Below are 132,688 nucleotides of genomic sequence, written 5' to 3' on the forward strand. Positions count from 1 at the left end.
TGCTATAGGTCTGAAGGCCCCAACCCTGCTGATGCCCCATGTGGGGTCACTATAGCTCTACATGATAAAATTTCTGTTTTTAAAATGTGTATTTTTTTAAAATATTAGGACATTACATGTAAAAAAGTATGTTAAAAGGAACATTAAGGTTGCAAAGTCAAGCCCTCTGAAGTTAGGAAGTGCCAGAATTAAGGTTGCCTGTTCAACCTTAACTCCGCCTCTTTGCGCGTATGCCTTATGACCGTCTTTAATTACATGATCCACATTTCCACAGCTTCCCTGCCTCCTTCAGTGCATAGGATGAACCTGCTCTGTGAATGAATCAGGGTTGTGTAGTGAACGAAGCTGTTGTCTGTGGGACCCCAGCCTCATTTGTTGCAGAAGTTGGAAGCTCTGCCGTTAAAGAGGCAGGGAACTGCAGGAAGAGGAAGGATGGTCTCATGCTTAAGGCAGTTGAAGGCGGCCATGAAGAACTGGATTCTATCCCTGCCTCTGCCACAGAGTTCCTAGGTGATACTGGGAGAGTCACTTAAACCCAAGTTTTCACAGGTGATCCTCATTTCCTGGGTGCCAGACTTGAGCCGCTCAGGGTCTGATCTGCAGAAGTGGGTGCTGTGCTTGAATGCGTAAAGTGCTACGTGCTCTGAAAAAACACAGGCACGGGGGGTCTCCGACTGGGCCCAGTCAATGAGGAGGCCACTCCCCTCCCCCCCCCGTGCACCTGCTCACCCTGCTCCTTATCCTTCCTCTTCCGGGCCCTTTTACACAGACTTCACCCACTTGCTCACCCAATCAAGGGGGCTAGGTTTATTCAAACATGATGAATTCAGACGTAAACCACCAAGTCCCAAAAGCCTGTCCCAGAGCATGGCTCTTACCTCCGAGCCTGGGTGAGCAGTAGGGCTCCTCGACAGCGTCCTTTATCAGCTCCTAGGAGGTGTCCCGGTCTGGGGGTTGGCTTGCAGCTGGCTTCCTCAAAGATGACTCCCTTGCAGGCTTCCCAGAGTCAGCCGCCTCCAAGCACTGCTTCAGCTATCTTATAAGGAACCAGCTGCTTGGCGGTGGTGGGTGAACCCCCCCCCTTCAGGGAGGCTAGCCTGCCCCCCCATCCCTTCTGCCTGAGGCCCCACCAGAACCCCAAGCGCCCCCCTCCTCAGCCAGAGGAGCCCCAGCCCATCCACCTGCCTCAGCCAGCCCCCCCGAGCTGTAGGTCCTCCGCTGGCCCCAGAACTGCCCCAAGCCGCCCCTGGCCATTGGCAGGCCCGAGCTCAGGGTGGCTGGCTGGAGCTGAGTCCCTGGTGCCCCTCCAGCTTCAGGTAGAGAGGGAGGGTGGGGCCACGGCCTAGGTCAGGGGAGGCTTAGCCTGCCCTGGCCTATGATACCTGCCGCCCAAGACCAGCGGCCTGAGGTGCCCTCCCCGCACCAGGTGTTTCTGGTTGGCTTATTTAAGCCAGCTCCAGGCTTCCTTCCAGGCAGCTCCCTCACACCCTCTCTCTCCCTTGCCTTTGCTCTCTCCCAGGCACCCAAAATGAGCTGACGTTTTTGACCATTTGGGGAATAACCTCTGCGCCTCCGTTCCCTTTGTGTGAAATGGGGGTAACACCCCCCTCGCCTCAACAGATGCATTCATCAGTGTCTGCAAAGCACTGAGACAATACGCGGCCAGCATCACAAAGAAGCCCGTGGGGGATTCATAATTCTTTATTCAGAGCAGGGTTTGGACAGTGAGCGGAAAATAATGGATTGGGCCACACGCTGAATGAGAAGGATATAAAGAAAGATTGAATGAAGGCTCATTCTGTGAGCACTGTCCATCCTGGGCACTGAAGGAGGCCGGGGTCCTGTGGAAAAAATACCCCGTGATCATGTAATTAAAGGCTGTACATAATGCATACACGCAGGGAAGCCTGGGCACCCTTAATACTGGCATCTCCTAACTTTTGAGTGCTTGATTTTGCAACCTTAACGTTCTTTTAATGTAATTTGGTTTGGGGCTGTATTTGCTGCCGGGTAAATGCACAGGCAGCCGTGCGCTGAAGGTGTCCAAGTGACGTGGCGCGGTCACGTGGGAGATTGCTAGAAGCGAGAGGTGTTTGGGACAAGCCAGCTGGGGAGCTGCCGGCAGGAGCTGTGCGGCAGCCATGCGGGCAGGGGCTCAGACATTCATCTCACCCCACAGACTTGACCAGCGCTTCATGGGCCACAGACGAACCCTCCCTTCGAATAATCACATCATCGGCCATCACAAACAGCCCCTTTCCTAAGGATCCCCAAGACCTTTCCAAGCTACCTCTTCACCCGCCTCCAAAATGCAGCCACCTCTGGGGTGGAATGCTGCGGCGGGGGAACCAGCGCACAACAACACTGCGCTGAAGTTTAGGACAGGATGTTAAGAACCCCTCGCCCCCGTATGCAGCTGAAACACATGGAGACTTTTAGGGAAGTAGAATATACTTAGCCTCATAGGAATTTGGCCAGGACACCGAGGCAACTCCTCTTTGGTCCAGCTGGCCCCCATCACACAGCATCTGAGCAACTCATGTGCACTCCTGGATTTTATCCCACAGCCCCTAGCTCTAAGAACGGAGCAGCGGGGTATGTGAAGTAACTTGGCAGCGATCACCTAGGATGCCTGGGCCAGAGCAGGGAATTGTACCCAGGCATCTGCCCACTAGACCTTCTCTCCATTCACCACTGCGGTCACCGCCAAACCCCTCCTGCCTCCCACTAGCTGGGAACAACTCTTGGTAAATGTGCACAACGGGCCATCTGGAGTTTAAAAGGCTCTATAGCCTGTGACTCTGGACACCTGGATTTAATCGCACCTCCCAGCCGGGGTGCGCCCAGGCCTGTAGTAAGACGTCTTAGCACATATTTAGAGTTGGTCTCAAAGCAATTTACATAGTTCGGTACCATCCCATTTCGCAAGTGGGGAAACCGAGGCACAGAACGGCAACGTGACTCACCCAAGCTTGCACAAGTAGGAACAGAACCCAGGTGTCCTGACTCCCCATCCTGTATTCTGATCTGCCCAGACCATGTTTCCATGGGGAAGGACTAGCATTCCCAATCTTTATTTCAGGGTGGCCACTGGAATATCCCATCCCCCCTCCTTTAGATAGGCATCTGTAGCATTCCCAGACTTCAATTAAGGATGCTCTCTGGGCTGGTTCACTTCACAGTAGAAGGAAACAATATTTCCATGATCTGTGATACTATACTGCCCTACAAACCACCTGTACTGCAACGTAGAGGTCAGATTATATGTGTTCCGCTGCCCTCTACTGGACAGACCCAGAACTCAACTGTGCATCATAGGCTCTATACTGGGAGCACTAGAGGACATTCGCTTTCCGTTCAAGTGGCAGGAACCTGTGCCTTTGGAACAAGAGGATCTGCATTCTGCCCCAGCTGTGTAAGGGAAGATTTGCATGGCCAGGAAGTGCCATGACAGCTGCACACTGCCAGGTGGCTGCAGATTTTTATCAGGTTAGAGCAGTGATTCTCAAACCTATTTGATCGGACCCCCCTTCTCTGCATCTGTCGTCGTTTTATGCCACCCCCCCAAATACATATACCACCACCCAGCTCTGAAGGCAGAGCGGAAAGCAGCAGCTGCTGGCTGGGCGCTCAGCTCCGCCGGCGGCTCCGTCTGCAGCAGTGCAGAAGGGTGGCAAAGAGAAAAGTGATATTTGTCGATATCACTTTTCACAGCAGACTTAGTGCCCCATTGATACCTTTATTTCTACACTGCTGCTGCCACCCCGGGGCTGGCAGCCGGAGCCCCACCACCTCCAGGTGAGGGGTTGGGGTGGGGGAAGGAGAGCCCGAGCCTGGGCTGCCTCCTGATGAGGGACTGGGGGGGGAAGGATAGCCTGGGTGGCGGGTCCCTCGATCCCCGCCTTCCATGTGTGCATGGCCCTTCTGCACGAGCCCCGGCCACCCCGGGCTGACAACCTGAGCTCTACACACACCCAAAAGAGCACACAGCTCGCGTCTCCTTTGACACCTTCCCGCGCCATAGCCTGAGAACTGCGGTTTAGAGCCCTGCCTCGCATCTGGCACAGGAACCAGATGTCCTCACAAGTGTGGCCCTGGCATCGACACCCTGCCCAGACACAACCCACTTAGCCCAGCATGAGTGAATGCGCCTCTGTATTCCCGCCCTGCATGCGGCTGGAAATAATCTTTGTGCAAAATATGCCTTGGGAGGTTTCATTTGAAAACCAGCAACTTGCTGGGCAATAATATCATGGTGTAATGTGTTTAGCAATGTTGTGTGTAAAGCTATGAACAGAAGCTGAAATCACCACTGAAGTGTGTTTACCAGACAAGTCGGGGGATGGGGTGAACCAGTTTCCCAAAGACAAACGACACGCTGATGCCTCTAGCCAGGTGCCATCAAAGAGGAAGGGGCCATCATCTGTCCAGTGGCCATTCTTCGGCAAGGAAGGGGGGCAGGAACAAACAGGTCTGCATCTTAGCCAACAACAGCATGGAACCTTTATCACCCCCAGACTTTTTGTCTCCATCCTCCCAGCGGGAATTAACTTTATCTAGGGGTAACCCTCAAGCAAATGCATTTCAAAGGGGGACTGAACTATAAAAGGGAGGGGCAAGCCCCCCAAGGGATCTTTCCCTATCCATCTCTCTCTCGTTCAGGACAAAAGAAACAGCCTATAGACTTCGGGAGCAGATCCTGGCCTAAAACGTAGTCAGCAATGTTCCTTGGAACCTGTGGTAGGAATTTCATCTTGAACCAAGTCTAGTTTGTTAAGCTTAGTACTAGGATGCCTTTTCTCTTTATTTTTCTTGTGACCATTTCTGACTTTCATGCCTTAATACATGTGCTCACTTAAAACCTCTCTCTCTGTAGTTAAATCAACTTGTTTTATTCTTTCACCCAAACTAATCCAGTGTTGTGAACTGTGTGGTTAGCTCCATTTAGGGTGGCAGACTGTTGTATCTTGATCTCCGTAGAGGGGCAACGGACCTACTATATCTGGACTGTCCAGGAGAGGGCTGGTCAGTGCAGAACACACTTTTTGGGGAAAATCTGGGACTGGGAGTATGTTGGGGCCACCCTCCAGGTAGTAACCCAGGCTGGTGGAAGCCAGAGTGTGGCTGGTGTTCGCTGGCAGGCGGCTGGGGTCAGAGTTGCTGGACCAGGGCCGTGGCTAGACACAGATACTCAGGGTGTGACCTGCATGCTGTTTGGCTGGTTGTGTGGAGCCCAGGTTGGGAGCTATAGCAGCAAAGCATTGTGGGGCACCCCAGGTTGCAGGGCAGGGGTGACACAGCCCCTCACTGGTCTGGATTGCACCCCAGAATTGTCATACCGAGGGCTTTAAAAGAAACCCAGGGGAAACCTGTGTGTGACTCACATGCCAGGCAATTCAAGGGATCTCAGGGAGGGTCAAGGGCTGCAGCATCTTTTAATTAGCAGTGTTCAGCTAACGAATGAGCTGTTTGCTTCTCCCATTAGCAGTGGTGCTGGATTCTGAAATTAACCACAGCAGGTAGAAAGCTCCCCGCTGGAGGCTGAGAGAGCACACAGGCTGCGACATTCATGCAGGATTCTTCTTAAGCCCTCCTCTCTTCAGAGCACGAGCCCCCCGCAGCCCCCCAAGAGCACCTAGGAGAAAGAGAAAGTCGCTTATACTCAAACCTCAGCCAGGATCGAGGGGCTCAGACTCGGCTGAGTCCCAATAATGCAAAGCTCCGGAGTCCTGCTGGGTTCCTTGCTGCATCTGGGTGCCCACTCTGCCCTGGGGTTGAGGAACGCCTTCTGTATGCACCTGCCCAGAAGACCAGGGCCTTTTCTCTAGGACAAACACCCAGCATCTCGGACCCACGTTTCTACCACCACCAGGGTTAGGCCCTGCCTGGGGCTGGGCGCACCTGCTCCAGGTGAAACTGCTGCAGAACCTCAGCACTGTGCCTCAGAAGAACCAAAGGCCGACGTCACTATCTCCCATGCCAGCGTGACGGAGGGTTGAATTCAGCGCTCCGGGTTCAAAGGCCCTAATGGATCAAGACCTGGCTACCTCAGCGCTCAGCTCATCCTCCATGGGGCCGGGCCAATGCAGATAGAGCCCTAGATACGGGGCACAGGGGTGCGCAGCAGCTGGTCACCTTGCCAAAGGTGGAAGCAAGGAGGGGATTCCTTGCCAGTGGAGATCGGACTCGGCCCAAACCTGCCGGTGTGCACATCCCACCCTCTCACTCTAGCCTGTCCCCAGGAAGCCGAGGAGAGAACGGCGGTGGATAGACCATAGTCCAGTTCCTGGTCTGGCGAAGCTGCTCATGCACACAAGACGAACCGCAGCATCGAAGCCGGTCCCCAGGAGACGTTCCACCTCTCCGCGAGAGCGCGGTTTCTCGCCCCTTCCGACGGCACCAAGACGCTTCGTGCCCGACTGTGCCCTCAAACTGGTGCTGCGCTTTCCCACGGGCGTCACTAGGTCTTCTGCGGGCACGTCGCCTGGCTCTTTGTGCCGCTGTGAGCTGAGCTGCTCTATGAATTTCCCCCCCCAGTGACTTGTGGGACAACTTGCTCGTCCTGCTGGGCATGCAGGGGGCATTGTGGGAAGGCGCTGGAGGACCTCAGCACTGGAGTGGTTGACCTTTGCCCTCATTGCAAAGTGGGCGGGTTACCCATCCGAGTGAAAGCCACGCCCAGGCTCTAACCCAGCCCCACCTGGGCGAGCTAGCCCGGTTTGAAAGCACCATTAAACTCAGGAAAGAGGGTCTTATGTATGGGTGGGAGGGCAGCCCCCCAGGTAAGCGCTAATTCTGCAGAGATGACAAACCATGGACGCTCTTTGGGACAGGGGCTGTATCACTTTGTTCTGTGTGTGCGCAGCACAATGGGCCCCTCTAATCCATGACTGGGGCACCCAGGTGCTACCACAAGAGGAGCTGCACATTAGCAAGAACTCCCCCGTCTCAGCAGAGAAGGTTTGCACCGGTGATGGTTTCCAAGCACTCTCTCCTGGGGCTCACCAGGACCAGCGAATAGGTTTTGGAGCCCCACTGCTGTGTCTGCATGGGGAGCAACGGGCCAAACCATTTTGGTCTGACCAAAAAAAAAAAAAAAAGGCTGTTTAACCCAAACCAAATATTTTCAATGAAAATTTTCATTTTGATCAAAACTTTTTGGTTTTTAAAAAAACGGGGTTGGGCAGCCAAATGTTCTGGAGTTTGGGGGATTTCCCCACCTTTCCCGGGGAGGGGGGGAGACAAGAAAATGAAAGGAGGGGAAAGAAACGTTGTGGAATCTCCATCACTAGAGGTTTTTAAGATTAGTTTAGACAAATACGCATTGGGGGTGGTCTAGGTGGACTCGGTCCGGCCTTAGCATGGGGGGATGGACCAGATGACCTCTAGAGGTCCCTTCCAGTTCTGAAAGTTTTCTATGAAAAACTGGAAATTTGTCATTTTATTGAAAAAAAAAAACCAACCCAAAGAATTCAGGGGGGAAAAGGCAAATGAAATGATTTTTTTTGTTTATTTTGAAATCATAGAATCATAGGACTGGAAGGGACCTCAAGAGGTCGTCTAGTCCAGTCCCCTGCACTCAAGGCAGGACTAAGTATTATCTAGACCATCCCTGACAGGTGTTTGTCCAACCCGCTCTTAAAAATCCCCAATGATAAAGATTCCACAACCTCCCTAGACAATTTATTCCAGTGTTTAACCACCCTGACAGTTAGGAAGTTTTTCCTAATGTCCAACCAAAACCTCCCTTGCTGCATTTTAAGCCCATTGCTTCTTGTCCTATCCTCAAAGGTTAAGAAGAACAATTTTTCTCCCTCCTCCTTGTAGCAACCTTTGTTGTTGAAACACCAGCCCTTGTGTTAATTAACACGCTTAACTGACATGTTTGCGAAAGATAGATCAATGTCCTCGTCTAGAGAGAGTCTCAGATCTGGGCATAGGTTAGCGTCCCCTTGTTTCAAAGGTTCAGCAAGGCGGACTTGGCGCAATGCACATGACTGCGGGCGTTCTCCTGAATTCAGTGCAAACAATACTGACAGGTCAGAGTAGCCGATCCCTACATCTGACTGCCAAAAAAAAGTGAAATATCGTGAAGAATGATTAACAAGCAGCTGGCGGGACGCCACAGGGCAGCGTGATGTGGACGTGGAGAGTCCAGCTCCCATCTGGGTGCATCAGAATGGTGGAGACGCTTAAAGATGCGACATTCTCCTGCGCTCAGGGTGGAGAAGGCTGGTCTAATGATTAGGGTGCTTGGGAGACCTGGGCCCAAGGGTCTGCTCCACCCAGATGCCTGGTATGACTGTGGACATGCCCCTGAGGCTGTTTTGTCTCAGGTTGCACTAAAGAGGGAGAGGCCCTCAGAGATGATGGTGATCGAGGTCAGACCTAAGATAGACAAATGAGGTATGACCGGGGGGCGGTTAGATTACTATGGAGCTTTGATGTTCAGTGAACATAAGAACGGCCACACTGGTCAGACCAATGGTCCCTCTAGCCCAGCATCCTGTCTCCAATGGTGGCCAATGCCAGGTGCTTCAGAGGGAATGAACAGAACAGGGCAGTTATCGAGTGATCCATCCCCTGTTGTCCACTCCCAGCTTCTGGCAGTCAGAGGTTCAGGGACACTCAGAGCATGGGGTTGCATCCCTGAGCATCTTGGCTAATAACCATTGATGGACCCAATCCTCCCTGAACGTATCTCATTCTTTTTTGAACCCTGTTATACTTTTGGCCTTCACACCATCCCCTGGCAATGAATTCCAGGGTATGTCTGTGCTGCAGTAAAAGACCAGTGGCTGGCCCGGGTCAGCTGACACGGCTCGGGCTGCCGGGCCATAAAATAGCCGTGCGAATGCTCGGGCTGAAGCCCGAATGTCTACACTGCTATTTTTAGCCCTGCAGCCCGAGCCCCGTGAGCCCACGTCAGCTGATCCGAGTTCCAAGACCTTTTTAAATTAAATTAATGGAGATACCCTATCTCCTAGAACTGGATGGGACCAAAGGTCATTAAGTCCAGCCCCCTGCCTTCACTAGCAGGACTAAGTACTGATTTTGCCCCAGATCCCTAAGTGGCCCCCTCAAGGATTGAACTCACAACCCTGGGTTTAGCAGGCCAATGCTCAAACCACTGAGCTATCCCTTCCCCTTGTGACTTGCTGCCACAGGGTTCTTTTATTGCATTATAAACGTACCCTCGCTGCTTAAGAAGCTTGCAAGGGATCTGCTTTATTCTGTGGCTGGTTCCAACTGGCTGCACGTAACAAGAGCTTCACAGCACCTTGGCAAGAGTCTATGGGTGACGCTTGGCTATTAAAGGCACAGGCCCATCCGCATGGTCGGAGCCTGGGAACAGAGCTGTGGGTTGGCGCCTGCTGCCATGCAGCTGAGGGAGGGGATCAGTGCCAGGGGCTAGGGCCGCATGGCTGGAACTGGGGGCCAGAGGCCGACCGAAGCGCCACGGCCGGAGCCAGGGGTCAGCACAAAGCCCCATGGTTGGAGCCTGCTGCCTGCCATGCAGCTGGGGCTGGGGGTCGGCGCCTGGGGCCAGCGCCTGCCACTGCGCGGCCCGAGCTCGGGATTGGAGCCAGCGCCTGCTGCCACCCAGCTGGAACCAGCGGCCGGAGGCTGAAGCCCCACAGCTGGAGGCCAGGGCCGTGTGGCCAGAGCCAGGGGGCAGTGGAGGGGGTCAGCACCCACAGCCCCACGGTCGGAGAACTGGGGCCGCATGACCAGGTTCCTGAAGTCCCGCTGCTGGAGCCAGCCGCCCAAACCCCGTCCCCCAAGGTGGGTCAAGAACTCGCCTTGCTCGTGCAGTGCTGTGCCCCACTTCTCTCCAGAGCGGTGCAGGGGCCACATCCAGGAACAACAAGGGGGGTGGGGAAGGGGCCGATGCTTTGCCCCCCGCCCATCCATCGTCGCCCAGAAGGCTGTCGGACGGCACAACCCCCCCCCCCGGTGGGTGGCAGCACGTGGCCACAGTGGCCGCATTTGAGAAACGTTGCATTGGAGCGTGTTCCAGGAACGGGAACAGAGGCAGAGGCAGCGGGGAGTGCCATTCGGCTGCATGGGCCTGGCACGGACTCTTGGTTTACATGCCAGGAAAGTAGGTGAAAGGGCCTCTCCGGTGGCCTGAATGTCAGTGCAGGAACTTGGGGGAAAGCAGGGTGCTTTGTGTGGGGGAGAGAGGGGTGCACGGCGGGGAGAGGGGCGCCCAGGGGAGGGAGCCATCAATCACTTTGCTACAAACCAAATCAGAGCTGGCCCAGTCCGGGCTGCAGCCAGCCCCGTGCAGAGCCTGTCTCTGCTGCAGAGCTGGATTCAGTGGGTCTGAGCTGAGCTCTAGGGGAAGGGGGTGGGGGGGCCAGTTCCTACAGACCAGTAACGCTTTGTAGCTCCTTTCATCCCAGGAGCTCCCTCTCTCAGCTGCCTATCACGGGGATTTGAAGGAACTTGCCCAAGATCATACAGTGAGTGAACGGCAGAACAAGGAACAGGAGTTGTGACTTCTCCTAGCTCTAACCACTAGACCCCACTCCATCCTCAGAGCCAGAAAGAGAACCCAGGAGTCCTGACTGCTATGCCCACGCTCTAACCACCAGCCCCCATTCCCACTCCTGGAGGAATTGGTAAAAGAGTTTTTCCCTCCTGGGATTTATTCCCCAGCCACACTTCCATGCGGCCTAGTGCTAAAGAGAAGCCAGGCAGACGGGACGTGGGACCAGGATTTCTACTGTATGGCAGGCTGCTCTGGTCCTGCTTATGCAGACTCTTCTCTCTGTCCCGCTCTAGTGGCTAGACAACATATAGAGGTTTATGAGCCCACTGATGGCCCGGGATCTTTCGCACGGGCAGCAGCGGCTCATGCTGTTAGATCCAAAGGTCCTGGGTTCAAACACCACACATATTCCAAGCCCCGGGGTGTGGCTGCCCCGGCATCTGTGCTGGATATACCGCCACAATCCGCACAAAGAAAACTTCCCTGTAGGTTTGCCAGTGGCTCACGCTCATCTGGCCCCCAGAACATGCTAATACCCAGCAGCCCAGTCCGGCACGGGGGCTCAGCTGCCACCGAGGCAGGTGGCTCCCAGTTACACATATCCCTGCACAGCCTGGAAGGGGGGTTGTGTTGGGATTTGACTCCCCAGCCTGCACCTTCTCTTCCCCAGGGGCCCGTTCCCACGCCGCTGAGCCAAGGGGTGGCCAGCCGTGCTCCAAAGAGAAAAGGAGCTGCGCTGTCACGCGGCTCCATCTCGAGATCACCAGCCGTCCTCCAAGGAGGGCAGGTGCCGGGCAATGTTCCCCCACCCAGCTCTGCTAATTCACTTTACTCGTGCCCTGGGACCCTGTTAGGGGCTTTCCCTTCACCCCCTCCCCTGGTTCTTGTCACGCAGCCAGAAAGCAGAGGACCGGACGGTCCGACATGCAGGCAACGCGATGTTTACTGGGGTTAGTTTTAAGCAAGCATATCCGGAGCTCTGACACCGCAGAGCCTTGTTTCCCATGTCCCAGTTCCCCCCTTCTTAGCAGGCATAATTATCCCGGAAGTGCCCGCTCTTGGTCCCACCCCTGACAATTTATGGTCATGCTCCGTTTTGGGGGGTTGTGAGTCTGCGAGCTTCGGCGCCACCTCTTTTGTATCCCATGGGAGGGGTAAGGAGTGAGGTGGTGTTTCGGGCAGGGACAGGCATTTCTTTGGCTTTGAGTGTTTCTTATGCCTCCCCCTGGCCCCTCCTAACTGGTTGCTTGACCTTGGCTTGAGAGAGGAGCCAGGCCGCCTTCCAGCGTACGCTCGTATATTACACTCCCACCATACCCAGGAACACTTTAGGTCTGTTTCTTATTTTTTTTCTCATTATATTAACAAATCCATCTGGCTGGGCAGAAGCAACACACAGCGTCTTTGTTCACACATTAGTAAGGCTAAAGAGTATCAAAAATTAAACCCAAAATTCTATCTCAGGCTAACAAACAGGCCTATATACTAACAAACCCTCCGCTGCTGTCCCAGCCTGGGGCTCCCTCCCTCGCTCTACCAATGCACCCACTCCTAATGGCCTCCCTTAGATGCTGAATGGGAGACCAGATGGAGCTTCAGGGCCTCCGTAGCAGAGGACTCCCATAAAAGACAGACAGATCAGAAAGCACTTTACAAAGGATGTCAAGCTCATTATCCCCATTTTACAGAAGGGGAAACTGAGGCACAGAGACTCAGAATATCAGGGTTGGAAGGGACCTCAGGAGATCATCTAGTTCAACCCTCTGCTTAAAGCAGGACTAATCCCCAGACAGATTTTTGCCCCAGATCCATAAATAGCCCCCTTGAGAACGGAACTCACAACCCTGGGTTTAGCAGGCCAATGCTCAAACCACTGAGCTATCCCTCCCCCCTTGCCCAAGATCACCCAGCAGGGCAGTGACAAATCCAGGACTAGAATGCAGGTCTCCAGCATCCCTCAGCAGGTCTCCAGCTACTAGACCACACTGCCTGCATGGGTCACCCTCTCCCTGGCCCAGGAGAGACCACCCATCCATGGAACCACATGCATAGGCTATGGGAGATCACCCACCAATGGCCCAGCCCCCAGAGGACCCTAGGCTAGGGCGTTACTCGAACCCTGCTCTAACTCGGATTCTTGTTGGGCAGGGCCTCGAAGGACAATGGACTACCTGCAGCCCTGGCAGCGTGGCAATGAAAACGAAAGGGTGACAAGCAGCAGGGTCAATACATCACTGGAATGGGTATTTGCCGGCTCATTGTCCCTCCGGCCTGGGCTGCGCCTTTCCACGGCTTTCAGCACGTACACAAATAAAGAGCTCATGATTATATAGGACCACGAGCGTGCTGGCACGTCACAGACAACTGGGCAAGCAGGGCACAGGATTGGGACCCAGCAGAGTCCTGGGCTCTGTTCCCCGCATGGGCACAGATCTGCTGCGTGACCCTGGGGAAGACACTTCCCCCTCTCTGCGCCTGTCTCCACTCCCACCGTGTCTGTCCTCTGTTTAGCTGGGGAGCTCTTCAGAGCAGGGCTGTACAATACCCAGCACAAGGGGGCTCTGAGCTTGGGCCGGGCCTCTAGGTCCCTGCTCCAAGGAGCTTAGGGTCAGAAATCAACGGGACCTACTCCAGGAGTAAGGCACGACTCAAGGGGAGCAAGGGGATCGGGCGCAGGCTCAAACAGTCTGAATAGACAATGTTGGGAGACGACGTCCCAGCATTTCACTCCCCTCAAGCCACCCCAGCTACAGGAAAGCCAGCGGGATTCTCTTCCTCCTTGCACGTCAGCAGCCCACGCGCTTGCTGCGGTCCCATCAGGGAAGGCAACATTTGGGGTGCAGCAACTTGATTCCTGGGGATGATGTGAGAAGGAAAGAGCCCAGCTTGGCTCTCAGCTTCGGGGGGCGGGACGTGTTAGGGAAAGAATCTTTTGACTTGTCAAGTGAGTATTGGAGACAAACATGGACACGGACTCGCCTCGGGGCAGAGCCACCCTTTAAAGAGGGGCTGGAGGCTCAGCAGACCGATCCGGGGGAGGATGCTCCAATCTAGGACCGGAGGCAGCGTGGAAGGTGATGACAGCAAGACCCGGCTACTTGTCTTCCAGCTCTAGGCCCTGCTCCTGCTGTTGGCTCTGCTAGCGAGCACCCCAGTGGGGCCCGGGGTGGGATCCGGGCCATACCCATCGCACAATGGAAAGAAGCTGCGAGTGCTTTAACACTGAGGTTGAGCGGTTCACCCCCCTCCACAAGGGACACGGCAGAGGCACGGCTGGGGAGCGCAGCTTAGCCGGGAGTTCACGATTAACGATTAGTTACACATTATGGTCCTGCTCCCAGCTCCTTGGCTCAGAGGATGAGTGGAAGGAAGCGTCCCCTAAGGAGAAGCGCCTGGGGAACAGTTACATGCCAAGTGTTGGAGCAACAGCTCGTTGCGGACAGAGCCCGCGGCCTATGAATTGGCTGGAGGTTTTTTCAATAAAACAGCCGGTTCGCTTGGTGTTTGTGGTTTTGGCAAAATCCCAAGCTGAGCTCCCTTCCCCCTGCTGATTTCTCACTGGAAGGCAGAGCCCTTGCGGCTAAGATATCAGGCTTCGAAAGGTCACACACACACCCACTCACCGTCGAGTGAACCTGCTCAGCTTTCCAAGCCAGGAGGGTGCCGGGCGAGCCCAGCTCCAGGAAAGGGAGTTGAATTTTGTATCACCCAAGTGAAGCTAGAGCCTTAGACTCCAGCAAGGCGTGAGAGGAGATGCTGCCAAGTGCAAAGGCTGGAGGTCTAAAATTAACAAACCCAGCAGCGTGCGGAGTCTCCAGAGGGACAGTAGGTTAAAGTTCAACTCCCCTTTTCCGCTCAGCCCAAACTTCTGATCCCGAGTAAGTAACGTCTGATGGCGTTTGTTAAACATTTTATTGTAACTTTACCCCAATAACAAGTTTGTTTGTTTTTTAAAGTAGGTGCCTCAAATGCGGAGGGAAAAACAGTATTAGTTTGAATCCGTCTCATTGAGTGGTTGGATCAGGTAGTTGGGAATCAGGACTCCTGGGTTCTACGCCCACTTCTGGGAAGGTTAAAGCAGGGGGTTGCTGGGGTCTGATTCTATTCCCAGCTCGTGGTCATGTTTTAGGTCCCTGGGCAAATCTTAACTTCGCTGGCTCAGTTTCCACAACTGTAAAATGGGGATAATATAATATGACCTACCTGATAGGGGCATTATGGGTTTTAATCCATGTTGGTAAAGAGGCTGGAGGTGGACATAGGAATATTAAACCTCAGCTTGCAGCTAACTGAGAAAAAATGTAGGTGCCCGAGTCCAATTTGGGTGAAAGGAGAGGAACCCCCGATAGAAACGAAAGGGAGCACAGCCTGGGGGGGGCGAGTCGGGGGGGGATCCCCTGGAAGGGATGCGCATGCTGCAACAGCAACAGTAGGTGGTGCTAGCAGGCACCAACCCTGCATTGACTGCAAGGCTTCTGGCTGGAGTGGCCATGTGACACCTATCCCTGCGCTGCCAGCGAGCCGGCTGTTTGATCATGAATCAGCCGGAGCTAGGGTGACCAGACAGCAAGTGTGAAAAGTCAGGATGGGGGTGGGGGGGGTAATAGGAGCCTATATAAGAAAAAGACCCAAAAATCGGGACTGTCCCTATAAAATCGGGACATCTGGTCACCCTAGCCGGAGCCAGGTCTGTCCATAACCACAACCCTTCTTGTGGAAGAAGTCTCCCGGCGGGGGGTTTTACTTGGCCGGCTCTTAGGAGTCTCGGTAGGCTGCATTCAGGGGCTCGAACACAGGTAGTTTCCATCATGTATTTTGTGGGGCTTGGGAGCTCTCGTGCCACCATTTGGGCAGGGATAGCTCAGTGGTTTGAGCATTGGCCTGCTAAACCCAGGGTTGGCAGTTCAATCCTTGAGGGGGCCACTTAGGGATCTGGGGCAAAATCAGTACTTGGTCCTGCTAGTGAAGGCAGGGGGCTGGACTCGATGACCTTTCCGGGTCCCTTCCTGTTCGAGGAGATATACCTATCTCCTTTGCACCTAAGCCATAGTCTGATTGATCCACAGCTGGTGGACTAAAGAGCAGACATGACAGCTGCAGGGGGCACCCAGGGATACATCAAGGACACATCTAGCCTTGGCTAAAAGGGGCTTGTCAATAGACTAGTCTATAAAAGCCTTTCAAGACAGTTGGACATGCCCAGATTCCCTAGAAGCAGGAGTTTGAATCCCAGCAGGGGCATCTTAGCTTAGTTTGTCATCCTCCAAGGCAGAGTTCCATGCAGGGCAGACATGAAATTTGCAGAGGTCCAACCTGTGCAGTGTGGCTATTAGAGAGCCTTGCAACTTCCTTCTCAAGAGGGTTTGCTCAGTGTCCTTGAACAGCCTCTGCCAGCGTTGTGCATTGCACTGGCTCGCTGCCGTGCTCCACACCAGAGGTAGCTGCATTTTAGTGATGCCAGGGGGTATAACATGTGAAGCATCCTGGGATCTATGGGATGAGTGGCACCATATGAATTCAGAATTACAACTACTTTCCCGAGAGAAAGGAGGGGGGGAAGAAGAGACACTGGCAGGGGTAGATTTAGGGAACCAGTTCTGGCTACAGAACGGCCTCCTCTTTCTCTGCATTGACCTGCTGGAGAGGCAAGCTCCTGCATGTGCAGCTGCTTCTTCAAACTTCTTGGGTTGGCCAAACTGGGCTGGAAGTTCACGGTGCGATTCCTGGGTCACCGTGAGCACAGCAGAAGTGCGGTCAAGGCATCACGGGTTCTGTGGGGCCTTGTACAAAATGACCCTGCAGCTGTGATTGGATCCTCCCCCTCCTCTAAGCTCCCTCGTGCCTGCCTGTGGACAAAGCCAGCCCGGCTCTTTCTGAGGTGCCAAAGCTTCTGGCGAGACACCCCGAGCCTGGCGGTGGAGCAGGGAAGGTACTTGGGGAACTCCACCCACTATGGGTCTGCTGGCAGGGAATCGGGGGAGGTGCTGTGCCCGTGTGTGGGGAGCAGGGATCCCAGCAGAACAGATCTGTGTACGACTGCCCAGGCCTAAGGCTGCGTGTTACTGATCAGCCCCACCCCCGAAGGAAGGAGCGCCAGACAGCTAAGAAAAAAAAACAAAAAAACAGTGAAAGTTTTTATTACTACCTGTCATCACATCCCCAAGCCAGCGGGGCCCTGGCTCATAGGCCCCTGTATGGTGTGCAGTGAGGGACAGGCCTCGGCCCATCTGCTGCACTAATCTATGAAATGGACGTAGTTCCTTGGCAGAAAAGATCCTCCCCGCCTGGAGCCTGCTCTGGTTGGAGGTGGGGGAAAGGCAGAGCCGGCGGGGGGCTGCCCCAAGCCAACGGCTCCGAGAGCTGCAGTGGGTGCGGTTTACAGCCAGGGCCGAGTGTGGCCTTCACACCGCGCTTTGGGCACCCCCAAATTACCTGCATCCCCCAGGAAAGGGCTCCCGTTGCTCGCCGGGCCTGGAGGAGCAGCTCCAGGAGCTGCCTGGCAAGCAACTGCAAAGGAGCTCTCTAATCCAACCCAACGTCCCATGCAGCCCGCCTTCAGGAGGAGCACGTGGCTTCCCACTGCCGGAAGATCCGGAACACCTTGCAGGATTTTACCGAGATGCTCTGCAACAAGGAGGAAACAAGGGGACAATCAGAGGTCAAGTCACTCCAGCGGGGAGTCGCACCCCAATCATAGAATCTCAGGGTCGGAAGGGACCTCAGGAGGTCATCTAGTCCCACCCCCTGCTCAAAGCAGGACCAACCCCAACTAAATCCCCAAATGGCCTCCTCAAGGACTGAACTCACAACCCTGGGTTTAGCAGGCCAATGCTCAAACCACTGAGCTATCCCTCCCCCCAATGGCCCAGCTGGGGGGTTCCCTCTAAAGCCCCAGGAGAGAGGACAGGCAGCGAAATTGCAGGACAGAACCACTGGCACCTTCATCCCAGGGTCACACTTGCTTTACAGACACTAGCCCTTATTACATAATCCCATTTTACTGAAGGGGAAACTGAGGCATGGAATGGGGGAGTGACAGAGTTAGAGCCAGAAATAGAACTGAGATCTCCTGATTCCCAGGCCTGGGCTCTAGCCTCCAGCCTACGCTTGTTCTAGCATCCTGATAAATTATCTGTCAAACTCTACCAGCTTCCAGAGGCTTGCCCAGACGGCAGCTGTACGTGGCACATCTGGGACAGACACCCAGCTATCCTGTCCATGATACAAATCACTTGAATCTTCAACGACAAATGCTGAAACCCCCACCCCACCTCCTGAGTTAGAACAAAGGTCATTCTCCAACACAAGAGGTCTGGGGGAGTAAAACTGACCAACAACGCCTCTCTTTCGGGGTAGCTCGCACCAGTTTTGGCTAAGATAGAGGTAGTGATGTCAAAATCAGGCTTATAATGGGAAGCTAGGTTCAACCTTCTCTATAGAGACTAGCATCTCTCCATAGCTATGCTGACAGTCCCTCTCTGACATGGTGTATTTATATACGCATGTGTGCTGCATACGGGGTCGCTATAAATATCTTCAGCACCTTCTACGCTGTCCAGGCTCTGGTTTCACCTTCACTTTCCCCCTGGATAGACAGACTCACCAGACTCCATCTGTGTAAGTTACTAGCAGCTTCAGGCTCCAGCTAATTTTTCCCTTACAGAGCTGGGGCAGTTTGAGTCAGTGGGTTTGTGGAGCTGGAAAGTGGAGGACGCTCCAGCTGTTTCTGCACGGGCACGTAGACGACAGGCAGCATGTGTCAGTCAGGGCTACTAGCGATCAAAACCCTTTCTGGCAGATCAGAACCAAGCTGCCCCAAATTTTGTACGTAGGATCTCAGCCCAAGGTAGAATTTTAATGCCAAGTTTGAAGCAAACTAGAGTATGCCTTTGGGAGATCGGGGGGTTCGAAGATTGAGGTGGGTTTCAGCTCTCACCACAAGCTCTGCGTCAGCTGCTCTGTTTGATTTCCTGGCGGCCAGGAGAACATTCAGCACCACCCGCCAGCCAGGCTCCGCCTTCACAGATGTCTGCTCCGATTGGTCGCCGGTGTCCTCTGAGACGGCCTTCTCCTGCACTGGGTTGACCCAAGGGCACCAGTCACGGTGTTGAGAGCTGGGATCGAAGAAGCTTCTGGTGGACGTGTCCTGCAGGGAGAGGAGAGGAGAATGGGTCTAAACCAGGGAGGGGAGTGACGACTTGTTTTAAAGAGACGTTATTAACAATAATACAGTCAGACACTGATTTAAAATCACCCCCAACTCCAGCCTCCAAAGCCATGCTGGGGAGCCCTCTCCAGGGCAGCAGAGAACAGCAGAGCACCCCCACCCAGGACATGGGTGTCATTCATCTCCAGGGCTGTCTGGGGAAGGGTTGGTTCCATCCTGCAGCCCGGGACTGTCCCAGGAGAAAGTATCTGACAACTGCCAGTGAAAGAAGCCAATTCAGTGGACCCTGCAGCAGCCCTCTCAAATCTCCCGTTAGTGCCCCTGAGCTGGAGGGGCCGTCTTTAGAGTGCTTCCGTGGACCCTCTGTTGAGGCTTAAAGGAGCAAATTCACCGCGATGATGGTGCTTTGATAAGGCGACACCTGTCCCACCACCAAGGACACCGCTCCATGACCCCGATTCGTTACACGAAGGCCACCAAGCAGCTGCCAGAGGGAAGCAACTACCCATCACAACCAGGCCCATCTGGATTCAAACCCACAACCCAGAGGTGTGAAAGGCCCCACATCCCATTACCTTCCTTCCGATCCCTCCTGGGCCTGCAAAAGGATCTGACTTTGCCAGATTTGAGAAGAGGCAAAAGGTGTAATTTCCCCAAACTGGACAGAAAGATAGAAACTAACCGGAGGGAGAGTGTGTGTGTGTGTGTGTGTGTGTGTGGGGATGTTCTCTCCGCTTCAGGGGATGGAGCCAGGACAGAGCAACACATGGTTGAGGAAGCAAGTTGCAAAGACTTTGCTAGCAGCAGGGAAAACCTGACCTGGATTCTTGAGAGAGTGGCAAATTCTCTCGGTTGTTCTCCTTGGCGCGTGGCCAGGCACTCACCGAACTACTGGAAGAGCAGAGGCGCGCCCGCTTGGCTCTCCTGTGAGGGCTGGATGGCACCTCCACGCTGTCCCCCTGCCCCATGCTGCGGGTCACCGGGCGGCTCCTCGGCGACGGGCTTGATGCCTCCGGCTCGGCCCGGTCCATGGGGCTCGAGCCATCCCAGCTCCGCATACGGGCTGTCACGGGGGATGGGCTCTTCTCGTGCTACCAGTGGGTAGGAGAGGGAGGGGAAAGTTAGCTCCTGATGGACAGCACTAGCTAGCAGAGTTCCTATGGTCACCAGCACTTCCTCAGCTGCTGGAGGAAGGGACCTGCACTCGAAGCACAGCAGATCCTCATGCCTATTACTACTCACACCCCAGCTCGAAAGCCTGTTTAGGCGCTGTAGGGAGCAGATCCAGGGCGAGTGGCTGGCACATCACTTACCTCTCTCCCCCAGTCCAACCGATCCATACACAGCCAGTCCTACCCAAGTGCAGCCTGACGAGACCCTACGCTTTTGGGGAGAGCTTTGTTCTGAGAGCACCTTCCCAGGGCTGGCCCCAGACAACCAGCCTGAAAATACCCATGTGGGCGGGACGAAAGATGGCACAGGCCACTGCCCATAACAAACACCGCTTGCTGCCCCGAGCCTTCCACCTGCCAGGCCCTGCTGAGACTTCCGGACCTCTGGTGCCAGCACCATTGCAGGAGAGGTGGAAGTGCTGCACTGAGACTAGCTGTCATACTTCCTCCCCCACAGGAGATGGCGCTGTGCCCGGGGTAAGGGTTTTAGCGCTTTCTGCAGAGTCAACACAGTGATGTGAGTGACTGATCCTAGGGCGTGCAATTGTAAAAATGCATCAAAACCCAACCACCACCCAGCCAGGAAATGAGCGTTTAGATGGGTGCTACAGAACACCCTGGGATTCATTCAACGCTCTTCCCCAGGTATCTGAACGCCGCTAGCCTTCAGACTCCCTGAGCAAACGAAAGTATTTCGCATCCCCACTCCTCAAAAAACCCGCTGGGGCTCTCGAACAAAGGGGTTCTCCCCACCCTCTAGGCATTGCCACAGGTACCTTGCCAATGGCCTGGATACAACTTCAGTGCTACTCCCAAAGCGGGCAGAGGGCTCGCTCAAGTCCAAAGCAGCGTGAGAGATCCCCCCAGCACAGGGATTAAATGCCTGGATGCTGAAGCTAAACAGTCGGACTGGAAAGAAGGCACATTTTTGACAGAGGGTAATTAACCATTGGAATAACTTGTCATGGCGGAGTCGCCATCACTGACAATTTTACAATCAAGATGGGATGTTTTTCTCGGAGATCTAGTTTAGGGACATTCTCTGGCCTGTGTTATACAGGAGGTCAGACCAGAGGATAACAATGGTCCCTTCTGGCCGGGGAATCAATGGAAGAGTGAGACGTAGACCTTGCCCCCGCGGGGCAGTACACTGCTGCTCCACTAGACACTCCCAGAACTAGCCTGCTCGTTGAATTTTCAGGGGTAGCTCTGGGATGACGGACCGAGCGCACGTTGGGGGCATATTCCCCCTGACTCACTGCGGGATCTTGACCGCCCCAGAGGTGTCTATAAATAAAAATAGCCAGAGGCCAACATTTTCAAAAGCCGCATTGATGGAGGTGCCTGGATTTCGGAGACCCTACGGGGGCGGATTCCCATTGGCACTGAGCACCTACAGCTCCGAGTAAGTCACTGAGAGCTGCGGGTGCTCAGCACTGCGGCAAACCTGGCCTAAAATGCAGGCAATCGATGGCCACTTTGGAAAGTTTGGGCCGTAGAGAAAATTCCAGCTTGTGGGGCCCACAGTCAGGCACCTCCCACCGGCACTGCGTCCCCTTTAAAAAGAGACAGAATTAATCCCTTCCTCCTCTTCCCCAGTGGTCTCTCCCAGGAACCTAGCTTCAGAAATCTGCATGGGTGAAAGGGATCGGTGCTCACAGCACACGATGCTCCCCGATTTATCATGACATCTTTCAGTCCTGCTGATTTTGCAGTTTCATCCCCCTGTTACTCTGCAGCAACAAAGCTGGGGCTGCGCTGTGAACCTGGCCTTGATAACGGGCCCAAAGCTCCCTTTCATGCCATCCCACAAGAGAGGGATGAAAGGACGGGCCTGCAGGGGGTCGCCCCAGAAAAGCGGCGAGATTGGAAACACGGCAGCGCGACGGAGCCCGGGCTGGGGGAGAGCTGCCTTGAGTGCACAGGCACCAGCGGCAAGTATTGTGGGGGAATAGGCCTGGCTGGCCTCCCTTGCACCGATCAGAACATCAGCGAAGACTCATCATATAGGCCCGCCCTGCAGGCCACAAGCCTGAACTAGGCTAAGTGACACAGCCTCCTGCCAAACTCGGTCAAGGGTCATGACCGGGGGGGGGAGGGAGGGGGGGGGGGCGGGACAAGGAGGGAAAGAATAAAAAGCCCCAACAGCAGCACTAATGAAATATGTTCATGGCTGATGAAATATAATAACCGCTTGTGTGAAGCAATAGCTGAATGCAAACTGACTAAATGCAACTTCTCCTGTGAGCACCCTGTAATTCCAGCTAATGGCCAAACTAGCCAATCATAGATCTTCTTTGGGTGTCCCGTGATAAACCCCTATGCCCTTAACCGTAAAACCCCGGAAAAATAATACGTACCTTGACGGGAAAAGCATTCCAACTGGTGCCAAGTACCACCCATGGCGGAAACCACCAAGAAACCCCCCACCCAATAGGCACCCAATTCTCGTAAAATAATGAGGAAGGTACCGGGAAAAAGGGACAGACCCCAACTCTTATTTCACGCAAATGACGTATTATTTGTACTATGCTTGCGGTTTGAAGGAATAAAGGCAGCCTGCGTGCTGTGCTAGGGATGGTAGTTTTCGGACTGCTACCCCAACGCATTGGTACGTATTGCAATAAACTGGCCTCAGGCTTGAGTCTGTGAACTAAAATCAATGTGTGGGTGACTTTTTCCACGAAAAGTCTCAATAACCAGCTTAAAGAGACGCTTGGGAATTGGTGCTTGGGAATTGGAACCTGGTTCCACTGGAAAGAATGCTCGTGTCTGCAGATCTGGATCAAACAAGGAGCCATCTTCCCTGGGGGCAATGGCAAAAGGATGCTGCCAGCGACTGTGCCGTCAATCAGAAATCCACCACAAGTAACCACCTGGGACCAGATCCTGATCCCAGTTACACTGGTGCAAATCTGGAGTAGCCGCAGAGCACAGTGCTGTAATATAGTCAACAGCCACTTCCCTACCTGCAGAGTCCAGGCCAGAATTTAGGGAGACCCCATGTGATCAGGCAGCACAGGCTACGTTTAGTTTCTGGAATTGGGAGCCAGAGAAAACCACTGGGTTTTGTCCACGCTCAGTGGCCTAAATAAAGAGTCCCCGGCATGTTCATCACAACCGAGCCCATGCTCTTGTCTAGCACCCGGGCCAGGACAGTGGGCATTTGGGGGATTTAACCTCTCAGCAAAATGCTTGATTCCCACAGCCTCCCCCCATCCCCACCAGCTGGCACTTGGAGGCTGCTTTCCAGCAGGATTACGACAGCGCTAAGGTAAGTCCCTGCCTGGCCTTAAACTACCTGACCACGTCGCTTTAACATTCCCACGAGGGACGTTCTAATTTCAGATCTACGCAGGGAGCTCCACCCCAGCAAGCCAACGCGCTGGTGGAGGGCTGCCTAGAGCTCTCGGCAGTCAGGGATGTGGCTTCAGTTGGCCAGAGGAGAGGGGGGTCTCTAAACCGTGATAAGCCCATGCGTCTTTTCTGCTGCAGCACTCCTAACCCACCTGGCAGGACCCAAACCCAGATCCCATGAGTGGCAACACAGGGGGCTGTCACTAGACCATCACGCTGGCCCAGACATTTCTCCTTCCCTAGGATGGACATCTAGCGCCATACAAACAGCACGTCTGACGCTGGGATAGTAAATACACTGCCACGAAGGCCTTCCATACACATCACGATTACAGGCCTTTTCACAAGGCCACAGGGCTTCAGCGCACACAGCTTTGCTAGGTGTCTCCATCTCTCTCCAAACCTCCCTCCCAAAGAAACTTGGAGGGACCTCTCCGAGCGAGAGAGGCGAAGCGTACCTGCTCCGAGCCCGGAGGAAACGTTGTGTCCTGGCTCCTCGTGATCATCCTGCGGGGAGACGTGGGCACCAGTGGGGCTCGGTCCGAGCGTGCCTCTGTGGGCGTGGTGGGAGTGCTGCTGAATCCAAAGGAAGAGTCCAATTCGAGCATGGAAGACTCAATCTGATGGAAACCCCACAGCCCCACCTTCCTCATGCAGCGGGAACACGTGATCACTGGGAGGTGCATGGACCCTGACGAAGGGCTGTGTGTTGGAGGCAGGGTAGAGTGGGGTGAGGAGAGAAAGTCAGGAACAAATCTAGGCAATTCCTCAAAACTGATACTGATTATTAGAACAAACAGACGTATTTGATAGACTAAACATTTAGTTCAGTGTTCCCCAAACTTCTGAAAGCTGAGCTCCCACTTCCGGGAAACCAATCATATCCCCCCGCCATGCACTGTTAAAAGTCTACACATTTTAATCTATACACCAACTTGCACACACACCTCAGTTAGCTCTTTGCATGGTCCTTCCTTTCCTTTCTTTCATGCTTTGATGAGCAGTGAAATAATCAACAGTGTTGACGTTTATTTGAAATAGCATCATTGGCATCTAAGTTAATGGGGCAGTTGACAGCTCAGAACTATTGTTTCAGGCTCTCTGCAAACTCAGGCAGATGTCTATCTCTGCATCAGTTACTTCACTTCATGGTTTTGGAGGTTTTCTTTGCAACCACAGCAGCTAGAGCAGGGGTGGGCAAACTTTTTGGCCCAAGGGCCACATTGGGGTTGCAAAACTGTATGGAGGGCCGGGTAGGGAAGGCTGTGCCTCCCAAAACAGCCTGGCCCCGCCTCCATCTGACCCCTCCCACTTCCCACCCCGACTGCTCCCCTCAGAACTCCCGACACATCCAACCCCCCCTGCTCCTTGTCCCCTGACCGCCCCCTCCTGGACCCCCCACCCCTAACCGCCCCCCAGGACCTCACCCCCATCCAACCCCCCTGCTCCCAGTCCCCTGACTGCCCTGACCCCTATCCACACCCCCGCCCCCTGACAGGCCCCCCGAGACCCCACACCTATCCAACCCCCCCGTTCCCCATCCCCTGACCCCTAGCCACACCCCCGCCCCCTGACAGGCCCCCCGAGACCCCACGCCTATCCAACCCCCCCCGTACCCCGTACCCCATCCACACCCCCGCCCCCTGACAGGCCCCCCGAGACCCCACACCTATCCAACCCCCCCGTTCCCCATTCCCTGACCCCTAGCCACACCCCCGCCCCCTGACAGGCCCCCCGAGACCCCACACCTATCCAACCCCCCCGTTCCCCATCCCCTGACCCCTAGCCACACCCCCGCCCCCTGACAGGCCCCCCGAGACCCCACGCCTATCCAACCCCCCCTGTTCCCCGTCCCCCATCCACACCCCCGCCCCCTGACAGGCCCCCCGGGACTCCCACGCTTATCCAACCCCCCACCTGTTCCCTGACCGCCCCCCAGAACCTCTGCCCCATCCAACCGCCCCCTGCTCCCTGTCCCCTGACTGTCCCCCGGGACCCTCCGCCCCTTATCCAACCCCTCGGCCCCGGCCCCCTTACCATGCCGCTCAGAGCAGCATGTCTGGCAGCCGCACCGCCCGGAGCCAGACACGCTGCCGCGCTGCTCGACAGGAGCGCACAACCCTGCCGCCCAGAGCGCTGCCCGCGGGGGAGGAGGGACAGCGGGGGAGGGGCCGGGGGCTAGCCTCTCCGGCCCGGAGCTCAAGGGCCTGGCAGGACACGGCCCGCGGGCCGTAGTTTGCCCACCTCTGAGCTAGAGGCTGACACTTTTTAAACACTGGAAGCTCAGGCCCTACAGAGGCAATATTGGAGAGGACAGTCCTTTGTGCTCCAACCCCCTCAGTTTCTGACAGGTTTCATAGCAAATTTTAGCGAAGTGCTACCTACATTTTGAAGCGTGTGTCTGATATTTACAAACAGCATTTTAGCTTTCACCGTCCGAGATTAGTCGCCTACTGACCTGTAAGCCCAGCCGCAGAGGGCCAGGATGCAGGCGGGGACATGTACTTGAAAGAGGTCAGAGCCCAATTTCATCGGTGTTTTCTCCCCTTCGGTTTTGCATTCGAGTTCCTCCTCGATCAGATGCAGGAGAAGGCTGATTTTATCTTCTGTCAAGGACTGCAAAGGACACACGACTCAGTCACAGTCTGGGAGGGTCAGGAGCCATGCTTGGGCTCCCTCAAACAGAGTTCCAATACACGGGGCACACGTGGAGCAAAGACTGTCTCTAGTTGTATGGCACCTAGCACAGCAGGGCTCTGATCTCAGCACTACTGTACTACAAATAAATGATTACAATGTTGCAATCAGGAAAGTGGCTATGGGAAAAAATGTCACCTTCTTACTCCTCAGATGGGTTCCCTGGGTGTTTTCAGAATCAGGGCTGCTGACGTTAGCGACTGTTGTAAGGTTCTACTCCTCTTAGCTCTTCAGAACCAACACAGAGAGGGGGATGTTGCACGAGCAACAGAATCATGAACTAAGTTCTGATCGCCGGACTAACCTCAACCCCCCAGAAGGCCGCACAGGTGAAATGGAAAGTGGAATGTGGCCTGCAGAATCTTCGTTACTGGCGAGGATGCAGGAGCCAGAATGAACCCAGCTTGACTCTCAGATCCCAAAGGGCGGGGGCAGTGTGTGTGTGTGTAAACTGAGTACATTGATGGGGAAATCGCTGAGACACAATGAGGAAGGAGCCCCAGGGTCCCATTGTCGGGGAGGCCCTTTTCAGAACAGAACATTAGGAAGGACACAGATGGGATACAGAAATGTGTTCAGTGCCCATTGCCCTGGCAACACCTATTGCCCACGCCCCTTATGGCTTTTAAACCTAAGCCAATATATATATGCTATCCATGGAGGTAGCTAAATCAACCATCTCCACTGTTATTCCTTTCCAACCAACTGATGGACCCTTGGTTCCAGCAAATAAGTTCCACCCTGGTGTCATACTGAGAGACAACCAAACACCTGACTATAGCAATGGGCCTTGGTACATGGCTGATGGGCACTAGACCTAGTGCTCTGGGCAACCATTAGAAGATGAGAGTTTATAGGCTGCAACTTTCTGGTCGCTCTATCTTACAATCACCTTGCAGCTAACGAGACAAGGCTGGTGGCTACTTCCTGCTCAGGACACCTCACTGATTAATGCGAGTAACTGTTAATGAGGTGAGGGTCTGCTGGTAGGGCTGGCCTCCTTCCCTCTGCAGCTAAGGGCATGCTGTACAAAAAGGAGTCCACCGTCTCCTTCCCATGAAGCGTTTCCACATGAAGCAGTGGGAACCTGAGGCTGCTGACATCTTTATGCACATTTGCAACATTGGGACATGTAAACCCACTTTCGGGGGCTGCCTCCCCAAACTGTGCAATTACTGGACACAATTTTGAAAACCGTCTTTAAAAAACCTTAGGAAATTCCACACCAAAACCTCTGTTAGGAGAACGTTGCGGTTGCAAAATGAAGCGCTCAAACATCAGCGAGCACCTCAGGTTACTCATGCAGACTATTAAAACTCTAGGACGATGCATGCGCAAGGGGCAGAGCTAAGGTTACCCAGGCAACTGTCACTTTAGCGTTTCTTGGCTTCTGACGTCTCAACCTTACTGTCATTTTTATATGGATTTAGATAGTGCCTGGCATGCCAGGCATCTTCATCTGACCCTTCCCACTTCTCCCAATGGTGAGCACAAACTCACCATATTTTTCAGATCCTCTGGTTTCAGAGAGGGCAGCTGAAGTTCTAGCTGACACAGGCTTTGAAAGCGATCCAGGAAGTCACTGACGAGGGCTATGGGCTCGCCAACCAGTAAAACAGCAAAGCGATCTATTAGGAAGCAAAAAGCAGGAGGCTTCAGTTTCGATGCAGATCCCTGCCCTCTCGTCATTTCACAGAGAGAGAGAGAGAGAGAGAGAACAGGCATCAGTGATGCCAAATTAAAAATAAGGGTCTTCCTGCCATTAAAAGGCCAAGCACAAAAAGGAGCATGGACCTACAGTTTTATTCTTTTTCAGGTCACCTTTAAGCCTGATCCATTGCTGAAATGTGGCTCAACTTCCTAGTGAAGTGAGGGCTGTAAAAAAGATAAATTCTCTAACCCTTTACACATGCCCTAAGTCATGCAATCCCCTCCACATCCCGATTATAGTTTTTAACAGTCATCTCTCTCTGTAAAAAGGGACTGTAACAACCTTGTAGGTAGGTGCTACTGAAGGCAATGTTATGAGAAGGCCAATACAAAAGGAGAGGGCAGTAAGACTAGAAAGGAAGAAAGAGCATATTCTTGGACTGTTGCCCAGGTTGGACTTAGTGACACCTACCTGGGCAGGGGCTGTCTGGCCAGAAACAGAACTTCTCATGGGCAGTACACAAAGCTTTCTTCAGCGCCGCACACCTCTCCTTGTCTGAAAGGCAAACAGCACTGAAAGCTAGGTAGCTGCGGAATAATCTTCCACAGGAACCGTGTGGGACATTTCAATCTAGTTGGACAAAGCTCAGGAGAAGACACTGCACTGGCAGAGGGATGGCTGGAGGAGAGCTAACAGGGTGTCCATAGCTCTAATGTCTAAGGTGGTGTCATTTTGACTGATATTTGCATGGATGGCTACATACAAATCTGCCCAGCAGAAACCCTGAACAGTTACTGACTGAAGATTTAACGTCTCATCTTAAACCACCTCCCGTTCCTTTCCCCTTGTCCTATAGCAGAACCCCATCCCGTTGGGGGCAGACTGCCTCATACTCTCTGCCCCACCAGCTCTTCTTCCCTGCAGATAATTCTACTGGGCCCCACACTCATTTTTCCCTGCCCTGTCTTACCTTCATCCTTGCTCTCTCTTCCCACACTGGTTCATGCTCCGAGGGAGCAGTCAGGAACCAGCAGCAGTGGGGAGCAGGGCAGGTTACGTGGGAAAGAAGGGGACATTCTCAGCCAGGCAAAACCTATTCCACCTCCCTGCAGCCACAAACCCTCCCACTCCCTTGGCACATTGCTCCCAAGTGGTCACCATGAAACCGTTGGAGTTTGCCAACGTCCAGGTGATGGGGACTTGGCTAAGGATACATTTAATTCTCCTTTTAAGTTGATCAAACCCCTCCCCCTCTCCTGCCCACAGAACCAAATCATTTACTAATAAAATGAAAAAATTCTACCCTGTGCTTTGATCGCCTCAAGTTACTTAGAGTGTAAACTCTGTGGGGCAGGGATCACCTGTTTGTTCTGTGTTTGTACAGCGCCTAGCACCGCTGGAGATGCTACAGTAATACAAAGAATACCTGATTCTAAGCAGGTACTATTATCAAGACACTAATTTGACCTGTAGCTACTTAAAGTGACTATTTAATTAACAAGGAGGGGTCAACAGTCTGAATGAAACTGAAAAAAAAAAAAAAAGGGCCGGAAAGAGACGCATGATAAAAACACAACCACAAGTTGCCTCAATCAGACATCATTATTAATCCAAGTGTTGGTATGTGTTATGCAAACAATTATATGCCCCCTAGTGGACATGCAAATAACAAGATCAGTTACTTATTTAAAGCAAAGTGAGAGAATCACTGGCCGGAAGCGTTTGCTTGACCAAAAGAAGCAGAAAGCACCAGTTTCAATTGCGGGTGTGGGTTAATATGGTCTCCAGGCAAAGGAATGTACAGGGAAGGAGAGCAAGTTAAAGGGCGGTGAAACCATCGTACTCCAAGGCTAAGGGAAAAACTTGAGATTGGTTGCTAGACTAGAAAAAACAACATAAAGTGAACATAACAGGTAGAGAGAGTTTAACTGCTAACAATTCCCCATAAATTCTTTGTTACAAAGGAAATGCCAGACTGGCTCAGAGCAGTGGCCCATTATTATTTGTATCGCCATAGCATCTAGGAGCCCGACGCAAGGATCAGGATACCTTTGTGCTAGGCGCTGTCCAAGTACGGAACAAAAAGATCGTCCCTGCAGTGGTCAGTTACCAGCTGCTTCAGGAGATGGTGCAAGTAACCCTGCAGTGGAATAATCTGCCCCCCGGGAAATCTCTTCCCAGCCCCTAGTAGTAGAGCTCAGTTGATGCCCTCAAGCAGGAGGTTTTATGATCTTTAAAACCCAAGGGTGTTTTTAAACTTGGGTGCATGAACTTAAACATGCTAAACAAGCGGCTCCATTTTCAGAGAGGCCCCAGCTTCCAGAGAAAATACCAAATGTAAATGCCCAAGGATGAATTTAGGTGCCTGCTCTAGGCCCTTTGCCGTGAAATCTGTAGTTTTATTTCCAGATTAGGAACAAAGTGATCAGCCGTATGGAGAGACTGTTGTACGTACACTTGTTGAAGTCAAATGCCAGCTGCAAACTTGCACAGAGGAAGGCCTGGCAGCTGGAGCACTTCAGCATGTCACTCTCTATATTGGTCCATCCATATTTGGCACATATCAGGGGGGACAGCTCATGAGGTTTGCCTGCCCACTTCAAAGAGTGCTCATGTTAAGGACAACAATACAGAGACATCACAACTGTATTCAGCTAAATACTTGGGCCAACCAAACAATTCACCTGGGTCTTTATTGAAGGACACCGTTTCCACCTTTTAAGAAACGGAGTGGCTGGGTGAAGAGACACGCATGGGGACTGACTGCCAGGAGAAATTCTGGGTTGGTTTTTGGCGGGAGTGTAGGGGTAGGTCAGCTTTTGATACAGAAAGCTCAGCACCAAAAAGGATATAGTAAACGTTTCTACTCTGCTGAAGAAGGCTTCTTTACTAGTTGTCTCAAAAGGAAGAGCATCTGTTTGTGAAGAGCCATTAGTTGATTCTGACAAGGCAGATGTGTCCTTTCTAAAATAAAGCAACAGGTCAGCAAGCAAAGTCCCTTTGCCCTCTGTGTAAAGATTTCATTAATGTTCTAGAAAAATGCATATTACAGCAATGAGTCCACAACACCTCTACCAATCTCACCCTTCAAGCTTAACCTCCAAACAAATTTCTTCCATAAGCCCTACAAACCCCAGATTCTAAGAAGTGTTAACAAAACAAAGGCCAATTAAGAGAAAATGGAACAAAGATGTACACTAAACATCAGCGCTCAAGCTCCTGACACTGATCAGTAATAGCTGGTGATATGCATTTGCCATGAGGGTTCCCCCACCTCTTTCCCAAATCTGGTGAAGTAATATGGAAAACGGATACTAAATCTGAGAACTTTGCAATGGAGCAGCATGATTCAGTGCCTTAAATTGCAGCAAGGGAGGTTTAGGTTGGACATTAGGAAAAACTTTCTAACTATCAGGATAGTTAAGCACTGGCACAAATTGCCTAAGGAGATTGGGGCATCTCCATCATTGGAATTTTTAAGAACAGGTTAGACAAATATCTGTCAGGAATGGTCTAGCTCAGTGGTTCTCAAACTTTTGTACTGGTGACCCCTTTCACATAGCAAGATTCTGAGTGTAACCCCCCACTTATCAATTAAAAACACTTGTTTATATATTTAACACTATTATAAATGCTGGAGGAAAAGTGGGGTTTGGGGTGGAGGCTGACAGCTCACAACCCCCCATGTAATAACCTCATGAGCCCCTGAGGGGTCCCAATCCCCAGTTTGAGAACCCCTGGTCTAGCTACTACATAGTCTTGCCTTGAGTGCAGGGAACTAGACTAGATAACCTCTCAACCTCAACCCTTCCAGTCCTACAGTTCTATGATTCTATGACAGGGCACAAGACTGTGAGCAAGACGACATTGTTCTCTTCCCATCTCGAGGCTACATTAGCTTCTGGGGTGAAAAAAAGCCTGTGAGGCACTGTTAAAGAAAAAGTGTGAATTTCTTATTTAATATTTCCTTATGGTAGCACCCAGAGGCCTTCACTGAGCCTGTGCTGCTTTTGACACCACCAATAACGCCCTCCTTAAAATCTTGTGCTCTGTTGGCTTCTATAACTCTGTCCTCTCCTGGTTCTCCTCCTATTTCTCTAATTTTTCCTTTCGACATCTCCTTTGGTAGGTCTTCCTCCTCCCCTCTCCATGTGAGAGTCCCCCCTTGTCTTGTCCTCTTCTCCCTTTAGATCTTCTTGCTAGATGGTTTCAACCACCAACTTTTCACTGATGAATTACAAACCTTTTTCTTCGTTTGTGAGCCTCCATCCAATTCCACATCAGAGCCTGGTACATAGACTTCACCTCCTTGATACGTTGCTGTCAATTTTAAATTAACTTTTGGCCAAACCTGGACTTTTAATATCCTCTCTGAAACCTTCCCCACTCCACCCATTCTTGGTCACCTTTAAAAAATACCACAACCCTCCATGTCACCCCAGCCAAAAAACTTGGGGGCCATCTTCAGCTCCTACACTTCCTCACCACTCATAACCGGGGCTGTGCTTAAGTCTAGCCACACAGGGAGTCAATTTTGATTCTCAAGGGGAAAAGAAATCCACTTGAGAGTCAGCTGCTGTAAACACAAAGGCTTGTGCAAACTGGACCCAGTGGTGAGCTGGAGCCAGTTCGCACCGGTTCGCAAGATCCGGTTGTTAAATTTAGAAGTCGGTGTAGAACCGGTTGTTAAAGGGGCCGGCGGGTGAGACCGTCCTGTCCGGCCCGCCTGAGCTCCCAGCGGGGGAGGCTCCCCCGCTTCCCCCCGCCCCTCGCAGAGCCCCAGCGCACCGCGCCGCTGGCGCCAGCACTCTGGGCAGCTCTGCAGCTCCTGCCACTTTGAACAGCATAGTAAGGGAGCCAGGGTTGGGAGGAGGGATTGGATAAGGGGCAGGGAGCGGTTGGAGGGGGCAGAGGTTCTGGGGGGGGCGGTCAGGGGATGGGGAACAGGGGGGTTGGGTAGGTATGGGAGTTCCGGGGGTCTGTCGGGGTGGTGGTGGATGGGGTTGAGGCAGTCAGGGGACAGGAAGCGGGGCGAGTTGGGCAGGGGGTGGGGTCCTGGGGGGCCATTATGGTGGGGGGTCTCAGGAGGGGGGGTGTCAGAAGACAGGGAGCGGGGCGAGTTGGGTAGGGGTTGGGGTCGGATGGGGGGGGGAAAGACAGGCACGTGGGGCTTGTACTCACTGCGCGGTTCCCTACCAGGTCTTCAGCGGCACTTCGGTGGGGGGGGGGAGGGGTCTTCACTCGCTCCGGGTAAAGGGCCTGCCGCCGAAATGCCGCTGAAAACCCGGAGTGAGTGAAGCCCCCCCCCCCGCCGAAGTGCTGCCGGGGACCCGGTAGGGAACCGGTTCTTAGGATTTTGGGAGCTCATCACTGACTGGACCCAACCACGGGGCTGTGCTGACAACGTGGCAGCTACACTAGGGCCCATCGCAAGGCAAACACCGGCCTCCTCCGAGATGCCAGGGCTGAACGGGCAGACGCCTGCCTTTGGCCAGGCAAACGAGAGGCCTCGGAATACAGTGCTCCTAAAGCCTCTGCCAGGTCCATCGCCCTTCCCCCAGACCGCGAGGGATTGGACCACCCGGGGGCCCTCACTCCAGCCCGGCTTGAGAGGGACACCTCGCCTGTCTGGGCCCATGAGGCCGTGACGGTGCCCACGCTGGGGGCCTGGCTGACCCTGTGGGGGGCTGCGGCCCCCCCGCCACTGGGCCCAACGCAGGTGCCAAGGGGGGTAACCAGGGAGATGACCCAGGGGCAGCTGTTATGTTCCCCCCCAGATCCCCGCTCACCCCTCCAGGCCGGGCTCCTCCGGGGCGATCCCCCCGTCTATCAGCTCCCGGATCTTCTGCGGGGTGACGGCTGGGGACTTCGGTTTACCCCCGGGCCCCTCCTCGCTCTCCGGGGCAGCAGCGCTGGGCGCCGCCATCTTGATCCCGTCTGTGTAACCTTCCCCTCGCGGAGGCGGGAAACAAGGAGCCGGGGAACTACCGTTCCGGCCCCACACGGAGGGCGCTCCAGGGCCCTCTCATCTCCACCCCCACCCCCGGATTAAGGGGAGTAGCCTCCCAGGTGGGCACTGAGCCAGATCCTCCCTCCCCCCTTGTCATGGGGGAAGCCTCCAAATCCATCCCTAGTACGGGGAGCCTCCCTGACAAGGAGACAGGGCTTGGGAGGAGCATAAGGGGAGTAAAGAGGAGGGTGCGTCTATACTGCACCTGCGCTACAGCGGGGAGCGAGGGTTACTGAGGGTGTCTACACTGCACCAGCGCTACAGTGGGGAGTGAGGGTTACTGAGGGTGCATCTACACTGCCGGCGCTACAGCGGGGATTACTGAGGGTGCATCTCCACTGCCGGTGCTACAGCGGGGAGCGAGGGTTACTTAGGGTGCGTCTCCACTGCCGGCGCTACAGCGGGGAGCGAGGGTTACTGAGGGTGTGTCTACACTGCACCAGCGCTACAGTGGGGAGTGAGGGTTACTGAGGGTGCATTTACACTGCCGGCGCTACAGCGGGGATTACTGAGGGTGCATCTCCACTGCCGGCGCTACAGCGGGGAGCGAGGGTTACCGGCACTACAGTGTCACAGCTGCAGCTGCACTGCTGTAACGCTGTAGTGTAGACACTACGGCGATGGAAAAGGAGTTTTTCCATTGCTGTAGTATATCCACCCCGAGAGGTGGTAGTTAGATCAATGGAAGAATTCTTCCATTAACCTAGTTGCGTATACAATTGTTTTAGGTCAACCTAACTATGCCGCACAGGGCGTGAGATGCTTCACAGCCCTGAGCAATGTAGCTAGGTCGACTTAAGTTTCAGGTGTAGACCAGGCCTTAGAACCTTTCTGGTTCTGACTCCATCATAAATTGTTTCCATGACAGCAGCATCCTTCTTGATAGGTCATCCCGTGTCCACCATGCCTTCTCTTCCCTCCAGATGGGATCCAATCTAAGATGTACCTGGAGCTTTTGCCCCAGGGTAACCTGATGACAGGCCCAAACCACTGTAGCCATCTCTGTCTAATTACTGATTCCACAGTCTGCTGACTTGCTCTGCATAACACTTCCACATTAATTACACAATCTCTCTAATGAATTCCCAACATTCTAGACCCACAAAAGCATTTTGGTTCCTAAGTTCCATTGAAATCAGTCCATAGCTCTTCTTCAGGTCTGGGTTAGTCCAATAAAAGATATTACCTCACCTACCTTGTCTCTCTCATTGAAATCAATGGTACTAAGGAGCCTAAATATCTTTGTCGATTTGAGCCTTAAGCCCCTACAATCTCCTGCTTCCTGGCCCTCCCCTTTTGTGGGAAGATTGCTCCCCTGACTTGTGATTAAGGGAGAAATCCCTGGATCCTCTCGACCCCAGTATTACTGATCCCAGGTGTTCAAAAATCATGACTCAGGCCCCAAAAACTCATGAGTTTTAAAAACGATAATACATATTGGATTCTTTTTATTTGCCTTCTGGTTTCTGAGCTTTTAGGCGTCACATTTTCAAGCTTTTCTCTGCAATCACAAATGCTAAAAACTTAACATTTTAAAAAGAGTCTCGCATATTTGCATGTCTCCAGGAGCTGGGTGTTTAAGACAAACAGCAAATATCATGAGACTCACGACACAATCACAGGAGTTTGTGACACTTTGGAACTTCGAGGCATTCAAAATCCAAACCTGGATTCTAATTTTGCAAAACCCCAATTTCCTGAACCAAAACTAGATCCAAATGTCACTGACTTTGGGGAATTGGAATCCTGAACACACAGCCAATTTATTTAATTATTTATTTAGGCTTTTAAGCCCGTTTCTGTTGTCAGTGAAAGGAATTTGCAAATATCCGCTCATCAATTTTAGCCTTCCTTCATTCAAATGGTCAAGATAGAGTATCCCTGGAATACAGTGTGACCAGAGTCAGCTTTGTGTGGGAGCTGAGCTCTATGCAGAAAGAGATGGATAGAACTAGGGAGATTTTAAATGCCACTCAGTGAAATACATGACAAAGATCTTTCCCCAACACAAAGAAAGAATGTTGAAAACGCTCTTAAATAAATAAACCAGCGCTTGATCCATTCATTGTGATATTTTATTGCTGATGTAGCAGCATCTGTGTGTTGTTGTGCTTTATGGCCTTCTTAGAAGATACTGTCCCTGCCCTGAAGAGCAGACAATCTAATGCCCAGATTTTACAACGACCTCAGAAAGGATGTACTTATTCTTATATCTTATTGCCCTTACATAAATCCATGGTATGCCCACATCTTGAATACTGCATACAGATGTGGTCTCCTCATCTCAAAAAGGATATACTGGCATTAGAAAAGGTTCAGAGAAGGGCAACTAAAATGATTAGGGGTTTGGAATGGGTCCCATATGAGGGGAGATTAAAGAGGCTAGGACTTTTCAGCTTGGAAAAGAGGAGACTAAGGGGGGATATGATAGAGATATATAAAATCATGAGTGGTGTGGAGAAAGTGAATAAGGAAAAGTTATTTACTTGTTGCCATAATATAAGGGGCCACCAAATGAAATTAATGGGCAGCAGGTTTAAAACAAATAAAAGGAAGTTCTTCTTCACACAGCGCACAGTCAACCTGTGGAACTCCTTGCCTGAGGAGGTTGTGAAGGCTAGGACTATAACAGGGTTTAAAAGAGAACTAGATAAATTCATGGAGGTTAAGTCCATTAATGGCTATTAGCCAGGATGGGTAAGGAATGGTGTCCCTAGCCTCTGTTTGTCAGAGGGTGGAGATGGATGGCAGGAGATGGATCACTTGATCATTACCTGTTAGGTTCACTGCCTCTGGGACACCTGGCATTGGTCACTGTCGGTAGACAGGATACTGGGCTGGATGGACCTTTGGTCTGACCCAGTATGGCCATTCTTATGTTCTTATAACTCCTGACACGCACATGGAACCCCTTTGATTTCAATGGGGCGTTGTGTACGGGCATGGGTCTAGCAGCATGGAGATCCTACAGGGTCAGGGGCTATAAAGATAGATAATACAGCAATGTGGGCATAAATAGAGGCAGCTGAAGGATAGAGGTGTTGAGCGTCTATGACAATGAGTGCTGCACAGTGAGTGCTGCATTGCTAGATTATATTAGCTAGGCAGGCAAGGAAGGAGGAGAGATGCTGCCAGATGCTGATGCTTTCAAATCCCAGGAAGTTGAGAGCATTCAGTGCTTGTCAAGGGCTGTTCATTGCTAGCATCACAGCCATTACTACCCCAGGGTTTCAGTGTCTAGGAAAAGACCAGTGGTAGGATTAGAATCTTGTATCTGCAGTAACTCACTGCCCTGGGATATCATTGAGGCCAAGAAACTAGTAGGATTCAGAAAAGCATTAGACATTTATATGAATAACATCACAGTTATGTAAGAAAGGATAACAGTATATAAAGGATGTAAGCACTGAATCTTTTCGGCATAAGTCAACCACTAATGAAAAGATTAGGAAGAAGCTTCCCGTATGGGCATTTGATTGCTTAAAGGTCAATTATAGGGGTTTTACACTTTCCTCTAGAGCATCTGATGCTGGCTGCTATGGGAGACAGGAGACCAGATAGAGCTGGGTGACTAATGTATTGCAGGTATTTGCAATTTTTTTCTTTTCCCTCTCCCACGAATAATTATTAGTAAATAATTTTTCCATCATTCGATCAGCTCTAATATGGCAACTGCTATTAATAATTATTTTATTTTTTATTATTTGCATTGTCGTAGCCCCGGTCATGGATGAGGGCCCCATTGTGCTAGGCACTGTACAAACTCAGAACAAAAAGATTGGTCAGGCTGCTGCTATGATTAGACCTATACTATGGCCTACACAGTACGCACAGAAACAATGGTCTCAAGTTGCAGTGGGGGAGGTCTAGGTTGGATATTAGGAAAAACTTTTTCACTAGGAGGGTGGTGAAGCACTGGAATGGGTTACCTAGGGAGGTGGTGGAATCTCCATCCTTAGAGGTTTTTAAGGCCCGGCTTGACAAAGCCCTGGCTGAGATGATTTAGTTGGGGTTGGTCCTGCTTTGAGCAGAGGGTTGGACTAGATGACCTCCTGAGGTCTCTTCCAACCCTCATCTTCTATGCTTCTATATCAGTGGTTCTCAAACTTTTGTACTGGTGACCCCTTTCGCATAGCAAGCCTCTGAGTGCGACCCCCCCCCCATAAATTAAAAACACTTTTTTATATATTTAACACCATTATAAATGCTAGAGGCAAAGCAGGGTTTGGGGTGGAGGCTGACAGCTCATGACCCTCCCTGTAATAACCTTGTGATTCCCTGAGGGGTCCTGACCCCTAGTTTGAGAACCTCTGTTCTATATGAATAATAACCACCAGTGGTATTATTCATATAGAATATGAATATGCATCCAACGAAGTGGGCATTCACCCATGAAAGCTTATGCTCCAATACATCTGTTAGTCTTAAAGGTGCCACAGGACTCTCTGTTGCTTTTCACCACTGGTATGGTGGCTTCCCTCTGCTCAACAACTGCCACAAGGCAGGAGGGGACCCCATGAACGCTGCCCTAGCAGAGGTTGGTGTGGGACATGCCCCCCTGCCTTATCACCCTAGCTCTCCTAGATAGATACCAGCCTTACAGCTGAACAGAAGGTTCTATGGTTGGTGAGAGTTCAGGAGTCGACTGCTGATTGCTCCTGCCTGATTCCGTACTGGCGCCCGGAGGACCAGAAAGAGTCGAGCGGGGCGGTTCGAGGACCTCGGGTATCAATTGCTCACGTCTGTCTCTGCCCCGCTCTTTGGTGACGCCCCTCTCTTTCTCGTCCACCTGCCAAGAAGTCGGTCTCCTATTGGCTCTGACTATTGAAGGCCGCTGCTGATTGGCCTCTCCGTGGGAGCAAGCGAGCGAAGCCCTTCCATACTCCCCCGGCGGCGGAGGAGGGAGCGGGCCGGGGGCGGAGTCGGAGCTGTGGGGGGGAGCGGAGTCGGTCGGGCCATGTCGGCGGCGGAGGGCGGCTGGGACGGGAATCGGCGGCGGCGGGGGGGCGCTGGAGGCAGCGGCTCGGGCGGAGGGTGCAGCGGGGACGGGCCCGGGGCGGCGCCGGCCGGGGGGCTCCTCAACCGCTTCGTCCAGCTGCCGGGCAGGCCCCACCTGGCAGGTGAGTCCGCTCCGGCCTCCGCCACAGCGCCTGGGGCAGCTCCACGCCCAGGGGGTAGCTTCATCCCCCCTCCCCCCCGAGCAGCTCCGAAAGGGGGAGGCCTCTAAGCGGGGGGGGGCGACCCCATCTGGGGGTCCCTGATAATGGGGAGGGGGCGCCCCACTGCCATGGAACTGCCCCACCCGGGGGGTGTCTCTACTGCCCAGAAAACGGGGTCACGCTGGGGTGCGATCGGCTTGAAAGGGGCTGGGTCTGACCATGCTGCACTCATGGGTCTCTCCGTCCTTCAGCGGACACAGGCCTCCCATCCTCTCCCCTGGGCGCTGTTGGGGTCCCGGTTTCACAGCCGGGTCCAGGGAAGTACTGAGAGGTCCAGTCACTTGCCCAGGGTCTCTCACCGAATCCTAAAAACAAGCCCTAGGGACTGAGTCAAGCCCTTTAATTGCACAAGCTGTGAACAGTGTGTGTCTGATCTCCAAGGTGCTTCGCTACTGTAGTGATGGACCAAGGGAAGTACCTGGTTAGAAAACCAGACACGGAATCTGCACAGCTGGAAGTAGAATCTATAAGCCCTGACTTTAAGCCTGCTCTGTCTTTGGCTACAAGATCATTCTTCCCTTGTATTTGTTGTTAACCAAAATCAGTGTCAATTACATTATCTCTTTCTGATGCCAGCAACATACAATAGGAACACTGCGACAGGGTTGTGTGATCTGCAAATTTACGTGTAAAGGATGTTGCATCTACCAAAGGATGAGTAAAGCTGCTGCTAATACCTTCACACATACTACCATCTAAAAGGCCAGCTCTTGTTTTTCATAAATATTTTATTAAACTTCAAAATCAGCTGTACCAAGTTTCTCTTATAAGAAAATCACATAATTTTGGTTCCCTTTAGGAAAAGGAAGAGATAATATACTTGTTTCTCTCAGTTGAAACCAATTTTGCCTAATAATATGAAGCCACTAACTTCCATTGATTTCAGTATCAGGGGGTAGCCGTGTTAGTCTGTATCCACAAAAACAACCAGGAGTCTGGTGGCACTTTAAAGACTAACAGATTTATTTGGGCATAAGATTTCATGGGTAAAAAACCCCCAAAGCTTATGCCCATATAAATCTGTTAGTCTTTAAGGTGCCACTGGACTCCTTGTTGTTTTTATTGATTTCACTGGATGTTAGGAGCCTAAATACCTTTGTGGATCTGGGCACAGGTCACTTCAAAAGACTTTCTCTGTTTTTAAAGGCGTTCCTTGTCTTTTAAAAACAAGACTTAGCACTGTAGAAAATATCTCTTCTTTCCAAATGTCAGAGATCAGGTTGAGCTGACTTGGCAATGCACTCTACTTACACTCTTCTGATGGTCCCGTTGATTTCTGGTGAATTTAAGCTTTTATAGTTTTGAAAAAAACCTTAATGTGAACTGTTGGAGTGCTGTCTTCCTGAATGTGTAGAAAGACAAGCAATCATTATGGAGACGTGTAAACTATCCCTATTCATCTCAATGCAGTATTTGCTCTGAAAGTAATTGGTAACAAATGTCAAACTTTTCTTGGCTGGTCACTCTTGCAGAAACATCCAGTGATTGTGGATATGGCAGTGGTCCCCGACCTTTTTCATCTGGCGGGCGCCGGACGACGAGCCACGGAGGACCGTGGTGGCGGACGAGCATCTGCCGAAATGCCGCTGCCGAGTGGCAACATCAATAGGCGTCACCGCTGAAATGCCGCCAACAAGCAGCGTCATCCAGAGGCGTCGCTGCCAAAATGCCGCCGATTGGATGACGCTGCTTGTCGGTGGCATTTCGGCGGATGCTCGTCCGCCGGCCAGTACGCGGGCGCACTTAGACGCGTTGGGGATCCCTGGGATATGGTTTGGGGGACAGTTGTGATAACCTACTCAGTGTGATACCTATCAAATGTTTCCATTCACAGATCTCAAATGTTGGCTGGAATGTAACTATTTGCTTTGAGGTATTTGTCCATCCACCCAAATTGCATCTTCTCTCTCTACCATGACATCATCGGCCCTGCTTTAACTGCCCTGGATTTCCATTAAGTATGGTGTGATCCTTTTTTGTGCAGAGATCATTGATGTGAATTTATGCCAAAGAGCTCTTAGCACACTGTGGAAGGTGGCACACTTGCTAAGGCTTTGCAAACCTTTCTTCACCTTCAGTAAGCCCGGTGTTCTGTATTATTTCATACAGTGTGTGTGTTTTTTTGGTTTTTTTTTTTTTGCTGGGGGCGGGAGCTAAATTTCAGAAGTCAAACTAACATAACAAAAGTGAAAGTGCCCTGGGCTATTTTCTATTCCTGGCTCTGCTGCTGACTCACTGTGACCTGTGGAAAGTCTTAACCTTTATGCCAGTGTCTGCACGTATAAAATGGGGATGCTTTTCTCTTTTGAGATCCTTTCAGGAAAAGACTGGGGGGAGGAAGATGAAAATTGTACTTCTAAAAGTAACTTGTTCAACAAGGGAAAAACTCTTTGAAGTAATAAAGTAAAAACTCTTTAAAACATATTGTAAAAGGATTAGAAAAAGAGTCCTACTGTCTACAGAATCTGATGCCAGAGTCATGCTCGTAGGCCTGTGTTAAGAGAGCCGATATTTCAGTCCATACAATAACTGCACAAATCTGTACTCGTAGCTTAACAGTTAAAGCTGACTTGCAAAAGGAATCCTTTTTGCTTCTCTGACGTACACCTCTACCCCGATATAACGCTGTCCTCGGGAGCCAAAAAATCTTACCGCGTTATAGGTGAAACCGTGTTGTATCGAACTTGCTTTGATCCACTGGAGCGCGCAGCCCCGCCCCCCCGGAGCGCTGCTTTACCGCGTTATATCCGAATGAGTTATATCGGGGTAGAGGTGTATAAAGAAGGTCTGAGGTCTTAAAGGGGGAGGGGGGGTGTGAGGGTTTGTATGTATGTGGGTTTTTTTCTTGGAGGATTTCTTGGCTGCGGGTGGGGAGTATGAGTTCTGGCATCTTAACTGAATGTTTGGCACGTGGAGAAAAATTGTCTGTGTTAAAGATTCAAGTTTTCGCTAGGCATGGGAGATTGAGATATTAACAAAGAAGAGTTTTAAATGGTCTGATGAAAATGTCTTCCCTTCCTCTGACTTACTTGGCTTTCACTTTCTTGTGATGACACTTCACTAATTCAGTAGTCAACATAGTCTTCTGTGGCAGACACGATCTGAATGTCTAATGTGTCTTAAAAAAAAGAAATGTCAAGCCTTTCAGACTCGCTGTATATGGCATAAGGAAGGAGGAAAATACTTGTTGCAGGTCAGGTTTAACGTTCATGATACAAATTCTTCCCTTTCCCTCTTTTTAGACCCTAACTTTACTCCTGCTTATTACTGTATTTACTTGGTCATTCTTTTTGTAACTAAGCATTACATATACTGCTGGACATGCTTTATGACAGGATGCAAGCAGTAACCTGTATGATCTGAAGTTTCTTGTTTCTTTTTTGTGTCCCATATTTGGGCGTTTGCAGGTGGAATGGGATTATATAAAATCTGTGGAAAGCAACTTAAAATATTCTGTGCAATGTTGCATTTTTTTTTAAGCAACACAAACACAAGCTTTGGGTGAAAAGTTTTCCTCTTTCATGCACTGGTATTCTGAAAAAATGCAATTCATACATAATGAGAATTCTGATCTAAATATCCTATTAGAAAGATTCTTGTGTGTGAGGCTTATGGCCAAGCTGATCAGTCAGTCAACATTGTTTTCAGAGGTTTCCTTTACTCTTAATGCTGGGATATTGTGTCCCCTATAGTCATGTAACTGTCTCACTAATCATGGATCACTACTCAGTGATCAACTGCACAACTTAAAAATTGCCAAGGTGTCCAACTGTGATGGAAAGTTTGGAAGATGAGAAGTTTGAGGAACAGAATGGAGAAATAAACATGTTCACCAAATCTTGAAGTGCTGCTTCTGCAGCCTGATCCAATTCAGTGGGGATAGACATCTTAGAAATACCATAAACAGAAGAGACGGTTACAGTTTCTTAAAGGGATGAAGTATTGAAGCAGGAAGGAGAGGAAGTTGAGTCTTAGGCCTTGTCTGCATGGGACTTTTGAACATGTTTGAATTCTCTTGAATGGGTTTTAACTAAAATAGTTTCAAACTTGGTTTGTCTGGCCACTGTTGAAAAGCTGAAACTGCCTTAAAAAGTGAAGGTGGGATCTAAAAGTCAGTATCAATTTGCCCTTTAATTGGTGGTTGGGAGGGCTAAAACTTTGGTTTTGTCCTCTGTAGGGGTCCTACTCCAAAGACCTTGCTGATGTCCTCCAGCAACAAAGAAGGAAGTTGGAAATTCCACATTTTGAAAATGTGGGTGGGGAAAAGAGTATTGAGGGCATGTTTATGCAATGTAAAGAAGCAGTAAAGAGCACAAACAATTTTTACTTTACAATTCCTTTTCGAGAGGATACTACAGCTGGAAGACTAGGTTGAGCAGTGATGCAAGTTGTGAAGGGAGATGGTGGAATTGCCATCCTTGGAGCTATTTGAGGCAAGCCCCAGACAACTGTCTGTCATGCTCTAGGAATAATTAAATCCTGCTATGCTGAAGGAGGATTGATCTAAATGATCTCTTAGATGCTCATTCCAACCCAGATGAATCTGAGACTTGCTTGTAAAGTATAAAGGATTCATAGTTGTACTTGGAAACAGTTTATCCATAGGAAACCGTAGACTAACATGACATAGTTGGGGATCCATATTCAAATTATCTCCAAATATATTTGGACATTGGTCCCTCACAAGAAAGCCTTCAGATGTTTCAGATATAGCTTAACTCTCTCCAGTTAAATGTCCATATTTCTCATCAGTATCCAGTTGTTTGTTGGATACAACTTTAGGCAAATGGGAATGAAGTGGAATGTGAATACTGAAAACATTTGCATCATGTGACACTTACTAGGCCTGAAAGTGAGGGTTTAATGCTCTTTATCAGTGTGTGCTGTCTTTAGTTGGGAGTCCAGCAGCCTCTTTTTGAATTCTTGTGATCTCAGTTTTGGCAGTCTTCCCATTCCAGGCTGGCAAAGTGTGAAACTTACTTTTTATTTCACTGACCGCTCTAAATGCTTCGACTGGAATAAATCTTGGATGTTGATCCATTTCAACTCAAATGCACCAGACTCTTGTATTCCATCAAAGTGAGGAAACATTTGTAGCTTTGTTTAAAGCAACTAAAACTGATTAGAAATTTCACTAGCTTATACAATACTGTGAGCCTGAATCTGGGTTGCTTCTCTTACAGCTTTTGAGTGGCTGCCCTCCCATGCTTCTATTTCATCATGGAGTTGCTCTAAGAAACTCTCCATTTCCTGATAGTTCAGTCTCTGGATATACCAATCTTTTACCTTTGGGGCAAGTTATCAAACAGTCCATCATCTAATAGTGGAGGAGTCAGCTAGACCTGGTCTAACTGCAGATCACAGTGCAGCACTTCAGTTTTATGTTAGTTGGAACAAGTATGATGGCACCTTGGGTCCATTTATGCTAGTGTCTTTGTCACAAGCAGGCAACACACGTGGTAGAAATCAGCCTAGAGCTGTCTGTGTGTTGTGACTGCAGATAGCAATCACTGGGATACGATTGCATAAAGTGGTGCAGTATTGTTTTTCTGACCTAAGTACACCTCTACTTCGATATAACGCTGTCCTCGGGAGCCAAAAAATCTTACCGTGTTATAGGTGAAACCGCGTTATATCGAACTTGCTTTGATCCACTGGAATGCGCAGCCCTGCCCCCCCCCCCCGGAGCGCCGCTTTACCGCGTTATATCCAAATTCGTGTTATATGGGGTCGTGTTATATCGGGGTAGAGGTGTATTGCTGAGTTTCAACAAGCCATTTACAATGCTTGGTGGGACAGATTATAGTGGTTTGAACAGCTCGTCTGGAAAATAGTGTATTTCACCAGTAATAAACGGTTCAGATGCCTTTCGTGAACTAAGTTAAACTGCCATGGTCATAATCCTCGATTGCCTTTTTACGTGTCCGAAGAGGTTTTGTTATCTACCTATAATGAATTCATAAGCATTTGCAAGTCCCATACTGCACCCCAGCACTGTTTTGTGCTAACTTTCTAAGAGTCGTGATATTTAGAGCACCCACTTCTGCCTGCTCAAGCCTTTCAGCCTTGAAAAGTTAATTGAAAATAAGCATGTTGCACGTGTACAACATGCCTTTCAAATGCTTACCTTGCTCCGATATAGTGAAGCCATAGCTTGTCTCGAGAGTTAAAGACAATGACAGCTTGCGTTGGATGCACTCTTAACTTTGCAGTGAAGACAAGCCCTAACTTTAGTGTTGCCTCAAACTACAGTCCTGTCGACACACACACAAGCCCTTAACTCAGGCCTGGTGGTGCTTTTAACTTGATTTGGCTGGCCCGAGAGGGAGGATAGGCTAAAATATCAGTGAGCACAACTTGTCGGCTGATAACATGACCACTCTGTAGTGTAGATGCAGGCTAGTGCCGCTCATCCTCCAGCGCCTTCCCACACTTTCCCCCATGTGCTCATAAAAGACAGACCAGTTCGCTCATGATTTGCAGAGAGAGAATTCATTGAATAGTAACGTTTATTGCAACACACACAGCCCCGGGATGTGCCCCCAGAAGTCTTAGTGTCGCACACGAATGAGTGCAGCGCTGGTGGAGATGCAGCAACTTGAGTGCTGTAGCAACCAGTGTGGTTGCTCTGACTCAAGCTAGATAAGCTCAAGAGGAGTAACTGGAGTGTAGATAACTTGAGTTAACTGCAGTGAGTGAAGACGTGCCCTATGAGGGAGTCGGTCGCATGTGTAGAGAGAATTCTTGTGGCCAAACTTGACGCAACTTAATGGGGAAGATGTTTTTCAAATGCGCAAATGGCAGCTTGAAGCCTAAGTGCTATTGACTTTGAAAATCTCCCTCTATCTTTCTGGGACTGTAACTACGGTGATCAGATAGCAAGTATGAAAAATGGGGACACTTTTTTTTTTTCCGGGCGGGGGCAGTATAGATACCTATATAAGACAAAGCCCCTATGTCATAACTATAAAGGGAAGGGTAACAGCCCTCCTGTGTACAATACTATAAAATCCCTTCTAGCCAGAGACTCCAAAATCCTTTTACCTGTAAAGGGTTAAGAAGCTCAGGTAACCTGGCGGACATCTGACCCAAAGGACCAATAAGGGGACAAGATACTTTCAAATCTTGGTGGGGGGAAGGCTTTTGTTTGTGCTCTTTGTTTTGGGAGAGTTCGCTCTTGGGACTAAGAGGGACCAGACATCAATCCAGGCTCTCCAAATCTTTCTGAACAAGTCTCTCATATTTCAAACTTGTAAGTACAGCCAGGCAAGGCGTGGTAGTTTTATCTTTGTTTTCTCAACTTGTAAATGTACCTTTTACTAGGGTGTTTACCTCTGTTTGCTGTAACTTTGAACCTAAGGCTAGAGGGGGGTCCTCTGGGCTCTTTAAGTTTGATTACCCTGTAATGTTATTTTCCATCCTGATTTTACAGAGATGATTTTTACCTTTTTCTTTAATTAAAAGCCTTTTTAAGAACCTGATTGATTTTCCCTGTTTTTTAGATCCAAGGGGCTTGGATCTTGATCCACCAGGAGTTGGTGGGAGAGAGGAGGGGGGATGGTTAATTTCTCCTTGTTTTAAGATCCAAGGGGTTTGGATCTGTATTCACATGGGAATTGGTGAAGAGTCTCTCAAGGCTACCCAGGGAAGGGAATTAGCACATTGGGAGTGGTGGCAGTGGACCAGATCTAAGCTGGTAGTTAAGCTTAGAAGTTTTCATGCAGGCCCCCACATCTGTACCCTAAAGTTCAGAGTGAGGAAGGAGCCTTGACACCCTAATATTGGGATGTCTGCTCAGCCTAACCATAACAGGTAGACCTTACTGGCTGCTACTGACTCTTATCTCGCCCCTATTCTTTTCTTTTTACATACTGTAGCTTCTTTCAAAGGCATAATGAACAAATTGTCAAGTGAATTGTCTGAAACCTACTGTCTATGCAATAGATCAAAGCAAACCACAAGCATTTTGTGTCAAGTACACACAGATCTGGATAAACTCAGTGGATTGTAGGGAGAGGATGTCGAAACTTGAGAACTAGAATTCCAATTTCGGGAACTGCTTCTGTACCACAATCCTTTCTAGGCCAGTAACTGAGGGTACGTCTACACTTACCTCCGGGTCCGACGGCAGGCAATCGGTGTTCTGGGATCGATTTATCGCGTCTTGTCTAGACGCGATAAATCGATCCCGGATCGATCCCGGAAGTGCTCGCTGTCGACGCCGGTAGTCCAGCTCAGCGAGAGGAGTACGCGGCATCGACGGGGGAGCCTGCCTGCAGCGTCTGGACCCGCGGTAAGTTCGGACTAAGGTACTTCGATGATGTAGCTGAATTTGCGTACCTTAGTCCGAAGTGGGGGGGTAGTGTGGACCAGGCCTGAGTATCAAACTAGAGAAGGTGAGTGAGGTAAAATTCTAAAATGCACACGGGAGGGGTTGGAAACGAAACTGATGTGATTTGTTTGCAGGGGAAACGTCTTTGTTTAAGCCTGTGAAAATAAAACAGAACAAAAAGCATCTAAACCCTCTGCTTTTGCTTCTACATTCAGAGGAAAACTGCCCCCACTTTGATCACCCCTCTGGAAAGAGTGCTCACACAACAAGCCCTTTTTACTATGGCGTGGCATTTATTTTTTTAAGCAGGTCTTCTTAAAATGCATTTAGCACTTCTGAGCCTAGAGCTGCAGGCAGCCATCTTGCTGAAAGGAATGTCACCTGTGACTGGCATTCTGAGGGCCCTATGAAAGAGACACTAAACCAGTCTCCATCCTGCTTCACCAGTCGGTTCTGACTGCTGAAACCATCGTTACTCGTTGTTCAAGCGAGTTTAAAAACGGATTTAGCCTCACCTGCCTGCCTGCCTGCAGCTCTAGGCTCAGAAAGAACAGTATTGAAAAGCCTTGAAATGGGTTTTATTTGCCGTGACAAGGAGTTCTTACCATGTGAACAGAATGAGTGCAGCTTTCCTTTAAAATTGGACACCTGTGGAAGTTCCATTTGCGTGTCTGTTCTACTTCAGGTTCCAATAAAACCTGATAATTTAGAGCAATAGTATGGCTGCCTTTGCATCGCTCTTAGACCTATTTTTTATTCCTATTCTGGGATTAAACTCCACCACACTGCATTAGAGTTTGCTTGTTGACTAATTTCTAATCCACAGGACTCTTGATCGGGAGTATTTTTCATTCTCTGTTTACAGGGCTGGTAAATTGCCCAGACACCTGATAGCTACAGGGCAGTAAGATGTAAGTAGAGTGTCCATCTGTGAAGCTTGGGTAATAACCTGCTGAGAAGCTCATCCCTCTGGCTGCTGGGAAGACAGTGTGTGTTGAGACTCCTATCAAGGTGCTGTCCCCTGGACCCTGCTCAGGGTCTCCATCTTCTCTATCTGGCTGCAGCTAGTTGCTGGCTGGGGATGAAGAAGTCACATTTCTGGATTGGACAGAGCTTGCCGGAAAGAGCTTTATTCCTTTCCCACATCGTGCCTCTTTGGGGAGAAGGGGGTGTATCCAGCCACTTGCACCTCGGCTCTTCCCAACAAGGGGATGAAACAGATGGGATTCTTATCAGTTTCACTTCTGTCCACAGGGTTCTGAATAGCAGCCGTGAAACTGACCGGGTTCTTGTCTGCTTCCTGCTGCTTCTTGGGACAGCCATAGCACAGTAGCAATCTCGAGTTGTCTCTCCACAGATTTAGGAAGAAAGCACTGCATCAGTTCCCTCTGTGACGATAACTACCCAGGCACTAGGCTTAGTAATTCCGTTTAAGAACAACAAAACTTAAATTCTGCCGAAATTGATGGTTTAGGCCCCTTTCACTCACTAGGAAAAGTTTAATTTGATGAGTTGATTAATTATTGTTGTGTTTCAGTTAAGCTCTGCTTTAACAACTCAGCCCTGATAAAGGGACACTGACTGGATTTCAGGCACGTGGTCTCAAAAACTAGATTAAAGTGGCCTCTCTTTTGAAAATGAAAATCCTAATGGAAGAGTTAAGGGATACTTGGCAAACACCATATAGTACCTCTTCCTAAATCCTAAATAGGGGAGAGATTGTTAGCTTATGTGGCAGTTCCTACTTTATTGTATAAGTCTGGCCAGTGGCAGGATGCCAGCGTTTCTTTTCCTTAGATAAAAAAGATAATAAAATGGAAGGCAAATTCCTTTGTCCACGAAACTTGTCTTGCTGCTCTGCCTGAAGTCCCTCTTACCGTACATTTTTGCTGCTTGTATTCAGTGGCTGAGTTGCTTTCTTTGTGCCTTGCAGCTCAATTATATATGAGAAAAATTATATAGAGCGGTTGAAACATGGGTGGGAAAAAATCCAGTTGACTTTAGATTGCAGTCACGTCATGGAAAAGTGACTTGATTAGTCCTATCTTAGAACCCTTTTGAGGTATGGCCATGTGGCAGGGTTTCAATGTCACGCTGTTTGCCTGGGTTCTTCTCCTCTGAAAGTTCCTGCTGCCTTGCTTGGTTTTATGTCAACCAAATTAGCTTTGGAGCCTTAAAACTGGGAAAGCAGAACTGACAATCTGCTCTGCTGTGCAGAACTTTGTACTTTGAAGCCATTTTGTGTAAATGACTCTTCCCCCCCCCCCCCCAAGTGCATAACATTTCAATCACTTCCTATTCCGATATTCATTGCATTGAAACTAGCAATATGCTTCATATACTCCTTGCATAATGCAGGTGACGGGGTAAAAATCAGTAACTTTATATCCGACATCTCGTACTGGAGTTTTCCCCTCTCTCATACTCAGGTGCAAATTGATCTAAGGCTTAGCAGAAATGGTGTTTATCAGAGGGGTATGAGTCAGTTTATAACCCATTGTATCGTAATATCATACCATCTTTTCCCAGACTTCTGAGAGTAGAAAGGGCTAGTACAGTATGAAGGATTGGTTGCCTAAGGAGCCCAGGCGGGGAACATTCTTCTCTCCGAAGCCTTTGGCTTCTCATATATACTTGAAGCATACTTCTAAGCAAAGTAAGAGGAGCTCCGGGTTCCCCAAGCGTTACCTGTTTGCATAGAGTGGAAATCCTCTACTTTAGCTTCCAGACTACTGCTCTAAGGGGATTTGCTAAAAGGAGCAAAGGAGATGGTGAAGTGGCTCTAGTCTAAGATTCAATTATTGTCAGCTGGTGGGGTGGTGGTTATATTACTAGAGGAACCAGAGGAACCAGTCTGAATTGAGATCCCCATTGCAGTGGACTCCATCAATGTAGTAAAAGGCGGTGCTCTGCCCTAAAGAGTTTTCTAACTCCTTCAAAAGACAAAGCAAACAGGTAGATACTGTCCACAATGGAGAGGGCGTGGGTGAGGGGTAATAGGAATGGGAACGCATTGGTACCCAGATTAGCAATGTGTACCACGGATAGGTGTCAGGGTGTTTTAAAGATGCAAATGAAAAGTTTAATGAGTAGCTGTATAGTCTGAAATTGAACTGGCAAGAACCTATTTGGATGGTAATGTTGGCTTCTGATGTCTTTTCCTGTTTATCTTGGCAAATAGAGAGTGATTTATTTTTAATCTCTTTATGAGAGTGAGATCTTGGAATGACTCATACAGATACACCTCTACCCCGATATAACGCTGTCCTCAGGAGCCAAAAAATCTTACCACGTTATAGGTGAAACCGCGTTATATCGAACTTGCTTTGATCCGCCGGAGCGCGCAGCCCCGTCCCCCTGGAGCGCTGCTTTGCCGCGTTATATCTGAATTCGTGTTATATCAGGTCGCGTTATATCGGGGTAGAGGTGTATGTGGATCCAATCCTGCTGTTGCTTATTTATGCAGAATTCCCATTAACTCCATTGGGTTCTGCGTATGCCTAACCAAGGATGGAATTTGGACTCCAATCTATTTGTATCTAAGCACTCCCTTGACTTCCTGGTTGATCTGTAGTTAATCTGGAGTTTTATTATGGGTTTTATCTTACTAACTTTAAAGGTGACCTGCAAAGAATGTTTGCTTTTTTTCGTGATTGCTTTATGATATTCAAAAGTTTGAGATTTTTAAAAATTTTCTTTTCTGCTTGTCTTTTACATACAAATACAGGTGGTTTATCTTCTTATTTTCCCTGGAAGACTCTATGGACAAATGGAGAGATGGTAGGATTATGATATCAAAAATACCAAAGAAGTAAAAGGGGAAGTGATATTTATTCAAGCTGTAAAATCAATTTAATTCAATGCCTCACAAGCAGTTGAAAGACAAGTTTTTTGTTGTTGAAAAGATTCCATGCCCTGGACCTTCCAGTTGAGGGCTGAGAACTCCCATTCCAGTTCTTTGTCCTCTAAAGAAACCTCCTGCAAAAAAGTGAACAAGGAAGAGAAGATGCTTCTGACATTAAACAAATGAATCAAACTCCTGTTAGACTGTATTCATTATAAGCAAACCAAAAAGGATCGATGTTTCAGTTTTTCCCTTTGCAGATCACCTTTAAAGCATCAGATAATCTTAATTAAATAAATTAATGTAGATTTGAGGCCAATAGCCTTTTGGTTACTGACTTAACACATGTATCAGGTGACTCTTGTTTGTGCACTAACATTTGGTATAGTTTCTTCATTGGCTAATAACATATTGAACAAGGACAGCAGTATTGTACAGGAGGCCAGTCCTGGTAGGGAATTGTCTTTCATGTTAATGATGGCCAAAATGCATCCTGTATGCAATTTTTAACTTACCACTGTCTCATGCAAACCTCTTACGTTATTCAACACACATGCTGGTGTATGTTACTCAGCTCTGCAAAGCATTTCAGTTACTGTAAATGCTTTCTTTGCAGTTCCAGAAGCATGAAACCTTGTCAGCAATGCAGAGTAAAATGTTAATAGTGGGGGGAATTGAAAAGGGAAGTTGGTCACATTTGTTCTATTTTACTCAAGTTTGGGTCTCAATACCTGGAAGAGATCTGACAGATGGATAAAATGGGAGCCATGTCTGTATCAACAGAATTTGAATGAATTTGGCTTGATGTTTATTTGGTAATATTTGGTTTTGATGTTTATTTGGTAATTGATAATAAGCGTGGATCAAACCCACTTTTTCTTTGAGCCATTCTGACCCCAGTGCTGAGATCACGTCGCTAAACCTATATGTACACTAAACCAAACTTAACCAGTTGACCTGGATGAGCGTCACACGTTAATCCTGTTGGCACTGTAACATAGGGCGTGTTAAAAATACATACCTGCATCAAACCATTCCAATGATTTGCTGTAGGGATACAAATGGATCTTTTAACAAACTGTCACATCTTGTGTTAACTTCCATAATGCTGCCAAATTCATGAACACATTGGAAAGACAATTGGGGCTGATGAACTTGAGATGTATTCCAATAACTGTAGTCCATTTCTGGTGATTTCTCCCTGTGGGGAAGAGATTGATTAATGCAGATAACTGAAAAACATGATTCAGAATAGTATCATAGGGAACTCTGTCATCAGTGTAATGCACACTTTAAAATACACGTGCCACAGATGGAGCTAGTGACAAGATTTTTTTTACCAATTCATTGGGTTTTATCCCCCACTTGCTGCTCATTGGCTTTGTGAGCAATGACTGCTATGAAAAGCAGTTTGATTCCTAGAAACCGCATAAAACAGCTGATGAGTTTTAGCCACAAGGTGGCAGCACTCCACTACTGATTACTGAATTTGATCAGAACAAGTGTACACAATAGTTGTACCTTAATCTGTCAGACTGGGAACCAGTTTAAGCACATCTGCTTCTTTTGGGTGTTAAAACCTGTTAACCTTTCTGGACTGATAGTTTGTACCATCTTTAGTGATAATGCTTTATATTTTTCTTGATGCTTAACTTGCTGCTGCTACTATTATTGCTGTGTGTATGTATCTGACTCATTGCTGGTAATTGTGGTAACAGGCTCTAAGAAGAAAATACGATTGGTCCTAATTAGACGCTTCCCTCGGTCTCGTCCCATCCTAAAGGTCCGTAAGAGGTCTTTCAGAGCAGGTGGGTGGCGCTGATCACAGATCACTGTGTGGGTGATGGGAACCTCTTCTAAATTCTGCGCTTTCCAAGTGTTGCTTAAGGAGTGCTTGTGGTTTTGGTGTGTATAAGCACAGGTGTTTAAAGGTGTGCTTGTCCATATCTGTATGTTGCTTGTTGATCTGACTTTCTAAAATGGGGAATTTTGTGAATTGCAACTTCAAAACAAGAGCACTTTTGTACTCTTGCCAAATCACCTTGTATGTGACATCTATCCTGTGTAGAAAACTGATCATTGAAACACACTAGGTGCAGGTCTCATGATGACTGGTACATGTGCCTTAGGACCCCTGCTTCATTCAGCAAATGGGCAGTTATTCAGTGTTTCTCTTTACTCTCCATATTCAGTATCACGCCCCCGGTCTCATTTACTGTACACCATCCAAAACCTGCACTGAATACAAAATTAGTCATTTCCTCTTGGGCATTTCTGTGGCGGTCTCCCCATAGTATTTGTGTTTCAACTTTATTAGTGCTTATATCTTCATGATGCTCTTGTGAGATTACATGGTGGCATTCCCATTTTGCATGTGGGAAACTGAGAGATTAAGGCCAAAATTGCAAAATTTCCTAGAAGCTGCTAGAAAAGTTCAGCCCACAGATAGAGCATCTTCAGTAAAGAATGTTTGGTGAATTTAGCTGCTAAACTCTGACTCTCTGAGCATGTGTGAACTGAAGTTTTTTCAGTTTAACTTGGTCAGATTTGGGCAAATTCTCACAGGCACGGAAAAAGGCACATGCTTGACCCCAGGGCGACCCTCCTGCCAAACGTCATCTCCCTATGCCAAAAGCATGGAGGCGCTACAGCTTCTCAGCGATGGCTGGAAGAATTTTTTTTTTTTTTTAAAGGATCAAACACTTCCCCTACTCTCTTTCTTGGAAACAGCTGAACTGTTCTAGCTGAAACTTACATATAGAAAAGCCCAGAGGCAAACACCTAGCGTGGGAAATTTCAACTCGAATGGCTAAAATTATCAGACCCTGGTTTTGGTTATTTATAAAGGAAAGTGTCAGGCAATCTGAGCTATAGGTGATGCTATCTTCACTGCCTATACTAGTGTCAACACGCTGGGACTTCGCTCTTATATGGGTGTGGTTCTTGTATGTTCAGCTCCAGAACATCTGACTGCTGGAATAAACTGGTCCACTGCGTTAGAAATGCAATTAAAAGTCTTTTCCCTGAGTAACAGCCCTTTGCTTATCCAGAATGATGTTGGAAGAGGGGCTCCTGGGAAACTCTTTCTGCTGTTAGCTTTCCTAGGGTATGTCTTCACTACCCACCGCGGGTAGTGATCGATCTATTGGGGATCGATTTATCGCGTCTAGTGTAGACGCGATAAATCGATCCCCGATCTCTTTGCCACTCCACCGTGGCGAGAGGCGGAAGCGGAGTCGACGGGGGAGCAGCGGCCATCAATCCCACGCCATGAGGACGCGAGGGAAGTCGAACTAAGATACGTCGACTTCAGCTACGCTATTCTCGTAGCCGAAGTTGCGTATCTTAGGTCGATACACCCCCCCCCCGCCCCGCCCCGCCAGTGTAGACCAGGCCCTAGAGACAGGTGGCTCTGGGGATGTTTTGAAAGCAGCAGATGGCGATGCTTACCAATGGGCATTTCAGGAAAATGGTGGAGTTAGAGAAGCACAACTGGCTATTTTAGCCACATTATCTGTGGCTCCAGGTCATGAAGAGGAAGCATCCTGTCTGGTCATAGCTGCAAGACTGGGCCTGATTCTCCGTGTGTATTTAACTAAAACAAGCTGAGCGTTATTTTCTGATCGCTTGTCCATGGGCAGTGACGATTTCAAGTGTCACTCTCCAGTAAGAATGTGGCTGTCCCAGGTCTTAGCCTGTGGTCTTTAATCTATCAGGAAGACGTAAAATTGCTGCTGTCTCTGCCATTGAGCTTATTCTGTTTGGTGCTATCCCTCCTCACCCCCACATTTTAGCCCCTAATCTGAGAGGGATTCATGTGTTGTCCTGTGCTGGGGTTCCCTTCTGTGTGAGCGTGGAGTGGTGCACAAGGGCAAAGGGGGGAGCACAGGAGAGTGACTCTGAACCGGCGTTAATGACAGCTCTGCTGCGTGGTGGCAAAGTTGTTGCTGCCTAGTAGTAGGAACGAGGCCTACGCAGAGCATGTAGATCCAAATTTTATTTGGCACCAGCATGATCTTCAGTATGTGGGGTCAGCTTGGATTTGCCCGCACCCTGACCTTTTTACCGTATGCTCTAGGGAAGGAGCAGGCATGCGAAGATCTTCCATTTGGGGAGGTACGTGTCAATTGCCTACCCTCTCATGTAGCCTGTGTTCTCTTTTGGGTTCCCTACTGTGCTCCAGGCAGTGTTGTTAGACCAACACAAAGGCCTTATCAGGAGATTGTTACTGTGCTGTTCTGAAGCTTAATTAGCTACTGTTTAACTCAGTCCCATAGATGTGCAAGGTGCTTTACAGACACACACAAGCGACATCACAGACACACACAAGCGACAAGTCCCTGCCTGAAAGCTTGCAATCTAGACACAGCCCCGCAGGAGCTAACGATAAAGGGTAGTGTAGGAATTAAAGAAGAAGTGAGGCTAAACCATGGCATGTTCACTGTTCCCTCTCAGCATTTTAATATAAACCTTTGGGACAGTGTCCGGAATGAAACCCGAAAAAGGGAGCTCCGAGGAAGGATTTGAAAGATCATGGAGGATGTCCGATGTATAACAGAGCATCTGAATAGGCAAGGTCTGATTGGACGAATAGGGTAGACTAGGATGAGGTGTAACATGCAGGCCCTTGGAGACAAGGTGTTGAGAGAAGACCTTTGCAGAGAGACGGAACTTCTCATAATGGAAATATCAACTCCTTAGCATGTGCATGCGCACAAAAAAATAATAAAAATTGCCGTTTAAGTCTAGCTGTTCCAGTTGGAAGCTGAAATTTCATCCACTGCAGCGTCCGCCTTTGATCCCCCCAAAACATTCAAACCTAGCTCCTTCCTTCCTTGGCTCCCCAAATCTTGCTGACCCTGCTTTCTCCACTCTGTATATGCTTAGTAAAAATAACTTCCTCCTGCTGCAGGTCACCGAGCCCCACCAGCAAGGAGCGGCCATCGTTGTGTAGCAGATAACTCCAACCTGTACGTGTTCGGAGGGTATAACCCGGACTACGATGAATCTGGCGGGCCAGAGAATGAAGACTACCCTCTCTTCAGGGAACTTTGGCGATATAACTTTGCTACAGGCGCATGGCATCAAATGGGCACCGAGGGCTACATGCCTAGAGAACTAGCATCCATGTCACGTGAGTACAGGAATTCAGTTACCGTGTGTGAAATCTGTTCTAGCGGAATGCCCTAGTGCTGTGCAGATCCATCTGTGTAAAGACAACGTGGTGTAACTAGAGCACAAGAGAGAAGCGAGAGAGCTGTGCTCCGTTTTGACTCTCCCACGGACTTGCTGTGTGTCTGTGGGCAGGTCACTAGTACTGTCGCCCTCTTTCATCTTACCCACCTGCTTCCTAAAGGGCCTGCCATAAATCTAAAATGAGGAGTGATTTCTGGGTGCCCAACTTGAGACAGCTTGACGGGGCATGACTTTCAGAGGACTGGTGCCCAGCGCTTGCTGAAAATCAGCCCTCTTAAGGCATCCAAAAATTGACCTCCCAAATCACTAGCTGCCCTTGAAATTGTAGGCCCCTGTCACCATAGCCTCCTTACCTTTCTCCTGTGCAGCACTCCGAGATCTGCAGGTGACGAGCACTCAATGCAGAGTATTCTGCCTTCCCTAAACGCATGCCTGAAATGTTAGCTCTTCGTCCTCTCAACAGAGACAATAATAGCGCAGTCCCTTTCCGTTCTCCCAGCGCGGCACGTGACCCAAACCTGTGCTCCTTTTTCCTAGTTGTGTTGCATGGGAACAACCTGTTGGTATTTGGTGGCACCGGGATCCCATTTGGGGAGAGCAACGGCAATGACGTCCACGTCTGCAACGTGAAGTACAAGCGATGGGCCCTGCTCAGCTGCCGAGGGAAGAAACCCAATCGTATATATGGACAGGTACCAAGGGAAACCTAGGGTGCAAAAGGCAGCCCTTATTAAGTAGCCTTCTAATGCCCCAAATGGATGGGGTGCAACTCTGCCCCACTTCGCTTAGAAGATATGCATGTGCTAAGCTACCTGTTCATTGGACGTTCAGTGGTTCTTTGTCTAGTGCCTTCCCCCTCCCCTCTGCTTGTGGCCAGGACTGTTGTCCTTCGAAGGGTGTGTCTACACTTAGAACACTACAGCAGCACAGTTTCAGCGCTTCAGGGTAGACGCTCACTACAGCGACAGGAGGGGTTCTCCCGTTGCCATAGGGAAATCCACCTCCCCAAGAGGAGATGGTGTGAGGTGGACAGAGGAATTCTTTCGTCAATCTCGTTGTCTACACCGGGGGTTAGGTTGGCATGGTTACGTCTCTCAGGTGTGAAAAATCCACCCCCTGAACGACAAAGCTATGCCAATGTAAGTTCCCAGTGCTGACCCGCCCTTACACTTTGTCAAAGATCAAAAGTCTAACAACAGGCTTGTCGGTGGTAGAACAATAGGAATCGATGCTTGGAAGTTTTTAATGGAAGTGGATTGGCCAATGCAGTGTTAGTGCATCAAAGTCGACCAATGGAAGGGAGCTTCTGTGGCTGTTTTTTGTCAGTTTCTGTGGTATGGGAACTTCAGAAGATTTAATGCTCACAAGCCACAATGTCAGATAGTAAAGTCTCTCTGTAACGCATCTAATATTCTTATTTGTAAGCCACTCTTGTGGTACCACTCGTGAGAAATCTTGGGTTAAATAGCCTGGTATAGATGAGTACAACCTATCCCCGTATGCACACACATAGCAGATGTCATCTCCGCTTGCATCTAGGTACTGTCCCCAAGTGAGGGATGTATAAAGCGTATTCACCGTCCCCAGCTCGGCACTCGCTGGGCTGCAAGATACTGCCTGTGTGCCAGAGAAGTGTCCACATCTCTGTTACTGCCTGGGATCATTTGTGCTACCTCCTTCTTGACCGCACCTTTGCCCAACGCTGTAAATGGGTGGACATTTAACACTCTGGAATCGTAAAGGCTGCCTTGTCTGCCATCTTGCATGCGTCGTTTGCCATGCAAAGGGTTTTCATCCTCGTCACTGATACGTGCTAATTATATGTCTGTGATAAAACGCTCACCATTCTGGTCACTGGTCAGCCCCGTACAGATTCACAAGGTTAATTGTGGTTGGACTTGAACGTTCAAACAGCCCCTAGTGCACTGATCTGTCTTTAGTGCATTCAGAACTCAGCAGCTCTGAGTGCCTTGCTTGCTATTCAGACTGTCGCTTTCCCTCTTTGAATCCTTCCACATACTTCATTTTGCCTCTCATATCAAATTTAAGCTTCTCGATGTGACAGTGGGAATGTTCTGTAATATTTTTTCTGAAGCCGGTGTGTGCCTCAGTTTCCCCTATGCACTGCAGGGTTACCTGGGGGTAGAAAGGGTGGTTTGCTCTCTGCAGAGGCTCAGAGAGACAGGTTGGAATGGCTTCTAGCTGTCTGAACCTTAGGTCCCATATCAGTGGAGTATCTGAGAAGGCTGGTAAATCCAGTCATCAGGACTTTAATACCTAGCAACCAATGACCTTAGATGGCCCATCTCTCTGCAGGAAACCAAGCAGTGTTTGCCTAGCTGGAGAACAAGGACTGGGAAGGCGGTAGGGGGTGGTTAAGGGTTGGCTGCTGAGGGCTTCTGGGGACACACACTTGAACTGGGACAGAGAGAGGTCAGATGGACTGTGCTGGAACTTGCTTTTCTCTGTGCTACCCAATGACTTCCCTATGCCATGTTCCCATCGACTAATAAACTCTTCTGTGTTACAGTGCCAGGTTAGTGACACTGCAAATGCTGATGGAGGCGGTGCTTTGCTCCCTATAATTGTACAAGTCTGCCTCAGTTGGACTCACTAAACGGAGCTCCCGCTGTGCAACGGGGCTGCTGATGGCCCCGATGTCCAGTCTAAGGAGGCGGGGAAGCTCTGGAGCAAGCGTGAGACCCTGGAGGTCTGGCACACTCAAGGGGTTCTGCCTAGAGACTGTTGGGGCCGGAGCACCAATCTTGTGGATCTGTGATACTCTTCTTCCCCTTCATATTCTATTGCTACTCTCATTTCTTACCACTCTGCCAGGAATCCTGGCTCATGGGGGAGGGAGAGCTCAGTGGTTTGAGCATTGGCCTGCTAAACCCAGGGTTGTGAGTTCAATCCTTGAGGGGGCCACTTAGGGATCTGGGGCAAAAATCTGTCTGGGGATTGGTCCTGCTTTGAGCAGGGGGTTGGACTAGATGACCTCATGAGGTCCCTTCCAACCCTGATATTCTATGATTCTGTGCTCCCCGTCACTCATCTTTGCCTTCTCCCATGCTGCTCCATAGGCTCAGAACTCCTTTATCCTCCACGCTCCAGGTGCCCCTCTCCTTTCAAATCCCCTCCTGCTATAAAGCCTGCATATGATAACCGCGCCCTAGAGTGCGCTTCAGGATAGAACCAGTGCAGTAGGGGTTGCCTATTTAAAATGTAAGCGCCTCTGGGTAGGGCTCAGTATGTTGGTGATTAACTGCTGCTGAGGGACCAGTCTGGAGGGCCTTAGCGCTACTCTAAAATGAAAAGCCTTGTTCTAAATCAACTTCTTAGAGGGTTGGGATAGCTCAGTGGTTTGAGCATTGGCCTGCTAAACCCAGGGTTGTGAGTTCAATCCTTGAGGAGGCCATTTAGGGAACTGGGGTAAAAATCTGTCTGGGGATTGGTCCTGCTTTGAGCAGGGGGTTGGACAAGATGACCTCCTGAGATCCCTTCCAACTGATATTCTATGATTCTATGATCTTCTCTCCTTCCCTTTGTTGGGACTCTTCATGCAAAAATGTCATTAGCCCCCATTCTGCATTGACTGACTAGTACTGAGGAAGTGACCTGCTGGGTTTATGTGGCTTTCTCCATGAAGGGGCACTCATTTCCCCATGGGGAAGCAACCCCCACCTGCTTTTATCCTATCCCCATTTTATGGGAAGTAGCTACCTGTCCACATCTACAGTGACTCCATTAGGCTCTGGTGAGCAGCTCCTGGCTGCCTCTTCCCCTCCTCTGCTGCATCCCTTCTGGAAATGTGGTTTTGTAAGTGACAAAAGGCCAGTTTTCTAGTGTATATGTGAGTCATGAAGAGCAGGAAATCTCCCCTTCCTTCGCTCACTGAACTAACACGTCACTTCTAATAGGCCTGCCTTCTTTCTTTCCTTATCTTCCAGGCTATGGCTATCATTAATGGATCCCTATATGTTTTTGGAGGAACAACTGGTTACATTTATAGCACAGATCTACATAAATTAGACCTTAACACTAGGGAATGGATACAACTGAAACCAAACAACATGCACTGTGACATGCCAGAGGAGAGGTGAGACGCTGACGGTTTTATATTCCCTGCGAGCTTTCGTTTGTTCCAAGATGCACATTTTGAAAGGAAATGGATGATAGACTTGATATGAAAAACTACTCTCTGCTCTAATGGCAAATGCATGATCTCAAGAGGGCTTTGTGACTAGGGAACACACTGTAACTTGTCTGAAGTGGGAAAAATGGAAAGAGCTAATGGACGTGTTTATTAGCAACAGTCGTGTGTGTCTGAAGACTTGCACTTCTGGTGTATGGATCCCATGAAGGAAGTGGCAAACGCCTCAATCTTGACACTAAATCTGGACTGCACAACACTAGAACAGTTGCAGGGCTCTGTGCTGGCTGATTGGTGAAGTGTGGGGGAGGAAAGGAGGCTGTATGTGACCCATCTCTCATCTGATCCTGTAATGTGATGTCAGAGATCAGAAGAAGATCAAGCTAGATTTATGCACAACAGTTGCAACAATACCTTACTTCTCTCAGGGTTTGGGTTTGCTGCCTGGGTTGCTCATGAAAGATCCCAAAGCACACAAGTAAAACTCCTGCCACTGGAGACTGCTTTAGGACAACAGAGCTAGGCTGTATCAGCCTAAGCCACTCAAGCTAGTCATGTTTAGAATAGCTTTCAGTTCTGGACTGCAAGGGAGTTATTAACTTCTTGTGATGCTGACTTTGCACCCTCAGGTACAGACATGAAATTGCACATGATGGTCAGAGGATTTATATCTTGGGAGGTGGAACTTCCTGGACCGCTTATTCCTTGGATAAGGTAAAGAGATCAAAATAAATAAATGAAAAGACCTAGGCATTTGGCAGTGGAGGGGTTGAGACAGAGCAGAGCACAATCAGCACTCTCTCTTTATCCCCAGCATGCCACCCTAGTTTGACACTAGGGAAGGTGATAAGAATTGGGATTACCAGAAGAAGGGAGAAGAGCCTGTTATAAATGTACTCCTGGGGAAATTCGGCGCAACTATGCACGTGCAGAATTCCTGTCCCGCGCAGATTTCTTTGCTTCCCTGTGGAAAAATGACTTTCTGATGGGGAAGCAAAGGGAAGCCACAAGAGCAGTCACACGCCCTTCCCCAGCAGCACAAGCGCGTTGTTTCGGGCACCCGGAGCAGCCCACAGATCGGTAAATCATTGCGGGGGATGCCCTGCTGCTGGACATGGACCTCTGGGGCAGGCCCGGCACTTGCGCTGTGTCAGGGTCGGGTGCAGCCTCACTGCCGAGTCCATGTCCTGGGGGGCGGAGGAACTGCAAGGTGATCTCCCACCTCTGTGCAGCCGGTCGCCTGTGTTCCCCACTGCCATGCTGGAGCCTCCAAGTTTATTTATCGACAGATAAAATTTGCAGAATTTTTCTTTCTTTTGGGCGGCGAATTCCCTCAGGAGTATAAATGTCTGCGTGATTTAAAATATTGAATTGTGAAGGAATGAGTTTACTACCAGTTTGTTGTGGTGAATCCCAAATTAAGAAGTCATTTGGTAGATTCTCAGCAATCACAACAGTTTCCCAAAGTAACTTGTAGTTCTGTTGATAAGGATCAACTTCTTGACATGGTTAAAGGAAAACGATGTTCTGCTAGAACAACTTTCCAGATGTACCATATGTGCCAAACTAAGGAGGCATTGATTGGAATCATTAAAAGGAATTGAATGATATTGGGATTCAGGTGTGTGTCTGTCTGACTGTCTCCTGTACTCCTTCTCCCCTCCGCCCCTGACTTGTGCTCAATTTCTTATGGTAAATACTTTGTCTTCACTTCCTCTTTTTGTGGAGGAAATAGGTTTTAGATGCCAAGACACTTAATGGACAGGGAGAGGACTTTAAATGATGCTACATTTTCAAAAACTTCATATTTGTCACAGTTCAAATGATTTGTCCTCATCTCCCTGTTCTTTGTGCTTCGTATCTTTCTTCCTAGATAAGTATATCTTGATGCAACTAACTACTGCTGGGAGCGGGGAGAAGGGGAAATTATGTTTTGAAACAATAGAAATGTAGGACTGATATAATTAAACTCTGTGCTTCTTTCCTTCAACCATGGGACTCTTTTTTCAGATTAGATACAACTATTACAGACTGTTAAACTTGTGTGTTGTGATGATGCTTTTCTGCCTGGATTTTATTGTGGGCACTGTTTTGTGTCAAAACTAGGGTGAAAGTTATTTATAGTGGCTGGCAAAGATAAGCCATGCTTGGCACTGCGTATGGCAGCTGAAGATAGTTTCCTGATGCTCTAACGTGTTGCGTACCCTCAATTCTTTCTGACGGCAATGGGACTGAAGGGTGCTCCGCACCAGACCAGGATTGGGTCTCGTGCCGGTAGCTCCCTCTCCCTATTAATTTTATCCTGACAGCACCATATGAGCTAATATGTCACCTTTGTCCTTCTTAAGATCCATGCATACAACCTTGAAACAAACACCTGGGAGGAAATTGCAACGAGACCTCATGAGAAAATAGGTAAGTTTGGGACTGCAGACTTCTTACTCTTTTATGTAAACAGGACGGCAGGGAAGATTGCCTCCTAGTAGCAGATGGCACTCAGAAGTTCAAAGCCTTTTGTAACACTGCCGTGTATGAACAGGTCTGCTGTACCTAACTCCGCTCACGTCCTTACTCCAGCAGCTGGAACAAAGCGTTCTGAAGTCTTTTTAGCAGTTTTAACCTTGTCGTAAACTGGTAGAGTTGTAGTGGTCAACCCATCCCCGGAGACAGAGCCAGACTGGCTTGTCATTTTCCCCGCTCCTCCCAGAAAAAGCATCCCCCCAACTTCTGGAGTCTCCCGGCCCCTTTAGCAGTAGGGATGATCCTAGCTTACAGATCCCTGACTCCTGTCATCCAGAGATCACAGCTGGAGGTGGGGATCTGTGAGATCTTCTCCCCTGCCCCTGGAAAGTGGATTAGACTCACATTAACCACGTTGGCCCTTGTGGGGGAGGGAGAGTAGCTACTGCTGAAACCTGAAAAGTGGAGAATTTGGAAATTATGAACGTGGCAGCCATGTGGTGGGCATTTTAAAAGAAGGGAGGGGAATAGATTTCCCCCCCCCCCCCCCCAAGTGAAGGAACTGGCTTATATCTATATGACCCAGCGCTGAGCTGTTCCGTGGCATTTAGATTTCTCAGTTTGATATCATGACCATGCTCTTTTTGCAGGTTTCCCAGCAGCCAGAAGATGCCACAGTTGTGTACAAATAAAAAATGGTAAGAATAGAAATTGATCTGTTTCCATGCCTCATGTACACTTAGAGAACTTGCCCCAGCAGTGGTAAGAAATGGGATGGCCTGGTCTCTGTAATATGGGAAATGCTGTCTCAGATCCTACAGGAGACCCAAAGAAAAGCAACATTCAGATCTGTGTGTGTGTAATAAAGGGCCCAATTCAGCAAGGTATCTACCATCTTCCGTGGGGTTGAGGATATAGCACCTCGTGGGATCAGCACCAGAGACTACAGTTTATCAAAAACCTTAACTTTCAGTGTCAGTGAAGTGCCACCAGCAGGAGGCGATACTACACATAACAACTAAACTCTCTTGTGAACATCTTGTACTCAGTGGAGCCAGTTGGATGCAGCTTAAGGAGTGTCTCTTACTACGTCCGGTCATTTAATTTCTGGAAAAGAACATACTTCATTTATTAGGAATATGATTCTGAAGAGTCCAGAGCTATAGTGCAGCATATAAACTACTATCTTAGGCCTGGTCTACACTGGGGGAGGGGGGTCGATCTAAGTTACGCAACTTCAGCTATGTGAATAATGTAGCTGAAGTCGACATACTTAGATCGACTTACCGCGGTGTCTTCACTGCGGTGAGTCGACTGCTGCTGCTCCCCCGTCAACTCCGCTTGCGCCTATCGCAGAGTACAGGAGTCGACGGGAGAACGCTCGGGGATCGATTTATCGTGTCTAGACTAGACACGATAAATCGACCCCCGCTGGATCGATCACTGCCCGCGGATCCAGCAGGTAGTGTAGACATACCCTTCAGTGGTGATTCGTCTTTGAATGTATTACAGCCTTGATATAGAGCAACACGTACGGTAGCCTTGAATATATACAGCACTTTACAACATAGCCGATAACATGATCCACGCTTACAAATGAGAGTCCTGCCTCCCATCTGTCATTAACCTCTCTGCCCCAAGAAAAGAGCCGGAGTCAGAACTTTGAAATGGAATCCTTTAGCGGTAGAATCATTTTGGGGCTTATTGGGCACAGGGGCCTTTTCATGATGGCCTATAAATCTGTGTGCGGTGAACGGATTAGATTAACAGACAGTAGCAGAATTGAGCCTGGAACTGCTCATGCGGTAACAAACGAGAGGCCATTTTATAAGCTTGCAAAGAAAACGCATTGAGCTTTCTTGGCTTGTGGTGGTGGAGGTTTCTGCTCTCTTTTCCCAACCCCCTCCAGGTGATCTCGCTACAAAGCTTACTTAGCTCCATTGCAGAGTTTGCAAGGTAGCCTTGGCGGGGGCGGAGGGCAAGCAAATGAGATCCATACTCACTTACTCCGTGATGAGCGTTGGCCTACAGCCCGTGAATTGCCTCTGACAATGTTTAGATCCTTTCTGTAGCCCCAGCAGTCCATGTAACACTTCTGTACTCCTAGTTCAGCAGCCACACAAGCTGGTTAAGTAATGACTCACGTGCAAATTCTGAAGAAATTAAAGTCAAAATAGTGACCTTCGACTTCCAAATCTTTCAACCGAGGTTTACATGTTAAAAGAAATGGGAGCCAAATCAAACCACACAAATAACCTAGTCTCAGGTTGATTTTAAGACTTTTTTTTTTTTTTTTTTTTTTTTTAAAGCAGCAACCCTTGAGCATGGTGCTGCCCTCACTTTGCAGGCAGGGGCGATTCTATCTTGTACCTCACCACGTAAGCAACTGCTGTACTTGCTGTCTGGCTGTTGGGGACACACGTGGGCTGGGAGGTGGTATGTGGATAAGTGAATGGGAGGGGAGGTGTCCACGTGATCTGTTAGCTCTGGTCTCTACTGGGATTGTTCTGAGAAGCTCCTTATTGCTCACACTGATTGTAAAGTGGACGTTCTTTCTAGAGGACCAGTTGCTGGTTTCAGTTAGTGTGTGTACTGTAACTCTTAAATGAATTGGCCATGGCCGATCATCATGCTAGATTGGTCTCTAAGCATTGTGCGGTTGTTGTCCCTCTTCTATAGATGTGTTTGTCTGTGGGGGATATAACGGAGAAGTGATATTGGGAGACGTCTGGAAGCTGAATCTTCAAACTTTCCAGTGGGTGAAACTCCCAGCTGTCATGCCTGAACCAGTTTATTTTCACTGTGCTGCTGTCACACCGGTAAGGGGCTGTAGTCTCTCTCTCCCCTATGGCCTTGTTAGATATAGCTTAATTCATGCACTTACCTATTCGGACACTTGTGTGGGTCTGGAATATAGATTCCAAGGCCAGAAGGGACCATCGTGATCATCTCGTCTGACTTCCTGTGTAACGCAGGCCAGAGAACTTTCCTGCTAAAATTCCTGGAGCAGAGCTTTTAGAAGAATATCCCATTTCGATTTAAAAATAGCCAGTGATGGAGAATCCACCACAACCCCTGGTAAATTGTCCCAATGGTTAGTTACCCTCACAGTTAAAAACATACACCTTTATTTCCACTCTAAGTTTGTCTAGCTTCATCTTCCAGCCATTGGCTCATGTTATGCCTTTCTCCGCTGGATTGAAGAGCCCGCTATCAAATATGCGTTTCCCATATAGGTACTTCTAGATTGCAATCCAGTCAGTCCGCAGCCAGGCTCTGGCCTTGACAGGATTCTAGCTTTACAATGCATGGCATGGAGCCATTGGCATCAGTAAAGAGGAACGTATTTAGAGGGCTTAAACAAAATCCAGCATACAGGGGAGACTAAGGCCAGAGTTGAGTTCTTGCCTTTTGAACAGGAATTCCCTGTCATTCTGACCATATACCCAGCAGGGTGGTCTCTGGCTGCCACGGCACACAGCATGCGGTGCTTCCAGAAAGCAGCGATGCTGTTCTAGTCTTCAAACTGCGTTAGCTCAAAGTAATGATTCTTCTCTGAACATCAGTCGCCTAGTCTAGAAAAACCAACCCACTGCTGTGGGCTTGCCCCACTGAGGGACTGCAGGGAGTTGAAGGCGAGCAGGTGTATAAGTGTCTTGAGGGGACATTCACGGCGTTCAGTGGGCAAGCATCAGAACGCAACCTCCAAACCTGTTGGGCAATCCAGGAATTAGAAATCCTGGATCAGCTGTAGGATCCGTTCCTAACTAGCTATTGCGTAAGGATGATTTGGTATCCTTTAAATGACTCTCTGTGACCAGGGATTTGGAGCAATCAAATTTTTGAATTGCTCTGCTCCGGCTCCGCTCCAGCTCCGGGCAAAAACCTACTGGTCCGTGCTCCAGCTCCGGGCTCCGCTCCAAAGCCCTGACTCTGACACAGTCTTAAAGGGACACTCTCGGGACTTCTGGTGATATTAATACATGTTATTGTATTTGTAAGATTCTCTTACAGGCTTTACCTTTCTAGCTTGTCTCTCTCACCAATAGAGGTTGGTCCAGTAAAAGATAGTACCTCACCCACCTTGTCTCTCTAAGCTTTACCTTTGTCCTGGTCATTCATCCCTTAGACATAAATTTAAGTGACTTTAGTGGGACATTTGGGAATAATGGTTGCAGGAATAGGCTCCCCTATACGTAATCTGACAAGCTGTCTCTTCTAACGGTCCTCAAAATTACATCGCTTTTCTAGATCAGCAACATTGGTGTCCGTCCCATCCCTGGAACAGGGTATAAGTTGTGCTCTCTCTGCTGGCTCATCAGTAGCACAGCACATTATAACTTTCCTTGAAATCCGAATGACTCCTTGGTTCTAAAGATCAAATAGAAATGTAGGGCTGGAGCAGCCCGCAAGAGGTCAACTAGTCCATCCTCTCACACTGAGGCAGGACCAGCTATGCCTAGACCATCCCTGACAGGTGTTTGTCCAACCTGTTCTTAAAAACCTCCAATGATGGGGATCCCACAACCTCCAGTGCTTAACTAACCTGATAGTTGACAAGCTTTTCCTAAATCTCCCTTGCTGCAGAGTAAGCCCATTGCTGCTTGTCCAAATGCTTGGTTCTCTCCAGATGTGGATGGCAGGGTTCTTCTGAGAAGCACATGAGCTTCAGAAGTGTAGCCCCACACGTGGTGAGCTTAGTTCTGTGTGTGAACATGAGTAACTTCCCTCTTGTCCTGTTTCCACCCAGGCTGGCTGCATGTACGTCCACGGAGGGGTGGTCAACATCCACGAAAACAAACGGACTGGCTCCTTGTTTAAGATGTGGCTAGTAGTCCCCAGCCTCCTGGAACTGTCATGGGAGAAGCTGTTGGGATTCTTCCCTCATCTAGCAACTCTTTCCAGATCGCAGCTTTTGCACCTTGGCCTCACACAGGGACTCATTGAGCGATTGAAATGAGAGCTCTTCGCTGTTCTCACTCTGCCCTAGAAACACTAAAGAGACACCCCCCCCCCCCCCGCCCTTTATGGATGCCGCTGCTAAGGAGACGGGAGGACCCTGCTCTCAGCGCCTTACTCAGCAAATATATCGGATGCCTTTCTGTGAATGTTCATTTGGCGTTTATGGAAATTAGCTTTTTATTTATGGATCTCTCTAAATACATCGGGAACGAAGATGCTGTTCAGAACTCGTTCAGAACATACAGCCACCAACCTGCTGTTAGCACATGCCTGTAGCCTAATAAATGCAGGGAAGGGGCTTAGAAATTGTGACCGCACCTGCTTACACATGGTGTTTAACTTATTGTTTCTAAAGATGCATTTAACTGAGTAGGAGCTGCTAACGGCAGCAATACGACCACGTGCTGAATGAACAGTCCAATTCCCCTTTGCTCACAGCAGCATCCGTCCTCTGAATGCCCAAACTGGCTCTGCCGCTGTATAGCATTCACTGCCTGAAGACTTGCATGTGTGTTGTGGGCATGTGATCATCGTCTTTGAGTTCTGGGAGATGGCTGGCACGTGGGAGCAGCAAACAAAGATGGCCTGCACAGTTTAAAATTTCGGCGCAGGGTGTAGTGGTTTTAAGCAACAGTGTAATTGTTCCTCACCTTTTCATATTGAAACGTCTGCCTGGAAGGGTGGTTAAAAATCGCCGCTTACGGACTACTGTGTAGTTTTCTCTAAACAGGTGGTGGGAAGGGGCAGTGTGTTCTGCTGAATCTTCCCATGTTGCACTCTGAAAAAGCTAACTGAGGAAACTTACTACATCGATTTTAAAGCTGTCTTTATCCTTAAGTATGTCATGCCCTCTGTATTCAGGGGCTAGTCCATCTGTGCCAACTCAACATTAGTTACCTAAGCATAACTTGGTAGCCTGTTTGGTTTTTTTTCTCTCCGGCATTGGAATTTTCTCTGAGCTGCCCGTCCAATGCTTTGTTTTATTCCTTTTGTGTGGGGCTTTTTTTTTTTTAAACTTCTGGGGAGCTGCAAAATGAACAGCTCATTTTCCCCACAATGTTGTTTTAGAAACGGGGGGAGAGGAATAGCTTGTCTCTTGCATTGCTGCGAATGCGGTTCGCCTTTCTACAAAAGCGGGAAAGGAAGAAAGGTCGATTTCCTGGGCGTCTTTCTCTTCGTGCTCCGTGTGACTGTGCATGTACATAACCGGCCATCAAACGTGGAGCAGCTGAACGAGGCTGAGGCATTGGGTTTGAACAAAACAATTGTATTTCTAAGACCATTTTTGTTAAGTGCCTTTTTTAGTAGTTTTTCCAAATGACTCTCCCCCTCCAATGTCTAAAGCCAATTGTAGAGGTTCTGCTTTTCTTTTAAGAGGCTGCGGTAGTTAAATAAATCCCAACAGCAAACCCCACAGGATGGATCTGAAGGCTGATGAGTCTCTGTAGCTACTGTTGCACTCCCAGCTCCGCTGCTCAGTAACTACCTAATATCTGTTGCGTTGTAAAGTTCCTAAGTTTCCTTTGCTGATTCCCTTGCCCCGTCATTTTGGGTCAGTGTTTTACCATAATTTAGCTTCTTCCTTTCATGGGCTCAGCGAAATAAGGGATGTGGTAGCTTTTCAAATGTAAACGTCTTTCAGTGCCTTGTAATTCAAACCCTGTTTGTTTGCTCTGTGCTTTTACTGCTGTTAACCATGCTGTCTCCGCCCCCTTCAGTGCAGTTTATCAGGATTCTATCAGCTGCAAGGAGAAGCTAGATGTCTTCTGAGCCTGCAGGATGGCTGATAATATCCATGCAGAGACCTGCTTAAGACCCCCTATGTGGTTTCTCCTTATACCCAGGTGGGATGCTGCTAGCGTCACTTGATGGCCAGCGTGTTGGCCTCACGGTCTCCCAGATTTGTTCTAGTCTCATCAGTCTTCAGAGGAGGATCCCTATGGGCAGAATGTGTTTGTCCAGGGCATGCAATGGCATTTCACTTCACTTTCTGTCCTCTCTCCGGGTACCAGTCTGAGCGACAGCAGCTGACGCTTCCACCCACGGGCATTGCTGCACGCTGCTGTCTGAACTGAGAGCTCCTGATGGAGCTGGATGTCAGGGACCAATAGCCAGATAAGCTCATCGGTATCTAGCTGTGCAGGTGGCTGTTTTGTAGTAATATTGCCTAAGATGTCGAGCTGGTGAGCCCTCAGTTCCTGAGCTCCCAGTCCCTTTTCAGTGACCGAGGCTGCCGTGTGTGAGAGAGCTCACAAAGACGTTTGAAGCTCTTCTCCTAACCCCACTTCCAGAAAGCTCTCTGGAGGCCTGACTCAATGCTTCCGTTCAGCTTCCATCCACTTGAGACTTTCCCTTTGGCCTTATTCTGGTGGCTCCCATCTTCTCTTGCAAAGGTCTCACGTCTACACCAAGCCTTAGGGTCTCCCGTTTGACCAAGAGCATCATGTTCGAGTGGCTACGTAACACAAGTGCTGGCTCCTTCTTCCCCAGTGCTTCTTCGCCTGAGCGCTCTTCCACTCCTCCAGCAATTCCAGAGGCAGTGTGAAGAGGGATGTAGTGGATCTATATACACACACACACTCCTGCTCTAGATGCTCTTGTCAGCTGCCTTATGGGCTCTGCTTTACGTTGGCCTTCCTAAGAATGTTTGTGATGTGCCTTGCCCATGCCGTTACTGACTTAAAGCGGCACTGGAAGCAACACAAATCTACCCCTGCCTCTTGCAGTCTTTGTAATCGACTTTCACTACTGCAGCGTCTTACTTTTACTGCAGATCTCGAAGTGCAATACGGTCAATGCGACCAGATGGCGTGTGGAATGTAGCATTTTGGTGAAGCTAAGACATAGGTCCCTACTGCACCTTGAAACTTGGGGTCATGTTCACTTACCTCTTCTACACTAGCTCCTGGGGCTACAGCTGAGGACCCTCCTCTCCCAGTGACTTCCGTGGGAGTTGGCTCATGCTAAGAACATCAAGGATTGAGCCCATATTATCCTCTCCATCGCAGACTGATAGTCTGATCTGTTAATGCTTTGATGGTCTCCCTGCATCTCCTTCCGCTTCCTCAAAATAAAATGAAGCAACAGTGATTCTCCACTTGAGAACAGTAGTCTCATCTGAGTTGCTGAAATCGGAGAACTGTATCCTTTATTAGCCCTGTACTTTCCAGCGAGCTCTGAAATGTGACTAGAAATACCCAGTATTGCTGGGTGGGTTTCCAACCATAAAGATAGTGCTTGTATGTGAAGGGACAGGGTTAAGACGAGTAATTTAATCTGCTGAAAAAGAGGACTTGAAGTACTGCAAAACTAGCTGCATACTGCAGAGAAACATTTTTCCCGCGTAGTAAAATAATTGTGGTTGAAACACTTTTATATCAAATGGTTTCAGCTACATTTTCCTCTCCCTCCTATTGCTGCTAACTTCCTTTGCTTGGTCCTGCTGATTGTCAGGAGAAAACCTCCTTTCCTGTAACTGTCAACAGAACAGGATCTCTTCCCAAATTCCAAGCCTCATTTGCAGCCTTGATGGGTGAGCTGTTTGGAGCAGTTTTGTGTATTGTCTTAAGTGTTTAAAAGCGAACAGCAAAGCTTTACCAACCAACCGAGTCTGTAAAGCGTGCCTGCGCAGGCTTAAAGAGAGACCTTGTGTTTTATAATCACGGGTCAGTAGTTCTTGCCTGGCATTTCCACTGTCCAGGGTTCGGTTCCCCTGTGGTAATTGACAGCTTCACTGTGCTGCCTGAAACAGGTGACCCTGTTCTGGGACAAACACAGACTCTTGAACTCTCGCCACCTCCCGACGACTGTTTTGCTTTTTCGATTGTGCCTCTTTAAAGACTCGCCGTTCCCCTGTGAGCTCCTGCTTGTTTTCAGCTTTTCTGGTTTATCTGGAGGATTTGAGTAATAAAAGCCATCATTGTCTCTAAGCAATATGAACTTTGTCACATTAGAAAACAGCCTGGTACCAAACTCTGTGAACAGCTGGAGCAGGGCCTGTTGCGGGGGAGTCCTATGGAGCCTGATAAAGAGTTAGTGGCATTGTACAAGGGGAGGATACATTCCTGCCACATCTCCGTAAAGAACCGATTCCAAGCACTGCTCTTGCTCTTCCTTCCCAGGGACGTGGGACAGTTTCCCAGTTTGCTTTGTTTCAGGAGATAAGTATTGCTGCTAGGCCAGCAGAGGCAGATAGACTGACTAGTTCAGTCTCCGGTAAACGCCAGTTGGTTGGTGCCGTTTCTACATGTTAGGAGCGAATAACCCCCAACTCCTGGGCTTTGCCATTGCTTAAAGAAACAGGGTTGTAAATGTTGCAGCCTATTTCTTCCCCCACCCCTCTCAAGTGATGCAGAGTTCCCCCAGCTAACGGCTTGAGTGGGATTGGGACTCAGCACCTCTGAAGCAAGCCTCTGATGTGTAAAACAGGTCCAGTGTTGAAGTCCTTACTTGGCTTTTCCTCCGGGGCAAAAGCCATGAGTAATGACCGCAGGGTTCGGTCTCCTGTGTAACTAAAATAACCCAAGTCCTAAGCATAGAGTGACCGTATGCCAAAGACTTTCTCAGAGCCGTGCTGTGACCCTATGTTACAGCTCCTCTGAATGGAGGTCTCCTGGGGAAATAACGAGAGATGCTGTCATGTCGATCTCTCTTGACATTCCAAGTGTGTTGCTTCAAATCCTGTAGGTGGTTCCCTTGGTGCCAGGCTGACGAGCAGTTACTGCTCTGCTCCAAGCAGGCTCTGCCTCTACTTGCGGCTCTGGGCAGAAACAGTCGAGTAACAGAGCCCTGGAGAGCGCTGGGCCAACGTGCATTCAGCTCTGAGGGGATTGCTACACAACCAAACGCTCTTCTTTCCTGCGCCCGATATTCCACGCCTAGAACAAGGCAGGATGCAGGAGCCGTTCTCCTCCCCCCATGTTTACAAAGCGTGCTGGCCACAGCGCTCTTGCTGTAAAATGTCTTGAGTTCTCATCGCACAACACTAACTCAATTGCATGCTCCCTCTCTCTGCCTCGATCCATTTATTGCCACTTTGACATGGGGACTGAGCCTCATGGGTGAGGGGGGAAACTGTTAATGTGATTTTTTTTTTTAATCAAATCTGATGCTTTTTAATCCTCCACTGCATTGTCCCTGTCCCCTCTTTGATCAAAAGCCATCGGCAGCCAGTTCTAGACACTAGTAGCCCCAAGGGCAATGTTCTCGTGCTATTCGGGATGGATGCAGCGTCCAGTGTGAAGTTCCCCTAGCCGTAGGGGATGAACAGGGGGAAAGTCTGCTGTGTAAATGCAGTTTCTTTATTTGGTGTTGAGGAATGAACTAGTGCCCTCTTTCCAGCGGGGGGAGCGTTTGGCCAGCCTCTGTGTTTGCCTGACATTGTTGGTGCACCCCAGTCCTGTTCATGTGTTTAGTGTGGGAGTCTGCTATGCATGCAGTAATTGGTGGTCACCCCTTCTTTCCCCGTGCCAACATCCTGTTGGGTTGGCGGGAGGGCGAAGGGCTGACCAAGAGATGTACTTGCCTGTATTTATGGACCTTGTCAGTGTTTTGCTGTTTTTTTTTTTTTTTTTTTTTTTTTAAATCCAATAAAAAAAACCTCTGTCCAAATCACATGCTTTGTCCCTTAGCCTCTCCTTTTCCTCTGGTGTTTGCCATTTGTGTTGGCTCTGTCTCTACCCTGGCCAAGTGTGCCGCGTTCAACTTGATCGCTTCACAGCAATGGACCCGTTGTTGCTGTGTTGAGGGAGATGGGGTAGATTCTAAACCCATTTCTTACTGAGGGACTTTACGTGCCCTATAGCACCTTTTTATCCAAGGATCTAAGCACATAGCTCTTGAGAGTAGGGCTAAAGTGTGTTACTCAAGGATAGCTCTGAAAGCCGCTTCCTATATCCCAAAGTTTGGTTTCCCACTTTGGTTGAAAACCTAATATGAGACCCCCATTGCCTGTCCATAGTGGCCCCAACCCTCCTGGTATCACCCTTTTATTGAGTATGCTACTAGCATCCACTACGGATTTAGGACAGAAGCTAGTGTTGCAAGATTAGAAATAATTCCACATTGTTTAAAGTTGCTTCCAGTTTGAACCTTAGCAGTCTGAGTCCTGCTGCAGTCTTGCTCCATCCCACTGTCTTGTAGGCTAATATCTGCATCTGCTAATAAATATCCTTTTAAAAAAATCTTTCCGGGCTATTGCATTAATAGCACAGTCCCTTGCAACCAACCCTCTGAATGCACCTGTGAGGTAGGTATTGTCCCGATGTGGCTGAGGAGTAGCCTGTGTCAAAGCAGAATTGGGAGTGGAGGAGTTCTTGTCTTTAAATCCTTTAAGGCCTCACCCTTGCTGAGATCTAGAAGCTACCAGGGCAGAACTCAACTACTCTCTGGGAACAAATCAGTGATTTGCAGTCAAGCTGGAAGGGCATAATGAGTGGGGTCCTGCAGGAATCGGTTCTGGGTCTGGTTCTCTTCAATATCTTCATCCATGAATTAGATAATGGCACAGAGAGTACATGTATAAAGTTTGTGGACAATACCACGCTGGAAGGTTGCAAGTGGTTTGGAGGACAGGATTAAAATTCAAAATGATCTGGACAAACTGGAGAAATGGTCTGAAGTAAATAGGATGAAATTCAATAAGGACAAATGCAAAGTCCTCCACTTAAGAAAGATCAATCAATTGCACAAATACAAAAGGGGAAATGACTGCCTAGGAAGGAGGACTGCAGGAAGGGATGTGGGGTGTAATGGATCACAGGCTAAATGAGAGTCAACAGTGTAAGGCTGTTGCAAAAAAAGCAAACATCATTCTGGGATGTATGAGCAAGTGTATTGTAAGACATGAGAAGTAATTCTGCTCTACTCTGTGCTGATTAGGCCTCAACTGGAGTATTGTGTCCAGTTCTGGGTGCCACATTTCAGGAACGATGTGGACAAATTGGAGGAAGTCCAGGGAAGAGCAACAAAAAAGGTCTAGAAAACATGACCTATGAGGGAATATTGAAAAAAATTGGTTTTAGTCAGCAGAAGCAAAGACTGAGAGGGGACATATCTTTTCAAGTACATAAAAGATTGTTACAAGGAGGAGGGAGAAAAATTGTTCTTAACCTCTAAGGCTAGGACAAGCAGCAGGGGGCTTAAATTCCAGCAAGTGGGGTTGAGGTTGGACATTAGGAAAAACTTCTTAACTGTCTGGGTGGTTAAGCACAAGAATAACTTGCCTAGGGAAATTGTGGAATCTCCATCACTGGAGATTTTTAAGAGCAAGTTAGACAAACCTGTCAGGGCTGGTCGAGAGAATAGTCCTGCCCTGAGTGCAGGGAACTGGACTAGATGACCTCTCGAGGTCCCTTCCAGTCTTAGGATATTGCTGGTGTCACTGAAGCATACGTAGCCAATGCAGTTATCTTGTTTCCTGAGTCTCATCAACATTAAACTAGATCACCCTAGTTTTCCGTGCATGTACTTGTGCATTAGTGCACAAGTCTTGCCAGCACTTCCTCCATGGGTGTGGCCTGTGCTGGGCTACTGCACCCATGCAGCTCCAATGTGGAATGAAACTGCTCCAAGTCCGGTTCCACTCATGCAGGGAGCCCTCCAGGGCACTCCCCCAACACTGCTGCCCATGCTGCAGTGTCAGTTCTCACCACTAGTGATCACCTGTCATGCACCATACACGCAAGCCTGACAGGTGCCTTGCTTCTTTAATCCCCCTGCCAGACCAGCAATGGCAGAGACCCCCTCTGAAGTGAGCTTTATGTAAGCTATGGATCTATCTCACTGCAGGAGCAGGGAATTCGCTTTATTGCAAACAAACTTAGTTCTGGAGGTTGTACTAGGAAACTGCTGGCTCTAGCAGCTGTTAATGCCACTGAACTAGCCCCTGGCTCCCTCTCTAGGGGCTTTAGCAAAAGGCCTCAGCCCATGAAAAAAGGAGACCTTGGGATGGAGATGTGGTTGCATGGCAGATGCTTTTTCTCTTAGAGAACAGAAGACTTGCTAACAGCTTTGGAAGAGTGAAGGCAAATCCTCTGTTGGTTTGTGGGTGGGAGATATTTGCCCCTAGCGTTACCTTGCTCATTCACAGTCAAGCCTAGAACTCGAGTTACGTGAAAGGCTAAATCCAGCCCCCTGGTTGGTTTGTTTATTTAAGGCAACAGCTGAGAGGATGTGGAGTGATTCATATCTGCGGGTCTGTACTTCCAGTTCACTCAAAGGGGCTAGAGCTCATACCCCTGTAAGCCAGCCCTGCTTAGGGGAAGGGGAGCTTTGTCCTACAGCAGCCCATGGAAGGCAAGAGCCAGCTGTGTAACAGCAAATCAAAGCCATGTATCTTCAAAGAGTCTCTCTGTACTGAGCATGCTCTATCCTAGGGCAGCAGGGGGTGAGCCGGACATTCCCTGCACTTGCTTCTCCCCGTGGCCCTAGGAACTGAAAGCGGTTACTGTCTCTCCTGTGCTCAAGGCTGCCACACAACATGGAGGAGGCAGCAGCCTGCGGGGAGTAGGGGAGGGAAGAGAGCTAGAGGCACAAGCCTCCTGTAGTAATTAGATCACTCCTGTGGTAAGATGAGGCCCTGAACCATAAACTCTTGTGTCAGAGGCCCAGTCTGAGGCCTGAAGCCTGAACCAAAGTACTTCCAGGCACTGCTAAGCAAAAGCTGGGCTGTGAGCCAAGGCAAGCCTCACTCACAGAAGTTGGTGAGAAGAGGGCTGCTAGAAGCAGGTGCATCCACCCTTAAGTGCTAATAAGAGGAACTTGTGCCAAGATGACATCAGAACACTCCACAGAGATAACGAGGAACAGGCAGGTGCATCTTAAAGACAGGGTCAAAAGGACAGCATGATGGATAGATCTGTTTGAAACAACATGATCAAAGGGGGAGACAGTACCCTAATGAGCCAAGAGGCTGTATCTCAATACGTCAGTAGGGATGAGTAATCTGTCCTTTAACTGTATAAAAGTAGGTCCCGGAGTGCGCATCTTTGTCTGGACTAGGGGGCAGTGGAAAATCCCACCACTGAGTGAGCCGGGCCATTGCCAGGGGGCACAAATTCATAGTATGTCTTGTGGAGTCTATGGGAAACTATTACTGTGCTTCGTTTGACAATAAACCTGGCTCCGGTTCCTTCGTACTTTACTAGAGTCTGTGGTCATTGGGGGTTCTCTCGGGGTTTGCTGTCAGCGATCTGCGCAGAGCCGGGGCAGCACACCGAGGGAACACGCACGCAGCCGACTGTTATCAGCATCGAACAAGAGCAGAGCACCACACCGGTAGCTACTGCCAACAACTCCTTATAGAACATCAACATCTCCACCTTCCTGTCAAACCAACATCCCCATCTTGTGGCTGATCCAGAGGACACGAACCTACTCCTGTTACCAGTACCATTAGTGCAAGGGTTAGTAAGGGTGTGTTGTGCAGGTAAAGCCCTGTACAAACCCTGATGATCTGGGGGGGGTGGGGGGGGGGAGAGAGGGGAAGGGGTCAATCTGATTTTTTCAGATGCTCCAGGGGAACCAATTGGGGAAATAAATCCTTTTGAAGGAGCAGTTTGGGATGTAAAGTCAGGTACCCCAGAGAAGGAAGCTTTGGGTGCCTGTGCTTAGCTCAGCTGCCAGGTGCCCAGGCATTGAGTGTTCTGGGCTGGAGCCTGCTGCACTAGAGTAGTATTTTGTCCTCATTTGGTGAGTGGGCCCAGGACTTATTTACCACCCTGTCTCAATACTGCACTGACTCATTTCCTTCCTCATGGTGCTCTAGCCCTCTGACCCCACAGTCCCTGCTTCCAACATTATCTTCACCTTGGCCCAGGGAGGTGGCAGTAGCCACATGGTAAAGCTAGCGAACGAAGACAGACACATGAAGGCCAAAGGGTCCATTAACTGCAGGCACCCTCCGGAGACGCCGAGAGCCTGACTTTGCAGCATATTTAGCACAGGAGGGCCAAAGCCCAGCTTCATGTGCACTGAGTGCTCAGGATCGGTGGAAGTCTAGCCCCAGCTGCTGCTGTTCAGTTTCAGCGTCTAGCATCCTGCAACAGCGTTCCTCTAGAGGTAGGGATAGAAGCTCCCTCCCCCAGGTCGATAGGCACAGTGGAGTCCGGGTGTGTCTGATTTGAAGCAACCCAGGCTTGAGGTTGTGGCACACAGTTTTGAAATACAAGGGAGCAACTCGTGTCATGCATGCTCTTAAAACCGAAGAAAAGATACCCAAAGCTTAAGAGCTACAGCAGGCGCTGGCTTATTTACACCCCAGCACACAGATTTAGTGCTAATGCAAGACAGCTCTGCCCAAGCGTTGCTGCTGCTGCAGCTGGGGCACAGGCTAGAACCACCTTGCTAGAGCAGGGAGGGAAGATTTAAGAAATGGCTTCTCACCGAGAAGCAGAGTAGGGAGCAGCAGATTGGCCAATTGGCTCCAGCAACAAAGTTTAACTAGGACTCGCATGACAGAAGTGTCTGTTCTAGCCCATTCTGCCTTCGTCTGTACTAACAGGCAGAAGATAGACTCCTAATAGAGGACAGAGGCCTTGAGTGATGGAGGGATATTTACTCCAAGGAAAGGGTCTCTTACCAGTTTGCTTCTGCAACCTCACATGGGTCATGCTACATGGAGAAACTGTGGGTACGTCTTCACTACCCGCCGTATCGGCAGTAGCAATCGATTTATCCGGGATCGCTATATCGCGTCTTAACGAGACGCGATATATCGATCCCCGAACGCGCTCACCGTCGATCCCGCGCCGTGTGGACCCCAGGTAATTCGATCCAAGATACTTTGACTTCAGTTATGCTATTCGCGTAGCTGAAGTTGCGTATCTTGGATCGATCCCCCCTCCCCCCCCAGTGTAGACCAGCCCTGTGAACATCAGGCCTAAGAACCTGTATTGTCCCTGAGTAGGGTAGTGGCGTGAAGAACCCAGATAGGTCAGTCAACTACAATCTCCCACATCCCTGCATGTGGCTGCCTGCAGAGACCCTTGTTTGCCCCTTTAGATACAGGACCAGACCAAGCTCGTACAAAACTGCTTTAATCAGTATAGTTGGGAAAAAAACAGGGTTCATTTCAAGTTACAGCAAAAAAACCACCTGTGTTATTTGTACAGGCCCAAGTTAGAGGTAGCCATATCCATGACAAGCAGGTAGCATTCTATCCTGGGAGGACGGCTCTTTTCAGGTCTGTTTCAAGACAGCGCCTTGGAGAGGGCACCACTTCCTTCAGTCTAAAGGAGGACTCTTCTGTTCCTCAAAAGCCTTTGCCAACAACAGATTTCCCTCTAGCCACAATCCCAGACGGAGCTGCACTTTGGTACACAAGGAAGCATTCTGGCATTAAGGCTTCTTCTTGGGTTAAGAAGGAGTGACCAGACTAGCAAAACACCCCCCTTTTCCACTGCTTAGCAATTCCCAATTCAATCCCATCTTTTAAAACAGCCGTTGACAGAAAAACAAACTCCGGTGGCAGGTTCTTTAGCTTCACGCAACAAAATGGATTTAGAGTAAAACCAGACCAGCCGAGTCCCTGAGAAACACTCAACATTTCTTAACAGAAGCTGCCCTGGGGGGGGGGGGAGGAGCCTTCTCCCAAGATGAGAACACAAGGTCCATGGAGTCAGGCCTCAGCAGCCAGCAGGGGAAGGAGCAAAGAAATACACAGCTAGCAGGATGAAGTAGACCATCACCAGCACTGTACCTGGGGGAGTGAGAACCGCCATGGTTAGGAGCTAGAGGGCTGGAATCACACACTCAGCAGTGAACAAGATTTGGGAAGGTGGGTTTTGCACTAGATGGAGCAGCTGCCAGTCTGCTCAGGACAGAATCTGGAAGTTCACACTGGGACAAGTGCTCCAGGTGGTGAAACTACACTGCATCTCAAAGTTAAGGGACAGTTTAAGCCCACATTTGGGAGCCAGGTAACAGCAGGTCATGACAAAACCCTCTTTGGAGCGGCTTCCTGTGGGGATTGAGTCATCTACCAGTTAGAAGAATCCACTTTGCTCCTGGATTCTACCACTCCTGGGACAACAGATTTAAGTTCCAGTTACTGGGCCAGTTAACTGCAGACACCCACCACCACATCATGAATGATCAGGTGGTCTGGAACTTCTAGTGGGGAGATTAACACGAATGAAAGGGCCTCTCTTGACTCTGCTCCCAGGGTGGGATTGCAGTTAAGACTTTTTAAGCTTAGAGCAATCGGATATGGAGTCCGAGACAGACATGGGACACAGTGATACACCTTCTACACCGCCAACCCCTGTCCCTGAATGAGATCGCTCACAAACATCTCCACGCTTCCTGAGCAGCTATGGGAGGAGTTGGATAGGATTAAAATTCTCATGGGAGGAGAAGACTGGCCCACATGGACGGTTACCTTGGAAGTAGTCACACTTGCCATCCATGAAGATGTAGTTCATGAGAACCACGCTGAACATGCTGGAGTAGACATGGAGGTCACTGAAGACCAGTATGAAACCTGTAGGCTGTGGAAAGGTAGAGAGCAGCTTTTAAACCCTTGGCATGTCCGCCACGGTTACGCCCTGCAGGGACAGTCGCAGTGAATTCAGAAAACTTGTTCTGCCCATTTAGACAGTCCCAATTCCTTACCCAGAGACTCTTGAAAGACTGTTTTCCACCCACGGCTATACACTCTACCTGCAGCGGTGTGGACAAACAAGCTATGCACATAGTACAAAAACCCTCACAGGAAGCTTAGTATTTTAAAGTCAATGATCAGGATAAAAACGTATTAACCTGCCACGTTCCCAATCCCTGTTGGGCAGGGGGAAAAGACTGGTTTTCATCACTCTTGCTAATACGTGTGAACCAGAATCTCACCTGTCCCATCTGCTCCCCTTTAAAAAGCTAATGAGCATGTTAGAGACAGTGAGGGAGTTAATTTGACTGTGCAGTCAGCCCACTGCTTGGGACACTGGGGACTAGCGACTGGCTCTCCAAAAATCAGAGATGCTGGTGGGGGGAACCCTGCCTTGCAACTGCCTACACCGTTCCTGCTCTAATGCTAGTGTAGCACAGTCGCACCATTTCTCCAGTACCTTTCGCCAACACTAGCACGATGTTCCTATCTGAGTGACAGTCTCAGGTGTGCAACCGTCCCGAACCCCTGCAACCAGGGGTACTGCCTCCTGCCCCAAAGCCCCAGTGGCCACAAGCGGAGTGGATAAAACAGTAGGAACCATGAAGTCTGGCTCCAGCTCCGTTACTTACGTAGAAGATTGTGAAGAGCACCAGGATGGGTATCTGCAGCATGCAGACCTGGACAGCAATACAGCTCCCAATCTCAATACTAGGGAGGAGGAGCAGAGACACCATAAATAAACCTGCCCTCGAGGCTTCTAACACAGCATTAGAGTTGTACCCCTCTCCAAGAGGAGGGGTTAGACCGCCTGCAGAGCCCCCCGGAACATGATCCAGTGCAGGCACCTTAGTCCAAGAGTGAGAGCACCCGGCATTTCACAGACTGGCTCTTCCAACACCAGAGCAGCAAAGATTTTTTGCTGAAGTGTGATCTTAAAGTAACTTCTCACAGAAGTGTTTAGAGCCCAGCGTGGAATAGGAGGATCCGTTTCATTATATTGCACTCTGCCTGCACGCTGTAGCGCCGGTCGCAAGTTTGAGGGGGCCCAGCTTTCAGGAAGGGGCAGCGCTGTGTACCCTTGAGCAGTGCGAGAGGGGCATGTTAGATTTCAATAGGAAAAAATGATTTTTTGGGATCAGTTTCCAACATGGGCTGCAGGCCAGGTAAATCCTGCCCCACGGACTCCACTATGACACCTTCCCACCAAGGGACCAGTATGAGATGCAGTGCACCAATACCCAGCAGCACCTTTCAGGCTGGCCCTGCTTCGTGCATCTCCAATTGCTGGGAGGGGGAGATCTGGGATACTTCACCCTGGAGTTTGTAATGGGCCGTTTTAGACATTTAAGGCTCTAGGAAGACTGGACCCGCTCTGCTTAAATAACCTGAGACAAGGAGCAGATGGCTCTTTCCCCTAGATACCCTCCTGAGAAGCCAAGGCTTTATTACAGCGAGCAGTGGAGAGCTACCGACACCTCCACATGGAAATCCACTGCTGGCTAACAGTGGAGAGTCGCTTGGTGCATCAGATTAAGTGGTGCCCATGGTCAACTCCGGACCGGGGCAGCTCCTGGGTGAACTAGAGCGCTAGGCACATGTCCCAGCCTCTCAGATCATTAAAGGGAGTTTCCTGCTAGGGAACACTGTGACGAGTTCAGCATCTATCCATTTGCTCTATTTGAAGCCACGGGCTAGGACTAGCCTCTGGCAACTCATGCCAGCTATTGCAGAAGCCCTGCCAGGTTCAGGGGACTCACTCACCTCAAGCTTAGGTTGTTCTGCAGGGCAAACTGGATTCCATTGACTAGCTCAGGGAGCTCGGGCACGATAGCTAGCACGGTCACCCCAATGAAATACTGCCAAGGAGAGCAAGAGTGAGTCAGCACAGAGCTAGTGAACGCCACAGCCACGCCAGGGCTGCTGGCTGCTCTCCGTGGAGCAGTGAGCTCCCGTTACCTGTAGCTATCCCTCACCCATCCCTTCCTACAGAGACCAATTTCACAGCCTTTCAGAACATTAGCTCCTTGGGGGAGTCGCTATCCTACAGTGGGCATAGATCCAAAGCAAGAGGCCCCCAGGGGAACAGGGCATGAAGTCGTGTCTCCGTGAGGTTCTACGGAGCATCCTCACATGGCAAGTGCACCCTTCAGAAATGCATCCAACCAGAGGGGAATACTACATGAACAATGGTGACAGGCTCGAGTTGTGCCCCTGGTTGAGAGCCATTGTCCTAAGCCTCTGACTGCCAGAAGCTGGGAGTAGACACCGGAGATGGATCACTTGACGATTACCTGTTGTGTTTCAGAGGGAATGAACATCTGGCATTGGCCACTGTCAGAAGACGGGATACTGGGCTAGATGGACCATTGGTCTGACCCAGTCTGGCCATTCTTATGATGAACTAGCCTTCCTGGTCCGACACAGAGCATTCAGTGCACTAGCCCCATTCAAACCCAGTCATGTGACTAAACGCGGTCAACTCTCCCGTGACGGAGCCAGAGGCTTCCCCTTCAGAAGTTCAGGTGTCAGCAACCCAGGATCGCCTGTCTGACAGGGAAGGGGCCAATGCAGGGAGTAGAGACTGAACCTCATGAAAGGGAGCTTGAAAACCACCACAGTCCAGCTCTCTGCAGAGAGAGAACTTGTTGGTTAAGGCCTGTATTAGGCCAGGCTCTTCCTGCTAGTCACTAAGCAGCCCCAAATCCAAACCTACCACATCAACACGGTTACATGGCCCATCGGCTGAGTGTCTAGCGAGTCCTTTAACTGGGGCCATTCCAAAGTAACGCCATTCATCGTGAGATCGGCATCGGGCCCTAGAGCCTGCTCTGGGGAGAGGTGGCTCTGGGTTTGAGGCTTATCCCCACGTATTCCAATCCAGGCTTTACGGGGCTACTTCTCCCTGCTGCTGTCGTTCCCTGCAGGGTGGCTGCAGCACCACAGGCCTGTGGACCTGGGCAGGCAGAAGGCTCCTTACCTGAGACACGGTGGAGTTGGTGAGGATGGGGCTGATGTGCTCTGTGGCTAGGTCAGCGCAGGCGGACATGCACAGGGTGGAGACCAGGAGAATGATCAGGGCCCTGCAGCGGGACCAGTGGACCACGGCGCTGTGATGGTGACCAGGCACTAAAGAAAGCAAGGAGGCATGTGAGCAGAGAGACCCCTAGGCACAGACCTGGGCTCAGCGATAGGAACAGGCCCCATCTACCCATCCCCACTCAACTGCTGCAGCCTCTTGACACGATCAGCTGTCCCTGGGTTGGTCCTTCCAGGGAAAGGGAGACATTACTGCCCAAGCTTTGCTCCCCACGGGTCTCCAGTCGGCCATCAAGGTCTGGGGGTTAAAGCCCCTGCATCCACCCACTGCGCTACTCAGGCACTTCCACAGCACTCCAGGGCAGGTTCCAGATCCCAGGTCCCACCCCCGCCTTGTGCGCAGAGCCAGCGGCAAGGCCAGGAATAGAACCCAGGAGTCCTGGCTCCCAGCCCCCTGCTCTGGACAGCGGAGCGCACAGAATTCCTCTTTCTGTATTGGGCCAGAGGAAAGGTCAGCCCAGCGCTCTGGGCCGGCCGCGGTGGGGACTTACTGTGGCAGTCGCTGATGTGAATGTCGTAGATGTGCGAGTGAGTCTTCAGGGTGAAGAAGAGGCCGATGAGGTAGGCGGCGGGAAGCACGAGGGACACCGTGTACACCAGGGGCCTGCAAACACACCAGAGCTGCAGGGAGCTGGATGGAGAACCCCCTGCTTCCCCCCTCCCAGCAGCTCCTGGGAATTCACCTCTGGCCCTTCCCCAAGGGGGGCAGGGTGGAGGGGTTTGCTGCCTTTGGCCAGGCTGGTTTCGTCACTCTACCATGACTGGGGGCGGGGGTCATAGAATATCAGGGTTGGAAGGGACCTCAGGAGGTATCTAGTCCAACCCCCTGCTCAAAGCAGGGCCAATCCCCAACTAAGACGGGCGTTACTGTCCGTGTCCCCCTCCCCAGGCTCAAGGTGCTCAATCCTCAGGTCTCTGGCAAAGCCAGCTGGCTGCTAGATGGCTGACATCAGGTGGAAAAACCAGAGGCCCTTCCCCGCCCACTTCTCTCCACTAACCCTTGGTGTGCCAGGCCTTGCTTTTGCAGCCACCCAAGGGGATGCAGCAGATGGGGATGTACCTCATCTCACACAAGCGGCCCCCGGGGGGGGGCTAAGAACACCCTCCCTAGCCAGGAGCCCTGCACTCTGAAGCAACTTGCTGGAGAAACCCAGGGTCAGAGTGGCAAGTGCTTTACACAAAGGAGTTGGCAGAGCAAGCAGCGGCCAACAGCTGAGCTGGGCCATGGGGAAGGAGACCTAGGAAGGATTAAACCTTCCTCACCCACAACGCCCTGTAAAGAGCCCCCCTCCCAAGTACTATCCGATGGGACTCGGAGACTTGGCCGTTACATTAACATCTCCATGCTGCACCGGGTCATCCTGCTCTAGCATCAACGGCGCTGCAGAGATAATCGGGCCCTGTTGTGTCTATGGCTGATGGGACTTCGGGCTGGGGGTTCAGCTAAGAAGAGAGCAGCACATGTTCCCCAGACACTGGAGACAGTCACCCCCCCCCCCCAGGAGACCGGTATTAGGCTACAGATGATGAGACAGACCACATGGGTAAGCCAGTGGCAGAGCCCAGGATCAGCCCCTGCTCCCATAGGGGAAGCGGGCTTGGACCTCCAGGCAAAGCACCGAGAGAAGCATGAAAGCAATGCAGCTTGGAAGATGCTTGGGCATCCCATTAGGAATCTTCACAGCTCTCGTGTGCTCCTTTAGTGGGGCCAGGGCTGATCCACTATGTCCAAGCAACAGGACAGACAGTGAGGCACTTACTGGACGTGTTTGTAGTACAGGGTGCCATTGTTCTCCATCTGAAAAACAAGAACCACAGGACGGTTTGGTTGGTTCCAGCAACACACGGATCTAGTCTCACGTGCTCAGCTTAGGACGGTTTACGAATGGAGAGATGATACACCGAAGCCATGATCTCCACGCTCACCCCCGTCTCCCTCCCCACAGATGCTAGGGAACAGCAATTCGTTCGTCAGACTGGAGCAGAGCCCCACGCAGTGACCAGGAGAAATGAAGGTTACTTACCTGTAAACTGGTTTCAGAGTAGCAGCCGTGTTAGTCTGTATCCACAAAAAGAACAGGAGTACTTGTGGCACCTTAGAGGCTAACATTTATTTGAGCACAAGTTTCGTGGGCTACAGCTCACTTCTTCAGATGCACAGAATGGAACATATAGGAAGAAGATTACACACACACACACACACACACACACACACACACACACACTGAAAAGGTGGAAGTTGCCCTACCAACTCTAAGAGGCTAATTAAGATGAGCTATTATCAGCAGGAGAAACTTTTGTAGTGATAATCAAGATGGCCCATTCCAGACAGTTGACAAGAAGGTGTGAGGATACTGAACATGGGGAAATAGATTCGAATGACTGATGGGAAAGACAGAGGTACTGCTGAAACGACCCTGGAGACGGGAACAGAGTCCTAGCTGAACAAAGACTGAAGCAGTGCCTTGCCAAACCCTGCATCCACTAGCAGCCAAATCCAGAGCCTAGTGCTGGCTGGAAGCGTGCACTGAAATCCAGATTGCAGATCTCAGCAACTGGTGCCCGCCTCAGCTGAGTGAAGGAAGCAGCCACAGCTCTAGTGGAATCTGGTCCAATTGAAGCAGGGATGGGAACTTTTTCTAGTGTGTAATACTCAGCAGTACCCTGGGAGGAAAGCGTATGCCCTCTGTTCTTAGCATATGAAAAACTGAAACAGTCTCGAGGTTTTATGAAGACTTAGCAACAGTGGCGTCTGATGAAGTGGGCATTCACCCACGAAAGCTTATGCTCCAATACTTCTGTTAGTCTTAAAGGTGCCACAGGACCCTCTGTTGCTTTTTACAGATTCAGACTAACACGGCGACCCCTCTGATATATGAAGACTTAGTTCTGTCTGAATAACAGGTGAGAGCCCTTTTAGCATCCAATGTATGGAGGACAGATTCTCCTTAGAATGTGGCTTGGTTGTAGGGAGTGAAAGTGAAATACAACTGACTGATTTAATCGGAGGGGGAAGAAATCTGATGTCATCTTTGATAAGACCAGGTCTAAGGATCAGGTCTAAAGATTACCGTGTCCTTGTGAAAGGTGGATCAGCCATGAGTGCATTCAGTTCACTCATTCTGGTGAACTTAATGGGAATAATGAAGGCCTTGAGATAGTTAAAATGATGAAACAAACACTCCGCCAATGGTTTGATCAGAGAATTTATCAACCTGGTCACAACCAAACTGAAGTCTCAAGAGGGCAGGGTCTCGAACAGGAGAATAGACATTTGATAAAACTCTCAAACTTTTAAACCAAAACATGAACAAAGCAGCCATCTACAGTCAACTAAGTAAGATACATGGAGATGGCTGCAAAATGGACCTTTAAATTATGAGTTATGCAACCCTTGATTTTTTTTCCTTTTCAAAATACATTAAGCATTCCAGAACACACGAAATAAAAACAGATCTAGGAGAATCAGACTTCCTCTGCATCCATGCCTGAAATCTGGACCACTTTAGATGGTAGCAATTTCTGGTGGACCATTAAGAGTTAACTAGTATGTCCTGCACAGATGAAGAACACAAGTACAGACTGCAGGTCCAGGTGAAAAAAAATCCTGCTCCCCAATTGGGACAGGAGGGAGGCAGAGGGAGGTGCATAAAGACTGCCAGATAGCTGAAGGAGATTGGTAAACCACTGCCGAGGAGGCCAAACCAGTGCAATGAGTATCATCCTGGCCCTGTCCTGACATGTCTTCTGCACCAAGGGAAGTCGAGGAAAGGCATACATCAGACACCTCCTCCAGTGCAGCAGGAAGACATCTGAGAGAGAGATGTCCCCATGACGACACTGTTGAACCTTACTGCGAACAGGTCCACAACACCTAGAAGATAAGGTCTGAACCAGCTGATCCTTCAGGGGCCACTCATGCATCTAGGAGCAGTCTCTGCTGAGGCAATCTGCATTTGTTCTCCCCAGCCAGATATAGGGCTACAGGACAAATGTTGAGGCAGAAACCCCTCTGCGCACAAGGGGGTGGAATGAGCACCCCCTGCTTGTTGAGATGTTGCATTGGCGGTGTAACGCTCATTACTGCCTGCACAGCCTTCCCTTGCAGATGAAGAACACGCCGAGCCAGATGAACTGCTCTTAGTTCCAGTACGCTGATGTGCAACGTTCTTTCAAGACGACCAGGACCCCCAAATTGTTAAGTGACTCAAGTGCCCCACCCCTGACCATTGATGCAGCTGGAGTCAACGTCTGGGATGGACCCATAGAACTGAACTGCACACCCTTGAGCGGGTTTGTCCTGGTTGGCCACCAGTCTAGCAAGACCACGACATTCCAAGACATGGTGATCAACTGAAGACAGTTCCGACTTGAACTGTAGGCCTGGGACATCCAGTGCTGAATAGGTCTCAGACAGTCAAATGGAGTCCTGTAGGTAGTGGCTGCCATAAACCCCCCATGAGACCCAGGAAGAACTTTATCAAAGATTCAAAGTTGCCCTACACCAGGGGTAGGCAACCTATGGCACGTGTGCCGAAGGCGGCACGTGAGCCGATTTTCAGTGGCACTCACACTGCCTGGGTCCTGGCCACCGGTCCGGGGGGCTCTGCATTTTAAATGAAGCTTCTTAAACATTTTAAAAACCTTATTTACTTTACAAACAACAATAGTTTAATTATATATTATAGACTGATAGAAAGAGACCTTCTAAAAACATTAACATGTATTACTGGCGCGTGAAACCTTAAATCAGAGTGAATAAATGAAGATCGGCACACCACTTCTGAAAGGTTGCCGACCCCTGCCCTACAGAGGATAGACATTTCTCAGAATGAGACAATCTGTCCTCAGAAAAGCTCTCCCTTCCGAGTCCAGTATGGCACCTGTAAAAGAAATCCTGTGTGTAAGACAGAGGGTAGTCTTTGGGAGGTTGAGGAAAAATTCTAGGTCTAAAGGGGGGGGAAAAAAGCAGACCACTTGTGGTGATTATGGGGCTCAATGGGCCCTCACGCACAGCAGCCATCAGTAGCCAACTCTCTAGGTAAAGGTAAACAAAAATACCGATTCCTCAGATGTGCTACCACCACAGACAGGCATTTTGCCAATACCCTGGGTGCTGTGGAAAGGCCAGATGAGAGCACCCTGTACTGGAACTGGTGCCTGGACATCACAAATGGAACACTTCCAATGGTTTTGTCAAATCATGATTGGAAATATGCATCTTTTAGACAGAATCACAAGCCAATCCTGGACCAACAGGGAACGGATTATGGAGGCCAGAGTCAGCATATGGAACCAAAAGCTTCCAGATGCTCTTAAAATTGGGAATTGGCCAAAATCTCCAATTCTTTCTTTTGCACCAGAAAGATAACCTGGAGTAAAAACCTTGACCCCCTCTAGTAAGTGAGAGCCTCCTTGACAGCTCCTACCAGAAGCAACTCCTCCACGCCTGCGAGAAGGATTGCCTTGTGAAAGGGGTCCCTGCAGAGGGATGGGTAGGGGGAGTTGGGAGGAGGCAGTCTTTCCGGTTGTATGGCATAGCCCTTTTCCATGATCTCCAAGACCTGTTGGTCTGATGTAGCCTGCTTCCATGTGTTGATGAAGTGGGCTAGCCTGCCTCCAAAGGAAAGGGTAGAAGAGTGCTGGTTGGTTGGTTCTTGACTCTCAAAGATCTCACCAAAACAGAGGGTGGACTTGTCTGGGATGAGAACGCGGGCAGTTTAGATTTGGAACCTTGTTTGAAAGGCCTCTTTCCAGAATGGCTCTGTGAGGCTGCACATTGTTGACATGTGACTGGATGACTGAAGGTTGGGGTAATGCTGCCTCTGGTATCGGCAAGAGGACTGGAGGGCCTCCTTCGAGTAGATGGCATCGACCCCAAAGATCGAGCTGTTGATCTCATCTCCTTTAGTTTTTCCAATGGTCTTTTCACTGAAGAGACCCTCCACTCCAGAAGGAAGCTCTCCCAGCGGACTTTGAGCGTCCATAGGTAGGAGGGGAGGATCAAAGCCATGCATGCTCTTGATGATCACAGCTGACGCCAATGCTCTGACATCAGAGTCCAAAGCATTGAAGGAAGCCCTGAGGGAGTGTCTAGCTACATTCTGACCCTCCAATAAGATGGCGTCTACCGGCTGTGTCCTGCCATCAGGCAAGGCCTGGAGAAAAGCAACACTTCCCCCCCCATAGATGGAATTGGTAATGGGCCAGAACTGTCAGGTAATGTGCCACCCTAACACTGAGGGATGAGGAGAAGAACCACCTTTCTCCCCCTTCCCCCACTGTAGCTGTCCAGACCTCCTGTTGCTGGCAGCAGCCACCACCAATGAATTCAGCACAAAAAGCAGGTATGGAAGTAAGATTCCCTTCAGAAATATAGTTCATTTGCTTTCTTAGAGATGGGCTGTCAGTGGGCCACGCAGAGGTGGCCAGCCCTCATAACTCATCCAGGATGGGCAGCAATATCCTACTCTTGGCAGTGGCACGCAGGATGTAAGATACGGAGAAGTCTCTTCCTCCAGTACTGCAGGGAGATTCGAGTGGACACCCTGGGATGCTTTAAGTCATAGAAATGCATAGCATCCCCAGAAGGCGAAAAGGCTGATGCCACCCCCACATAGGTCACAGCCTCACGATTAGGTCCTAAAAGCTCCTGTCCAAAGAGAGCAGCTCTCTCTTCATCCCCCTCAGACGGAGTCCCAGCTCTCACTGTAGTGTCAATGGAACTGGGGGAGCAGGATCTGAGGATCCTGGGCTTTCAGATTCTTTGCAGATGAAGTGTCCCCTCTCCATCCACGTGGAGGATAAATTGGAGAGGACCTGAGGTGGTCCCCCACTAAGGCCCCAGGACTGCCAAGTCTCCCCTACTATTGGGTGTCAGGAACATGCCAATAGGGGCTGGACCAAAAGGGTGGTCAGAACCTCGCTGCAGGTCAGTTCTTTCTCTATCCTCCTCCTGGAGAGGGTCCAGGTCAGGGCCCGAGAAAGCGTACCAGCGATAGTAACCGATGCAGAGGGAGGAATGGGGATCCTGCTTTTTGCTGAGGCCCTGTTGGAAGCCTGAGAGGCGGGATGAGAAAGGTCCAGGGAAGAGCCAGCGGGCTCCAGTCTTCTTCCTAGGAAGTGATGGACAATCTTGGAACCAAGGATACATGCCTCCTTTCAGGAGCCATGTGCCTTGCACCGGATCCAAGGCATGCACCAGAGCCGATAGGGACAGAACTGTGCGGAACCGACAGACTGGATCAGGAAACGACCGCAGAGCCAAAGGTTTGGCCACCGTCCGATCCGATGGCCCATGTGAGCTCCTCTCTTCAGTTACTGAAGCTGGAGGTGGAACAAGTCTCTGCTTCGGAACTGTTGTGGCCCTATCAAAAAATCAGATGGAATCTGCTAGCAGTTCTGGTTCCCATGTATCAGAGTTCATGCTGGCTGTCTTGCTCCTATGTGGCTTTTTCCTCCGTCTCAGATGCTGCGGCACTGAAGACGCTGATGGCCCTAATTCAAAGGCACTGCTTACATCCATCTTCCAGGCTACTGGGACAGACCCCGGTCCTGCAGCTGCAAGGTTAGAGTCAGATTGCTGAGAGGCATGGGGTACAGCACCATCGAGCGCAACTGAACTGGTCCTTGACCTTTCTTCCGGAACCGGAACAGTAGGATCCAACCACCCAGCCCTCAGTTCGGCCACACGACGCCTTGGGGCTTGACGGAGGGCTACTGGAACGGAGTCCGGCCCAGACAGGGGCTGTGGCTTCTTGGAACCCTTCAGTCGGCTGGAAGCGGGAGGCGGCCACCAGGACAAAGGCTGAACATTTAGACTGTGGAGCTGAAGTCTGAACGGATGCAGAGGGTAGTGTCGAGGACTTCCTGAAGCAGAAGGAGTTGCAGATGAATATGAGGAACTATTGTGGTCCTCAGACCCTCTTTCTGGAGATTGGGCACAAGATGGCAATAGCATGGGATCAGAGACTCAAGCTGGATTGAGTTTGCAGTTATCAAAAGGATTATTCTCCCCTAAATTAGCTGGGCAGGCTGGAGACACTGATCTGGAATCTCACAGAGCCTTTAGAGTCTTACAGAACACTTTTAGCTCCCCAAGAGGAAGCAAGGAGTCTGGGTGCATGCAGTGGAGAGAAAAGTGATCAGATTAATAAGAGACCTCCCCATTCCATGTGATCTCAGTATATTCTTTCCTCAGCAGCCTCAGGATACAAGCGAGGAATTAGGAATGCCAACTACCAGAAGCTAAGAACTGGACCAACCTGCTCTGTAACTCTGGCTGGCACACCAGAGTGTTTTGAGTCCTGAAGGCGCACACAGAAAACCCTCCACGCGCAGCTCAGTCCTCAGTGGTTAGTTACCGCCAAGCACAGGAAAGTCGGTCAGGAGTGACCACCAATGCACCACAAGGAGTTGGCCTGTAAAGATGCAGACCTCCGAGATGCCTCCACCCTAGAGGTGGCTGCATTTTGGTGTACAGGACCAGTAGTTTTGTACAGCATTTGTGCTGCCCAGAAAAGCAAGGCCCTCCTCCTCTTCTTGAGCAGCTGCCTGCGGATCATGAGTGCAGGTTTGGCTAGTTACTTGAATTCAGAACATACTGTACACCAGGCATCACAGAATGTCATGGTCTAGCAAGGGACACCCCACCCCCAACTGGGTCCTTCCTGTTCCCAACCCAACCTGGAAGTCTCTGTAATGCATGAAGACCACCCATGTTGCAGCAGCCACCAATCTCACCTGGAGGAGTCACTGATTTGCAGAGAAGTCTGGCCCTTGTCGGCTACCCCCTGCCCCCATCAAGGAGACAGGCACCGCTAAGCAGTCATGGGCACTGCAAGCGTGAAGAGGCCAGGGATCAGGGATACAGATCCCCTGTATGGCTGGGCAGTGGTATCTACAGGTCACCAGGCCCATGAGATGTGGCCTGTACAAGAGCGAATATATTTAGGTGTCCAGGGTTCCACCTACCAGGTCAAAGTGGCAGTTCTGGCAGAGGTAGTGTCCTGCTGGACTCTGGGTAATGTTCTGGCATTCGCCACAGACCAGTCTCCCATAGACTTTGGAGAACAGAGTTGGAGCAAACACGCCTGTCAGGGGAGAGAAAGGTGGGTTGGAATGGATCCGGGGGGTTTCACACCACACCGTCGGCTAACACGGGCCACGAGACCCAGGGCAAGAGGGAAAGGGTGCAAGAGACACCACACTTCCACTGGGAAGCTGATCAAGACTTTGGCCACATCCGGCTGCAGAGACTGAATGAACTGCAGAGCACAGAGTCCCACTTCGCTGCGGGCCAAATAAGTGCTGCTTCTCCTCTCCAGCAGCTGGCTAAGAGGAATTCCCGCCTCTCCCCCCTCCATCTGGCCACCATGCCTGGAGACGGGCCATTAGGGAATAACAGTCCCTTTAATAGGTTGTTCCCAACCCACCAGAGAGCCCAAGAACACACATCCTCTGTCCAAGGAACAGTACACGCTTCCCCGCCAGTGTGCTCTGACCGTTCCCCGAGGGCCCCACTCCCTACACAAGAGTAGAGTTTGTGTCTATTCAATCCCTGCCTTTTTGATAAAAAGCAACACATCCTGACTGCATGGCCACTCTGAAGTGGACACCTGCCCGCTCCCAGGACCTAGGCAGAGCCAAACCCATTTTATGCCAGCCAGCTAGATGGAAGTAACCCCCCAGGAGTCAAGGTGTCCAGTACCCAGGGGAAGTAAGAGGGGCGATACGTCCTGCTCAGGGCACCCCACCTCTAGCTCGAGGAGCTGCATTATGCACAGGAGGGTGTCCCACCCAGCTCCCCGGAACTGTGGGCACCTCCCTGCAATGATGGACCGCAGCATTTTGTGAGCGGTGTGCAACTCCAGACACTGTCCCAAATTTGCAATGGGCGCTGCCAATTGAAGGGATGGTGCAGAGATGGAACGCCACAAAACCAGCCTGAAACTAGGTCATAACCCCCAGGGGATGTGCACAGGGTACATTTCTCCCTTAAGGCTGAAGCCCTGCAGCAGAGCCAGGCTTCACTGGAGAGGCCTTGAGATCGGAAGATGGGGACAGCCTGTAAGAGGCAGGCATGGTCAGTGCGTGCGGCCAACACGTTCAGGTTAGGAGACGGTGCATTTCTGTCTCATTCCTGTACCCAGGGCTTCAGCGCATGGCCAGTTTCTTGCTTACCTCCCACGGAGAGGAAGAGCAGGGCAGAGCTGACGCCTGCCGATCTGCTGTTAAACCTCTGCTCCTGGTGGCGGATGCCTCCAATCACCATGCACAAGCCCTTGAAAGGAACAGGGGACACTCAGTTATCACGCCTGAGCCTTGGGCCGCCTCAGCTGAGGTGCATTTCAAACGGCAGAGGTGGGCAAACTACGGCCCGCGGGCCACAGCCGGCCTGCGGGACCGTCCTGCCCGGCTCTTGAGCTCCCGGCCGGGGAGGCTAGCCCCCGGCACCTCCCCTGCTGTCCTCCCTCCCCTGCAGCCATGCTGCCGCACGGGCTGCGCTCTGGGCGGCGGAGCGGTGCACTCCTGCTGAGCAGAGCGGCAGCGTGTCTTGCTCCGGGCGGTGCGGCTGCCAGACATGCTGCTCTGAGCAGCATGGTAAGTGGGCCGGGCCGGGGGGTTGGATAAGGGGCGGAGGGTCCCAAGGGGGCGGTCAGAGGACAGGGAGCAGTTGAATAGGGCAGAGGTTTGGGGGGGGGGCGGTCAGGGGACTGGGGGGGTTGGATAAGTGTGGGAGTCCCGGAGGCCGGGGGTGGGGCCTGTCAGGGGGCAGGGCAGTCAGGGGACTGGGAGCAGGGGGTCCCGGGAGGGGGCAGTTAGGGGACAAGGAACGGGGGGGGCAGTGGATGGGCTGGAGGTTCTGAGGGGGGCAGTGAGGGGGAAGTGGGAGGGGGCAGATAGGAGGCGGGGGCCAGGCTGTTTGGGGAGGCACAGCCTTCCCTACCTGGCTCTTCATACAGTTTTGCAACCCCAATGTGGCCCTCTGGCCAAAAAGTTTGCCTGTTCTAAGAGGAAAACGGTCGGTCGGCCGGGGGGGGGGGGGGGGGGGGCGCGAGTCTGAATGGAGCACTTTAGAACCAAGAGGCAGAACTACCAGAAGCTGCCCGCTCCGACAGCTGAGCCCGGAGCACAGCCCCAGGCCACGAGCCTCCAGCCAGACTCACCGGCACGAGGAGGACACAGCCCAGCAGGGTCCCCGTCAAGGCCGACTTCACAATCTCCTCGTAACACTTGTTCCCTTCCCGGGAGCCCTTGGTCAGCGCCGTGATGTAGAAGGTCAGCTCTATGATGGAGCCAAAGGAGGCATTCACCACAGCCCCCACCGCAAAGTTACTCTGAGCTGAAATACTAGTCACACGAAGGCAGGGGGTTAGTTAGCAGGAGGCTTGAGACAGATCCTGGGTGGAGACAGTCTGATGGATCATTCAACGTGAGCAGGAGAATTCCGGCTACTGGTGCAACCTTCTATATTGGAGCCACCTGGCTCCCAGCCCTCACAAAGGGACTTTTTAGGGCACGTTTGATTGTTTTAGGGAGGGTGCCGCCGTCCTCTACAAATCTGTTCACCAGCAGGGCTGCCGTTACGCCCCTTTGGGCTGCACGCTCAAGCTAAACAGGGCAGCACTGAAGTGGACACCCAAGGATCAGCCAAAAGCTGCTGGAAGTGGGGTCACGTCAGTGGCTCTGCCGGTGGGCTACTGGCTGGGCCGCCGCACACGTGGCTGGACAGCTTAGCGTCATCTCGGCAAGCTTTCCTGTCGCGGATACTGCATGCAGCCGCCCTTTCTAGAACAGCCCGCGGGGTTAGTGTAGGAGCAGGGGCAGATTAGGGTATTATGGGGCCCTGGGCCAGAGCAAGTGGGAGCCCCTCCCCACCCATTCTGCCTGCAGTCCCTCCCGCTCTGCCTGGCGCTCCAGCCGGGGCTTGCCCCACTCCGCCTGGAGTGCTGGGCAGGGGGCTGGAGCAGGACAAGCCCCTGCACCCCAACTGGAGCAGGTCTGGGCCCATTTTTCCAGGGCCCCCAGGCATGGGCCTTGTTGGCCCAGTGGCTAATCCACCACTGCGTAGGAGGGCTGCATATTCCACCCCAGAGACAGCAGGGGCGGGGCCTGGATACAGAGCGATGAGCCAGCTACGCACAGTGACATTCCACCGGGAGTCCTGCTTTCACAGCCTGCTTTGCCACAAGAAGCCCACGGCCTATCGCAGGGATGATCTGCCCAAGTAGCAGCCAGGACCCCTCCCAGCAAGGAGGGTGTGAGATGGGGGGGCGGAGGGGGAAGAGAAGACAAGGAGAGTCACGTTGTGCCCTGTTACGCCGTTCGCCAGCGAGATGTCACAATGCAGCTTCGGAACGGGGGGAGGGGAAAATTACACAAGGGATTGTTTTGAACCCCAGCCCCCTGCCGGATGTGGGAGAAGGCGCGGCCTCACCTGGCGATGGCCATGCCGATGTAGTACGAAAGGGGCATGATGGAGAGCAGCGAGAGGGTGAACTTCACAGGAGAGCTGGTAAAACGGTTGTGGCTGTCGACGTAGCCCAGAACCAGAGTCACGATCACGAGCGGCAGCAGGTCTGCGCGGCGGCCGGTCAAGGGGCACTTCCCGGCAATGTTGGGGCACCCATCACGAGGACCAGAGCGCCTCGCCCGGGGGATGTGTTTTGCCTCCACACCCCAGGAGGGAGGTTAAATAACCTGAGCAGGAGAGTCCATGTAGATGGACTGAACCCAGATCTCCCAACACCCAGGCTTGGTCCTTAGCCACGAAGCCAACGCTCACGTTTTTCCTACTACCTGGCCATGCCTCATTGTCAGAGAGCGCAAGCGTCTGCTGAGCACATGTACGCCGCTCGCACCTCTGCCAGCCTCCATCCAAGGCAGGGTCCTTCTCCCCTAACCCCGTACTAGCCATGCCGGCTGCTCAGAGCTTGCTGAAGGATTGCCTTGAGCTCATCAGGGATGTGTGGAGAACACCTGGGAGCAGAGAGGCTGCACGCACGCCTCTGCAGGAGGTTCCTGTACATTCTCAGGGTCTCCATATCCCTTCTCCGCCCCAGGGGAGCCCTGGGCCGCCCAACACGCATTACCCAGCATCACCGGCGTTTCCCCCAATGCTGGCACTGGAACCAGGCAGCCGTCTGAAGGATACTGACGGCAAAGACGTTGATCCCATCCACGGCATATTTGTAGTAATAGGCATTAACGGCCCGGTAGCAGCACAGGACCACTTCGGCCTCCAGCGGCACTTCTGTCTGCGGGGTCAGAGAGCCCAGGCGTTAGGGTGGTTTCTAATCCGCAGCCAACCTCGCTATTCTCAGCAGTGCTGGGAGAGACGTCTCCAGCTGAGGCTGCCTAAAGCTTCCCATTTCATGGCGTCCCCCAAGGAGGGGAGGATTGTTCGGACAAGGGGAAATGCCAAAGGATTCGCGGGGCTCAGAGGCTCTCCCCTGCCCTCCTTTGTGGGATGGAGGCACCTTTAGCGAGGGTCTTATCAGAGCCGCTCTACTGCGCCAGCCAGAGCAGGTTGGTCTGGAGCCCTGTGCTAGGCACGTGGACTGGCTCAGCCCTGCGCTCACCTGCACCGGCGTTGGGAAGGGGACACTGCGGGTGGCTTGAAGCCGACCATCCTCCAGATCGCCCTGCTGGCTGCTTCCCCACCAGGCCAGCCTAGCTCTGCACGAGAAGAAGCCAACCCACCCAGCCCTTCCGCAGCTGCTCTGCCCGCTCCTATGTCCAGGAGGTTGGGAAGCGGGGCACTGAGCTAAGATGAACGCTCCTCCCATGCAGATGGTGCTGTGGGCAGACTGCTCTCCTCACCCAAGTCTTCCCAGTCCAAACCCGCCCGGTACAGGGATGGGAAATGTTAGCAAGTAGCGGGCCACTCTCTCTAGATGCCAGGCACCCCCCTCCCCAAGGGGCAGGCAGGAAACCTGTTACAGTCACTGCGGAACCAACCTTCCTCATCCGCTGGATGTGCACGTGCTCCGGGGCCAGGAGCAGGACTTTGGTGACGGTCCGAGCGTTCATCTTGGCAACGGGGATGATGAACACGAAGAGCCAGGCGATGAAGCAGACCAGGCCGTGGGCAAGAGCGAGGACCGGGTAGCCCAGCAAGAGCCAGATGTAAGTGTTGACACGCCGCTGGTGGGAAGAGCGAAGGAAGGGCTGCGTGAGCGGCCAAGGGGAGTGCCAAGCCAAGGGAAGACGCTTCCAATCAGGAGCCGTTGGGGCTCCCCAGCAGTTACTCAGATCTGCTGGGGCATCAGCACAGACCTTTACGCCCACGGTTCGGTTATAGGGACCGTACAACTGGAGACCACCTACTGGCATCCTGTTCCTCCATCTCCTGGCCCGGGTAGTATCGGGGCCAGGGATTCAGAAGCCAGAGACGTTTCCCTGCTGGTTCTTTCCCATTCCGAGAGGGTATTCGGAGTGCCGTAGGACTGCACGGATACGGACCCAGCAGCGTGAGCCAAGCCCACAGCTGATCCAGAGTAGGAAGGGTCATGCCTAACTCCCATCCGGTTGTGGGGGCATTTAGAAGAGGAAGGGGACCCCAGCTCCTTCTGGCCTCTCTGCTGAGGGAGTCAGAAGCAGGCACCTCCTGGGCCCATAGCTGGGGAGAGGCCTTACAACTTTAAGTCACAGCGGAGTTGGTTTGTGCCAGACTGTAGCAGCCCATCCTGAGCTGTCCACGCCAACAGCACAGGGAGCAGCTAGGGATGGAGCATCTCCGACTCCTCCCTCCGCCCCGTGCGACACAGGCGCGGGGTACATGGGGAAGGGGCCTTACCCAGTGTGTGGCGTCCGCACGGCTGCCGGGCTCCTGCTGAGTGCCGGGCGCCATCTCATGGCGGCTGAGCAGAGGGGTGCTCTCCTTCGCCTCGTTCACCTCCGAGATGACTTCACATTTGTTGAACTTGATGCTGCACTTTCGAGAGTACGTCCTGGTCTAGGGGACAGGAGAGCAGGTCTTCAGAGAGGGGCAGAGATTTGGGGCTGGGGGAGAGTATGGGAGGGGACATCGAAGGAACCTCCCCTGAGAGGCTGAGATGACTCAGCCGTGAGCAGAGCAGCTTTCACTTCTGCAGAGGCTGGTACTGGAGGCTGAGGCTCAGGGCCTGCTCCAGCTCCCTTTGCCATTTTACATTCGTTCTCTGCAGGTCACTGGATTGCTGCCTCTAATGCAGGGCCCTGACCCAGCATGGAGCACACTATCATTGCTACCATGTTAACAGATGCCCCGAGCTGCATTAGGTACCTAGGCAGGGGATCATTCCCAACATTGGCTCCTTTTCTGGCCAGGATGTACAGGACAAGCAAGCCAGTTTCCCCTGGAGAGGGAGGGGGCAGGGAAGAGTCTATGCTCCTGCAGTTTTGTCAGCCAGTTGGCTGGGGATCCCCAGTTCAGAACTGGGCAGCGACAGGAAGCAGGTTGCTCATTTTCCACCCCGCCGCTCCCCTCTACCTTCTGAATCACTTTTCCAAATGGCCAGAGAAAATACCCAGCGAGGTCCCAGCACAGCTTCCCTGTGGGGAGAAAGGAGACGGCAGTCACCCCCGGAGCTGGGATGTTTCCCCTTGGCCGGCCAGGTGCTTCCTCTGAGCCAGAGGCAGCAGAGGAGGATTACGGAGGCTGTCCTGGGGGATGGGATTTGCCCAGGTGGAAGGGAAGGGGACCTGCCCTCAGTCACCATGATGAGTGCTGGGTGGAAGGAAGCTCACGGCTAGCTATGAAGCACTCCTGCAGTTTAGCCTGGCTGTTTCTGGGGAGAGGCGAGGCAAGACGGACAGGGTCCAGGAAACAGGATTCTTGCACCAGAAGCAAACTCCCTGCAATAGCTGCAGAGCTCAAATGGAGGCAGAGCATCCTTCAGGTCTTTGGTTATTGGTCAGGAAACACCGACTCCTTCCCCCAACATTTCACCTTGGGGCTCCTGACGCAGAGCCACCAACAGCCTTTAGGTCAGGGGGTCCTACTACCCACCAGGAAGGGAAGAGGAGACCAGACATCCAATGGAAATGAAGAATTACCCAGGAAGCCCATCCCCACCCCTTCTACCGCCCTCCCTTGTTGCACTAGGCTGCCTAAATCCTTTCTGGGGCCCTTGAGAATAGTAAGTGAAGTCCCAGTGGATGGTGGCCCTTGGCCTTTTCATCCACACAGTGACCAATTAAAACTAGCCACCCCAGAAGAGAGGAAACACCATTTTTACGGAGGGGGAAGATGAGCAGGGTTCAGTGATTTGACTTCATGCCACAAGGAAAGTGTGATCACAGCTGTCAGAGTAGAACCCAGGAGTCCTTGCGTTCAAGTGGTGACATACAACTTCTCACACATCCATGAAGAGTTGATAGGGGTCTGGAGGCAGGTTTGGGAAGCAGGCTTTGGGGGAGAGTGGTCTCACTGCAGCAGGGTAGTGAGATTTGTCCCCTGGATGTTTTAGGTAAGAGTTTCACAGCAAGTTCTTTTTCTGCCTACTTATCATTTGAGAGGGATGAATTTTGGAAGTTGTGCTCACTGCCTGAAGAATTAGAGGGAACTTTACATTTCTGCTTTTAGGCAGCTGCGTACCTTAACGTAGGAAATTTCACCAATACAAGGTTCAGGCCAGCTGGCCGGCCATTAGATCAACTAGTCCGACCTGCTGCACAACCCAGACCAGATTTTATCCAATACACCTCTACCCCGATATAACACAAATTCGGATATAATGCGGTAAAGCTGCGCTCCGAGGGGGGCGGGGCTGCGCAGTCCGGTGGATCAAAGCAAGTTCGATATAACGCGGTTTCACCTATAACGAGGTAAGATTTTTTGGCTCACGAGGACAGCGTTATATTGAGGTAGAGGTGTAATTCCTGCATCAAACCCAGGAACTTGTCCTTGAATTAAAGTGTCTCTTTTAGCAAGAGACTCAGTAATGAGTTAAAGACTAAGTGATGGAGAATTTACCACATCCCCAATAAATCTGTCCCCATGGTTACTTACCGTATATACTCGATCATAAGCCGGTTCGTTTATAAACTGACCCTCCCCAAGATGGATAAGTAAAAATAGCAATTTTTTTATAACCCGTTCATAAGCCGACCCTATAATTCAGGGCTCAGCAAACTTTGGCTCCCGGGCTATCAGGATAAGCCGCCGGGGGGCCGAGATGGTTTGTTTACCTCGAGCGTCCGCAGGCATGGAGGTAAACCTAAGTAAACAAAAGTGTCCCGGCACACCAGCTGCTTGCCCTGACAGGCCGGGACAGCAACTGGTGGGGAAATTTTTTTGGGGGGGAGAAGCTGGGGGTCAGGGGAGTAACCCCTGTGACCACCCCCCACATGACCTCACCCCTAGCCCAGGACCCTCACACTCTCCCCATCCCATCCCTTCCCACCTTATCTGGGGAGGGCCAAGGGAGGATGTCTCCGGCCTGGCGGGAGCTGCTTCGGCAGGCTGGGCAGCGTGGCCGCAGCTGCTCCGGCGGGCCAGACCGGGCGGCGCGGCCGCAGCATGTTTCAGCGGGCTGGGCCAGGCGACACGGTCGCAGCGTGCTCTGGGGGGCAGGGCCGAGCGGCATGGCTGCAGCTGCTTCGGAGGCTGGGGGGAGAGCAGTGTGGCCAGAAGCCGAGAGACTCTGGCCCTGCCTCTCCTTGCTGGGCTGCCTCTCCTTGCTCCCTCTGTTGGGGGGAGGGGCTGTGTCCCACCTCTCCCTCTCTATAACCGTTCATAAGCCGACCCCCTTCTCTGGTGCTTCCCTTTTTTACTAAAAAAGTTTGGCTTCTGAATGAGTATATATGGTACTAAAGGGCTGCAAGTTCTCAATCACCTGGAATCGAAGTTATTGGATGTCTTATGTTGCCTCCTTATACCTGGTGTTGCTCGTGTTTTCCTCCCACACATGTGATCGAACGCTCTAAGGTGTGGGAAGAATTCCATTTTTGTTGTGTTTCTACAGCAGCTAGCACAACAGGGTCTATGACCTGGGCTCCTAAGCACTGCGGCAATACGTATTAACCTAACACGCGGTTTATTGTAACCCAGTGTTCCATGAGAACCGAGCTGGATCTAAGAAATAAAACGGCTAGCACAGATCACTGGCAGGGATCGCGTTGTGTGTGTCCGGTGCACAATGGGCCCTGGCTTCTAGGCCTATGATAATACACGTCGCAGTTCAAGAGTCTCTGCAGAACGCACCGTATGGAGCTCCCAGTACTGTGAGGAACATCAGGGCAGAAACCAGGAGATAGAGGAGGGACAGCCACCATCCAAACAGCAGCAGGTAGAGGATGTTCCCACATGTGACTGTGGAACCTGGCAAAGAGAAGATATAAGGATTGAGGGAGTGACCTGTGGAGAAACTAAGGGGTAAATTCTGAGGAGCCCATCTGAAGGCTGGCCCAGTAGGTTTCGGAGTCATCAAGTCTAATACCCAGAATTTTGTCCTGGTGAAAGGAGCTGGATTAGTAGCCCCATAGACTGAAGTCCTGCTTATCTGCTAAATGTGTACAGCTGGGCTTGGGAATCCAATCACTCACTCCCCACAAGCAAGTGAGGAACACTGCCTGGCAGATGAGGTGGCTAAGCCCTCACTCTGCAGAATTTAAGCACTCCCTTTTGGATGTTCCAGCTCTTGTATCTACAAAGCTAAAAGCCTGCAACTGTGATGTGATGCAGTGCAGTTTTCCAGAGTCTGCAGACAGACTTCTCTGGTACCTCTGCTGCTGCTCAGCTTTGCCCAAGCAGCAGCAGGACACTAACTGGACTCTGGTCAGTTTGACTGCTGCTATTCCAGAGCCCGTAAAGCAGCAGTGGAAGAGTTGTGTTGATTTCACTCGGCTACTGAGAAGAGGTGGGAGACAGACAGTGGCTGAAGCGGTTCATGAGTAAGGAGGATTCTTCCCCACCCCCCACCCCAAGGCTGAGAGAGGAAGTTAGGGTAGCTGGGATGAGAGGAAGAGCTCTCTTCCAGCATAAGAACGACCATACTGGATCAGACCAATGGTGCATCTAGCCCAGTATCCTGTCTTCTCATAGTGGCCAATGCCAGATGCTTCAGAGAAAATGAACAGAACAGGCAATCGAGTGATCCATGCTGTCATCCACTCCCAGCTTCTGGCAAACAGAGGCTAGGGACACTGAGCATGGGGTTTCATCCCTGACCATCTTGGCTAATAGCCATTGCTGGACCTATCCTCCAGGGACTTATCAAATTTTTTGAACCCTGTTACAGTTTTGGCCTTCACAACATCTCCTGGCAATGAGTTCCACAGGTTGAAAGCAGGCAGGCTTTGTATTTCAGACACCTGATAGCCACAGGCAATGAGGGGGAAAAAGCCCCTGATTAGGATGCACCAATAGCACCCCTCTTTCTCTGTAGCTGGGGGACTTTTGTGGGGAAGAAAGAGGGGTCTCTCCTGGGCGGTGACCTCTATTTCTGCAGATCTCTGCTGCCCTCTTACCATTTTTGTATCCTCCTCTGGCCAAGGAGCTTAGCCCCAGGCTAGTAAGCCCCCAGGGAGTTCTTCTGAACCCCAAGGTACAGCATGGGTAGCAACACCACCTCCCTCACAATCCCTGCCACTGTCTTCAACCCTGGCCCAGAGGGAACTCCGCTAGGACAGGAGAGGTGGCCATCTGCCCATTCCGTTCTTGGCTTCTCTGCTAAGACTGCCAAGTAGCACCAGTTTTGGGGACTCTTATTCACTAGGAGGGGGACTGAGACCAGGCTCATTCCCAGCTCACTGTTTGACTTCAGAAACGGGAACCGCACGAGTGACGACGCCAGTTACACGAAATTAAAGAGAACAGTCCCCAGAGGGAAATGCCTGCAAGTTACATGGACACTTTTAAAAAAACACCATGAGAAAGGATCAAATGAAACGGATACCCCAAATTAACAAACAGTCAGAAGGCCAAGAAATGCCACCATGGCTAACCAGAGGCAAAAAGGCATCCTTTAAAAACTGGAAGTCAAACCCTACTGTGGAAAATAGAAAGGACCACAAATACTAGCAAATCAAGTATAATTAGGCAGGTAAAAAAAAAAAAAAAGTTGAAGAGCAACTAGCAAAAGACTAACAGCAAAAAAAAAAAAAAAAAAAAAAAAAAATATTAATTACATCAGAAGCAGGAAGCCTGCCAGACAATCAGTGGGGCCACTAGACAATGGAAGTGCTAAAGGAGCACTCAAGGAAGACCAGGCCATTGCAGAGAAACTAAAGGAATTCTTTGCATCAGTCTTTACTGCAGAGGATGTGAGGGAGATTCCCACACCCGAGCCAATCTTTTTAGGTGACTAATCTATCGATCACTTCAATCTGGGACAGTTCCTCAGAGTGGTCTTGGAACAAATTGATAAATTAAACAATAAGAAGTCACCAGGACCAGATGGGATTCACTTAAGAGTTCTGAAGAAACTCCAGTATGAAACTGCAGAACTCCTAACTGTGGTATGAAACCTATCACTTAAATCTGCCTCTGTACCAGATGACTAAAGGATAGCTAATGTAATGCCAATTTTTTAAAAGGCTCCAGAGGCGATCCAGGCAGTTACAGGTTGGTAAGCCTAACTTCAGTACCAGGCAAACTGGCTGAAACTATTGTGAAGAACAGAATTAATCAGACACATTGATGAACACGATTTATTGTGGAAGAGTCAACGTGGCTTTTGTAAAGGGAAATCATGCCTCACCAATCTACTAAAATTCTTTGGTGGGGAGGGGGGGGAGGGTCAAACATATGCACAAGTGCAATCCAATGGATATAGTCTACTTGGACTTTCAGAAAGCCTTTCATGGGGTCCCCTCACCAGAAGCTCTTAAGCAAAGTAAGCTGTCATGGGATAAGAGGGAAGGTCCTCTCATCGATCAATCACTGGTTAAAAGACAGGCAACAAAGGGTAGGAATAAATGGTCAGTTTTCAGAATGGAGAGAGGTAAATAGTAGGGTCCCCCAGGGATCTGAACCGGGACTAGTGTTGTTCAACATTCATAAGTAGTCTAGCAAAAGGGACAAAACAGTGAGGTGGTAAAGTTTGCAGCGAATACAAAATTACTCAAGATAGTAAAGTCCAAAGCAGCCAGTGAAGAGTTACAGAGGGATCTCACAAATCTAGGTGAGTGGGCAACAAAATGGCACATGAAATTCACTGTTGATAAATGCAAAGTAATGCATATTGGAAAACAATCCCAAATATACATATGAAATGGGGTCTAAATTAGCTGTTACCACTCAAGAAAGATCTTGTGGATAGTTCTCTGAAAACACCCATTCAATGTGCAGCGGCAGTCAAAAAAAAGCGAACAGAACGTTAGGAACCATTAGGAAAGGTAAGACAGAAAATATCAGAACCCCTCTATATAAATCCATGCTTTGCCCACACCTTGAAGATGGTGTGCAGTTCTGGTCACCCCATCTCAAAAAAAAAAAAAAAAGCTGTATTAGAAATGCAAAAGGTACAGAGAAGGGCAAAAAAAAAAAAATGAGTAGGGGTATGGAACAGCTTCCCTATGAGGAGAGATTAAAAAGACTGACTGTTCAGCTTGGAAGAGAGATGACTAAGGTCTATAAAATCATGAATGAGATGGAGAAAGGGCATAAGGAAGTGTTATTTACCCCTTTGTTTAAACACAAGAACCAGGGGTCACCCAATGAAATTAATAGGCAGCAGCTTTAAAACCAAACACAAGGAAGTACTTCTCCACACAATGCACCGTTAACCTGTGGAACTTGTTGCCAGGGGATGTTGCGAAGGCCAAAAGTATAATTGGGTTAAAAAAAAAAAAAAAAGAACGAGAAGTTCCTGGAGAATAGGTCCTTCAGCGGCTTTTAGCAAGATGGTCAGGGATCCAACCCCATGGTCTGGGTGCCCCAAGCCTCTGACTGCCAGATTCTGGGACTGGATGATGGGGATAGATCACCTGATCAATTCTGTTCATGCCCTCTGAAGCATCTGGCACTGGTCACTGTCAGAAGACAGGATGCTGGGCTAGATGAACCACTGGTGTGACCCAGTGTGGCCGTTCTTATGTTCTTAATCAGCAGGAGGAACTTAGGTCCCGGACTTGAGCCGATGCTCTGGCTGGGTAGGTGTTCACACGCACACACTGCACTGTTAGCTGAAGTGAAAAGCTCTTACCCTGTTACTCCAAGCAGTGGGATCCATATGACCCAGGAGCTGACCTGCACTGCTCAGCTCACAGCCAGATGCAGATAGCTAAGGCCCTAGCTCCCAGCCTTTAAAGGAACACTCTAAGCCCAATGGGCACCATGCCCTCTATTTCCAAGATGTGGGCAAACACTCCCCTAAAGTTACATTACCCAGTCAGGGAAGCAGTCACGTAAGCAGTGGGAATGCGGCACATTAGTTGATTAGTTAACTAATGGCTCGTACAACGCAGAGAAGAATGTGGGGGGAAGAAATCCCACCTTGTTTAATACAAACATTCTGCTGCTGTCTGTAAGTCCTTGGAGGTGCCATTTCTACTTGCTACAAGAGCCACAGACATGCCCCATTTCCTTTGGGGGCCCAGAACACCATCCTTCATCAACAGAGAGCGAGAGTCTGTCAGAGTTACAGGGCAGCAGCTGCCAGGGTCACCCTGCTGCTGGTCTTGTGGGCAGACCTGGCGTATATTACATTATGAATGCCGACATGATGGCCACCACTGCCTTCTGCTGAGGGCAATCAAGTGCTTCCCTTTGGCGGGAGGTGGTCTTAAGGAGGGTACGCACAGAGGCCTGGATTTGGAAGCAACGGCCCCCACTCAGTGGCACTTTAAACATGAGGGCCGGGTCAGTCTATAGGAGTTTGCTATCATCACCTACCAGATGTGCTGACCAGTTAGAGGGTTGATGGATTCCAGATGCCCCCCCGCTGGCCTTGCAGATAAATAGGATCAAAACAGAACTCTCAGAACTGCTAGCTGCCAGGGAGGGGGGGGGGATTTAGAGATGCCCTTACCAGAAAGGGGGAGTTCAGGCAGGGCATCATTTCCTACCTATGGGGCTTTTCACGACGTTCAGATCAGAGTAGAGCTCCTTCACGATTTCTGACCGGTCTTCCCAGGGCCTGGCTGTCACGTGGCTCTTCCATTTCTTAAAGCCAAACTGTGAAGCAGAGAGAGACAAATAAGTCAGACCCCAGGCGACGGCACCTGCCCGGTGCTGCCGTTCCAGAGAGCACGTTCCACTCCTTCCAGCTAGTCAGAAGTGCTGCAGGTCGTTTCACAAGGAAGCTACCAACAGGAATTTTTAGAAGATGCTCTTCGGTTGGTAGGAGGTTATTCCCCCCGCCACCGGAGACCATGTTATTGTGTCTGATCAGCCCCCGCCCAAGCTCAGCACACATGGGATGTGTACAGTCACACGACAGTGAAACTTGCTATTACATTGCAGCCATCACAAACGTGCTATGGGCAGATATACTGAGGGGGAAGGAGGGCAAGAGGCAGTGGCTGCCCCACATTAGGATTGCGGTTGCTAATCCACAGGAGATTTAGAGAGACCTGAGACAGTAGTTCGACGCCTCTGCTCCCTAGGAGGCGATCACACAGGAGCATGCAGCTGGCGCTACTCGGACTGACCGGGGAGCCGGAATGCCAGGCTGATTCCAGAGATCAGGATACAGAGCTGGGGAGGGACTTCTGGCTGGGGTCTCATTTCCATGAGGGCAGCCAAACATCAGGATAAAGTTGTCTGGGACTAGCAGACTGAGGCCAGCCACCAATATAGGAGGGACAACTCCCCTCTGCTCACACACCTGATAGCACCCCAGAAACCTCAGTCAACTTCTTTACTGCCCAGCCTGGATGAGAAAGGCAGTGAAAGGTCCTGTGTGTGGTCAACACACAACATCAACAGTGAATACCAGAGCCAGTTAATCCTCGCTAACGAGGACAGGGTATCTCTACACTGCAAAGAGCCTGGGTCCACTGACTCAGACTTGTGGGGCTCGGGCTGTGGGATTACAAACAGTGCAGATGTTCCAGGCGAAGGGAAGAGGGTCTGAGCCCAAGTCAATTGAGCTGGGCTCAGACTCGGTGCCGGGGGGTTTTCTTTGCAGTGTAGATGTACCAAAAGGCATTTAGCCTTCCTGTGACATAAGGGGGGGGGGGGTAAAAATCCAGACCCCAGAATTCCCTGGAGAAGGTCGGGGGGGAGGGGGGGAGATTTTCCCTTACAGAACATTTGGCCAGTTCCAATTTGGACTCCATGGCCTGAGTTACCTGTGCTGTGTTTTGGTAAGCAAAGGCAGTGAGAGGTTTTAGAATTGGAGGGAATTTCAAAGTTCCCCACAGCACAGCAGAAGGATGGCCTAGTGGCTAGAGCACAAGCCTAGGACTTGAGACCCGGGTTTAATTCCCTGCTTCGCCACAGACTCTCTGCGTGATCTTGGGCATGACCTTTACTCTGTACCTCAGTTCTCATCTGAGAGATGGGGGACAAGAGCCCTGCCCTACCTCATGGGGCATTGTGAGGATAAGCTACGCAGTGAGGTGCTCGGGCACGAAGGTAACTCGGGGTCAGAAAAGAACCTCATGCAGGGAACATTGGTGCTGTCTCCCAGCTGCTGGTATTAGACACAAGTTACATGCATTTCCCACTCCTAAACTTCATGCACCCCCAACCTCCTTCCAGCTGTAGTTACTTTCACATCTACAGCCATCAGGACACAAGACCTTGACCCCCTCAACTAAAAGGGGGACAAAGGCAAGTGAGAACACCCAGATCTTCAGTAGTTTTTGCTCCCCAGTAGCAAACTGACTACAAAGTGACATTCAGTTGCCTACAGGTCCTTAGCTTTGGGTCAGACTTTATCAACCCAATGGAAATTGAACAAGATGTTGCTTACAGCCATCTAATAATGTGCTTGTAGCCAACATATGCTGATGGGGGAGTAATGGATGGTATAAGGCCGGGCCTACATTACCAATGTAGGCAAGTATAACTCCATCATTCAGGGGTGTGAAAAATCCACACCCTGGAGTGACGCAGTTATAAATCGGCCTAACACCTGGTGTAGACAGCGTTCTGGCAATGGGAGAGCGTCTCCCGTTGACATAGCTACCAGCACTCGGGGGCAGGAGGGAAAGAAGGGGTGGAGGACCTACGTCAGAGGTGGGCAAACTACGGCCTGCGGGACCCTCCTGCCTAGCCCCTGAGCTCCTGGCCCAGGAGGCTGGCCCCCCGGCCCCTCCCCTCCTGTCCCCCCTCCCCTGCAGCCTCAGCTAACTGCGCCGCTGGTGCAATGCTCTGGGCAGCCGGGCAGCGCAGCTGCTGAGCTGTGACCTGACCTGGTGCTCTGGGCGGCGCGGCTGTAGCGCCACCAGTCACCGGTGCTCCAGGCAGCGCGGTAAGGGGGCAGGGAGCAGGGATGGTTGGATAGAGGGCAGAGGAGTTCTAGGGGGTGGTCAGGGGTGGGGGTGTGGATAGGGGTTGGGGCGGTCAGGGGACAGGGAGAAGGGGTGGTTGGATGGGGCAGGGGTCCCAGTGGGGCAGTCAGGAAAGAGGGGTGGGTTGGATGGGGTGGCGGGAGCAGTCAGGGGCAGAGGTTCGGGGGCGGTCAGGGGACAGGGAGAAGGGGTGGTTGGATGGGGCAGGGGTCCCAGAGGGGCAGTCAGGAATGAGAGGAGGGGTTGGATGAGGCGGTGGGGGTCTGGGTGCGGTCAGGGGACAGGGAGCAGGGGGTGGTGGATGGGGCAGGAGTTGCGGGAGGTCCGTCAGGGGGTGAGAAGCAAGGGTGGGGGTCAGATAGGGGTTGGGGGCCGAGCCACACCTGGCTGTTTGGGGAGGCACAGCCTTCCCTAACCGGCCCTCCATACAATTTTGGAAACCCGATGGGGCCCTCAGGCCAAAAAGTTTGCCCGCTCCTGATCTAGGTCAACGGGAGAGGTTCTACAGTTGGTGCAGTAGCATCTTTACGGATATAAAATCATAGAATCATAGAATATCAGGGTTGGAAGGGACCTCAGGAGGTCATCTAGTCCAACCCCCTGCTCAAAGCAGGACCAATTCCCAACTAAATCATTTCAGCCAGGGCTTTGTCAAGCCGGGCCTTAAAAACCTCTAAGCGAGGAGACTCCACCACCTCCCTAGGTAACGCATTCCAGTGCTTCACCACCCTCCTAGTGAAATAGTGTTTCCTAATATCCAACCTAGACCTCCCCCACTGCAACTTGAGACCATTGCTCCTTGTTCTGTCATCTGCCACCATTGAGAACAGCCGAGTTCCATCCTCTTTGGAACCCCCCTTCAGGTAGTTGAAGGCTGCTATCAAATCCCCCCTCATTCTTCTCTTCTGCAGACTAAACAATCCCAGTTCCCTCAGCCTCTCCTCATAAGTCATGTGCTCCAGACCCCTAATCATTTTTGTTGCCCTCCGCTGGACTCTTTCCAATTTTTCCACATCCTTCTTGTAGTGTGGGGCCCAAAACTGGACACAGTACTCCAGATGAGGCCTCACCAATGTCGAATAAAGGGGAATGATCATGTTCCTCGATCTGCTGGCAATGCCCCTACTTATACAGCCCAAAATGCTGTTAGCCTTCTTGGCAACAAGAGCACACTGTTGACTCATATCCAGCTTCTCGTCCACTGTGACCCCTAGGTCCTTTTCTGCAGAACTGCTTACCTAGCCATTCGGTCCCTAGTCTGTAGCTGTGCATGGGATTCTTCCGTCCTAAGTGCAGGACTCTGCACTTGTCCTTGTTGAACCTCATCAGGTTTCTTTTGGCCCAATCCTCTAATTTGTCTAGGTCCCTCTGTATCCGATCCCTACCCTCTAGTGTATCTACCACGCCTCCTAGTTTAGTGTCATCGGCAAACTTGCTGAGAGTACAGTCCACACCATCCTCCAGATCATTAATAAAGATATTAAACAAAACCGGCCCCAGGACTGACCCTTGGGGCACTCCGCTTGAAACTGGCTGCCAACTAGACGTGGAGCCATTGATCACTACCCGTTGAGCCCGACGATCTAGCCAGCTTTCTATCCACCTTACAGTCCATTCATCCAGCCCATACTTCTTTAACTTGGCAGCAAGAATACTGTGGGAGACCGTATCAAAAGCTTTGCTAAAGTCAAGGAATAACACATCCACTGCTTTCCCCTCGTCCACAGAGCCAATTATCTCATCATAGAAGGCAATCAGGTTAGTCAGGCACGACTTCCCCTTGGTGAATCCATGCTGACTGTTCCTGATCACTTTCCTCTCCTCTAAGTGTTTCATAATTGATTCCTTGAGGACCTGCTCCATGATTTTTCCAGGGACTGAGGTGAGGCTGACTGGCCTGTAGTTCCCAAGATCCTCCTTCTTCCCTTTTTTAAAGATGGGCACTACATTAGCCTTTTTCCAGTCATCCGGGACCTCCCCCGATCGCCATGCGTTTTCAAAAATAATGGCTAATGGCTCTGCAATCTCATCCGCCAACTCCTTTAGAACCCTCGGATGCAGCTCATCCGACCCCATGGACTTGTGCACGTCCAGTTTTTCTAAATAGTCCCGAACCACTTCTTTCTCCACAGAGGGCTGGTCACCTTCTCCCCATATTGTGCTGTCCAGTGCAGCAGTCTGGGAGCTGACCTTGTTTGTGAAGACAGAGACAAATGCTGCATTGTGGCAACTGCAGACCTGCCCTAAGCACGCCCCATTTATTCAGGCGTATTATTTTATAAACAAAACATGCCCCATTTGTTGTTTTATAAACAACGCTTCTGTATGAAGCGAGAGAACTGTGTGAGGTGATGGCGTCTCAGAAGCCAGCTCCTTTCGGTAACACTTTGGCACCACCAGCATTATAAGACTGAGGCCAGAGCATTGTCACCCATCTGAAGTACAGAATGCCCAGAACAAGCCTTTGGAGTGCCCGCCCTTGTGTTGATTTGTTCCCATCCAGTCTGGAGCTGGTGACTGGTTGCTATGGAGCATGCAGCAGATTCTTCACTCACGGCTTTTTGATGAAACACCTATTAGTCATTCCCAGCTAGCTACCATCCCAGATGAACCTTACCCATTCAGTGCAGAGGCAGCGTCAGCAGCTCCAGACCCATGCAGGGATCAGCAGTCAGGGCCACTTTGCTGAGGTCCTCCAGATTATGTTCAACTGAAATCAACCCAGATTAACGAGCAAAGGGGGTGAGAAAATGACGATTTTACAGAACGAACAATGGTTGGTTTTCAGGCGCATGACTCGCCCGTTCTGCAATTTAATGCAAGTCAGAAGGTTTTATCATGAGATCACTGCTTCCCCAATGGAAGGGCAATCAATTTGCACAAAGTGAAGGCTCTGATCAGAGCTCCGTCATTCATCAAGATGTGGGGGATGGGAGGATGTGGGGGGGATGGGAGGGGAAAGAAGTGTTTTGCCCTGACAGTCCTAACCTTTGCCACACCTAGGGCATCTACCCTTCTGTTGTATTCTGCGTAGGTTCATACACCCCCACACCCCACCACAGCATCCAAGCAGCTACCAGCAGGGCTTGGAACATGACTAGTGTGTCCCGTGTGGTTTGTTCTCTCCCCCAGGGGGAGAATTGTGTGATCAGTGCAGGGTTGGGAGGAGTTGAGCCATTCCCAGATCCAGGGTGGTTTTGTATTTTATTGGCCAATGGGTGGCTTTTCTCTGCATCCGGGAAGGCAAAGCACCATTGCTGTCGAGCCTGGGAAGGAAGAGAGTGGCCCCCATATCCACCACTGTGAGGGAGATCGCCTTTGCATGCATCTCAAGCCCCCAAATTTTCTCCCAGAGTCTGCACCCTCCAGGATGCTCAGACAGAGTGGTGACTGGTCACACGAGTCCCTGCACAGAAGGTCCTTGCTTTTGCTCACCTTGATTCTTGCTCACCAAGTGACGTTCTTTGCTCTTAGTCTATAAGCAAAGATGCAGATGGGGTGGAGGTCAGAGCAGGACAATACACTCTTCCTTTGGCCGGTTGGCCTCTGCCTCACCCCTTTGGCTTCCCACAGGGTATGAAGGTTTCCCCGTCACCGCCAGGCACCAGCAAGGGCCTAACTCCACAAAGGGCGTCTTTGCTCCCCTAGGTCTTCTCTCCGTTAGCACGCTCCTACTGTCCATTAGCCTGGGGCAGCTAAAACCTTGATCTAGACAAGTGAATTTAGTTACTGACTATCTGGAGAAGCTATTGTTCTGCGCAGCTCCTGGGCTGACTGACTTGTCCACCCCATGGCTGAAGAGGAGAACATGCCTCCAACTTCAATTTCCACGGACAAGGTGACCGGTGCCGCATGTTGCTTTTGAGAGCCCTCAACGTGCCAGGCACAATGTAGGAATATAGGACCATGTTAAAATAAATAAATAAATAAATTAATGGAGATATCCCATCTCCTAGAACTGGAAGGGACCTTGAAAGGTCATCGAGTCCAGCCCCCTGCCTTCACTAGCAGGACCAAGTACTGATTTTGCCCCAGATCCCTAAGTGGCCCCCTCAAGGATTGAACTCACAACCCTGGGTTTAGCAGGCCAATGCTCAAATCACTGAGCTATCCCTCCCCCCATGTTAGATGTGGGTGAACTATGGTTTTAAATTGAGGTGGGATATTGGCATAAGCAACAGGCCCAAAGCATGTGACCAAAATGGCCGACGTCATGAGAAAGAAGAGGTGTGTTACACTTGTAGTGACCCTTAGAAAAATCAGTTCTCTTATTGAAGGTTCAGGCTAAGGTAACAGAATTAAAAACATGGTTAACTGGGTACCTGGTTCAGTAAATTGACCAAATAAGAAATGCCTTCATCTTGCTTTAGCTAAGGCCCAATGATTGGCAATGACATCACTTGTTTGTTAACAGGTACAGAAAAGTAAACTCTTAAAAAGGGTTCATCGCTAAATACCCACCTGACCAAGTGGAAACCAAATGTTTCTAAGCACCCCTGGGTTTAGCCCATTTGTAAGTATCTTGATCAAATGCTTCTGTTGCTATTTGCATGTAGTGAATTGCTTATTAGTTAGGCACGTTTAGAGCAATTGTATAAACCCCTTTCGGCCTTTGGATTGAACAAAGAAAATATGGTTAAATCGGTGTTGCAGCGATACCCTGCATAAATAATAATCATCGTAATAATTGCAACACGTGATCTATGGGAGAGAGGCAGGTGATGCGAGTCAGAAAAGGTATTTAGCAAAGCAGCAGGCCCAACATGCAGGTCATGGCCACTAACAGTAGAAGAAACATTTAGGAGAGACACTTAGGCAGGAGACCAGTTTTCAGCCTCAGATCAGCCAGATGGACCCCTGGGAGTCACGGTGAGATCAGCAGCATGGGCGTAAGGGGAGCAGAGGTTTAGAACCATCAGATCACCCCGATGAGGCAGTGCTGTTATCCCCATTTCACAGATGGGGAATGAGACGTTTAAAATTAGAGAATTAAAGTTAGCTTGAGTTTGGTTAAGGAAACGTGTGTGTTGTAAAGAAAGGCCCTGACTAGCAAGACGCAGGAAGGCTTTGGTAATAGTTATAAAGCCAGAAGGAATGAAGTAGGGTGGATGTCTGGCTCAAAGAATAACTAATAAGATAAGGGGAGGTTTCTAAAAAAGTCTCTGACCGATAGGGTTAACTGCAAATGATTTAAAATCAAGCCAAGAGAATCGGTCTTAAAATGAGCCAACATGGCCCTCCCCCAACCCACACACCAGTGTTAAAGCCGATGTGACTCCAGGTGCAACGGGAAAACTGGTGGACAGCAAGAAGGAGGGGAGGAAAGACCTTGGGAGGAAAAGAGGTTGTAAATCTTATCTGGATTAAGACTGGCAATCAGGGTGAACGGTCTCAGATTGGTTTTTAGCTGAAGTGAGTCATTGGCAATGACATCACTTGTTTGTTAAAGGATATACAAAAAGTAAACTCAAAGGGTTCATTGCTAATACCTGCCTGACCACACTGGAGCCAACCAATATGGGTCAGAACAACCCTGGTTTTAGCCCATTCGTAAATCTCTTGATCAAGTGCTTCTAAATATGTTTTGTTACTGTCTGGATGTAGTAAGTTGCTTAATAATTAGGCTTTTTAGAGCACCTGCAGAACATACCATTTGGCCTTTGGATTTAATAAAGAAATGTATGGTTACATTGTGTTTGGCGCTTTCCCATATTAATTTCAATTATTAATTCCAGCAGATGGGGAACTAAGGCACAAAGGTTAAGTGACTTGCCCAATGTCACAAGAAGAAGTCTGTAGCAGAGCAGGGAATTGATACCAGGTCTCAAGGCCTAGGCTAGTGCTCTAACCACTGAGCCACCCTTCCTCTCAGACACCAGAGTAAGATAACCAACCCCAGTGCTAGAGCCTCGTTGCAGGATGGGTTTTTACAGACTAGGCCCCTCACAGAAGCAGCTGACACAGTGGCCACACTTCTGTAAGGAACAACTGCACTGAGCGAAGGACAGAGCCCAGTAGCCACAGCGGAGAACAGAGAAGCACTTTCTGTGCCTAGCTTGAGAGCATATGTGCCAGCAGAGAGGTTGCAGCACTCATGGAGATTCGGTCTTTCAGCCACCAACGCATGACCCCAAAGAGAGAGAAGGGGGGAGGAGGGGGAAACGACACAGAACAAACCTTGTAGTTGTTGGAGAGTTTGTTGGCTTCCACCTCGTTTTCTGCCGTGATGGTGGTTTTCACCAGGCAGCCGTCACAAATTTGCACCTCGTCAGAGAGGTGCTGGCAGCAGGCGGGGGTCGAGATCACTGCGCAAGAGACCAGCGAGGAGAAGCACAAGATTTAGACACACAGCAGCCCCAGCCCTGTCAGGATCCTGCAGAGATCAGGCATGTCCGTCCTGTAGGGAGCTCAGAGCTGGTACAATATTATTTATTTGTATTACCATAGTACCTTTGGAGCCATGGCCAGGACCCCATTCTACCACATGCTGTACAGACACAAAACACTAAGACAAAATAAATTTGCAAGTCTCAGCAAGAAGAACGTGCCAGCATCAGTTTGCTGCTATTTGAAGGGTCAAATTAGTTAGTTAGTCACCCCGGGAAGATGGCTGATGGGTATTTGGGTGGGTGATTCTAACCCACAAGTTTCAGCACATCATGATAGTCCAAAAAAAGGCATCCTACCAAGTACGGTGTATTCTATCCACCTGTTTAAGAAGTTTATCACCCATTCAGGGAGTAGAAGCAGTGCCATGTGTGGTAGACACTCAAGCCACCCAACACTGTTCTTCCAAACCAGTGGTTCCCCACGCTGTGGCCTGCTGTACATCACACAACCCAGAGCACTTGCTGGGGGTGCGTGGAGAGCTGGCTGCCCACAAGGTGCTGGCTCCCACAGCTAAATTGGATAAGAGATGATGAAAGAGCCATTCCTCACAGACTTTAAGGCCAGAAAGGAGCATCATGATCATCTAGTTTCACCTGCTCAGTACAGGCCACAGAAACCCACCCATCCTCTCCGGTGGTAGGCCCCTAACCCTGCAATTTCATGTGCCGGTTCCTTTAATATTCCTGGATGGAGATTTTCCAGGCCCCCCAATTTGATCCCATAAAGCACTTTTCCTATGAATTGCTAGAGTTGTCACTGAATCTAGCAGGAGAGGGGGTCCCTGAGCCCCATCTCTCTTGGACAGGCGGTTCCCTGCTATGGTGACGTTTGAGGACCACCCCCCCCCCCCATGGCAAACAGTTCAACACAACCACGTTCCCAAAAGTCACAAGTAGTTTGGAAAACATGTAACAGACATGATTCATAACCAGTCCTTCCAGCCAGCCTCAGGAGTGAACGAGAAGGGACAGGGGAGCCCAGTCCCCCTCTGGGGCTTTAGTGAGATGTTGCTGTGACCGGAGAGAAGGAAAAGGACTAAACCAAGCAGATATGAGAAATAACAGAGCTGATGATGCATTTGTCAAATTCAATATGCCCCGCAGGGGAAGTGACCAAGAAAGAACTGCGGGGGGTTGTACCCAAGGTGTATTATTATTATTATTATTAAATTGCATACCCTAAACACCCCCTGAATGAGGTCAGCATTCCCACGGTACGGGCACAGGAATGGCAGAAGAGAGGTAAAGCAGCCATGGCCGAGCGTTCTTGGCGCAGACTGTGCCTCTAATAGCTGCTTTTGGCGTAGAACTGTTTAACCCTTTCACTGCTGCTCCCCCTGTTCACTGAAATCAAGGGAATACCACAGTGTTCTACCTACAGCATTCGCAAGTAGTCCCTTGGCAAGAGCATTATTCCTCCTAGCTAGATGCAGGTCATGAGAGCACTCCTTGTCTGAAGTCTGCTCTGGCCCAGCCTCACTGCCTCACACTCACGATTTAAGCATTGGGGTTTTTTGCAACCAGAGACCAGTCTCCGCCCCCCAGTAGTGCTAGGTTAGCCTGCCAGTAGAGGAATACGTAACAAGAAGTTTTATTTCAAGATCTTTGATGTTAGAAAACCCTGAAGTTCTTGCTATTACAAATAAGCTATACTCAGCACCACCATGCTAATATAACCCATCTACGACAGTAGGATTTCAGGGGATCCACCCATATAATGAGCCCAGGACTCCTGGGTTCTGTTCCCAGCTCTCCCATCCATTTGGAAGTCACTCTATGCCTCAGGTCTGCTCCTCTAAGAGAGGGCAGATTGCCTCTCCTCACGCCCTGAGAGGCAGGCATCACTTGTATTTGCCAAGCACTTAGATCCTTCAACCAAAGGTGCTAGGTGAGTGCCACAAGGTTTTGGTGTGTGACCCAGAGCTGGAGAAGATGGTCACAGACAGACCCCTTTGCACTTGGAGTCTCCCTGGCATTCCCTGGGCTATCTGCACAGTTTCTGTTGCAGTGCATTTCTTAGCTACGGCGCATCAGCCACCTCATCCTCTCCTCTCAAGAGGGACTGAATGAGAAAGGCACCAGCTAGAACCCTTTCCCATTGCCCCCGAGGCCAACTCTGTGCAGTAACCCCAGCACCACTCCAGGTGACCCTTTCAGCTCCGCTTACCTGGCAGTATCCTGGGGGTCATTATGCTGTGCTGATGGGATCCCGAATGCATGTCCCCAAGGTCTCCATTGTTGTTAATGGCAGCACAATGCCGGTCACACAGCGACCCTCGCCGATGAGGGTCGACCCGGTGCTCAAATTCCTTGGGGAAATCTGCAACGGATACAGTAAAGGGAGAGTGAGCGAAGGAGCCAGTCAGTCCCCATCGGGGTGCAGTGCTTCTAAGAGGGAGCAGTTATGGATGCCAGACTGGCAGAGTGTAATTATTAGGAACAGGCAGGGTGGGGAGAGAAATGCTGACGGTGAGAAACATGGACAGAGCGGGAAGAAAGGCCAAATCTGAAGAGACGATGGAGGAGTTTCTCTATGACAGCAAATACCTGAGGACTTTTTCCCAATGCTGCATTCTGTCTGGCTCATCTTGCTTAGGGCAGCCTTGGGGAAGGCACCCCATTTTTACAGCTCTGTGGACTTACACAGCAGCCACTAGATGCATCAAGGAGGAAAACTCAAGTGGGAGGCAGGATTGGTGTTACATGGAATGTTTGCTTCCTGCTGGGTTAGAGGCAATGGTGGACTGGCTGTTTCTAGACAGGGGTAATCGGAAGGTTACCTTTGGGCAAGGAAAGGGGTCCCAGATTCCACCCCTCCCCGCAGACGTTATAAAGCCCCCTTGTTTTTCGTTGGGACGTTGGCAGGTTTGGCCTAGATAGATCTGTTTCAGGGCGGGCCGGGAAAATTCGACTATTGCTGCCATGAGAGCAGAGGACCGATCAAGCAACACAAAATTTCCAGCAAAGTTACACTCAGTCCCAGTGTGAATCAGAGGACAGCCAGGATAACAACACACAGCTCACAGGGCTGGTTTGGAAGTGGCTTCACATGATCTTCACCAAACTAATCAATTATACCATCAAGGTTACACCAGTTAGACGGACACAGTCCTGGGGTTTCAGAGACAGCGCCTGGAGCTGGTTTAACCCATTGGTCACCTCCAACAGCGTATGGCTTTCAAATCGTTTCAGTTTCCCCTTTATGTTTAGGGGAATGATCCTCCTCCCCTTCCCCCACCTTGTTTGTTGGTGAAAGGTGCTAGGTAAAATCAGTTTCCAGGGGTGTCAAAGGGCAGATCAGGCTTGTTTCCAGCATGCACCCCATCTACCTACCTTTAGGTGCCAAAAAAGGGGACCTCAAAGTTGGCATTGTCTAAACCTGCCCTGGGTCCCCAGAACACCTCTACACACAGAAATATTGCTTGACTGCCCTTTGCAGTGCCTAGCTCTATATTGTACGACACTGACCCATCCCCCTAAGCCGTACTGGAGCCTCTGTCTTCAGCCTAATAAAATCTGACTACACATCTGGTTTTCTGAGTCAGAGCTATTCATGCTTTATAACCGATTCTTTCAGGCACTAATACAATAGGGCAGCTTAGCTAGACAAAGAAGGGGCACTTCCAAGATAAAGCCATACATTTAAAGCTTACTTGTGAATGGGATAGAGAATGGAACTGAAAGAATTTTTAGGAGTCTAAGCTTATTTTTCACCAGTGTTGCCAACTCTCACCACTTTATTGACGGTCTCACCATTTTTAGATTTTTTTCCTTAAAGACCCAGCTGCTGGAATCCTGCTATTGCCCGAAAATATCAGCTTTCATTAAAGTTTCTGGTCCTTACGGTTGCAGATAAAAGCTTGCAAATTTGGAGCTTGTGCACCCTAGAGACTGGGGGGAGGGGAGGAAGAGAGGGGGCGAGAGAACTAGAAGATAATTGAATAACTACAAAATATTTTTTAAAATCTCACGATTCTTAAGTGAATGCCATGATTGTTGGCTGTTTTGGGTTGGCAATACTTCTGCACTCATCCTCAAGTCGCCTAACTAGAGGAACATTTAAATTTCTCTTACAGACACAGTTCTGCTTAGACTAGGGTCACAGCAAGCAGCACACCCAAGTTGTTTGTTGTTCCCCAACCGCAGTACTCCGCGGACGGACCATAGACTAAGCTTTCCAGGACTAGGCCCAGCCCTTGCACCTAACACCCGGGGGGGAAGGCGGGCTACCTACCAAATGCAAACATGTTTCACTCAAAACACACAGCAAGATACACTCGCTCGGTTAGCCCAAATATTATATTCCAGAAAGGCTCATGCACCCCATGCACACACACAGCCTCAGATCACGGTTCTCCTACACTAGCAGAACGCCGCGCTAGCATCCAGGACACTGCAGGGGAATCGGCACATCATAGAACTTTTCACTGGATTTCAGAGGTTATTATTCAGGGTCAGGGTCTGTAAAGCCTCAGACGCTCAAGAGATTGGGGACCCGAATGAAGCCAGCGTCAGTCACTTTTCTAGGGCGCAGTGATTTATTTATACATTACAGAGGCTGGCCAGCAAATAGAAACAAGCCAGAGAATTAATTTTTTTTTTTTTTTTTTAAAGCCAGAGCCAGCTGTTTTCCGCCTTGCTCTGCCCAGGAGAGGTTCTGGGCGGCATCACCGGAGCCAAGCTTTAGTCTGGCTTGGCCTCAGAGCCCCTTGGGCCAGGGCTGCAGCAGCCCTGGTTTCCACGCACCCCGGCGAGGGGTGGTGCCGGGAACAGGAGGCTGCTCCCCGGCTTTCGGCCCGAGGCAGCGTCCAAGGCAGCAGGTGCGGCCAGTGGCCAGCTCGGGGGCCGGCTAGTGGGAGCTGGACTCTCCCCTCGTTGCACCTGACAGCGGCTCGCCGCTTAGAGCCCGGGGCTCGCCCCGCCGGGCCCGCCCCGTGCTTGCCCCCCCCCAGCGCTAGCTGCAGCCAGGGGCCCTTTGGGGAGCCCGGCACGGGGGCGGGGGAGGCTCTAGGGGCGCAGCGGGCTCCCCGCGGCTTGCACCCAAACACCCGGCCCCAGCGCAGGCCTTTTGCGGAGCATCCCCGGCTCGCAGCGCCGCCCTGCCCTGCCCCTGGCCAGGCAGCCCCCGCCGCTCACCGAAGGTGTCGTGCGTGTAGCGCCGGCGGCGGCCGGGGTCCGACTCGTGGGACATGGCAGCGCCCGCGCCGGAGACGAGGCAGCTGCGACAGCTCCCCGGGGATCAGCACGTGCGGCGGCGGCGGCCGGGCCCGCAGCGGGGGATTTAAAGGGCAGCGCGGAGCATGCGCCTGGCACCGCCCCCCCCTTCTCCATCCCCGGGATGAGCGCGGGGGGGGGGGGGGGGGAATGTATGCATCCAGCTCGGCCCGCCGGGGTGCGGAGTCCTAGGGATGCATGGACCCTGCACCCCCCCGCCGGGTGCACGGAGCTGCAAGGGGTGTATTTACTTTGCACCCCCCCCCCCGCCGGGTGCACGGAGCTGCAAGGGGTGTATTTACTTTGCACCCCCCCCCGCCGGGTGCACGGAGCTGCAAGGGGTGTATTTACTTTGCACACACACCCCCCCGCCGGGTGCACGGAGCTGCAAGGGGTGTGTTTACTTTGCACCCCCCCCCGTCGGGTGCACGGAGCTGCAAGGGGTGTATTTACTTTGCACACACACACCCCCCGCCGGGTGCACGGAGCTGCAAGGGGTGTATTTACTTTGCACCCCCCCCGTCGGGTGCACGGAGCTGCAAGGGGTGTATTTACTTTGCACCCCACACCCGCCGGGTGAACGGAGCTGCAAGGGGTGTATTTACTTTGCACACACACACCCCCGCCGGGTGCACGGAGCTGCAAGGGGTGTATTTACTTTGCACCCCCCCCCCCCCGCCGGGTGCACGGAGCTGCAAGGGGTGTATTTACTTTGCAAACCCCCCGCCCCCCCCCCCGCCGGGTGCACGGAGCTGCAAGGGGTGTATTTACTTTGCACACACACACCCCCCGCCGGGTGCACGGAGCTGCAAGGGGTGTATTTACTTTGCACCCCCCCCCCGCCGGGTGAACGGAGCTGCAAGGGGTGTATTTACTTTGCACACACACACCCCCGCCGGGTGCACGGAGCTGCAAGGGGTGTATTTACTTTGCACCCCCCCCCCGCCGGGTGCACGGAGCTGCAAGGGATGTGTTTACTTTGCACCCCGCGCCGGGTGCACGGAGCTGCAAGGAATGTATTTACTCTGCCTCCCCCCCCCCCGGGGAGTACACGGTGCTGCAAGGGGTGTATTTACTCTGCTCCCCCCCCCCCCCCGCCGGGTGAACGGAGCTGCAGGGGATGTATTTACTCTGCCCCCCCCCCCCCGGAGTACACGGTGCTGCAAGGGGTGTATTTACTCTGTACCCCCCCGCCGGGCGCATGGAGCTGCAAGGGGTGTATTTACTCTTCACCCCGCGCCGGGTGAACGGAGCTGCAGGGGATGCCTGCACCCCACCCTGCTCCCAGGGTTCACTGGCTGGAAGATTGCACTCCCTCTGCACCTCCCGCCGCGGGCCCGGAGCCCCAAGGGGTGCATGCACCTTGTGTCTGTCCCGGGTTGCAGAGCAGAAGGGTTGCAGTAAGGTAAGGGATTGGACTGGGCCGGCCCACTCCCCCAGGTGCATGAGCTCCAGGGGATTCACGCACCCTGCACCTCCCCCTGGGGTGCATTCCCTGGGGTCCAGCTGTGCAGGCACCTTGCACCTCTCCCTGGAGGAGGCCCAGGAATGCATGCATCTTGCACCGTCCCCAGGAGCGCCTTCCTTGAAGAGCACAGGGCTGTTGCCAACCCTGGGCCTTGGAAAATCATGAGTCAGACCCCCCCGCCCCCCAATAATGAAATTAGCTTAAAAATCATGAGGATATTTTCAAATGAAACGTGGGTTCTCTTTATTTCCCTTCTGGTTTCTGAGCCTTTAGGGTGGTCTCAGGGCATACATCTGGCTGACCGCAGGAGCCTCTCCTGGGGGAAGGGGTCCACAAGGAGGGGCTCCCCTGTCCTCCCCGGGCAGCTGGGGCTGCCCCTGTCCGCCCGCCAGGGCTGCCAGCAGGAGCCCAGGAATCAGCACTGACAGCAATTTCTTAGTAAAGTTTTTAAGCCTGACTCATGATCATGACTCAGGCTTAATTTTATTTAGAAATGGAGTGACCACCTTTTCAAAAAGCAAAGCGGGACACATAAAGGAGCCCCATGCATGGGCGGCATTAGGGTGACCAGACAGCAAGTGTGAAAAATCGGGACAGGGGGTGGGGGTAATAGGAACCTATATAAGAAAAAGACCCCAAAATCAGGACTGTCCCTATAAAAACGGGACATCTGGTCACCCTAGGCAGCATGTATAGTAGGCTGGGGAAGGCTGTGCCTCCCCAAACAGCCCTGCGTGGCCCCGCCCATGCTCCACCCCGAGGTCCTCTCCTGCTTGCCGCTTCCCCCTTGGCCCCAGCCCAGGCAGGCGGCTACTCTTCTGGGAAGCGGGCTAGGGCTGGGGCTGCCTGCCCTTTGCTCGGGGGGTTGGGCCTGGGACTGGAGCTGTGGCACTCCAGGGCAGGGGGCCGCACTGCCTGCCCAGCGCTCTGGGGCTGGCGGTGCTCAGGCAGCCCGGCGGAGGTGGGAAGGGCAGGGCCTTGGGCAGACGGGGCAGTCGTAGCAGGGGATAGCCTCCCCGAGCCCATGGTTCACCCACTGCCCATAGGCCCCACCCCTCTCTGTAGCCATGCCCCCTGCTCCTCCTGCCTGAGCCCCCACCCCCCAGCTAGGCTAGGAAGCCAGAGCCGCCCAGGATACTGTGGGGAGCCCCAGACCCTCCACCTGCTCTGGGCAGAGACCAGGGTGCCCAAGAACAGCCGCCGGCCCGTGCCTCTGCCCCACAGGACATTCTACCCGGGGCAGGTGGAGGGTCCCACAGCAGCCTGGGCTTCCTGGGCGGCTCTTATGCGTGCCCAGCTCCAGTTTCTGGCCTGGCAGGAAAAGAAGGAGCATGGGCTAACACCCCCCTACCACCACCACCACCACCGGGAAGCATGAATTTGGGTAAAATCTGAAATATTCATTCATTTGGTGGGTAATGTGTCCAATCCTTTGGGATTGGTAGAACTTTTTATATGATGAACAAGAGTTTCAGTAATCCTTATATTTGACTTGGTTGTCTGGGTGGAAGCCCGAGGCTGGGTTGCTTGAAGGGAACTGTGTTTTGGCATCTGGGTAACCAGTAAGGTGTTGTAGACGCTGTTTTGTTGCTGGTTTGGCAAATCTAAGTATAAGAATAACCACCGGTTTGGGGGATTGTCTGCCCCATTCTTTGCAGGTTGCCCTAATTGAACAATTTCAGCGTGGCCCCCCTGGGACCCCAGTCAGAGAGTCATAGACTTTAAGGTCAGAAGGGACCATTATGATCATCTAGTCTGACCTCCTGCACAACGCAGGCCACAGAATCTCACCCACCCGCTCCTGTAATAAACCCCCAACCTATGTCTGAGCTATTGAAGTCCTCAAATCATGGTTTAAAGACTTCAAGGTGCAGAGAATCCTCCAGCAAGTGACCTGTGTCCATGCTGCAGAGGAAGGCGAAAAACTCCCAGAGCCTCTGCCAATCTGCCCTGGAGGAAAATTCCTTCCCAACCCCAAATATGGCGATCAGCTAAACCCTGAGCATGTGGGCAAGACTCACCGGCCAGACACCCAGGAAATAATTCTCTGTAGTAACTCAGATCCTACCCCATCTAACATCCCATCACAGGCCATTGGACATATTTACCTGCTAATAGTCAAAGATCAATTAATTGCCAAAATTAGGCTATCCCATCATACCATCCCCTCCATAAACTTATCAAGCTTAGTCTTGAAGCCAGATATGTCTTTTGCCCACACTGCTCCCCTTGGAAGGCTGTTCCAGAACTTCACTCCTCTGATGGTTAGAAACCTTCATCTAATTTCAAGTCTAAACTTCCTGATGGCCAGTTTATATCCATTTGTTCTTGTGTCCACATTGGTACTGAGCTTAAATAATTCCTCTCCCTCCCTTGTATTTATCCCTCTGATATATTTATAGGGAGCAATCATATCTCCCCTCAGCCTTCTTCTGGTTAAGCTAAACAAGCCAAGCTCTTTGAGTCTCCTTTCATAGCACAGGTTTTCCATTCCTCGGATCATCCTAGTAGCCCTTCTCTGTACGAGTTCCCGTTTGAATTCATTCTTCCAGTCACAATGAGACAGTCAGAAGAGTTTACAATCTGAACAGACAAGAGAAAGGAGAACGGAAAGGGACAGAACATGAGAGCAGAGCAATCAATGCTTGCCGTGGTATGGCGTCTGCACTGTTCACCCAGGAAAAAAGGCGCGAAACGGTTGTCTGCCGTTGCTTTCCCGGAGGGAGGGGGAGGATGTACCCAGAACCACCTGCGACAATGTTTTTGGCCCCATCAGGCATTGGGATCGCAACCCAGAATTCCAATGGGCGGAGGAGACTGCGGGAACTATGGGATAGCTACCCACAGTGCAACGCTCCGGAAGTCAACGCTAGCCTTGGTACATGGACGCACACCGCTGAATTAATGTGCTTAGTGTGGCCGCATACACTAGACTTTATACAATCGATTGCCAAAAATCAAATTCTGTAAATTCGGAGTAATCCTGTAGTGTAGACATACCCAATGTGATGGAGACAAAGTTGTCTTGTCTATTTAGTGGAAGTTCTTATCTCAATTGGTTTTAGCGAGGGGCATCAGGACTCTAATGAACATATGGCCATCAAGGACATGATTGGTTCTTTATTTTGCACACTAGGCCATCTGGAATGTCACAGTGACCGCAAGGAGAGGACTCAGATGCTCCTGTTCCAAACACACAGGTGCCTATCACTTGAGCTAAGGAGAGACTCCATTAGTTGTTAGCAGTAGCGGTGCTAAGGCACTGCACGATTATTTTGTGGCTCTCTGCAACACCGGTTAGGAGCTCACACTGCTAGGAAGGCCTCTGCATTGAAGGGGGGAGGGATAGCTCAGTGGTTTGAGCATTGGCCTGCTAAACCCAAGGTTGTGAGTTCAATCCTTGAGGGGGCCACTTAGGAATCTGGGGCAAAATCAGTACTTGGTCCTGCTAGTGAAGGCAGGGGGCTGGACTTGATGACCTTTCGGGGTCCCTTCCAGCTCTATGAGATAGGATCCTTAGTTATAGTTATATGGAGATATACCTTTCTGCCCGCAGCCCTCTCTGTGATCGGAGTTCTGATCAAACGGATGGGGCCAAATTCGCTGGTATAATGCCACTAAAGTCAATGGATAAACTCGGCCTGTGGACTCACTGAGAGCCACAGGCGGGTCTGCAGCCCCAGCTGAATCTCTCTGAGCTAGGAAGACTTTAGAGCAGCCAGTAACCTGCCAAATTCACAAGCTTCTTTCTTAAGAAAGCAGAACTGGTTCCAAAAGTTGGCTCATGCAATCTGCTAAGGGGCTTGCTCCTAATGGCAGGCACTTTTGGTGACCATGTTACACGTCACTAACAACGCTCTAAGAAGCCTAGAATAATACATACCCTTGGCCAATAAAAATGGCTCTCTATGCAAACTGCATTTTAATTAGTGCCTACCTTGTTTTTATTCTTAAACAGGACAAGATGGAGCATGGAATCAGATGTTAAGAGAAGGAAGACTAGGGTAGCTATTCCATCCCATTGGCAGTGTTTAGATTGCCTCTAAGCCAGCCATCAAATCATGTATTCCACTATTGCCCACAGCTAGTTCATGTGAGTTCATCCAGATTAGATTATAGGTCCTCCCCATAGCTTCTGCTGCCTCCACTATAGGGAACATTCAGCGCATTTTGGTTATGAGACAGTTCCAGGTGTACCCAGGAAATACACATGGATGCAGCAAATATATTCAAGATCGTCGCACATCAAGTCAATAAACAAAAAGTCAATCCTGCAAAACCCTACACTTCCACTTGCTTGGGAGGAACAAGTTATTAGTTTTTCCAGCATGATGATTAGGGAAGTTGATAGACATGGCCTAAAACTCCAGATCTACACTACCATTTATGTCAGCAAAACTTATGTTGCTCAGGTGTGTGAAAAAAAGCCACTGTGTGCACTACCACCAAAATAGCTTCTCCCGCCAACATAGCTACCGCCGCTCATTGAGACAGGTTGATCTGGTTTTATGATGTCAATGAGAGAACTCCCCCCAGTCAGCATAGAATGACTACACGAGCGATCTTACAGTGGCTTGCTAGTGTAGACATGGCCTAAATGTTCATGAGACTATTGAAAGACTAAGGTAAGGAAATCAGTTACTTCATCTGGGGGAAAATGACTAATCCTCAGCATATGACATTAGAGAAGGAAGAATCAAGTCCCATTCAAGTACTTTAAAGCTCCATAAAGACCGCTCTCCAGTTGTAATCCTAAAATGAGACTGTGTGTGAAAACCACTGCTAAAGAGATGAAGTGTCAGGTTAGCAGTAGAAAACTATTTGAAAAAAGATAGTGGTCTTTAAATTTTTTTTAAATTTAAAAAAATTTTTTTTTTTTAATTTAAATTTCTTTTTTTTTTTTAATTAATGGAGATATCCTATCTCCTAGAACTGGAAGGGACCTTGAAAGGTCATCGAGTCCAGCCCCCTGCCTTCACTAGCAGGACCAAGTACTGATTTTGCCCCAGATCCCTAAGTGGCCCCCTCTGTTGAGATGAGTTCCTGTCTGCATCCTGTAAAACTTGCCCATACCGGTATTGCCCTGGCCTCTTCTTTTGTCATTCAGTGTTGCACGCATTCTAAAGCAATATGCATTTCCTCACCTTTTGGGGGCGAAGCCAGACTTTGAGGCACCTGCTCCCCTACTTGGTGTAAACTTTGCTTGTGCCAATCAGAAATGAACACAAACAGGTTTTGGGCCCCATCCCCTATGACACTTCTATGATGTCATAGTTGGTACTTTATGGGCTGCCTGCCATGTGCAGGCAGGGAGAGGAGAAAGAAAAACGAATCCTGTGTATCCTGTGTACACCCGTAACCGAGCCTGATCACCTCAAAGCCTCTCTCTCAGCTCACGTGTTTCAAACAGAGTTTCTACGTTTGCCGGTCGTTATGCGTTGGTTTGTATTTGTAAGTATCAGTTATTACTAACTGCTGCATCTTTGTTTATAAATATTGTTAGTAGATATTTTAGTCATTGTGTGTTTTAAGTTTCATTAACTCTATTAGCTAATCAAACGCTGCTCCCTTACCCCTTGTAATTATCCCCAATAAAACTTTAAATTGATTAATTTTAGTTGTGTGTGTGTGTGTGTCTGCAGTTTGCATCGTGACCCATACTCTCCTTGCATCCCTTACCAATATAGTCTATTGCCACATGCAGCCTGGTAAATAACAGGCCTGCATTTTCTTTCGCCCCTGCGTGCCCGTGGCAATCCACATGGCGTCACGAACAGGATGCAAGGGAGTTGGGCCATGCCCGTGGCACGCTGCAGACCGCGCAGATGATGAAACTGAACAGTTCCAACATTTGCAGTTTCACCTTTTTACTAGCCAAAATTTGACTGATCCAAAAATAGAATGGATCTGTTCCCTTGGCTCGGGTAAAACTCTAAAAGGCTATACTGTACCATTAACCCTGGCAGATACGGGATGCCTCCTTCGGTGCCACCCGAGCTTTAGGTGTCAGCCAGCCGATTGTTCCCTACAGCCTCAGTGCACAGAGACTGTGGAGAACCTCGGTGCTGCAGATCCCTCTCAGCTTTGGAGAGAGTGTAGCCGCATTGTTAGAAAATCCGGAGGTACCGTTTCCAAATTGATTCCCCCACCTCGGGTAATACCTGCTGATCCGGCACACAAATTATTATGCCAGATGATAAAAGAATTAAATTTAATTAAGAAAACCAAAAAATTGCGACCCGATGAATATAAATCTGAGGATGTTTCCACCGTCCTGTTTAGCATGATATGTAAGGCCCTCGATCTGTGCTCTGTCCTCCCCGGGGGCACAATGTTTGCAGCTAAACAGGCAGCCCCAGGCTCTCCTAAAGATGATAATGAGGAGAAGACAAAAGGTAGAGCCCATCACTACCTCCCCCTCCCCAAGTCCCTCTCAGAAAATTTTGCCACCCCCATATGAAGCTCCTAAAACTCCTCTGTGTCCAGCTCTGCCAACAGCCCCAGAATTTACTGAATCTGAAACTGTAGCAGAAGCTTTGCCTATTGCGATAACTAAAACTAAAACAGATGCACAAACAGGCAACACCACGCAGGTTACTGAACTGCGAACACGTACTAAGGCCGAACTTAAAGAGTTTTTAAAGGAAACGCAACGAAAAGCCGATGAGGCACCAATGGTTTGGGTCGGGCGGCTAGCCTTAGAACACGGAGCAGAATGGGTGGACCGTGAGGAGGCTGGCATCTTAGCCAAAACGGCCAATTGGGCACGAGGCTTCCCGGGTCATGCTTTATTAAATAATCGCATTTGGCCACTTACCACCCCGGCAGCTGCCATTTTAGCAATGCAAGGCAGTTTTAAAGGATTGTATATCCCCCGGGAGCCTTAGTTACTCCACACGATTTAATATGGGCAATCGCAGGAGCTTCCATAGCCCTGTGGGATCCACTACAAAACCCACTTAATTTAACTGTTCAACAGCAATTGGTGGCCACACCCTTTATACATGTTACTGATCCCACCCAAATTCCTGTCTCAGCAGAGGCAGTTGATTTAGCATTAGAAGCTGCCCCTGGAGCTGACACCGGTGCCATGCTGCACTTGCATGCGGCTGTTCGCAGATCCATCTTAACATTATTTGAAGTAGTTAGTAAAATTAAGTTGTCACTGCCGCCCCCGCCTGTTGTCCTCCCAGTTGATTCGCCACCAAAAGACCCTCCAAAGAGTCAGTTTAATCCCCAAAAATATCCCGAGTGAACTAAAGCTGAACGGGCACGATTTGGCTTCCTTCTTAACAAAGGAATCCCCAAAGAAGCCCTGTGTAAAATGTCAGACCAAGAGCAGCAAAATATAGCCGAACAGCTAGGCTGGAAAAATTGGGAGGACTATGTTAGGTCAAAAAACGAATAGGGGCCGGATGCTGCCCGGCCCAAATTAAAGATCCCACCGATGAACGCCCATACGCCACCCTGTTAGTTAACGGTGACACCCCCACCTCCTTTTTATTAGACACTGGAGCTCAAGTTAGCATTATTGAGCCCAACGTTCCCCACTGGCTCCTTTATGTTTGTTCAAGGCCTCAATGCAGTACAAGAAAAACCCGTGGTTTGGGTTAAAATTGCCCACGAAAAATACGTAAGAAAAATAAAAGCCTTGTTAGGATCAAAAAATCTGCTAGGTGTCTCAGATATTAAAAAATTTAAACTGCATAATCAAATTCTGCAAGCCCTCCCTATAACCGTAGGCGATCATTCCCCCTATACCCCCGAAGTAGTTAACTCCCAGCCATGGAAATTTTCCCCTATCCCCACAAAATCCGAAGGGCTTCCCCTTATTGAAGCTTTGCTCACTCAGCTTCTAGAAGAGAAAAAGATAGAAAGGGTTACTGCATCCACCTTTCTGTCCGCGGGTTGGGGTATTCCCAAGCCCAGCGATCCCTCTAAATATCGCCTTGTCATTGATTATAGACAAGCTAACAGCCGTGTAAAGCCTATCGCATTTTCCAGCTCTGTCACCATTCCAGAAATACAGCGGCAACTAAGCGATGCAAGTAATCAGTGGGCATGTACTCTTCATTTAAAAGATATGTTTTACCAAATCCCACTCCAGGACACACAAGGAATCTTAAATTTTGCTTTTAAGGGCGTCCAATATAAATGGAAAGTCTGCCCACAGGGGTTCTGTAATTCACCTGCACTTGCATCGTCCCATCTCAATATCACATTACAAAAGGTAAAACCCCTACAGGATGTGTCCGTGTTAGCCTATGTAGACGATATTGTCATTTGTGGGCCCAATCCACAAGCAGTTCAAAGTACCACCCAAATGATAATAGATGCATTAGAAGCAGATGGGTGGCAAATTAACAAAACAAAGAGCCACCTGCAGGCCAGCCAGCAATTCTCATTCTTGGGACTTCATTTCACTCCCACCACTCACACACAAGCCCCAGCCAGCGTATTAGACCCTTGGACAGAAGCCCCTCCAAAAAATAAATGAGAGCTTCAGCAGCTACTAGGTCTCCTTAATTATCACCGCCAATATATTCCGGCGCAATTAATTTCTAACCTAGAAATCCTACAAAGCTCTCTCTCTTCTAAACGCTCCCGAGAAGTGTGGAATGCATCAGCACAAAAAAGCTTAGAGAAGCTAGCTGGCTGGTTCGCCTCTAACCCCCCCCTCGCCCGTTTTAATTCCCAAGAACCCCTCAACATTAATTTGTTTATCACAAAACACCATGTAGGGTTCACTGTATTGCAACATGGTAATGCCATTTACAATTGGGCCCATCGCCTGTCTGGACCCCAGTATAACTATGGTCTGGTGGGAAAAATGCTACTGGCTGCGTCCAGTGCTCGTCACTGGTCCCAAGTCCCTATCCCAGGTACCTTGTCTGGACCACGTGTTCATTTAATCCCGTGGCTTACAAGTACCCCTCCACCCGAGTTTCATGGCACTACTCGCACCTGGCAGCTTCTATGTTTCCAGGTTGAGGTAGCTTGGCAGGCTTGGACCCTAACTCCCAGCGGTAACATCCTAGCCCCCCCATCTCACCAACCATTATGCATTGAAGCAAAATATGATCCCTGGGTTGTGTCTGACGGGGGCACCTCACCATCCCCTAGGGCGGGAGTTCTTTGTTCCACATGTAATTACTTTAATGTGCAGTTACTGCCCCCCTCCTGCTCCGCACAAGAATGCAAAGTGCAGGGCGTTCTTTTAGCTGCCCAGCATGTTGCTAATGCCCACTCTGCCAACAAGCAAGTTGTTTTTGGTATCGATTCTCAATTTTGTTTAGATATTTTAATTGAGCAAGCCTCTCCCTCAGCTTTTGTTAAAATGTGGGACCAAATTTTTACCCTAATTCGTAAATTCTCTCACCCTTGGTTCGTTACGCACTGTCCCTCTCATCGACCAGACTCTAACCCCCTGCATTCCAGTCTTGATCAAAGAATGAGAGAGGTCTCCCAAGTTCATATGGCAAATCCCGCCCCACAGGCCGACCCGCTGTTGCGCTGGCTCCACGAAGAATGGGGACACTTACCACCCACAAAATTGTACGGCCTGTTATCTGGCTTTTCTAACCAAAAGCCTGACGTTAGCCGCAGTCAGTGCGAGCTCATTGTTCAGTCCTGCTTGCAGTGTGTGCAGGTAAAAACTATGAATCGTCCCCGATATGAGCGCTCTGCATACGCTGCAGAACACTTTGCCCCAGGTAGTACGTGGCAAATTGACTTAATAGGACCCCTGCCAGGTGCTCGTCGTTTTCCAAAAGCCTTAGTTACTGTCGATCTGGGGTCTCGGCAAACTTTTTGTGTCCCTCTTACTAAAACCAATGCTGCTTCTGTCGCTGTGGCTCTTAAGCAAACAGCAGCTGCCTGGGGCACTCCCACTGAAGTCCAAGCAGATGGTGGGCCACCCTTTACCAGCAAAAGCATTGAACAGCTCATTTTTGGATGGGGGGCTTCCCTTCACATCCATACTAAATATCATCCTCAAAGCAATGGTGTGGTGGAGCGAAAAATCGCAGTCCTTAAGACTATGCTGCGAACAGCAAACCCCAACCCTGATTTTAAAAACTGGAGCTCATTTTTACCCCAGGTACTTATCGCACTCAACAAAAGTTACTCTCGCTGGCCTCACATTTCACCTACACCTAAGCCACCTTGGTCCCCCGTGTTTAACACCGGCCAACTGGTTTGGCTTACAGAACCCCAAGCCTCTGGCCATCGAGAACCTATAAAAGCCACCATTCTCCGGGCCGGCAAGTACCCTAACACCTACTTAGTGGCTACAAGTACCCCCGGTAACAAGCTAGTTCATCATAACTGGCTCAGCAACTGTAGTTCTTAATAAACAAACTAATGCCCCTGAGCAGGGCTTGTATTATTCTGTTTTACAGGTTATGCTGCTCTCCCTCACAACATCTTTAAATTTAAAAAAAAAATTTTTTTTAAAAATTAATGGAGATATCCTATCTCCTAGAACTGGAAGGGACCTTGAAAGGTCATCGAGTCCAGCCCCCTGCCTTCACTAGCAGGACCAAGTACTGATTTTGCCCCAGATCCCTAAGTGGCCCCCTCAAGTGACCCTGGGTTGAAATGCAATATGAACACAGGTGTTTTGAGCACTCACGAGCCGTTCTAATTGCAGTACAAGAAACTGGCTGGTGAAAAATTAAAAGGAAGCCTATGTTTGGATTAAAAACAGATGGATTATTAGCAACCACCCAACTCTCTTCTTGCAAAGGACTGAGTCACACCTGTGTACAAAATACTGGGTATTTGTGTATGAAGGACTCGTTTGCAACTGCAT

General features: G+C 50.4%; 3 protein-coding genes across 3 annotated transcripts; 1 reads left to right on the forward strand and 2 right to left on the reverse strand.

Moving 5' to 3' along the window:
* Nucleotides 1-16,629: 16,629 nt before the first annotated feature.
* On the reverse strand, nucleotides 16,630-33,468 carry ZC3HC1 (zinc finger C3HC-type containing 1). The gene is made up of 10 exons (XM_065416842.1): nucleotides 33,332-33,468; nucleotides 30,395-30,506; nucleotides 29,998-30,148; nucleotides 28,014-28,097; nucleotides 27,392-27,519; nucleotides 25,653-25,810; nucleotides 23,653-23,896; nucleotides 19,550-19,756; nucleotides 18,435-18,644; nucleotides 16,630-17,122 (listed from the first exon to the last, which is right to left on the reverse strand). Exons 1-10 carry the CDS (start codon nucleotides 33,466-33,468, stop codon nucleotides 17,054-17,056), a joined length of 1,500 nt encoding a protein of 499 aa, XP_065272914.1. The 3' UTR covers nucleotides 16,630-17,053.
* A 5,041-nt stretch (nucleotides 33,469-38,509) lies between these two features.
* KLHDC10 (kelch domain containing 10) lies at nucleotides 38,510-67,758 on the forward strand. The gene is made up of 10 exons (XM_065417651.1): nucleotides 38,510-38,672; nucleotides 52,666-52,755; nucleotides 55,860-56,081; nucleotides 56,681-56,835; nucleotides 60,091-60,239; nucleotides 60,923-61,007; nucleotides 62,642-62,708; nucleotides 63,404-63,451; nucleotides 65,433-65,572; nucleotides 67,504-67,758. Exons 1-10 carry the CDS (start codon nucleotides 38,510-38,512, stop codon nucleotides 67,711-67,713), a joined length of 1,329 nt encoding a protein of 442 aa, XP_065273723.1. The 3' UTR covers nucleotides 67,714-67,758.
* An 11,581-nt stretch (nucleotides 67,759-79,339) lies between these two features.
* On the reverse strand, nucleotides 79,340-120,384 carry LOC135895710 (uncharacterized). The gene is made up of 20 exons (XM_065423856.1): nucleotides 120,330-120,384; nucleotides 117,361-117,513; nucleotides 114,982-115,109; nucleotides 106,411-106,519; nucleotides 101,606-101,722; nucleotides 98,891-98,952; nucleotides 98,216-98,374; nucleotides 97,378-97,563; nucleotides 96,572-96,674; nucleotides 95,855-95,996; nucleotides 94,584-94,767; nucleotides 93,598-93,697; nucleotides 92,389-92,507; nucleotides 85,176-85,213; nucleotides 83,907-84,019; nucleotides 83,297-83,445; nucleotides 82,081-82,175; nucleotides 80,949-81,027; nucleotides 80,095-80,203; nucleotides 79,340-79,413 (listed from the first exon to the last, which is right to left on the reverse strand). Exons 1-20 carry the CDS (start codon nucleotides 120,382-120,384, stop codon nucleotides 79,340-79,342), a joined length of 2,274 nt encoding a protein of 757 aa, XP_065279928.1.
* Between the last annotated feature and the right edge of the window lie 12,304 nt (nucleotides 120,385-132,688).

This window comes from Emys orbicularis, chromosome 1 (assembly GCF_028017835.1).
Source record: "Emys orbicularis isolate rEmyOrb1 chromosome 1, rEmyOrb1.hap1, whole genome shotgun sequence".
In the NCBI taxonomy this organism is placed as follows: domain Eukaryota; kingdom Metazoa; phylum Chordata; order Testudines; family Emydidae; genus Emys; species Emys orbicularis.

Excerpts from the sequence above, each read along its gene's own strand:
- ZC3HC1 (XM_065416842.1), bottom strand. The coding sequence starts at position 33,468 with ATGGCGGCGCCCAGCGCTGCTGCCCCGGAGAGCGAGGAGGGGCCCGGG. Across the intron at positions 19,757-23,652 it reads TTCCTCCGGGCTCGGAGCAG|CACGAGAAGAGCCCATCCCC; the intron begins GTACGCTTCGCC and ends ACCCACTGGTAG. Across the intron at positions 18,645-19,549 it reads TCTGCTCTTCCAGTAGTTCG|GACACGTCCACCAGAAGCTT; the intron begins GTGAGTGCCTGG and ends CTCTCCCTGCAG.
- KLHDC10 (XM_065417651.1), top strand. The coding sequence starts at position 38,510 with ATGTCGGCGGCGGAGGGCGGCTGGGACGGGAATCGGCGGCGGCGGGGG. Across the intron at positions 52,756-55,859 it reads TAAGAGGTCTTTCAGAGCAG|GTCACCGAGCCCCACCAGCA; the intron begins GTGGGTGGCGCT and ends CTCCTGCTGCAG. Across the intron at positions 60,240-60,922 it reads TGTGACATGCCAGAGGAGAG|GTACAGACATGAAATTGCAC; the intron begins GTGAGACGCTGA and ends TTGCACCCTCAG.
- LOC135895710 (XM_065423856.1), bottom strand. The coding sequence starts at position 120,384 with ATGTCCCACGAGTCGGACCCCGGCCGCCGCCGGCGCTACACGCACGAC. Across the intron at positions 93,698-94,583 it reads GCTGTGTCCTCCTCGTGCCG|GGCTTGTGCATGGTGATTGG; the intron begins GTGAGTCTGGCT and ends GTTCCTTTCAAG. Across the intron at positions 83,446-83,906 it reads TCACATCAGCGACTGCCACA|TGCCTGGTCACCATCACAGC; the intron begins GTAAGTCCCCAC and ends TGCTTTCTTTAG.